Genomic DNA, 136306 nt, shown 5'->3' with positions numbered 1-136306 from the left:
CCATGAACAGTATGAAAAGGCAAAATGATAGGATACCGAAAGAGGAACTCCCCAAGTCATTAGGTGCCCAATATGCTACTAGATTTCAGTGGAGAAATACCTCCAAAAAGAATGAAGGGATGGAGCCAAAGCAAAAACAATACCCAGCTGTGGATGTGACTGGTGATAGAAGCAAGATCCGATGCTGTAAAGAGTAATATTGCATAGGAACCTGGAATGTCAGGTCAGTGAATCAAGGCAAATTGGAAGTGGTCAAACAAGATATGGCAAGAGTGAACATCGACACTCTAGAAATCAGCAAACTAAAATGGACTGGAATGGGTGAATTTAACTCAGATGACCATTATATCTACTACTGCGGGCAGAAATCCCTCAGAAGAAATGGAGTAGCCATCATAGTCAACAAAAGAGTCCGAAATGCAGTACTTGGATGCAGTCTCAAAAACAACAGAATGATCTCTGTTCGTCCCCAAGGCAAACCATTCAATATCACAGTTATCCAAGTCTAGGTCCCAACCAGTAATGCTGAAGAAGCTGAAGTTGAACGGTTTTATGAAGACCTACAAGACCTATTAAAACTAACACCCAAAAAAGATGTCCTTTTCATTATAGGGGACTGGAATGCAAAAGTAGGAAGTCAAGAAACACCTGGAGTAACAGGTAAATTTGGCCTTGAAATGTGGAATGAAGCAAGGCAAAGACTAATAGAGTTTTGCCAAGAAAATGCACTGGGCGTAGCAAACAGCCTTTTCCAACAACACAAGAGAAGACTCTACACATGGACATCACCAGATGGTCAACACTGAAATCAGATTGATTATATTCTTTGCAGCCAAAGATGGAGAAGCTCTATACAGTCAACAAAACAAGACCAGCAGCTGACTGTGGCTCAGATCATGAACTCCTTATTACCAAGTTCAGACTCAAAATGAAGAAAGTAGCAAAAACCACTAGACCATTCAGGTATGACTTAAATCAAATCCCTTATGATTATACAGTGGAAGTGAGAAATAGATTTAAGGACCTAGATCTGATAGATAGAGTGCCTGATGAACTATGGACTGAGGTTCGTGACATTGTACAGGAGACAGGGATCAAGACCATCCTCATGGAAAAGAAATGCAAAAAAGCAAAGTGGCTGCCTGGGGAGGCCTCACAAATAGCTGTGAAAAGAAGAGCGGCGAAAAGCAAAGGAGAAAAGGAAAGATATAAACATCTGAATGCAGAGTTCCAAAGAATAGCAAGAAGCGATAAGAAAGCCTTTCTCAGAGATCAATGCAAAGAAATAGAGGAAAACAACAGAATGGGAAAGACTAGAGATCTCTTCAAGAAAATTAGAGATAACAAAGGAACATTTCATGTAAAGATGGGCTCAATAAAGGACAGAAATGGTATGGACCTAAGAGAAGCAGAAGATATTAAGAAGAGGTGGCAAGAATACACGGAAGAACTGTACAAAAAAGATCTTTACGACCCAGAAAATCATGATGATGTGATCACTAATATAGAGCCAGACATCTTGGAATGTGAAGTCAAGTGGGCCTTAGAAAGCATCACTACGAACAAAGCTAGTGGAGGTGATGGCATTCCAGTTGAGCTGTTTCAAGCCCTGAAAGATGATGCTGTGAAAGTGCCGCACTCAATATGCCAGCAAATTTGGAAAACTTGGCAGTGGCCACAGGACTGGAAAATGTTAGTTTTCATTCCAATCCCAAAGAAAGGCAATGCCAAAGAAGGCGCAAACTACCGCACAATTGTACTCATTTCACATGCTAGTAAAGTAATGCTCAAAATTCTCCAAGCCAGGCTTCAGCAATACGTGAACCATGAACTTCCTGATGTTCAGGCTGGTTTTAGAAAAGGATGAGAAACCAGGGATCAAATATCCAACATCTGCTGGTTCATGGAAAAAGCAAGAGAGTTCCAGAAAAACATCTATTTCTACTTTATTGACTATGCCAAAGGCTTTACCTGTGTGGATCACAAGAAACTGTGGAAAATCTGAGAGAGATGGGAATACCAGACCACCGACCTGCCTCTTAAGAAATCTGTATGCAGGTCAGGAAGCAACAGTTAGGACTGGACATGGAACAACAGACTGGTTTCAAATAGGGAAAGGAGTATGTCAAGGCTGTTTGTTGTCACCCTGCTTATTTAACTTATATGCAGAGTACATCATGAGAAACGCTGGGCTGGAAGAAACACAAGATGGAATCAAGATTGCCAGGAGAAATATCAGTTACCTCAGATATGCAGATGACACCACCCTTATGGCAGAAAGTGAAGAGGAGCTAAAAAGCCTCTTGATGAAAGTGAAAGAGGAGTGTGAAAAAGTTGGTTTAAAGCTCAACATTCAGAAAAGGAAGATCATGGCATTTGGTCCCATCACTTCTTGGGAAATAGATGGAGAAACAGTAGAAACAGTGTCAGACTTTATTTTTTTGGGCTCCAAAATCACTGCAGATGGTGACTGCAGCCATGAAATTAAGAGACACTTACTCCTTGGAAGAAAAGTTATAACCAACCTAGATAGCATATTCAAAAGCAGAGACATTAATATGCCGACTAAGGTCCATCTAGTCAAGGCTATGGTTTTTCCAGTAGTCATGTATGGATATGAGAGTTGGACTGTGAAGAAGGCTGAGCGCTGAAGAATTGATGCTTTTGAACTGTGATGTTGGAGAAGACTCTTGAGAGTCCCTTTGCAAGGAGATCCAACCAGTCCATTCTGAAGGAGATCAACCCTGGGATTTCTTTGGTAGGAATGATGCTTAAGCTGAAACTCCAGTACTTTGGCCATCTCATGCGAAGAGTTGACTCATTGGAAGAGACTCTGATGCTCAGAGGGATTGGGGGCAGGAGGAGAAGGGGACGACCGAGGATGAGATGGCTGGATGGCATCACGGACTTGACGGACTTGAGTCTGAGTGAACTCTGGGAGTTGGTGATGGACAGGGAGGCCTGGCGTGCTGCGATTCATGGGGTTGCAAAGAGTTGGACACGACTGAGTGACTGAACTGAACTAAAGTTTTAAACTCTTTCTGGTACATACTATGAGCATTTTACAACAATATAAGCATGATCTCTGTTTGTTTCCAAGGCAAACCGTTCAATGTCACAGTAATCCATGTCTATGCCTGCCGGGAGCCAGCACGGGAAACCCCACCCATGACAAAGGTCATGTGGAAGAGACCTGACAGGCAAGGTGAATCAGGAATTTAAGGACCCCCTGGACCTGCTCGAGCATCTACCCCAAAACCAGAGTCTGTCTGTCTTACTATTCTCTGTCTTTCACTAACTCCTCTGATACCAGTGGGGGGCTATCCCTAACCACCTTTCTTTGAAGGAAATCAACTTAGAGCTCTAGTGAATAAGTCTCCTGGTCATAATGGGTGTGTTTCAATTCAAACCCCTCTAATGGCTCTCTAACTTGCCTGACAGGTTTATCCAGAGTTTTACAACTACGCTTGTGAGGATTTACAGCCTCCCAACTGCGAGAGGCATGGGAAGCTCAAATAAAGCCTTTTGAGGAGTTAAAATTATTAGAATGGTACTGGTGAAGGGTCTCATTGTTGAGCCAATGTTTGCTGCCGAATTTTCATATTGTGTGCATTAATTAACATAGTTGATATATAGAAATATAAGTAGTGGCCTTGATATTAACAACACTAAACCTTGAGTTGATAAATTCTTTCCCTGTTATAGCCCACAGCACCTTTGCCCTATAGGAATGCAACTTTACCTAGTGTTTTCAGAGAATGGTGCCTGACTTTAGAAAACACACTTTTAGAAAAAATAAGCTTTCTGGTTTACTAAGCTTTATCAGAAGAAAGAGTCGTAAAATGTTAGCAGGCCTCCTGGCCGGAGGATGATGTAAATCACCTAAGGCCTGTGTATACAGATGGGTATACAGAAAGAACGCCTGGTTCTGATAAGGGTCAGGGCTGCTGACCCTGCATGACTCTGCATCTTCCATTATTCTCTATGTACAACTTAAGGTATAAGAGGTCTCTGTGAAAATAAAGTTGCGGGCCTTGCTCACTGAAGCTTGGTCACCCCGTGTCATTCTCTTTTCTCTCTCTTTCTCTTTCCTTTTCAGGTTGACTCCCTGGAGCACAGGGTCCCTCTGAGTTCACTTTCCTGTCCGGGCTTCTAAGGCCCTCTCAAGAAGGTGCCCAAGGTGGGGTGCATTCACTACACCGAGAAGGCACCTGTGGCCTATGTGAACAGAGCAAGTCCTGTGCAGGGGCTTTATTGGCTCTCTGCATAAACCAAGGAATATCAACCTCTTTCTCTCCTCTATTTTCTTAACAGCAACATTCATTCTTTCTTTCTCCCACTCCCTCACCGACGCCATCACCCTGAGGATATCCCTGGACCCAACTGGGGCTGGACCTCGGTATATGCCCTAACCAGTAATGGTGAAGAAGCTGAAATTGGATGGTTCTATGAAGACCTACACAAAGCTAGTGGAGGTGATGGAACTCCAGTTAAACTATTTAAACTGGTCCCATCACTTCATGAGAAATAGATGGGGAAACAGTGGAAACAGTGTCAGACTTTATTTTGGGGGGCTCCAAAATCACTGCAGATGGTGATTACAGTCATGAAATTAAGACGCTTACTCCTTGGAAGAGAAGTTATGACCAACCTAGATAACATGTTGAAAAGCAGAGACATTACTTTGCTGACTAAGGTCCGTCTAGTCAAGGCTATCGTTTTCCCATTGGTCATGTATGGATGTGAGAGTTGGACTGTGAAGAAAGCTGAGCACTGAAGAATTGATGCTTTTGAACTGTGGTGTTGGAGAAGACTCTTGGAGAGTCCCTTGGACTGCAAGGAGATCTAGCCAGTCCATTCTAAAGGAGATCAGTCCCAGGTGTTCATTGGAAGGACTGATGATAAAGCCGAAACTCTAATACTTTGGCCACCTTGTGCAAAGAGTTGACTCATTGGAAAAGAGTCTGATGCAAGGAGGGATTGGGGGCAGGAGGAAAAGGGGACGACAGAGGATGAGATGGCTGGATAGCATCACTGACTCAATGGACATGAGTTTAAGTGAACTCTGGAAGTTGGTGATGGACAAGGAGGCCTGGTGTGCTGCAATTCATGGGGTCGCAAAGAGTTGGACATGACTGAGTGACTGAACTGAACTGAACTGAAGCTTTCAATTCCAATATGTAATTTATACTCACAGTGGATCTCAGTTTGGACTAAGTATATTTCAAATGCTCAAAAGACATTCGTAGTTAGTTTCTGCTCTGTTTGATAGCAGGTGTAGACTCTCCGCTGTTTCCTCTATACCTGTGACTATTTCAGCCGTCACTAGTCACACTTCACTGTGTTTTGTTTATATATCTCTCTTCTCTTATTATACTGTGGCTTCCTGACACTTATGAAACACGCCTTAAAAAAATTTTCTGTAAATCCAGCATGCTGTATGGTTCATGGCACATGTTGCCATTTTCAGAGACCAATAAGTAATACCCCCTTTTTACTCACTCGTTTGAAACAAACTGAGAGTAGCAGGAGTCATGTAGAGGGGAATCAAACTTCAGCTTTCTAAACAATAAAAATTATCTGGATGGAGTGGCTTCAGTTATGTGCCCTTAGTGGGTTCTCTGATAACTCACTACTGTACTAGGTAAGTTTACCTCCCAGCCACAGGCAGTCTGGACAGCCATGGGCCTCTGCAACAGGGGCAGGCTCCTTTTGTATGGATGGTTGCAGATTAGAGCATGATGAAGCCTTCTAACTCAAAGAGAAAGCCCAGGTGGCACCAGGGCAGGCATGCGCGATAGTTTCTCCTAAATTTGTCAATCAAATATTAATAAGTCACATCTCCTTGATACTATTCTTCTTGAAGTATGAAGAGAAAATCTCTCCTTTTTATGAAAACAGAGGAATAGAGGAGAGAGCAGAGATCCAATAAATAAATGAGTAATATTAATTTGAAGACATAGTCAAAGTGATAGTGCATATTTGTAGTACCTGGCCACAAATCTGTTGTGTGACTGTATTAGCTTTTACTATGCTAATAAACCATATCAGTATCTCACGACTTACAGTGTAAACTTTTATTTCTTGCCCTGACTGAGGGTTTCCCTTATAGTTCAGTTGGTAAAGAATCTGCCTTCAATGCAGGAGACCCCAGTTCGATTCCTGGGTTGGGAAGATCCCCTGGAGAAGGGAAAGGCTACCCACCCACTCCAGTATTCTGGCCTGGAAAATTCCATGGGCTGTATAGTCCATGGGGTTGCAAAGAGATGGACATGACTGAGTGGCTTGCACTTTCACTTTCAGACTAACTGAAGGCTGCAGGTAGTTGTGTTTTGCTGTGTTCCTCTGCCCTCCGCATGGTTTGGTTTTGGTTATGGGCTGGATTCAGGTTTCCTCTGTCATCTCATTCTAGGAAATAGGTTGAAGGAGCAGTCAAGCCAAACCATGAAACTGCAATCAAGTATCTGGATGCAGCAAATACCTTGTACATTTAAGTCCTTTTGGCCAATGCATGTCCCATAGCCAAGCCCAAAGCCAGTGAATTAGGGACATCCATTTCTCCCAAAGGATACTTGAGCAAATCACCTGACAATAAGAAAGCATATACAATTCTCTTATGGATAGGGAGCCAATGGTGGCAGTACTCCAGTCTACTACAGTGACTTGTAACAAGTTCCTTCTCCTCTATGGGCCACATTTTCTTCATTCATAATATATAGGAATGAAATTTCCTTTTTTTGACTGCATATCTGGGCCCCATAGCTCAGCCAAATTGGTTAAAATTAACCAACACAGCTTCCTCTGCAGAAACTAGTGTTTGTTAGATATGACTCATGAGAACTGCAGACATCTACTCTGCATGGTGGTGTGGTACTTCACTCTCTAAATTCTTGCATTTGAGTTCATATCATCTCTGTGCCCTCATGACTGCTCTATGCAGCAAAAGATGCTGATTTTCCAATAGAAGCATCCTTTTGTGTAAATTCTTATTCTGCTGTTGGAGCCCCAGTGACAGCATTCATTTTCATATTCCTCTCCTTTCTTAGTGGTGTGCCCTTTCACCCAGTGCCTCCTTAATCTGCTCATATCCCCATTGACCTCATTAGAATCTTTGTGGGTGGGCTCATGGTTTTTCATTTCATATAGTATTACATAACTTAAATGTGTGTTCCACTTCTTAGTAGATATGTATGGGTTAATGTTATAAAAATAAACATGTTAGAACTTAATAAATAATGCCATTTTTAAACCCATGGAGAAGAAAGGGACAGATATTTTCATCTGAAAAAAATGTAAAGCCACACATATGAGCACAGGAAAGAGGTGTGAAACAACACAGAGTACGCGGAAACATAGCCTTATGCTCTGAGCTCAAAGGGCTTCACATTGCTCATTGAACTTTATGCCTTGTCCTGAAACTTTAAACTAGGCGAATTCATCCCTACACAGGCTTTCCCAAATCAATAAACAAAGCTGTGGCACACTTGTTTTGTTTGTGGCAATTTCCTGGGGATCTTTAGTCTAGTCCCAACATTGCTCCCTCTTCCTTCTAGATTTGCACATCATTGACCATTTGTTTTGTTCCTTTTCGGTCAGGAACTTCTGTCCATGGGATTCTCCAGGCAAGAATACTGGAGTGAGTTGCCATGCCCTTCTCAAGAGGACCTTCCCAACCCAGGGATTTAACCTAGTCTCCTGCAATGCAGGCAGATTCTTTACCATCTGAGCCACCAGGGAAGCCCAAATATATGCCTACTCTTTTACAAATTCATTTCTTATTTAGATTATTATTAGACCATTTGTTTCTTTTCTTAATCTTCCTCTTTGCACTAGATACCTGGACTTGGATGTCATTACTGAAAAGCATCTTCCCATATCCCCTAATACCTTAGCTTCCACACATTCTTACTCCTACATACTCAAAGACTCAAGAAATGTTGAAAATTATCAAGACCATCCCCATGGAAAAGAAATGCAAAAACGCCAAATGGCTGTCTGGGGAGGCCTTACAAATAGCTGTGAAAAGAAGAGAAGTGAAAAGCAAAGGAGAAAAGGAAAGATATAAGCATCTGAATGCAGAATTCCAAAGAATAGCAAGAAGAGATAAGAAAGCCTTCTTCAGCGATCAATGCAAAGAAATAGAGGAAAACAACAGAATGGGAAAGACTAGAGATCTCTTCAAGAAAATTAGAGATACCAAGGGAACATTTCATGCAAAGATGGGCTCGATAAAGGACAACAATGGTATGGACCTAACAGAAGAAGAAGATATTAAGAAGAGGTGGCAAGAATACACAGAAGAATTGTACAAAAAAGATCTTCATGACCCGGATAATCACGATGGTATGGTCATTCACCTAGAGCCAGACATCCTGGAATGTGAAGTCAAGTGGGCCTTAGAAAGCATCACTACAAACAAAGCTACTGGAGGTGATGGGATTCCAGTTGAGCTATTTCAAATCCTGAAAGATGATGCTGTCAAAGTGCTGCACTCAGTATGCCAGCAAATTTGGAAAACTTGGCAGTGGCCACAGGACTGGAAAAGGTTAGTTTTCATTCCAATCCCAAAGAAAGGCAATGCCAAAGAAGGCTCAGACTACCGCACAGTTGCACTCATCTCACACGCTAGTAAAGTAATGCTCAAAATTCTCCAAGCCAGGCTTCAGCAATACGTGAACCGTGAACTCCCTGTTGTTCAAGCTGGTTTCAGAAAAGGCAGAGGATCCAGAGATCAAATTGCCAACATCTGCTGGATCATGGAAAAAGCAAGAGAGTTCCAGAAAAACATTTGTTTCTGCTTTATTGACTATGCTAAAGGCTTTACCTGTGTGGATCACAAGAAACTGTGGAAAATTCTGAAAGAGATGGGAACAACAGACCACCTGACTGGCCTTTTGAGAAATTTGTGTACAGGTGAGGAAGCAACCGTTAGAACTGGACATGGAACAACAGACTGATTCCAAATAAGAAAAGGAGTACCTCAAGGCTGTATATTGTCACCCTGCTTATTTAACTTATATGCAGAGTACATCATGAGAAACACTGGACTGTAAGAAACACAAGCTGGAATCAAGATTGCTGGGAGAAATATCAATAACTTCAGATATGCAGATGACACCACCCTTATGGCAGAAAGTGAAGAGGAACTAATAAGCCTCTTGATGAAAGTGAAAGAGGAGAGTGAAAAAGTTGGCTTAAAGCTCAACATTCAGCAAATGAAGATCATGGCATCTGGTCCCATCACTTCATGGGAAATAGATGGGGAAACAGTAGAAACAGTGTCAGACTTTATTTTGGGGGGCTCCAAAATCACTGAAGATGGTAACTGCAGCCACGAAATTAAAAGACGCTTACTCCTTGGAAGAAAAGTTATGACCAACCTAGATAGCATATTCAAAAGTAGAGACATTACTTTTCTGACTAAGTCCGTCTAGTCAAGGCTATGGTTTTTCCAGTGGTCATGTATGGATGTGAGAGTTGGACTGTGAAGAAGCCTGAGCGCCGAAGAATTGATGCGTTTGAACTGTGGTGTTGGAGAAGACTCTTGGAGAGTCCCTTGGATTGCAAGGAGATTCAACCAGTTCATTCTGAAGGAGATCAACCCTGGGATTTCTTTGGAAGGAATGATGCTAAAGCTGAAACTCCAGTACTTTGGCCACCTCATGCGAAGAGTTGACTCATTGGAAAAGACTCTGATGCACGGAGGGATTGGGGGCAGGAGAAGAAGGGGACGACAGAGGGTGAGATGGCTGGATGGCATCACTAACCCGATGGAGGTGAGTCTGAGTGAACTCCGGGAGTTGGTGATGGACAGAGAGGCCTGGCTTGCTGCGATTCATGGGGTCACAAAGAGTCGGACATGACTGAGTGACTGAACTGAACTGAACTGATTCCCTTCTAATGCACAGTCTGAGTTACATACAGGCTTCAAGTGTGGAGAACTGGTAGCCCCAAGGTGTGAAAGGAAGAAATGGGAGAGATTACAAATATCCTAATTTTAGGTGAGGGGAGGAACAGTGTTACAAATGCCAGGGTTAGTGATAATGGTGAACTTACCTCAAATGCCCAAAAGATAATTTGGATATGCATATTTCCTGTATTTCACTTATAAATGTTTCCTAGTTTGTAATTTCCCATGATTTTATTTTTCAGTTGTTTCATGCCTGCTTATTGGTACACTGTAAAAGTTTAAATATGGAAGCTAGTATCTTATAAACTGTTGTTGTTGTTCAGTTGCTCAGTCATGTCTGACTCTTTACGACTCCATGGACTGCAGCACACAAGGCTTCCCTGACCTTCACCATCTCCCAAAGTCTGTTCAAACTCATATCCTTTGAGTCAGTGGTGCCATCCAACCATCTCATCCTCTGTCATCCCTTTCTCTTCTTGCCTTCAATCTTTCCCAGCATCAGGGTCTTTCCAATGAGTCATCTCTTCACTTCAGGTGGTCACAGCTTTGGAGTTTTAGCTTCAGCATCAGTCCTTGCGGTGAATACTCAGGGTTGATTCCCTTTAGGGTTGACTGGTTTGATCTCCTTGCCCTCCAAGGGACTCTCAGGAGTCTTCCAGCACCATAGTTTGAAGGCATCAATTCTTCAGGGCCCAGCCTTTCTATTGTCCAGCTGTTACATCCATACATGACTACTGACATTTGACAACTGTACATGCTAAGCTGCTTCAGTCATGTCCAACTCTGTGCAACCCCATGGACTATAGCCTACCTGGGTCCTATCTCCATAGGGTTCTCCAGGTAAGAACACTGGAGTGGGTTGCCATACCCTTTTCCTGACCCAGGGATTGAACCCATGTCTCTTACATCTCTTGAATTGGCAGGCAGGTTCTTACCACTAGCACCACCAGGGAAACCAGAGCTTTGACTATATGGACTTTTGTAGGCAAAGTGATTTATAAGCTATCTTATATATATAGGTTGACCCTACAAACCACTGGTCTTCCCAGGTGGCTCAGTGGTAAAGGGCTCGCCTGTAATGCAGGAGATGCTTGTTCGATCCCTGGGTCAGGAAGATTCCCCTGGAGGAGGGCATGGCAGCCCACTTCAGTATTCTTGCCTGAAAAATTCCATGGACAGAGGAGCCTGGTAGGCTATAGTCCATAGAATCACAAAGAGCTGGACACAACTGATGAGACTGAGCTGCACGCACAAATCATCACGTGCAATGACTGTCACACATTACCCACAACCTGGGTGACAGCCCATTCGTCCCTGCCTTAGTGACACTTGCGTGTGTAGGGTGACTACAGCTGAGGCTGCTGCAAGGCAAAAGGATGTGCTGATTCGATATGGTTGAGAAGACACACTTACCAAAGATGATAAACATGCCATTTGAATTTCATCAGGACTACTGCCTGAGGAGATGCCCATCAAAGTCAGAATCTGCCTTTGGGAAATTTACTTTGAGTTACCTGAGTTCTTAAAGAAGACGCTGATGTATTAATATGCACTGTCTTCAAAATTTGGAAATAGAACCAAACTATAAACAGGAGTGTATTTTATCTTCTTGACCTGAAGAGCAGAGGAAATACAGTGGCTCTCAGGAGACGCTTGTTCCTTCTATTTCTGTACAAGTACGCTTCCGATCATGTGACTTCTGATCCTGACTTCCTCAAACTTGTGACAAGCCACAGCCTCTTGACTCTAAGATGAATTCTTTTTTTGATGAGAGAGTCCCTTCAGTTCCATGTCCACTCCCCAACCTGGTCCTCATGTTGCTGAGGCTCCTGCTGTTGATCTGTGGTGAGTAGGACAACTCAGAGAAGGGTATGGGATTCTGTTCCCTATCACCTGCCTTCTGAAGCTTTGGGGTTTCTCAGGACTGAGTTTCTGCCCAGTGGTGGTCAGGTGTGCTCAGATCTTTACTCCCCACTGAGGGCTTGGAGCTGGGCAGAAAATCATAGATACTGGAGAGCCAGATTTTGGAAGAAAACTGCCATTTTATTTTTTATCTCATAGCAAGTGTTCACTTTCTGTCTTTCTTTCCTCTATTGATTCTGACTTTGTTCTTGGTGGTTTTGATAGCCACAAAGATAATTCATACAACAAATTGGCCTCTTAGTCCCTTTCCCTTCTTATCATCAAAATGATTTCCCTATTTTCTTTCTTGTGTTGTGTGTTAGTCGCTCAGTTGTCTCTGACTCTTTGCAATCCCATGGACTGTAGCCTGCTAGGCTCCTCTGTCCATGGAATTCTTTCTCTGGGCAAGAATACTGGAATGGGTAATTACTCCCTTCTCCAGGGGATCTTCCTGATCCAGGGATCACCTGGGTCTCCCACATTGCAGGGAGATTCTTTACTGTCTGAGCCACCAGGGAAGCCCCCATCCTTCCTTGGCTTCCTCTATTTCTACCATCAAACCCCAGAACTTGTGATTACCAACAACTGTCCCACTTCCAAAGTCTTTGATTTCAGCATCCACCTTCCCATCCAATTACAGCATATTTCCAGCTCACTTTGTCTAATGCTCCATATTCAACATGCCTTCCACTCCCCAGTCTTACTTTTTCATTGTCAATTATTACACTCTGTGTCCTCACTTCTCAGATTTCATCACAATACTCTCAGATACATCATCACCTCTCTTCCCCATAGTGCTCTTCTGACTAATATTCTTTTCTGCATGCTTTACACCTGTGCCTGAGCAACTGAATGTGACCCAAAACAAAAGGCACAATCCTGCTGCCTTTCTTTCTTTCTAAACATAGTACACCAATCTCAGGTGGCTATCAGAGGTGCCACACAATCCTCCTATTCTTTTGGAGTCAATGCTCTTCCGTTCTTGATGACCACTTCCTCATAGTCCCTCCTTTCTCCTCAAACTTTTCTCTTGTTACTCTTAATTTAGAACACTGAGGAAAATAAAAGCAATCAAAAGAAAATTTCTTCATCTTTCCACTGCTGTATCTCTGCCCACCTCTGTACTTACATACTGTGCCTTTTCTCCCCCTATTATGGATATATTTTCCTTCATCCTATTGAAGGCAGGACTCTCCACTTGTGCATTGGGCCCAGACTCCCTGGCTCCATCGTCAAAATGTTTCTCCATCCTGGGCTCTTCCTATAAATATACAAATATGCTATAATACCTTCTATTTTAAAATCATAGAAATGTGACCTCCTTTTGCTTCACCATTCAATGTATCCCCTTATAGTTTTCAGTGAGTTGCTATCTTTACCTGGCATCCTCCCATCCTTTCTTTTTAAAATTGTTAATTTTCTTTGTAGTAAGATTCACTTTTTGATGCATTTTGATTTTTGACAAAGGTCTGGAGTCATGTGACTACCACTACAATCAAAATACAGAACATTTCTATCACGTAAAAAATTCCCTCAAGTCCTCAATCCCTTTAGAGTCAACTCTTCCTAACCCTTGGATATTGTTAAACAGTTTTAGGTCCTTATAGTTCTTCCTTATCCTTTCTTGATTCCACTTCAATCAATCTTTGCCTTTACCACTCCACTAAAACTGCTCTGATTAATATCGTCAACCACCTCTATGTTGCTTCACTCAGGATTCAGTTTTTACTTCTCATTTGATTCAACATCTCAGATCATAGTTGACCATTCCAACTTCTGGAAATATTTTCCCACTTGGCTTCTTAATATTATATTCTGTTGGTTTTCTTTCTAACTTAATACCGGATGCTTTACTGGTCTCAAAATGTTTGACTTTCCCAAGATTGGCATATAGACTTTTCTCTATCCATACTCATTTCCCCAAGTTATATACTTTAGTCATTTTATGTGCCATTTTAAAGACCTTTAAATCAAGTTACTTATCCAACTTGATCTCACTTTTGAACACCTTGCATATATTCAACTACTATCCAACTGTCTAATACGTATTTTAATCTCAACATGTCCAAACAGATCCTTTGATTTACATGAACCACCACCACCACCGCTATGGAACTTAACCTATTTCTCCCTACCATTCCTCCATTTTTGTAAACATCACCACCATTCTTCCTAGTATACTCCTAGATACACTTCAGTTCAGTTCAGTTCAGTCGCTCAGTCGTGTCTGACTCTTTGCGACCCCATGAATTGCAGCACGCCAGGCCTCTCTGTTCATCACTATCTCCCGGAGTTCACTCAGACTCACGTCCATCGAGTCCGTGATGCCATCCAGCCATCTCATCCTCGGTCGTCCCCTTCTCCTCCTGCCCCCAATCCCTCCCAGCATTAGAGTCTTTTCCAATGAGTCAACTCTTCGCATGAGGTGGCCAAAGTACTGGAGTTTCAGCTTTAGCAGATACACTTAATTCCTCTCTTTCCTCTATACTTTATATTCAATCCACAAGTAATTCCTATTGATTCTACCTCCAAACTTATACTGAAATTTGTCCCCATCACAGCACCAGTACTGCCTAACCCGAGCCATCATCCTCACTCTTCCAGACTAAATTCCCACTGATTTTCTCCTTGCTTTTCTTGCAAATCTGTAGTTCTTTCTGCAGTGGAACAGTGATTTTACAAGTGGATGTCAAGTCAGAACTGTCCATGGTCCCCAATTACATAATGAATGAAATCAAAGCTATGACCAAGTCCACCAAGACTTCTGTGACTGGCCCCTTCTTACTTCTCACACAAAAATATCAACCACTCTCCCCCTCAGCTAGGTAGTTCCAGGTGCACCTGCCTTCTCATTCTGTCTTGGACAAGTATATTTCCTCTCGAGGTCTTTGTGTTTACTGTTTCTCTGCCAGGAATGTTTTTTTCCCAAATATTCAGAAGGCTTGGTCTCTAATTTCATTCATGTTTTTACTCAATTGACATCTATCTAAATAGTCAAAGCTATCCCAAGATACTCTGAAACTTATTTTTCTGTTTTATTTTTCATATAGCACTGACCATTCTCTGAGATCATGTTGCATATTTATTTATTTTTTTATCGAAGGATAATTGCTTTATAGAATTTTGTTGTTTCTGTCAAACTTCAACATTAATCAGCCCATACTTATTTTATAATTGAATCTCTTCCACTATAATATAAATTCCTTAATGGAAAAGATTGTCATTCAAAGTCACTCCTGCAACCTAAGTGCAATGTACAAGGCCTGACATGCAGTAAGCACTCAAAATTATTTGTTGTATGGATGAGTAAATAAAATGTAATTTTTATGCTAGCCCTCATTGATTCCCTTCTTGTACCTGAGGAACTAATTATTCAAATAAACATTTAATCTAAAACTGTAGGCAACTCAGACTAAACTGGGCTAAAATCGATAATAATAGTGAGATAAAATTTACTGAATGCTAGATGAATTCCAGACATTCTTTTAAGCATTTTGTGGATATCAACTCATTTAACCTTCACAAAACTCTGTGAGGTAGGTTTATTATTATCTCCATTTTACAGGAAACTAAAGCACAGAGAGGTAAAGTGTTTTTCCCAGAGTCACACAGCTCATAAGAGGAAGAGTCAGGATTCAAATCAACATCATCTAGCTATAAAGCCTACATTTCCCCCAGAATTTTCCATTTTTAACGATATGCTATAATATATGGTAAATTCTTGAGAGATAAGAGAATCTTTGGAGAAATCTGAATTCTTTCTCTGGTCCTAAGCCTCCTCTGTTCTGAAGTTGTCAAATAAAGGGGCATCATGTCTTGGGTATGACCCTGTCCACTCTCCTTACTGATGAGTCAGCAAGTCTTTAGATCTGGGTCATCAGACTTTTGAGAGACGAGGTGAGGATGATGTGCTTGAGGATGGAAGTCACTAAGTAGTTACAGAACAAAGACACCATCTCATAATCACAGATGAGAGAAATACTGGAAATTTTGATCACAAAACAGAACTGTGTGTCATTTTGTAGGCAGGTGATTGAAGTGGAATAAGGGAAAAGGAATAGAGAGAAAGGAGAAAGGAAGCAGGGCAGGGAAGGGATAGAAAAATGAAGTGATAAAGAGGGAAAAAGAGAAGGACAGAGAGAAAGGAGAGAGGAAGGGCACAAGGAAAGGAAGGTGAGCTGTTGGGCAAATCCTCGGGGGAGTTAAACTTTAGGTATGTTTGGGATGTGCCACCTCGTACTGACGGATCTCTGCTGAATTCTCTCCCAGCTCCACTCTGCGAATCAACTGGTGAGTCTCACTTCCTTTTTCTTTTCCATGATCTGTGGGTTACTTGAACTAGTGCAAAACATCTGTGGATGGTTGTCTTGTACCTGGTATACAGATGACAGCAGCTCCCTTGGGCCCAGATTGTTTGTGTTTGCACAAGTCTCTGCATGTGACATGCACGTACTCAGCTGATAGAGCAGGTCTTCTTTAGACAGTCTTTTTTACTGGGACATCTCAGTTTAGGGAGGGTGATGCTGTTTGCACAAGGAAGTCAGGGAGTGCTGAAGACTGACATCACAAGAATCTCTGCTCTCTGCTGAAAGAGCTCCAAAGCCCCTGTGTATTCCCTAGTACGGTGCACCACTAGAGGACTGAAGAAAATGCCAAAGTCATACCACCACAGAGAACGACATTATAGCCAATGCTCGAGGCACATACAAATTGTAGACTGCTGCCTTCTTCCTATTTCCAGTTGTCCTCTGCAGCCATAACTGTTATCTCAGTGCAATTTCTCTCTCAGACTCTGGTTTATGCAAGCTTATTTCATTACTTTGCTCCCAATTCAGTCTTACTTTTACCAGGCAAGGAGGGAAGGAAATTTCCCCGCAGAAGAAATCTTCCACTAAAGTATGAAGCTCAAGTTCCAATCCTTTGACCACCTGATGTGAATAGCTGATTCATTGGAAAAGACCCTGATGCTGGGAAAGATTGAAGGCAGAAGGAGAAGAGGGTGACAGAGGATGAGATGGTTGGATGGCATCACCGATTCAATGGATGTGAACTTGGGCAAATTCCAGCAGATGGTGAGGGACAGGGAAGCCTGGCATGCTGCAGCCCATGGGATACAAAGAGGTAGACTTGAGTTGGCGACTGAACAACAACAACAACAGGTTTAAAATAAGTTATCCTGCTACTCCAACACAGGCTTCATGTGCAACTAGGAAACACAGGACTTCCTATGCCCAGAAATACTCAGTTAGTCATCTGATGTTTGTCCAAGACTAACTCACACCTTGTGTTAATGCCATGATGCCTTGCGCCTGGCTCTACTTTTACTCCACAAGTGCATGTGACTCATTGTAGCCTCAGAGGAAATTTAAAGCCACATCCAGGATAAAGAATCAAAGCTTTGGCCACCAGGAATTTGCCAGGTAGTCTCTGTGACTGAGAATTTTCTGAAACAAACTGAACTGCAAGACTGACCTTTGGACCTGTGCAAACTGCCCTGTCAGTGTTCTACTCCATCTTTACCCCAGACACATTCAAAAGAGTGGGTTACAGTTGCCTTTTTTAAAAAAAATTTTTATTTTTACCTTATTTTACTTTACAATACAGTTGCCTTTTTAAATTCCCTTTCCTGCCCTTTCCTCTTCCCAAGACTGTGTTGCTTCTCAGTCCTCTGGGGACTACAATTTTCCAAGGAGAGAAAATGATTAAATGCACAGGGTATTCCATGCCTCAGCACAGGCAAACATTTTGGTATCATGAAAGTGAAAGTGAAAGTTGCTCAGTCATGACTGACTCTTTGTGACCCCATGGACTATCTAGTCCATGGAATTCTCCAGGTCAGAATACTGGAGAGGGTAGCCTATCCCTTCTTCAGCGGATCTTCCCAACCCAAGAATTGAACTGGGGTCTCCTGCATTGCAGGCGAATTCTTTACCAACAGAGCTATCATGGTATCATGGTTGAATTGAACTGTTAAAAGTCCAAGGGTAAAGCATTCTGATAGGAAGGCTTGGAGATTATAGACACTGGACCAGGAATCACCCCTCAGTGATCTAGAACACTTAGCATTTTTACCTGATAAGGAGACAAAGAGGCTTTTCTTAGGAATATTCTTAAAACTTCTCAAAGAACAGAGTCTCTGAAGGTTGGATAAACAAATGCCTATGAGCAAATGCTATCAGGGCTTTTGATATTTCATGAATTGTTGCAACGTGCATAGATAAGGATGTAAGATGAAAGCAGAATACAACTTTATCCATCTTTAGTTCATCCAGAAAAGAGCCCCTATGGCCAAAAAAAGGATACATGGCTTCTGTAGGGGTTTGTATAGAGGTCCCAGAGCAAGGGGTCTGGGCCACATGGATGTGTGGGTGCAGACTATTTCTTGGCAAGCGTATGCTTGTTCCTTTCATTAGGAATAGCAGTAAAAGGGGCAGGAAAGACTAGTAAAGAAATCAAGTTCATCTGAGTATTTCCCAAACTGACTGATCTTCCATGTGTCATATTCTACCTCTGAAAGAGATAATGTGTGTCTGAGACATCAGGGAAAGGGGAACAGAAGAAAATGACAAGTATGGCTTATCACAAGGATAAATGAAATATATTTCCCTAAAACTTCGAGCTTCGCCTTCTCCAATGCCAACTCTAGTGACAGTCATCAGTATCCCTGCATTGTCTCCAAGAGTGTTTTCAGTTCATGGATAGAAACTTCAAAGAATAAGACCCAGGTCAAAGGGAAGGGTTTGCCTTGTGGAAGGAAGTGACACTGTGTAGGGGCAGGATGTGAACAGCTGTGTGTGAGCAGTTGAAAGCCCATGGGCCATGTCCAGGTGGGGTGGTAATGTGAGAAGTGATCTGTGTGTCCAATGAGCTGGTTCTTTGAGTCTTGCTGAGAACACAAAGTGCCTCTGATCAGGATCTCTGAGCTCCATTGCCCTAGAATATGTTTTTATTTCTTCCCTCTAGAACTGTTTCTGATAGTCAGCCCCTCTCGGCCCATAGAGGGGAACACAATGACCCTGACTTGTAAGACCCGGCCCCCTCCACAGAATTTGGATGCCAAGCTCCAGTTCCTCTTCTACAAAGATGGTCGGGTCCTAGGGCTGGCCCGGGATAGCCTCCCTGAATTCCGGATTCCTGCCGTGCGGAAGGAAGACTCAGGGTCCTACTGGTGTCAAGCAAAGATAACATCTATCAAAGTCAAATTTAGCCACAGAGTCCAGATAGAAGTACACAGTGAGTGCCAGTGGGGACCTCTGCTGGGGTGGGCGGAGACGGGCAGAGACATGAGTCTGGTCTTCCCTGACTATTGTGTTCTGCTCCTGCATGCATGGATGCTGTTTGAGGCATATACCTAAACTTCTCTTTATCAGAGTCATTAAAAAAAATTTTTTTTTAGTTGATAATTTCTTAAACTATTGGCTACATCCCACAGCATGTGGTGCCTTAGCTCCCCAACAAAGGATTGAACTCATGCCCTCTGCACTGAAAGGCCAAGTCTTAACCACTGGATCCCCAGGGACGTCTCTTCAACTTTTTTAAATAACAGTTTTATTGAGATATAATTCACATAGTGCAAAATCCACCCATTTGAAGTGCACAATTAGTTTTTAGGACATTCACAGTTAGGCAGCCTTCACCACGATCAGCTTTAGACCATTTCCATCATCCCCAAAACAAATCCCTTATTCATGATCAGTCAGTCTCCATTTCCCCCTCCTTTCTCCCTAGCTCTATGCAGCCACCCATGGATTCTATCTCCATGGATTTTCCTATTCTGAACATGTCATATAAATGGAATCATATAACACGTTGTCCTTTGTCACTGGCTATTTTCACGTAGGCAATATTTTCAAGATTCCTTGATGTTTAGATATATCAATATTTCATTCCCTTTTATAGCTGAATAACATTTCATCGTATGAATATACTGCATTTCATTTATCAGTTTATCAGTTGATGGACGTTTGGGCTATTTCCACTTTTGACTATTATGGATAATCTGCTGTGAACACTCATGCACAAATTTTTGTATAGGTATATGCTTTCAGTTCTCTTAGGTGTAGAACTAGGAGTGGAAGTGCTGAGTTATATGGTAACCAAACTGCCAGACTGACTTCCAAAGTGGCTGAATCATTCACTCCACCAGAACTATATGAGAATCTTAATTTTTCCACATCATAAGGGATATTTTAATAGATGGCACCATAAATGTCAAAGTGAGACATGTGAAGTTACAGTTATCTCTTAATTTACTGGCAATAAACTCAAATAACTTTCAACTTTTAAGACTTGATTGATTCAACCTAAAAGAATAGTATTTAAAATAGGTGTTTAGAAAACATCTTAATATTTATTTTATCAGAGTTCTTTTTTCCCGCCAATTTCTTTATTTTTAAATAGAGTTTATTTTTAGAGTGGTTTTAGGTTCACAGTAAAATTAAGTGGAAAGCACACAGATTTTCTATAAACCTCCCACCCCCACATATGCACAACCTTCAGTCTTCCCTTATTCCTGTTATTCCTGTTTAAGCAAACAAAAGAATGTTTAGAAAGACCTTACTGTATTTCATCGTTGTGCTGGAGTGTGTGGAGGAGAAAGCTGCATAATACATAGTTCCTGACTGCGAGAAGCTGACACTCGGCTGGTGTCCGAAACAACTAGGTGGTCATGCTGTACAGGTTGACTATTGATAGAGACTGTAGAGAAGGGATAAATCTGACTGAGGTGGTAAGAGGAGGCTTTGAGGAAAAGGCTAAGGGGGAAGGGCTTATGGAAGAGAAGTTGAGGTCTGATTTTGAAAGATAAAAGGGAATCAAAGGTGTTTTGTGATTCTGAACCATGTTATCCCGTATCAGGGTTGACATTTCTGACATCCTCTCCCACTCTCAAACAAAGAGGTATCCTAGCTACCATAAGCAAATGTTAATACCTCCCAAAAGCTGAGCTTTCCCAAACTTGCTCAAAACTGAACACTGTGGACCTGGGTCTCTACAGAAGCCACTGGATAGTTCATATGCCACAGGCCCTGTTCTGGTGCTTCCCACATGTTGTTTAATTAAACCCTGCAACCGTAGGAGGTAGCTACCACTATCTTCTCCATTTTACAGGTAGAAAATTGAGTCTCAGAGAACTTAAGTAATTCAAACAAGCAAGCACACACAAGAAGAGTTGGAACCAACATTCCAACCCAGGCAGTTTGCTTTGTAACCTAGACTTTTAACCATTATACTACTGTGCCTTGAAAAATGGGAGTTTGCAAGATCAGGGTTCTGGTAATCACACCATTCTAGGCAGGGAGAAGACACTGCATCCTCCATAGGAATATTATGGTGTCTTTCTTACCCTGCCGTCATCAACCCAACCAGTGCCAATTCCAAATAGGCAGGACTCCTTACCTGTCCCTCATCACACCTTTGCATAAATTTTTGACTTGACCAGAGGCCTTTGCTTCCAGGATTGTCACAAGTACCCTGTCCCTGAAACCTTCCCTACTCAGGGCCTTCCTGTGTCATCTTGTATTCATGTAGGAGTCCCCATCGGTAACGTGAGCTTGGAGATACAACCTCCAGGTGGACACCTGATGGAGGGAGAGAAGCTGGTTCTTGTGTGTTTGGTCACTGGGGGCACAGGAGATATCGTCTTCTTCTGGTTCAGAGGAGCTCGGGGTTTAAGTCTGAAAACGAAGACCCAGCGTTCACTGATGGCAACGTTTGAGATCCCTGCAGTGAGAGAGAGTGACTCTGACCAGTATTACTGTGCAGCTGACAATGGCTATGGCCCCAGCCTCAGTGAGCTGGTGAGCATCACTGTCAGAAGTAAGTTCCACTGCCCTTCAGCTAGGCCAGCATGTTCCTCTGGGGCACCCTGAGAAAGTTCACTGGGGTTGAGCCTCTGGGGGCAGGGCTTGGGAGTGTGTCATCATCAGAGACCCCCCTGTGACAGTCTACTATCTCTCTCAGTTCCAGTGTCTCACCCTGTCCTCACTCTCAGGGCTCCTGAGGCCCAGCTGGTGGTGGGGCACATAGTGGAACTTCACTGTGAAGCCGAGAGAGGCTCTCCCCCGATCCTGTACCAGTTTTATCATGAAGATGTTGCCCTGGGGAACAGCTCAGCTCCCTTTGGAGGAGGAGTGTCCTTCAACCTCTCTCTGACTGCAGAAGATTCTGGAAACTACTACTGTGAGGCCAACAATGGCCAGGTGGCCCAGCGCAGTGAGGTGGTACCACTCAACATCACAGGTATAGCTTGAGTTGCGGAGCTGTCTTGGTCAGTGTTTCTTCTCAGCATCCTGGAAGAGTTTTGCTGACCCTACAATGTCTCTGGTGGGTATGCTACCAAAGATGAGGCTTTGCAGGTAGTCCTGTCCTGGGAGATGTATCCAAGGGGCCATGAGGACATCAAGGCTGGTTCCTCTCTTCTCCTCTCATCAATGTGACAAGCTGCAAGTCCCTAGGTGCATAAATAAATCCCACCTGCCCCAGGAAGAGCAGGAATGGCCTCAATCCATGCTCAAAATATCTTCACCCCAAACCCAAGCCCTTCTCCTTGGCAGCTCATGTGCAGGTCTCTTCCTTTAGTGCCTATGGAAGACAGAAATGAAGTTCTTACTTCAGGAGCCATGGAGTTGCTGCTTGGCATCCTTGCTCCCGCCACTTTGGCCCTATTATTTTGCTGCTGGCTCAAGAGAAAAATGGGTTAGTATTTACAGAGTTTGGTATTTTGTTACTGTGATCTTTGTTTTCACTGAAGTAAGGCTAGATTTGTGACATCTATACTATTAAGGATGAATATATTCCATTAGATACCTTGTCTACAGATCTGCTCACAGGCTCTCCCCTCAACTTTCCAGCACACAGGTCAGTATCTATTAAAGTAGTGAAAGTTTTTAGTAAAACCCTTCAACCCCACATGTTATCAGTTGAGGTTAAGCTGATACCTTGAACTTCAGCGGTTTAATGTTTATACAAAAATGTAACTGTTTAAAATAACCAGCCACTGGAAGAGAAATACAATGAACAGTTCCAGTTGTGTTATCTCCCAGTTAAAGTCAATGCACTGATTCTTATTTGCCGTAGAATACTGTCACGTGTTTTTTTTTTTTTCTTCCCTGACATGCTCACCCACGCATTCACACAGTCTGTTCATTGCTGTCTTTGTCACTTTTCAGTTTAAATCTCATTTTCTCCAAGAGGCTTCACCTGGCCACACAGCCTACAATTCTCTTCTAGGTGGCTCAGCTGGTAAAGAATCTGCTTACAATTCAGGAGACCTGGATTCAATCTCTGGGTTGGGAAGATCCTCGGGAGGAGGGCATGGCAACCCACTCCAGTATTCTTGCCTGGAGAATCCCCATCGACAGAAGAGCCTGAAAGGCCACAGTCCATGAGGTCACAAAGAGTCGTACACAGCTGAGTAGTGAATCATAGCACACATTCTTAATCAGAGTACCAATAGCTTCACATTTCATTTCAACTGACAATTACATATTTATTTGCATGTTTAATCTCAGCTTTCCTGTTATTCATAAAGCCAATTGGAGATGGGGCAAGAGAGGATGTGAGATTCTCACTTAAATCCCAAGATTTTCAGGCATATTTGGAGACCTCACCCCAACTATGATGTGTCTATGGTAGTGCATTTTGTTATGACAGGACTAGGTTGAAAAGTGAGTGTTAGTTACTCAGTTGTATCCAACTCTTTGCAACCTCATGGACTATAGCCCACCAGACTCCTCTGTCCATAGAATTCTCCAGGCAAGAATACTAGAGTGGGTAGTCATTCCCTTCTTCAGGAGATCTTCCCAATACAGGGATTGAACTTGGGTCTCTTGCATTGCAGACAGATTCTTTACTGTCTGAGCCACCAGGGGAGCACTTTCAGGATTAGATTGTATGGCTGTAAAGCCAAAACCAAAAAGTGTTATAGGTGTGGTTACAGAGGCTTGGGCTCAAGTCCAAAGTCAATATTAACTGCCTTTGGGCAACTCATTTGACAATTCTGGACCTAAAGCTCTTCAACTGCAGTATGAAGGATCTGCCCAAATAATTGCCAGGATGTACTCTGGGCACAAAAGAGCACCTTGCAATGGGCATGCTAGAATAAGACACAGTCCCTGCACAAGGACTGTATGAAAACACTGAGAGAGTTTCTCCACTGACATGCATGCTCATTTGTTTGACTTGCAGGAAGACGTACAGCCAAAGATGCAGTCAGGTGAGACCTCTGTTTGCTCTGTGTGCACTGATAAAATATAGATAAATCTATTAAAAAGTTTTTGAATTGTTCTCTCTTGTGAGCTTTTCTTCATGTTTTATCATACCTAAAACTGCCACTCCACAGCTCTTCCACTGGTAACTTCATTTGCTATTCCTCTTCTTTTATATGTTAACTAATTAATATAAATCCTTTCATCATTCATCCTAACTTATCTCTTTCACTAAATCTGCAGAATAAGAAAACTACTATATTGACCAGTTTCATACATTTATTCGATCAATTAACCAATATCTGAGAGTATGTAAATCATTTTTTTTTTGAGTTCTAGAAATCATGAACACATGGAAAGATTTTGAGAGCTTTGAAGTATTTTAGAGTAGTTAAGATATACACACATTTCCAGAATACAGGCCAGAGAATAGTAAACATACTGTAAAACCATTGATGACATTTCTTAGAAGATTAAAGGAGGAAGATATTTTTTTGAAATTTACTTTTGATTTTATTCTATTGAAGTATAGTTGATTTGTGTTACTTTCAGGTGTATAGCACAATTATTCAGCTCTCTTAATATATTCTTTTTCAGATTCTTTTCCCTTATACAGTATTACAAAACACTGAGTATATTTCCCTATGCTATACAGTAGGCCTTTGTTGATATAGAGGAGAAGATTTTTAAAATACTTTCATTGGGAAATATCAGTATTTAGTAGGTACATTTTTATAGCATGTTATTATTTTTGCCAGTAAAAACTAGATTTTTTTCCACATCAAAATAGCTGAAATTACTAATTTCATCTATTTGTAATTCTAATTACAAATCAGATTAACTGAAAATTTTCAGTAATACATGCATATTGCAAGACCATTATCTTTTCCTTCCTCAAGCTGCTTGTTCTATGTAGCAACTGGTTTCCATCTGGAGTAAATAACTATTCTTTCATTAAATATTTACTGAGAACCTATGATGCAAATAGCACTATTCTGGGTGTGGGCGATACCACAGAGAGCTGTCAGATAAGGACCTTACACTCCTGGAATATGTACTCTAGGGATGCTCTGCAATTCTCTGCCCACTGCAAGCATAGAGCTGTGGCTTGTACCAGACAGCTGTGCTGATTGCTGATTTCACATAAATTAGCATTCTCTCAGGACATTTCCTCCTTCAGGCTTCTCTCCTTCACTGTTTATGTCTGGAACATCTGGGATTCTATCCCAGATAGATAACGTATGTTTCTGTATTTGCAGGAGCATTCCCAGCCCTGTACCCCAAGAATCCACCTACTTCAACTCACAAGCCCCAGAGCAACCACATCTTGACTATGAAAATGGTGAGGCTTCCCAAATGACCTGGGACAAAGTAGGCAGAGGGGGTTCGTGATGTCTATGAACCGAACCTGACTCTGCTGTGTCCCTGCCACCTCTACAAATCAGTGACTCCTCTGTCCTCATGGCTGTGATAGGTGGTAGGTACAGAGTGAATTAAATGTCAGGAAGAAGGGACTGTGTCATATAATGATGCTTCCTTCTTTCTCTTTCAGTGAATATTGTAAGTGGGGATGAGGTTTATTCTTTGGTGTACTGTGTGCAACAGGAACAGCCATCAGCAGCAGGTGAGACATGAGAGAGTGAATTTGTCTCTGATTTTGCCTTTCCTGGAGCCAGAAGGATAATCAATGACTGTGTATGGCAACATGGCAGCTGGCACTGCTGCTTCTATCCTTGGAGTTGAATATGAACATTGTTACGTCTATCTGAAGATTGGCCTGTGGACTGGAAGCTGCCTTGAGTAGGTCCCAGTAATGATGCCAACTTGTGTATCTCACTCCCTGTCTGATGGCAGCCTTGGAAATGGCACCAACTCTTTATTCTCTATAGCACCCTGAAACTGTTGCCTAGTTGTGGCTGTAGTCCCATCCTGTGCTTGATACACACAGAAATACTAAGAGGTATTGATGCCAGGAGGGCTTCCCTGGTGCTCAGTGGTAAAGAATCCACCTGGCAATGCAGGAGCTGCAGGTTCAACCCCTGGGTCAGGAAGATCCCCTGGAACAGAAAATGACCATCCACTCCAGTGTTCTTGCCTGGAAAATCCCATGCACAGAGGAGCCTGATGGGCTACAGTCCATAGGGTTACAAAAGAATCAGACACAGCTTAGCAATTAAACAGCAACAACAAATGCTAGGAGGGACCATCTGGCCCTCACACTCACATTTGCCAATTTTCCTAGCCATACTTGTGATGGCAAAAAAGTAAGACAGAAAATATTAATGGATACAAGTTACAGGAAATAGGAGAGGAAGAAGTCTTTATTAACATTAATTTAAGGAAGGACTCTTAAATTTTCTCTTCACAGAAGAACCCCTGGGGACACATCCTGGGGATAAGGTGAGTTAGCATCCTTGTTCTTTCTTCCTTGCTCTTTCACTCCTTCTCCTGGGGACTGGGTCTCAAACTTCTAAAACTATGGCCACTTGGGAAAAACAAAAGATCTCATCATCTATCTCCTATTTTATCTCCCCACACAATGGGGATAAAAACATCCAATTATAACAGTAAAGTGTCTTTTAACAAGATAATTCTAGAGGCTCTCATATGCATATTTTAAACAATGGATGTATGAAGGTTTGTAGCTAAACTGTAGTGCATGCTTAGTCTAAAAGTTCTATTGGTTTGAAAATCTTTATTCTGAAATACTGTTGAACCATGCATACATCACTTTGCGCTGTAAGGCTAAACACACAGCACGGCAAAAACTAAATTGATATTGAATAAAATGAAACTAAGAGTGATTTTTGTCATTGAAAAATTGGTAATTTCTAAACTTTGATCAATTCAAGACTTCACTAATAATACAAAATTGTTTTCAGAAAGTTGTAGAAACTCCAACTTTGCATGTGTGCAAATAGAGGAGGTGCTTTGTAATTTTGTCTAGTGTGGTGTGGCAGCCAGTTGTCTCAGAACAGAATTCAAGTCCTTGATAAACTCTAGTGACAGGCTAAATTTAGTTTATGAATACAAAATTCTGATGCCCTTAAAAAATTATAGCCTATGGAATGACCTAATAAAGGCCCATAAAAATGAAGGAAGGTTTTGCATAGGTAGTTCAGTTTACAGCTCATCAGGACCATATCTGTAGCCTAACAATGGGATGCAAGCCCTTTGAAAATGCCTAGGGCCACAGTCCCAGAAAGCTCTGTGTTCTGTCTTGAGTGGTGCACCATGGTAGGGTGTATCCAGGCTGATCAGAAAGAGAACCTGTGGAAGATATGTTCTATTTGTTTTCCCTGCTCAAGTTCTATCCATGTTCTATCCTGCTCAAGTTCTACCTTTGCTTCTAGGACTCCTCAGCCATATATTCCAGGCTGAAGAAGGCAGATCTTACAGATACAGACTACGACGATGTTATGTAGAGTTACAGAAGATTTAGCTCTTGGATAACCATCCATGACTTCAAACCTCAGAACTGTTATGTCCTTCAGAGATCCTGGGAGAATTAGCATTCCAGTACACCTCATCTGGGTGCTTTCCTCCATAAAACTATTTCTGCATCAACTGTGAAGTGTAGTTTGCTCAAGCTTTGAAGAGATCATCTAGAAGAACCCACCTGAACTCAGGAGTGGGAAAAACTTTGTTATTAGAACTTGATTCCTATTAGTTCTTTCAGGTACAGGTCAAACTCTGCTCTAAATTCTTTTTATAAGTGGAAACATGATAGGAATAAAAGAACTTGGGATCTTGGAGGTAGTGAGACAGTGAAGCCTACAGTGCATGAACGCAGGGTTAGTGATTTTGTGGGACTGTTCCATACAGAGAGCTGCATCCATATATTTTTTTGGCAAGTGCTTTCTCTGAGCAGACAGTACAGAGCTCTAGCCATGTTTCTTACATTGATCATCCTGTTCCTCCATAAAATATGTGACTCAATGAATTTTGGAGTCACTATTACCAAACTAGAATTAAATCAAAGTTACATAAAATTCTGTTGTGGTTGCATTCAGTTTTAATTACATATTTTATATGCACAAACTAATCTGTATGCTGCCGTATTTATAATGAGATTTAATGTTTGTAAGTTTCACTACATCCATGATTCTGTATTTGTTGCAGCTTCTAGAAGTTTTAGGAATACGTTTTCTTCCTTAATTCACACATTTTGTGAAAATGTGATAATATGGTTTGAAGTCCATATTTTAATTTTAAAACAATCATAAGCTAACACACAAACTAAAACATTTAAAAAGTATACAATGTAAAAGTTAAAGTCTTCCCTATAAGTTAACACCACACGTGGTACCCATTGTTAAAAGCTTAGCATTGTTAAGATCTTAACTCTGCAGATATTTTTCTACTTTTGTAGAAACACTTCCACATACATGTGAATATATTTAGAAGTACATATATTTAATAAAATATCATGAAATATTTTAAAGTCTGTACTATTTTAAAAGGCTGTGTAGTATCCTATGATATGATAAATCATAACATACTTTTCTTTTTTATTTTAGTAAAATATAAATAACATGAAATTTACCATTTTAATCATTTTTTAGCTACCAGTCTTTTCTTTATTTTCCACTTGTCAAATTCTTTATTTTTTTCTCCTTTGTGTTTCTTCTATTTTTCTTTTTTTATTGAGATGACATTGGTTTATAATATTGTATACATTTTATATGTATATAATTTGACTTACATTTATACTACAGTGTGCTGACCATCAAGAGTTTAGTTTCAATCTATTACCATATGACTAGTTCCCTTACCCACTTTGCTATCTTCACCCTCCCTTCACCTTTGGTAACTGCTAATTTGTTCTTTGTATCTCTGTGATTGTTTTTGTTTTGTTTTGTGAACAGTGTAAAATAGGAGTCCAGTTTCATTATTTTGAATATGAATATCCAGCTTTCCCAACATCATTTATTGAAGAAACTGTCCCTTCTTCACTGAGTATTCTTCATTCTGCTGTAAACTATTAGTTGACCATATATCCACGTGTATATCCATCTCAATTCTGTTTCGTTTGTCCATGTATCTGTTTTTATGTCAATACCATACTGTTTTTATTACAATAGCTTTGCAATATAGTTTAAAACCTGGATATGTGATGTCTTCAGCTTTGTTCTTCTTTCTCAATATTGCTTTGGTTATTTGATGACTCTTGTAGCGCCATATACATTTTAGAATTCTTTGTTATATTTCTGTGAAATGAGTGTCATTAGGATATTGATAGGGATTACATTAAATTCAGAGATGGCTTTGGGTAGTTAACAATATTAATGCTTTCAATCTATGAACAAAGGATATATTCACATTTATTTGTGTCTTCTATGTCTTACATCAAGGTTGTACAGTTTCAAATATATAGATCTTTCATCACTTTGGTTAAATTTATTCTTAAATATTTCACTGTTTTTAATGCTATTCTTTTCAGATAATTTGTAATTAATGCACAGAAATGCAACTGAATTTTGTCTTTATTTTTTATTTTGAAACTTAACTGTATTTTATTATTTCTAGCAATTTTTTTGGTGGAGTTTCAGGGATTTCTATATAAAAATCAAGTTATCTGCAAACAAAAATTTACTCATGTTCTGATTTGGATGCCTTTTATGTATTTTTTGTTTCTAATTGCTTTGGCTAGGACTTCTAATATTAAGCAGAATAGGAGTGATAGGAGTGGGCACTCTTGCTTGTTCCTGGTGTTAGAGGAAAAGTTTCAACCTTTCACATTTAAGTATGATATTAGCTGTGAATTTGTCATTTATGGCCTTTATTATATGGAAGTACATTCCTTCTATATATAATTTTGAAAGCTGTTATGAAGCATTTTGTCAAATGCCTTTTCTGTGTCTATTGAGATAATGTTATAGTTTTAATTTTTCATCTATTGTTGACATCCTTTAATGGACTGGAACCTGGTGGTTCGGAGTCAATGATAAGACAGTAAAAGAGAGAGAGAAAGAGGCTGATGTTCTTTGGTTTATGCAGAAAGCCAATAAATCCTTTGACACAAGGCTTGCACTGCTCCATGTAGGCACCAGGCGCCCTCTCAAGGGGGTGAAGGCACAGTGCGCCTTCACCAGAGGGTCTTAGAAGCCTGGGCAAGAAAGTGAGCTCAGTGAGCCTCTGTGCTCCAGAGAATTAGAGAGAGAGAGAGAGAGAGAGAGAGAGAGAGAGAGAGAGAGAGAGAGAGAGAGAGAGAGAGAGAGAGAGAGAGAGAGAGAGAGAGAGAGAGAGAGAGAGAGAGAGAGAGAGGGAGGGAGGGAGAGGGAGAGAGAGAGACACGGGGACCCAAGCTCTGATGGAGCAAAGGTATTTTATTCAACATTGTGTGGGTATTTATACTGTCTTACAAGGTAGCTATTTTCAGCAGAGATAAAAATCAAAAGTCCAGATTTACAAATCATCATAAGGCAATACATATCAAAGAGAGAGAGGGTTGTAAATAATCACTTTTACCATATAGTTCATAAAAAGAAAGAGGGTTGTAAATAGTTACTTATCACCGTTTGGAAAAACTAATGAAGGAAATGCATTCATTCCTAAACCCCTGGGAGTAGTTTGCTACTCCACTTAATTCATGAATATTCAGGAATTAATAAGGGACAGAGGATTCATGACAGATCCAAAACAGCACACAGGAAACCTCCTGTTAAATGCTTCCTGACAATCTATTAAATTAATATGTTGCTGCACCACACCAGGCTTCCCTGTCCTCCACTATCTAGCAGAATTTATTCATGTCCTTTGAGTCAGAAATGCTGTCTAGCCATCTCATCCTCTGCCACCCCCTTCTCCTTCTGCCTTCAATCTTTCCCAGCATCAGAGTCTTTTTCAATGAATCCGCTCTTCACATCAGGTGGCCAAAATATTGGAGCTTCAGCTTCAGTATCAGTCCTTCCAATGAATATTCAGGGTTGATTTCCTTTAAGATTGATTGGTTTGATCTCCTTGCAGTCCAAAGAGCTCTCAAGAGTCTTCTCTAGCACCACGATTTGAAAGTATTCATTCAAATGTATGTTTCTAGGAATCTATTAATTATTTTCTTATGTTGTCCAATTTGTTGTAATATAATTTGTTTATAGTAGTTTCCTACGATTTCTTGTATTTCTGTGGTAATGTCTCTTTTTTTCACTTACAATTTTATTTACTTGAATCCTCTTTTTCTTGTTTAATAGATTTGTCAATTTTGTTTACCTATTCAAAGAACCTGGTTTCTTATCGTCTTCTACTGTTTTCCTATTCTCTATTTTATTTATTTTTGCATGATCTTTATTATTTCCTTACTTCCACTAACTTTGAACTTAATTTGTTCTTGTTTTTCTAGTTCTTTGAGGTATAATGTTAGGATGTTCAATAAGGTCTTTCTTTTCTTTCTTTCTTTTTTATTTTAAATTTAGGCATTTATAGCCATAACCTTTCCTCATTAAACTGTTTTTTGTTGCATTCCCAAGTAATGATGTGTTATGTTTTTATTTTATTTTGCCTAAAGATTTTTTTTTGACTTCCCTTTTGTTTTCTTCTTTGCTCCATTGGTCATAAGTGTGTTGTTTAATTTTCATGTATTTGTAAAATTTCAGCTTTCCCCCTGTGATTGATTTCTAGTTTCCTATCATTACAGCAGGCAAGAAAAAACTTGGTATAATTTATTTCTCTTAAAATTTGTTGAGAACTTGTATTGTGGCCTAACATATTATCTAGCTTAGAAAATGTTCCATGTGTGCTTGAAAATGGTGGGTATTCTTTTGCTGTTGGATGGAATGTTCTATATATGTCTGTCAGGTCTATTAGGTCTAAATCTTGTTCCAGTTTGCTCTTTCTTTATTGATTCTCTGCATGGTCTATTCATTATAGACCCTGGGTAGTTAAGTTCCCAAATATTATTGCATTGGTGCTTATTTCTCCTTTTGTTCTGTCTATATTTGGTTTATGTATTTATGCTGGGTACATAAATATTTATAATTGTTATATCTTCTTGGTAACTTGATGCAGAAGGCAATGGCACCCCAGTCCAGTACTCTCACCTGGAAAATCCCATGGACAGAGGAGCCTGGTAGGCTACAGTCCATGGGGTGGAGAAGAGTCGGACACGACTGAGCGACTTCACTTTCACTTTTCACTTTCATGCATTGGAGAAGGAAATGGCAACCCACTCCAGTGTTCTTGCCTGGAAAATCCCAGGGATGGGGGAGCCTGGTGGGCTGCCATCTATAGGGTTGCACAGAGTTGGACACGACTGAAGCGACTTAGCAGTAGCAGTAGCAGCAACAGATTATACAATGACCTTCTTTGTCTCTCAGTTCATCCCACCCTTTCTGTCCCCCACTGTGTCCAAAAGTTATAGCTTTTGACTTAAAGCCTATTTTGTCTGCTATAAATATAGCTTCTTTCTTTTGGTTTCATTTACTCAGAATTTGTTTTTTCACCCCTTTATTTTGTTCTGTGTGTATCTTTATAGTTGATGTGTCTCTCTTCTGAGCAGCGTATAGTTAAGCCTTGTTTTATTATCCATTCAGCCACTTGATTGAAGAATGGAATTTAAATTTATATAATTACAGATGTGTAAGAACTTACAAATGCCATCCCTTGTGGCTCATGGACAGACATCCTGATGGATTCTGTGATGCAGTTAGTAACATTTATGTCCCTTTGGTCCCCTCTGAGAGTCCTTTCTGACACTTTCTGAGTTGCTCCCCACCACTGTCATACCACACATTTAAATATTCCCCTTCAGTCTATCCAACATCTGAGTTTTTGCTCCAATAGTGTGTTGAAAACTCTCTGTTGGACTCCTGGATTTCCACAAGGCTCTCTTGTTCTTTGGTGATTGTCTAAGTTGGTGGTCTTAAAGGAAAGACAGAAGAAAATTCTTATTCTGCTATGATGATAATATCACTCTGGTCCAGTTTCTTTCTGCATGAATTTTTACTTTCTAGTTCTTTTTGCTACAGTCTGTGAGTTCATTTATCCAAAAGGTACAAATGCAGAACTGTGAGGTGAACGAACTGAGAGCATGTGATAGATAGTGAAGAAAGTCAGAAAGAGAAAAACAAATATCTTATATTAACACATATATATAATCTAGAAAAATGGCATTGATGAACTTATATGCAGGGTAGGAATGGAGACACAGATGTAAAGAACAAGGTTTTGTCTCCTGATTCAATATGGACTTTAAGCCCATAAAAATTATTTAGTGTAATATTTTCTCCTCCACTCCTCCCCAGGGGAACAGTAATGTAATTTACATGTTTAACACTCTGTTTTCACTTCCTTTTTAAAATCTATAATACAGGAATTTCCCTTCTTACCTGTTTGGCTATGCATTTTAAAAATTAGGTAAAATTTTTCCATCCCTGAGTGAATGAATGAATGCTTTTTCTGACTGGGGATTATACCTATGTGAACTGGGAAACAGTTGCTAGGAGAGCATGTTAGAAGAGTGAGCAAAAACCTCCAAAGGGAAATCGAGACTGAAAGCCAGGATATAATTTGGATCTTAGTGCTTATTTATTTTTTCTGTCACAAACTGATGTTTAGCTGCCAGGAAGATACCTAAAGAAAGCTGCTGTAGGTGATGCTATTAAGGGATGGGATAGTCAATGACCCATGGCTCACAGTTCTCAGTAATTGTCCTTCCCACATGGAAAGTCATAATCCATTCATCTCCTGTAAAATCCATGAGCACACAATTAAAATAGAAAGCAGAAAACTTCAGATTGAATTGTCTGATTCTTGGGGGCCCCTCTGCACCTGCCATCCCCAGGGAGTCTAGGCCACTTACCAGGTGGTGTTTTTACACATGGAGGAAGGGCAGCTCCCTGTTGTAGATGCTACTCAGATATCTGTCAAGAGCCTCAGTAAGTCATCCTGTGCCTCTGTCTCCCCTCAGACTCCAAGATTAGGCTTATCTCTATTCCCCACCATAAAAATGGCAATGCCTTCTGTAGAAGGGGTTTATAGCAACTTTTACCAATACGGAGGAAACTGGTACTCTTTGTAAAGATGAAAAATTTGAGCTCTGTAAAACTTCAGTCTCTTAAAACAATCATTATCTGAAGCCAAAACTTACTTCTGCCCTTCTCTAATTGAGCAAATATGGGGATAACTCTTTTAGAAGCTGGATCTCTGGAGCATCCTTTTTTTTTTTTTTTCTTTTAAGTATTTGGTTGTGCTAAGTCTTAGTTGTGGTACACAGGATCTTTAGTTGTAGCATGTAGGGTCTAGTTCCCTGACCAGGGATTTGAATCCAGGCCCTCTACATTGGGAGTGCTGAGTCTTACCCACCAGACCATCAGTGGGAAAATCCCTGGAGTATCTCCATCTTTACCTCTGCCAAGGAGGTAAGGGAGAACAACTTTGAGGCATTCTTAGTCTGAAATCTGTCATACTAATTAGCCTATATAGGACTCCAGTAGATTTCTTGAAATTAATTAATTGAATTGTAGAGAATCTGCTGGGCAGAGGGGTCTGTTTCTGTCTAAATAACATCTGTCTGTATAGACAACATCCCTATTTCCACTAGCCAATTCTTTTCCAGAAAGTCTCCAACAAACATTACCTCTGTGCATGCATGCGAAGCAGCTTCAGTCATGTCCGACTCTTTGCGATCTTATGGACTATAGCGTGCCAGGCTCCTCTGTCCATGGGATTCTCCAGGCAAGAATACTGGAGTGGGTTGCCATTTCCTTACCATTTCCATACCTATCAAGAGAGACATATCATGTTGTTCAAAATAATTATCAGTTAGTTCAGTTCAGTCGCTCAGTCGTGTCCAACTCTTTGTGACCCCATGAATTGCAGCACGCCAGGCCTCCCTGTCCATCACCAACCCCCGGAGTTCGCTCAGATTCACATCCATCGAGTCAGTGATGCCATCCAGCCATCTCATCCTCTGTCGTCCCCTTCTTCTCCTGCCCCTAATCCCTCCCAGCATCAGAATCTTTTCCAATGAGTCAACTCTTCACATGCGGTGGCCAAAGTACTGGAGTTTCAGCTGTAGCATCATTCCTTCCAAAGAAATCCCAGGGCTGATCTCCTTCAGAATGGACTGGTTGGATCTCCTTGCAGTCCAAGGGACTCTTAGGAGTCTTCTCCAAAACCACAGTTCAGAAGCATCAATTCTTCGGGGCTCAGCCTTCTTCAGTCCAACTCTCACATCTATACATGACTACTGGAAAAACCATAGCCTTGACCAGATGGACCTTAGTCAGCAAAGTAGTGTCTCTGCTTTTGAATATGCTATCTAGGTTGGTCATAACTTTTCTTCCAAGGAGTAAGCGTCTTTTAATTTCATGGCTGCAGTCACCATCTGCAGTGATTCTGGAGCCCCAAAAAATAAAGTCTGACACTGTTTCCACTGTTTCCCCATCTATTTCCCATGAAGTGATGGGACCGGATGCCATGATCTTCATTTTCTGAATGTTGAGCTTTAAGCCAACTTTTTCACTCTCCTCTTTCACTTTCATCAAGAGGCTTTTTACTTCCTCTTCACTTTCTCCCATAAGGGTGGTGTCATCTGCATATCTGAGGTTATTGATATTTCTCCTGGCAATCTTGATTCCAGCTTCTGCTTCCTCTAGCCCAGCGCTTCTCATGATGAACTCTGCATATAAGTTAAATAAGCAGGGTGACAATATACAGCCTTGACATACTCCTTTTCTTATTTGGAACCAGTCTGTTGTTCCATGTCCAGTTCTAACTGTTGCTTCCTGGCCTGCATACAGATTTCTCAAGAGGCAGGTCAGGTGGTCTGGTATTCTCATCTCTTTCAGAATTTTCCACAGTTTCTTGTGATCCACACAGTCAAAGATTTTGGCATAGTCAATAAAGCAGAAATAGATGTTTTTCTGGAACTCTCTTGCTTTTTCTATGATCCAGTGGATGTTGGCAATTTGAACTCTGGTTCCTCTGCCTTTTCTAAAACCAGCTTGAAATAATTATAGTAACTATTAAAATTACTACCACAACTACTAGCACACAATGATGACCTTGCCAATGACTACTTCTATACCCATGTGTACTGCATATATATATATTATATATATAATGACATTTAATCTGTCAGAGTGACCTTGGAACCCCACATTCAACCAGATACATCCAGAGATCTCTGAAGTTTACCAGCCTAGAGAAGTTTACCTTTTCTATCCTAACTATCCTAGTAGTCAACTTCCTCAAATAGGAGATGCTATGTTTTTCCCTTCTTAGCTGCACTTCATGACAGCACTCTTGGTTTCAATTCTGACATACTGGTTTGGCACTGTACTTTGTGTCCTATTCAAGATATTGAAGAGAATTTGCAGAGATTACTTTTGCTCTGCATCTGAGAAAATATCTTTCTGTACATTACCTCCTGTGGAATCTCCAAGTCAAGCATCTACGTGGTTGCACCAAGAAACTTTTCTATCTATGCATAAATCTGCTTTCCTCTGCTACCTGTGACTCCATCTTGCTTGTGGCTAATTATCTCTGCACAAGGGGTTTTTTAAAATCTCTCACTTTGGTTCGGAGAAGGCAATGGCAACCCACTCCAGTACTCTTGCTTGTAGAATCCCAGGGACGGGGGAGCCTGGTGGGCTGCAGTCTGTGGGGTCACACAGAGTCGGACATGACTGAAGAGACTTAGCAGCAGCAGCAGTAGCAGCAGCAGCAGCAGCAGCAGCTCACTTTGGTTAACCTTCCCCCTCTCCCCCCCACACAATTTCACTTTTGCTGTTACAGTCTTAAACATTAAGTTACCCTTTCTTCCACTGTACTAGTAGCTTCCTAATCTGGCTGCAGTCCCTAGTTTGCTTCCAATTTTCGGTGTGCTTTCAGTGTGTGTCTTTCCACAGGCAAACGCCTGCCATCTGTCAGACACAAAACAGCATCCAGGAACTTCCTTGATGGCCCAGTGACTAAGTCTCCACACTCCCTATGCAGGGGGCCTAGGTTTGGTCCTTAGTTGGGGAATTAAATCCCACATGCTGCAACTAAGAGTTCACAAGCCACAACTAAAATATTCTGCATGGTGCAACTAAGATCTGATGCAGCCACATAAATAAATACTTATTTTAAAAAATCAGCACCCAGATGGAGCATGTCAATCATCTCAGAGGACTTGTTGCCACTATTGTGGCCCATCCACCTCACTATGACAATGATTGTCTCTAACAACTCAGTATTTCTCCTTCATACAAATACTCACCTACATACTCACCTTCATACAAACCGTGAATTTTATCCCACACCATTTGTGGTAGTACCTTAGGAAATATTAATTTCCAACCAAACAGGCTACATTTCTGTATAGGACATATTGGAATTAATGAAAGGTTGTGAATATTTTGAAAAACTTCCTCAAATGTTGATGAAAACTTATACCTACCACTAACTCCTCCACCATCTTTTACTTTCTCCTCTCTCTACTCTCCTCTAATTTGCTTCCACCCATCAAAATTCTATGACTTTCTTGCTGACCAAGAAGAGGAGGAATTATAGGCCAACTAGGAATACTCCTAGCAGGTAAGGACTTGATGATCGGTTCTGGTCTCAGGGAAAGAAAACTTACCCTGTTCAAAACACTTAAACCATTTATGCAGATAGTTAAAGTAGCATTGGATGGCTTCTCTGATAGCTCACTTGGTAAAGAATCCACCTGCAATGCAGGAGACTCAGATTTGATTCCTGGGTTAGGAAGATCCGCTGGAGAAGGGATAGGCTTCCCACTCCAGAATTCTTGGGCTTCCTTAGTGGCTCAGCTGGTAAAGAATCCGCCTGCAATTTGGGAGATCTGGGTTTGATCCCTGGGTTGGGAAGATCCCCTGGAGAAGGGAAAGGTTACCCACTCCAGTATTCTGGCCTAAAGAATTCCATGGACTCTGTGGTCCATGGGGTCGCAAAGAGTCGGATACGACTGAGCAACTTTCACTTTCCCCTTAGCAATATATCACAAACATCTTTTATTCCTATAAAATATTCTTCTGAAGAGTCATTTTAATGGCAGCTTGGTAGTCTGTGTATAATTTATTTTCAAACTGCCTTTGTTGGGTGTTTTTAGCATTTTCTTTTTACATGATTATAATGGTTCATAACATCACCTATATACACCAGCATTTCCCAAAATAAAACTACATTTATAGCGAATGATATTAAGTGTTCACCTGAACAGATAACATTGAGTCTATGATTATTATCTAATTATCAGTCAGTCTCCAGGTTACAAACATCTATGATTTTGTGATTTAAAGTTTCATGTTGCATAAGGTCCAAAAACACAACTTGCATCTGCCTGGACACCCTAGCAGTCTGTTCTATATAACATTTATGAGGACTACATATTATCAGGATGAGAATGACAGTAGGCTTTAATATGATGCATGCTTTGTAGGGTATAGCCATATTAAGACCAGTCTGTGGTACAAAAAGCAGTATGGTTTAGAAATAGGGAAGGGGACAATGTTTGCAATGATATAGAGCAAGTGCTTTGAATCTTAGTGAAAATCTCATTCTACAAACTTAGAAAAATCTCACCTAAGACTTAGGAAAATCTCACCTAAAAAACCTGAGCCATTTTAACAATGGCCCTTCTATCTTAAGGGAAGATTAGAGACAATACTTCATAGTAAGACATCAAAGTGTTTAAAAGGCAGGCTATGGAACTGAACTGTCTGGGTTTGACTCCAAGTTGTTACTACTAGAAATTGACCATGTTGATCTTGATGGCTTTTTTTTCTGGTTTGCCTCAGTTACTTCAATTGCATGAAAGGTAGAGCTCGGATTTTACAAGTTTACTGAGTATTAAAAATAACTTTGTGAACATAAAGCTCTTTGAATCTATTCAGCTTATTAATAACCATATATAAGTGTAAGCTATCATCAGCATTAAGATGTGGAATTTCTCTGCCATTGAGAGGATCATCTTTAATTTTCTTGGCATCTACAGAAAAGAAGATAGTGGTGAGACATTGAAGAGCTCTTCTACTTCCTTTTTTGCTAAGTGTGCAAAACTTACTTTGAAAAGTAGTTTCATTTCCTGATCATGGAATTCAGCAGGTGGTTGTGAGAACATCTCAACTAGCTGAACCAGGCCTTCACACTGTTATAGTCATTGCTGATAATCTTTGGTGAGCTAACATGAATTTAGAACTGATGTGGAAGCAGGATGAGATCTCCAGCTCCTGAAAGATCTAAGGATTTCTCAGAGCCCAGGGACCAATAGAAATGCTTGGGTCACTGCTTCCAGCTTAGATTTCAAAGGCAGATGCAAAACAGTGGCCCTGGGAAAATCCTGTTGCAATACATCCTAATTCTAAATGCTCAGGGCAGGCCCCTTTACCATTTCTTGACCATGAATGGAGTGAATGAATGAATCTGTTTTATCTTAGATCTCAGAGAGTAATATGTTCTCATAAATAAAATTTTCATAATTTCAAAATTTCATAATGCTTAATACTTCTCCTTGAAAAGTATTTAGATAGTTATCAACAAGATTTTGGCTTAAAAGATGTATTGGGACCTGTAGCTAATGTTCCTTTGCTTAAGTGTGGGCAATGGGGGAGAAGAGGGCTGCTGCTGAGAAGCAAGATTCCTTTTTTCTGCATTCAGTAGGCACTAAATTCGGTGAGTCCCTTACATATGAACCTTCAAGCTGTAAACTTTCAAAGGTGTGAATGTGTTAGGGGAAGCATACTGATTGAAACCGCCCACCCTGGCCAGGCACCATAGTAACCATTTGCATGAGTTGTTTTATGACAAGAGATCCTAATAAGGAATATGGAACGAATAAGCCACCACCAACCGGAAGAGTTCGGGAAAGGTTGAAAGGAGACACCACGTGTCCGTCCACTTCCCAGAATCCCTCTCGCTAGCGTGCATCTTGGCTGAGCGATGCGTGTGCCACCAGGAAAGACTGAATTAGAATGATTGGCCAAAGACTACCCGGAAAATAATCCCATCACCATAAAACCTGAGACTGCGAGCCACGTGGCAGAGCAGTTCTCCTGGGTTCCCTTACCCTACTGCTCTCCACCTGGGTGCCCTTCCCAATAAAATCTCTTGCTTTGTCAGCACGTGTCTCCTCGGACAATTCTTTTCTGAGTGTTAGACAAGAGCTCAGTGTCGGGCCCTGGAAGGGGTCCCCTTTCCTGCAACAAATGTGCTTGCCCTCCATCTCCTATTGCTGATAATTCTTCAGAATGACCATGTGTCTATCATTGCTTCTTTGACTCTCTATCAGGAGTCAGCAAACTTTCTCTGTAAAAGGCCAGAGAGTAAATAGTTTAGGCTTTTCAGGTCTCTGTTGTAACTTTGTAAACTCTGTCATTATAGCAGAAAAGCCACTATGGACCATCTGTAAATGAACAGGCACAACTTTGTCTCAATTACACTTGATTTACCAGAACATGCAGCTGATCAGCTCACAAGGCACTGTCTGCTAGTTTTGACTCTAGGCCATTATGCAATTCTGAATTTATTCATATGTGTGATTCTTTTCTAACATTGCATGAATAAAGATAATTTCATCTTACTGCTTGATTTAGAACTGTGCTAAACAAAAGAGGTAAATGAAGACAATGTTTTATTCTATACACAGAAAATCCACACGAGCCTAGACTAAATCTGAGGAGCTGGAGAATTGTTCCCTTGCTTATCCAATGATAACCACCAAGTGGGAGGGTCTTTGCGGGCTGTAAAGAATTGTACTGGGATAAACAGATCCCTGTCTCACCTTTAACTGTGAGACATGAATGAAACAGGAATGTATAGGGACACTTACAGGAGTTTTAGCTTTCAGCTTCCTCAGGAGCAAGACTCATCTCTTGCATTCACTGTATCCTTTGAATAATTCTTAGTGACTGACTCAAAGTTTCAGTTAGTCAACTATACCCCAAGCCTGTGAAGTTGCTCATTATGAGCCCTTTCAATAGCATTTCAAACCATGACTTAGAATATTTCCTTCCTATCTTGGAAAGCATTATCCCTGGGAATTTTTTCCAGCTTCTAGGTGAAGACTCTAGTAATGGTTTAAAGACCGGCTTCATTGTAAGTCTCAGGGCCAAGTCCCCATGGGATCTAGTCTCCATTTATAAAGGAGAGCAAAATTCTTGAATTAACCTATTGTTACTGCAATGCACCTTTTCTGCTCTTCTAATTTTATTGAACAACAGATTGTCCCTCAATATTCAACAAGTAAGTCTAGTTTTCCACCTGTATTAGTCAGTAACAAACCTCACGTTTTTCTCAAAAATTAAAATTCTAGATTCCATAAGTTTCTTGTGGCATTTGGCTCTGGATTTACAGTGATACTTCAGGAAGTATGACATCTCTTTTATGACTGACCTTTCCTTCCTTACACTAAACATCCAAATTCTGGTAATCATGGTGTAATTGGACAGTGGTAGGGAGAATATTTTCATTTGAGATATAGCTTAGTTCCTCACCTTGGGATCAAAATCCTCAACTATAATCCTAAAATATAATGCAGATCTGACAAACACAAAACATAGTTTGGTACCATAAATAAGTGAAGACATAAGGTGGAAATTAGATAATCCATGACCAATCTAAAAAGAGCAGCCCTCGGGGAGGATGTTTGTATTTGGTAATGAAATTTTTTTTTTTTCACAATTATCAGTCATGTAAGAACTAAACCTTGGATTTAAACTCATATCTTCCTCATTATAGAGTCAATGAATGGACAAAAAAATTTTGGAAGCATTTAAGAAGAAAGTTCTGAGAATTGAAATTACTGGATCTTATTCTAGTAACAAGCTTATTCTGCAGTTATCCAGGCCACTTTGTGGTTTCACCTAGCTAGTTAAGAAGAAGGAACAGAATATGAATTTATAATATAGCATAGAGCCTTAAAAGATGGGAAGAAAGCATGAGCTATGGGAAAGCAAATGCCCACTATGGACAATGGTCCCCTGTGTGATGTCACCAATGGAGAAAGCTAAGAAGTAGGAGCTTTAGCAGAATACTTTTTATCCATATAAAAAGTTATTCCCTGCAATGGACTGACTGTTTTAGTCAGTTACCCATTCATGTGTTAAAACCATCTTCCCAAAGTGATAGTATTTGGAGGTAGGATTTTTGTGAGGTAAGGATAGAGTCTTCATGAATGTGATTAGTGCCCTTATAAGAAGAGGTCAAAACTGGTTAGTTTTCTTCCTGCTGTATGAGAAAACAAGTCAGCAGTCTGCAACTTGGAAAAGGGGCCTCAGCAGAACTAGACCATGCTGGCACCAAGATAGGGCTTTCAGGCTCTAAAACTGTGAGAAATATTTGTGTTACTGATAGCCCCCCCCCCCCCCCGGTTTATGATGGGGACTTCCCTGATATGAAGTTAAGGCTATTTAATATGGCAACTTGGTGGCTCAGACAGTAAAGAATCTGCCTGCAATGCAGGAGACCTGGGTTCGAACCATGGGTTGGGAAGATTCCCTGGAGAAGGGAATGGCAAACCACTCCAGTATTATTGTTTATGATATTTTGTTAAGTTCTAAGTGAAGTCGCTCAGGCGTGTCTGACTCTTTGCGACCCCATGGACTGTAGCCTACCAGTATCCTCTGTCTATGCAATTTTCCAGGCAAGAATACTGGAGCGGGTTGCCATTTCCTTCTCCGGGAGATCTTCCCAACCCAGGGATTGAACCCGGGTCTCCTGCATTGTAGGCAGATGCTTTACCATCTGAGCCACCAGGGAAGTCAGCCCAAATTGACTAAGATATTGCCTCTGGAAAAATAAGATGCACGTCTGTCTGCCTAATGGGTTGCAACTACCACTTTGTCTAAAGGTGAAGAGATTCTCCCCAGTACCATCTCAATGCCTAAGAGTAAGGGAGCAGGTTAGACATTAGATTCTCTGCAGAAATGAGAAGTCCAGTTCCCACCTCTCCCCTCTCTTTCAGACTGTCTCACCTTCTTGGCTCCTTCTTCTGTCTTTGAATGAAACAGTGTGATTCTGGTACTCCAGAGAGAAAAGGCCTGGAAAACAAAGACTGCAACTTATAACAAAACTGGAAAAGAGTTTTGATTTCCACAAACTAAAGAAGAGAGGTGTTTTGTGAATAACTCACAAGAGTTATCTTGTGGAAGGAGTTATTTTTCACAAATGAAGTCTTAAACTTTCCTGTCCAAAATTGGCAGTTGTGAGTGACAGTGGCAAATATTACTGCACTGTTACTGGGAGAAAATTATAAAGAAATAAATAGTAAAAAATAGTAAGGGGACTTCCCTGGCAGTCCAGTGGTTAAGAGTCTGAGTTCCCAATTCAGGGGGTCCAGGTTCGATTCCTGATCAGGGTACTAGATGCCACAAACCTCAACTAAGAGTTCACATGCTGTAACAAAGGTTGAAGATCTCGTTGCATGCCACAACTCAGACCTGGCACAACCAAAATAATAATAATAATAATAACAAAGATTACTGTCTTTGGTAAAATCATCACTCCTGTGGAAGCTGGGCTGGACAGGAGACAGTGGTAGCAGAGCAGGTGAGAGCCTCCTAGTGGAAACCTAACCATACATCAAATACGAATTGAAGTCCTTGTGGTGTGACCGTACAAGGGAGACATGGTAGATGATATATGTCTTGTTATGAATGTCCTCTTTGCTGGGTTTGCTTTTCACTAGGTCCTTTCCAGCAGGAACTGTAAGTCACGCTGTTTTGAAAACCATTGTGATCCCTCTTTTCAGAGCTGTTTCCATGTCTTAGGCTGACATTTAGCTCCTCTGGGCCCACTGACAGGTGCCCAGTGACCCTGACCTCTCTTGAGAGACCTAGTCCTTTTTGAAGAGCCCAGATGCCCAACTCCAATTTGCTTCTTAAGAGCCAGCAGGACCCTGGGGTCAGACTAGAGCAGCTCCTCAGAGCTCCAGATATCCAACATACAGAATGAAGACTCAGGATCTTACTGGTGGCAGGGAGAGACAGTGATTCACAGTGTCAGAAATCGAAGCCTCCAATCCTAAATTCATGAGCAGAATAAGTATTAGTGGAGCTGAGCATGGGGGATAATGTGAACACTGTAGCTTCAGCATGGATTGCTAGTCTTCTGTTTCTTTGTGCAATTCCTGTCCTTGTGGAAAGTAGGAGTTGGACTAGAGACATTCTGCAAATTTCTGTTGGCATTTCATAAGAATAATGAATGCACTAAGCTCCTTATAATCTTTCTCTTTTTCATGAAAGTAATATCATCAATCAAATCTTCATTGATCACTCATTGTGTGCCCTGGCATTTAGCAGTGGGCTGGGGACTTTAATTGTGATTCATACAGTCAGGTCAGGAAGCAACAGTTCGAACTGGATGTGGAACAACAGACTGGTTCCAAATAGGAAAAAGAGTACGTCAAGGCTGTATACTGTCACCCTGTTTATTTAACTTATATGCAGAGTACATCATGAGAAACGCTGGGCTAGATGAAGCACAAGCTGGAATCAAGATTGCCGGGAGAAATATCAATAACCTCAGATATGCAGATGACACCACCCTTATGGCAGAAAGTGAAGAGGAACTCAAAAGCCTCTTGATGAAAGTGAAAGAGGAGAGTGGAAAAGTTGGCTTAAAGCTCTACATTCAGAAAACGAAGATCATGGCATCCCTTCCCATCACTTCATGGGAACTAGATGGAAACATGGTCAGACTTTATTTTTTTGGCTCCAAAATCACTGCAGATGGTGATTGCAGCCATGAAATTAAAAGACGCTTACTCCTTGGTAGAAAAGTTATGACCAACCTAGATAGCATACTCAAAAGCAGAGACATTACTTTGCCGACTAAGGTCTATCTAGTCAAGGCTGTGGTTTTTCCTGTGGTCATGTATGGATGTGAGAGTTGGACTGTGAAGAAGGCTGAGCGCCGAAGAACTGATGTGTTTGAACTGCGGTGTTGGAGAAGACTCTTGAGAGTCCCTTGGACTGCCAGGAGATCCAACCAGTCCATTCTGAAGGAGATCAACCCTGGGATTTCTTTGGAAGGAATGATGCTAAAGCTGAAACTCCAATACTTTGGCCACCTCATGAGAAGAGTTGACTCATTGGAAAAGACTCTGATGCTGGGAGGGGTTGGGGGCAGGAGGAGAAGAGGACGACAGAGGATGAGATGGCTGGATGGGATCACTGACTCGACAGACATGAGTTTGGGCGAACCCCGGGAGTTGGTGATGGACAGGGAGGCCTGGAGTGCTGCGATTCATGGGGTCGAAAAGAGTCGGACAAGACTGAGCAACTGAACTGAACTGAACTGGGGACTTTAAAAGGCAAGGCTCCTACTCTCCAAATGGCTCCATGTGCTGAACTGCAACACATATTTAGCTAAATGAAGCATTAGAGCAAGGAGAAATCAAAGTGAACAGGAGTGGTCAGAGGAGGGGTGACGATTTGTGTTGTCCCTTAGAACTGGGAATAATAGAGGAAGTGTTATTATTATTATTAGGAACAGTGTCTTTTTCAAGGTAGAATTGAGGCTACCAGTGACCCTCTTCATTCTATGTGAAAAGTGTGTCTGCACAGTGACTCATCTAAAAAAATGTTTCTTCTCTCATGGAGTGGATTCATCACAGTTATTTAATAATTGCACCCCAAGAAATTAGCTAAGTCTCAGTCAGGTCATGCAAGCATCAGTATCCACATACTTCAAGGATAATTACCATGGATTCCATACCATTGTGTACTTATTATATGTTACATAGACAATACCCATATTATGTCTTCTTGCATTAGAGAGTGAAATAAGTCAACCTTCTGGTTCCAGAGTTTTTCATAGTCAAGGTTCTCACATGTCATCTTCTATTCAGATAAAAGTCCCAATCTGTGATGTAAGCTAAGATACTCAGGTCCCTAAAGGACAAGAGATTAGAGGAGGAGATCTCATTCTGTTCTGCTCAGGGGCTGAAGGTATAGGAAACATCACATTTTCCTAGCCCTGAGGGGCCACTGGAACCCATTTTGGACAGGAGCCCAGCATTCTCCGTCAGCAGACCTGGAGATCCCAGCTGTGAAGGGCCACCATGCTGGCCAGTATGACTCTGGAGCTGACAATGGCCACAGTCCCATCCAGAGCAAGGTGATGAATATCCCTGTGAGAAGGAAGTTTCACGCTCATTCATCTCAGACAGAAATCCCCAAACCAACAGCCAGAAGTCATGAGGAAATCCCAGGGGATCCCAGCAATCAGTGCTGTGGAGAACCAACAACAATTTGAGGATGGGTTTCCTTTACAGGTTAAACTGCTGACATCTTTCTTCTTTTTTTTTTCATGGAAGAAAACACAAAGGGGGCTGACTTGGCATTAGAAACAAATAAGATGAGAAGGACAAATGATCATGTCTCTAGAAAATACCCAGAATTATATTTCCCCAAATTTATAAAGATACTGTTGGGGAAACAACCTCTGATAACGCTAGTGGGGATGAGGGAGTGGAAGGAATACACAATGACCAAGAGCCAGGTTCTTTGCTGAGATCCTGGTATGGGAATTTGTGAGTCTAATGGGCATCACCAGTCCTGAGAGCCCCACTTTGAGTCTGTTAATTCCAGCGTCTTGTCCTGTCCTCACCCTCAGGTTTCCCAGGACCCAGACTGTCCTGGGGGATGTGGTGGAACTTTGCTGAAAGGTTTGAAGCTGCTCCCACATCCTCCCAGTCCTGTACTGGCTTTATCATGAGGGCATCAATCTGGGGAACAACTTAGCGTCCTCTGGAGGAGGAGCATTTCTCAACCTCTCCCTGACCACCAAACATTCTGGAAACTACTATAAGGCCGACGGAAGCCTGGGGGTCCAGCTCAGTGAACTGGTGCCACTCTTTGTGTCAGGTGGGTTGACGGTCCCTGGATACAGAAAACGAAAGTGAAAATCGCTCAGTCGTGTCTGACTCTTTGCGACCCCACGGACTATACAGTCAATGGAATTCTCCAGGCCAGAATTCTGGAGTGGGTAGCCTTTCCTTTCTCCAGGGGACCTTCCCAACCCAGGGATGGAACCCAGGTCTCCCACATTGCAGGCAGATTCTTTATCAGCTGAGCCACAAGGGAAGCCCAAGAATACTGGAGTGGATAGCCTACTCTTCTCCAGTGGATCCTCCCAACCCAGGAATCGAACCAGGGTCTCCTGCATTGCAAGTGGATTCTTTACCAACTGAGCTATCAGGGAATCCCCAGATACAGGGATAGTATTATAATCAATGACTTTTTATTGGTAACACATGGGAATTTAAGAAAAGAGGTGGAAGTATCTAGGTGATGTTGGCCAAGTGGGAGGAGTAGGAGAAAATGAGCTCATTCCAAGTTTGACTGCTTTTGTTCTCTCTGCACTAACCTGAAAAGTACACACGATATTTAGATAAAATTACATGAATTTATATTTACCGTTCCTGCATAGTATCGGTAAGGATTCCAGGGCCCATTACTGATATAGATTGGATTTGGAAAAAAAAGAGAGAAAAGAAAAAAGAAAACCTTCAAAAATTTGCTCAATTATTTTTATGGTTTACAATTTTCTAAGGTTCCATGCAGTGGGCAATGTTGCTCTATTACTAATTTTGCAATATGTCATTTTCCCCTGCATGTAGTCACTTGAGACTAAAATCATTAACACATTCTTCCATGCTTGACTTTTAAATAAAAAGTCCAATTATTAAATGTAATTTAACAATTTCAATAGACAAAATTAGTTTATACTCAATGGAGTAGGATATAATAAGGAGTTATATTTAAATAAATTAAAACAACAGTACAATATTTTCTCTTTTACTTATCCATTTCTTTTCAGTTACCCTTCTCATTACAAAAACAGAGACCCCTTTATGAATCCATGAATTTATTTTACAGATCATAAGTGGCCATCTACACCTACATGTCTGGTGGTTGATACTGGGTATGGGTTGGGGCCTCAACCAGAACAGTCAATTAGAGAGTGAATGTAAATGTGATCTGGATTCTCCAGAAGTGTGGTGGCCTCAGGGTAGGCCTTTTTACATATTGGCTTCAGTTCAGTTCAGTTCAGTTCAGTCGCTTAGTCGTGTCAGACTCTTTGCAACCCCATGAATTGCAGCACGCCAGGCCTCCCTGTCCATCACCAGCTCCTGGAGTTCACTCAGACTCACGTCCATTAAGTCAGAGATGCCATCCAGCCATCTCATCCTCTGTCATCCCCTTCTCCTCCTGCCCCCAATCCCTCCCAGCATCAGAGTCTTTTCCAATGAGTCAACTCTTCACATGAGGTGGCCAAAGTACTGGAGCCTCAGCTTTAGCATCATTCCTTCTAAAGAAATCCCAGGGCTGATCTCCTTCAGAATGGACTGGTTGGATCTCCTTACAGTCCAAAGGACTCTCAAGAGTCTTCTCCAACACCACAGTTCAGAAGCATCAATTCTTCAGCGTGCAGTCTTCTTCACAGTCCAACTCTCACATCCATACATGGCCACAGGAAAAACCATAGCTGGCAAAGTAATGTCTCTGTTTTGAATATGCGATCTAGGTTGGTGATAACTTTTCTACCAAGGAGTAAGCGTCTTTTAATTTCATGGCTGCAGTCACCATCTACAGTGATTTTGGAGCCCCCCAAAATAAAGTCTGACAATGATTCCACTATTTCCCCATCTATTTCCCATGAAGTGATGGGACCAGATGCCATGATCTTAGTTTTCTGAATGTAGAGCTTTAAGCCAACTTTTTCACTCTCCTCTTTCACTTTCATCAACAGGCTTTCGAGTTCCTCTTCACTTTCTGCCATAAAGGTGGTGTCATCTGCATATCTGAGGTTATTGATATTTTTTCCGGCAATCTTGATTCCAGCTTGTGCTTCCTCCAGTCCAGCGTTTCTCATGATGTACTCTGCATATAAGTTAAATAAGCAGGGTGACAATATACAGCCTTGACATACTCCTTTTTCTATTTGGAAACAGTCTGTTGTTCCATGTCCAGTTCTAACTGTTGCTTCCTGGCCTGCATACAGATTTCTCAAGGGGCAGGTCAGGTGGTTTGGTATTCCCATCTCTCTCAGAATTTTCCACAGTGTCTTGTGATCCACACAGTCAAAGGCTTTGGCATAGTCAATAAAGCAGAAATAGATGTTTTTCTGGAACTCTCTTGCTTTTTTGATGATCCAGCAGATGTTGGCAGTTTGATCTCTGGCTCCTCTGCCTTTTCTAAAACCAGCTTGAACATCACAGAGTTCATGGTTCACATTTTGCTGAAGCCTGGCTTGGAGAATTTTGAGCATTTCTTTACTAGCATGTGAGATGAGTGCAACTGTGCGGTAGTTTGAGCATTCTTTGGCATTGCCTTTCTTTGGGATTGGAATGAAAACTGGCCTTTTCCAGTCCCGTAGCCACTGCTGAGTTTTCCAAATTTGCTGGCATATTGAGTGAAGCACTTTGACAGCATCATTTTTCAGGATTTGAAATAGCTCAACTGGAATTCCATCACCTCCACTAGCTTTGTTCATAGTGATGCTTTCTAAGGCATCCATGTTGGCTTAGGTTTCCAAGAAAAAAAAAAAAAGTGTGATAGTGAATCTACAACATCTCATCAACTAATTTAAAAATTACCAGTATCACTTCCACCGCAATTTCACTGGAAATGCAGGAGATACCAATTTGATCTCTGGGTGGGGAGGATGCCCTGGAGGAGGACATGGCAACCCACACCAGTCTTCTTGCCTGGAAAATACTATGGACAGAGAAGCCTGGTGGGCTACAGTCCATGGGGTTGAAAGAATTGGACACAACTTACTGATTAAGCAATAACAACAACAGTGTCCAACAAACTTGTCTGGATGCAAAGAGAGGGAGTATAGACTCTACTTCTAAATAAAGGAACTGTCAAAAATTTTACAACCATATGTATTTTTTTAATTGAAGTATAGTTGGCTTATAATATTGCATTAATTTCAGGTGTACAACACAGTGATTTGTTTTTGTTTTGTAGGTTATAGTCCATTATAAATTATTAACAGATATTGAATATAATTTCTGTACTATACAGTAAATTCTTATTGTTTAACTATTTCATGTATAATAGTTTGTATATTTTAATCCCATATTCCTAATTTACCCCTCCCTCCCTCTCTTTCTTGTTTGGTATAGATCACTTTGTATTGTTTTTTTGACTAGATGTATAAGTGATATAAATTGTCTTGGTCAGACATTTCACTAAGTGTATTATTCTCCAGATCCATCCATGTCACTGCAAATGGCAGTATTTTATTCTTTTTTATATTACATCCATATTTTAAACATCTCCACACACTCACCAACATGAATTCCAATCCATGCCTCCCAACCTCGCAGCTGAGTCATGCAGTCGTGTCTGACTCTTTGTGACCCCAAGGACTGCAGCACACCAGCCTTCCCTATCTATTACCAACTCCTGGAGCTTGCTCAAACTCATGTCCATCGAGTCGGTAATGCCATCCAATCATCTCATTCTGTGTCATTCCCTACTCCTCCTGCCTTCAATCTTTCCCAGCATCAGGGTCTTTTCTAATGAGTTAGTTCTCTGCATCAGGTGGCCAAAGTATTGGAGTTTCAGCTTCAGCATCAGTCCTTCCAATGAATATTCAGGACTGATTTCCTTTAGAATGGACTGGTTGGATCTCCTTGCAGTCCAAGGGACTCTCAAGAGTCTTCTGCAACATCACATTTCAAAAGCATCAATTCTTCGGCACTCAGCTTTCTTTGTGATCCAACTTTCACATCCATACATGACTACTGGAAAAACCATAGCTTTGACTAGATGGACCTTTGTTGGCAAAGTAATGTCTTTGCTTTTTCACATGCTGTCTAGGTTGGTCATTGCTTTTATCCCAAGGATCAAGCGTCTTTTAATTTCATGGCTGCAGTCACCATCTGCAGTGATTTTGCAGCCCAAGAAAATAAATTTGTCACTGTTTCCATTGTTTCCCCATCTATTTGCCATGAAGTGATGGGGCCAGATGACATGATCTTCATTTTTTGAATGTTGAGTTTTAAGCTAGCTTTTTTACTCTCCTCTTTCACACTTATCAAGAGGCTCTTTAGTTCCTCTTTGCTTTCTACCATAAGGGTGGTATCATCTGCATATCTGAGGTTAATGATATTTTTCTCAGCAATCGTGATTCCAGCTTGTGATTCACCAAGCCCAGCATTTCAACGATGTACTTAACATATAAGTTAAATAAGCAGGATGACAATATACAGCCTTGACATACTCCTTTCCTTGTTTGGAACCAGTCCAGTGTTCCAGGTTGTAACTGTTGCTTCTTGACCTGCTTACTAGAAGTATAAAAACACGCACCTTTCATTAACCAACACTTTCATAAAGGTGTTGTGTTTTTAGCATTTTCAGCATAACTATATCTCTTTGTAGTGTATTAGTTGTAAGTCTAAGAATCTAAAGAATTTCTCCAAATGATATATCATACTGATCCTCACTCATACTCTACTAGCCAAAAATTATTGCCAGTGACCAAGTTCTAGAGCCCTGCTGCATAACTGTTGCATCCATTGTCAAAAACAATGTGTCATGTAATCAAAAATTCATTAAGAAGATAGACATCATGTAAAGTGTTCCTTCTATAACAGAAAAAGAAAGGAAGGGAGGAAGAAAGGAAGGAGGAAAGAAGAGAAGGCAAGAAGAGAATAAAGAAAGCATGATGGAGAACACACCAGACTCTTTTCAGCTCCTGTGATACTCTAGTTTAAGGAGAGAAAGGAACATCATACATGTTGAGTCCTGCCCCAGGCCACAGGCGAGATGCCTTGCAAGACCACAGAAGCAGAGCCCAGGGTCATTTCTGAAGCTGACTGAGACCCACTGTAACCATTGTCAAAAGCTCTTGATTATCAGTAGCAAGGTTCCTGACTCCTAGTTAGGCAAAGATGTCCATTCCAGGAAACACCCTATAGTCTCCCAATCAATCACCTAATGCTAACCTTCCAGCAGGAATTTTCTTTGTCTTGAGGCCATAAGAATTAGCTATTAACCCACAAAAACTGTCTATTCTCCCTGGTCTGTCAGGAGGTCAGCCACTGTGCTCACAGTGCCCACTTTATCTCTGCTCTTTATTCGTAATAAACTTACTCCTTTCTGCAGTACTTTGTGCCTGGAAATTCTTTTCCAACCTGTGCTTGGACTGCCTCAACAATGCAATCACATAAATACATACAGAAAAACAAAATTTCATAACTGTCATGGGGGGAAAGAATAGAAAGACATTTGTTTAAAGAGGACTTCTTTCTTTTGTAGCCTCAGGATGGCCTCCTCAAAGAAGGGAAACTTCATCAGAGATTTCTCTGTTTCTAATATAAAAATGTCTTTGAATGGACATAACTTTCTATCCTACTGAGAATGGTCTGTCTCTATGTGTAGAGCATGCTTTCCCAGCAGAGGCGATATCAACCTCAAGGCAGCAAAAATTGGTCCTTGTAGAGGTGAAAAAAATTTTATTTTTATGTATAAAGCATATATAATAAATACATAAAGATATATAGCATATCTGTGCTATTGCTTCATACAGTAGGGAGGTGGTTTAAAAAAAAAAAATCTAAATAGGCCCTTTGGGATGTACTAATGAAATAAATGTCAAGAAATCCTGGTCTAGAGTTTTTCATAGTTTCTTTAAAAAATAATTATTAAATGCCTCCCTGCAAGAGAGAATTGGTAGAGGCACAGGGGATAAGCACGGGCCCTTAAATGTTAGCTGAGGAAAAGACATAAAAGCAAGCAAGAAAACAGAGGAAATAATTACAAATTATGATAAATGCTGTGGAAAAAGGGTACAGAGGCCTGAGGTAGAAAATAAGCAGCTGAGACCTCTTTGATTGAAAGGTTAGGGCTCTGGCTTTAAAAACAGAAGTTCTGCAGAATAAGGCCTAACACTGGTCTTTCCTTTGTAAGGCAAAAGCCTAGCTTATGCTTTGTTTGCTGAGGCATCCACTTCAAAGAACTACTTTGAATAAATATGTTTCCAGCCAGTGGATGAGAAAGCAGCATGAAAACCCATCCCCCAATCCCAGACTTCTTAATTTTAGAGACAGTGGTTGATTTTCATTACTGACAATCTGGGCTTTTTTTTTTTTCCCCCCTCTCACTTCTTGTGCTTTAAATTCTGGCTTTTGCATGTTAAATTGACCAATAAAGGCTGAGCCCTCAGAAACACTAGGCTCTCCCCTCCCCATCAATAAAAGCAGAACCCCAGGCCTTTGACCTCATAGCGTAGCCTCAGGCGAGCCATGTGCTTTCCCGGATCTGTGAGTAATAAACTTTTCTTTTTCAAACTTTCTACCTGCTTATTGCTGAGGGTTGTCAACTGCAAACTGGCACTTGCCATCTACCTCTATGAGGATCAAATCGTGTGCTGCTGTGGCTGCCAATTTTCAACACCCTCTGAAAGGAGTTCAGGGTGGAGATCAGAAATGAGGCACTCTGTGCTCAATGGGGGTGGGACCGGCTGGACAGGTCTTCAGATAGATATTTTTAGGAGCCAATTTTGTGAGCCTAATTCTCGTATCTGCTCATATCTAGAAAAGCACATGATGATGACTATTCCTTACGACTAGCAGAAAGCTTCACGTGACTAGTAGAAACCTTCTGTGAAAGTATATGCTTGATTGTAGATATCCCCCCTTCACCAAAATCACATATATACTGACCTTTCCCCACTGCCTCTTTGGAGAAGTTTCTCAGAGCTCTCTGACATACTGACTCCTGGGCTGCAGTCCTTTTTTTGCCCCCCAGTAGAGCTTAACTCACAGTTTTCACACTGTGCTTTTTTCTTTTTCAAGTCAACAGGGTGTCTTGAGAACATAATCAGAACCACAAGGTTCTGTGCAGCCACACCACTGGTTATATAGGCTGCGTGTGCGAGTGCTAAGTCCCTTCAGTTGTGTCTGACCCTTTGAGACCCTATGGACTGCAGCCATCAGGCTCCTCTGTCCATGGGACTCTCCACTCCATGGAGTGGGTTGTCATGCCCTCCTCCAGGAGATCTTCCTGACAGAGGGACTGAACCGGTATCTCCTATGTCTTCTGCATTGGCAGGCGTGTTTTTTACAACCAGAGCCACTTGGGAAGCCCAGTTATAGGCTGAGGTAGGCACAAAACCATTTCTTATTTAATGCTTATTCCTTTACCTCCTAATTTGCCCAAATCTGGGAGGAATTTAGGGACAGACCCTTTAGCTAGTCTGTGAATTTTTTAAAAAAGTCCTCTTCAAAAACTTCATGCCAATGTGTATTAGGACAAAAGGTTTTCATGTCTGCTTTGACACTTTGATTCTTTGTGACTCACACTACAAATCATAGTGAGACACCACAGTCTATATTAGGAGCCTCATGCAGAACCAAAAGTTGTATGAATTCAAGGTAATGAAGGGTTTTCCATTTTAAAAATGGAAAAAAAAAAGTGATTTAAATACTAGCAAATCCATAGCATGACCAAAGAACCCAGCACAACCTTGGAGACAATTCTCCTAAGAGAGCTGAGCTGTTGAAAGATGACTGTCAACATCTGAAAATGCACAACTGCCGAGGTTGAAATACAAACAACATTTTAAAAGGTAGCTATGTTACTGTTTCAGAACCCAAGGTGAAATATGATTCTTTCACTTCTCCTTTTCTGATTCTTGCAGATCTCCTCTGTGTATCTCCCTTCTGTCTTCTTTGTGGATGGGAAATAAGCCCAGCTTTGGTGAGACAGATTTGCTCTGCCCTCAGCCACAGTTCCCCATGCTTCTGTGGCTGCTGCTGCTGCTGATCCTGGGTGAGTAGATGGGTTGGACTGGACAGTGGCCTCTGTTCCTAATATCAGCCAGGGAAAAACCAAGGAGCTTCTGCCTCTGCTTCCACTCAGGGTTCAGAGACATATAGCTAGTGTCAATCAAAAGAAAAATGTACAATGTAAATGTGAATTAAGATTTATTCGGGAACCTAACTGAGGACCATCAACCAGGAGACAGCCTCTCAGCTAGATCTGAGGAACTGCTCTGAAGAAGTAAGGCAGAAGCCAGGATATATATCAACTTTTTTATTGGGAAAAACATGTAGTCAAACATCAAAAGATCACTGCTAATCACAAAGAATGGGAATCTCAAGTGAGCAATTTAAATGCTTTTCAATGTATGGGAAGATGAAAAAGCTGAGTCATTTGAATTTTTTTTTCTTAGTATGCATCTTAACTATCTAAGGATGAGTAAATCCAAAGCACAGAATGTTTTCTGGTTTTTTTTTTCATCCTGAATTGTCCTTGGAGCCTACTGCCAGTGGGCAACCGCAGCAGCTAATGGCTTGATCCTTGAAGAACTGGAATAGCAAGTAACAGTTTTTTCCTTACAGTGCCCTTTGGAAGGTGTTTCATGATAGATTTATCCCATGGTGCTAAGAACACTTATTCCTATCTAAGGCAAAGATCTCCATGTTAGGCCATTCATGTACTATACCTGGATTAGGCTCTGTTAGTAACTTTAAGTTCTCTGGATCATCTATCTTACTAATCTATTATGATCCAAGAAATGTTTTTCCCTTGTTACTTTTTCCCATGTCTAGAGTTGCATGATTACAATTATTCTGTATAGAGTTATATGTGTAATCACTGGACTTTTAGCCATCATTAATTTTGTTGGAGGCTTCATTACACACATTAGGTAATTCAAGAGACAACAATTTTACAAAATAGACAATATAAGTAATAGAGCAAGGAACATTAATAGGGTCAGACTAGAGCAGAAAGAGATACAAAGCATAGTTTGAAAACAACAAAGAGAGAACAGATTAAAATGATTCCTATAACTGGGTATAACCTGGATCACAATAAGCCGTAAAGTCCAGAGAGGGGCCAGCTGGAAAAGCCAAATTCTGGAGGATCAGTAGAGAGAAAAAGGTAAATGTTTCATATTTGTTTACAAAGGTATACATTACCAATTGGTTGTAAGTCATAGTGTTAAAGGAAAGGTTTTCTGGAAAACTAAGGATTAAAAGTCAGCAATACTTCAGAAAAAATATAAATTATAGGGACTTCCCTGGCAGTCCAGTGTTTAGAAGTTCACACTTTCAGTGCAAGGTGTGCAGGTTAGATCCTTGGTTAGGGAACTAAGATCCCACATGGCACGTGGCAGTCGAATTAAAAAAAATATATATGTATATATATACACACACACACGTATATATATATATATATATATATATATATATTCAAAAGCAGAGACATTACTTTGCCGACTAAGGTCCGTCTAGTCAAGGCTATGGTTTTTCCAGTGGTCATGTATGGATGTGAGAGTTGGACTGTGAAGAAGGCTGAGTGCCAAAGAATTGATGCTTTTGAACTGTGGTGTTGGAGAAGACTCTTGAGAGTCCCTTGGACTGCAAGGAGATCCAACCAGTCCATTCTGAAGGAGATCAGCCCTGGGATTTCTTTGGCAGGAATGATGCTAAAGCTGAAGCTCCAGTACTTTGGCCACCTCGTGCGAAGAGTTGATTCATTGGAAAAGACCCTGATGCTGGGAGCGACTGGGGGCAGGAGGAGAAGGGGGACGACAGAGGATGAGATGGCTGGATGGCATGACTGACTCGATGGACATGAGTTTGAGTAAACTCTGGGAGTTGGTGATGGACAGGGAGGCCTGGCGCTGTGATTCATGGGGTCGCAAAGAGTCGGACATTACTGAGCAACTGAACTGAACTGATTTGACAATATTTCCCATGTATTAATAATTTAACATACCCAACAAACCTAATTAGTTTAATATCTCTCTTTACTTTGAAACATCTCAAAGTTAGCTAGAAGTCTAAAGTACTTCATTTGGAATTTGACTTCGGAAGTTCATCAAAGATATTAAAACATTTTTAAAATATTTGGTTAAGTAGGACCATAGGTCACCAATTCTTATTCACCCAACTAAAGTGATAATAAAAGACTTTAAAGGCAAATACAGACAGAAAGTTACAACAAATTACTTAAAAGGTAAAGAAACTTTACAATCCATTAACAAAAGCAGATCAATATTAAAAAAAAAAAAACACCTCTGTTCTCTGAACATAAAAAAAAAATTCTAGCTTTGTACCAGCTTACTTTTAATATTTAAATTTATTTACTCAAATTTTATTTTAATCTTAGCCAGTCCTGACCATGCACAAAACTCTTTTGAAGCTCGTTTCCCACAAACCTTCTATAACTTTCTTTTTTGCTTTCAGATTTTGCCCAGGGATTTTTCTTTCTTTCTTTCTCTCTGGAATAAAATCAGTTTTTTCCCATAACAAAATGAATGTCCATTCTTTATGTCCTTTTCCTTTTACACAAAGATATTGCCTTTAATAATTTTAGTACTTTAGATTATATATAAATTAGAATTCTTAACTTTTAACCATCAGAGTAAAACAATGACTGTCTATAAAAGACAACAGATATTAAATGGCATGGTTAAATATCTGATTGCAATGCAACTGACAAAGGATATACAATATTTTGCAATTTACCTTAATTTCTAGTAGACACTAAGAAGTAAGAAATGACAAACTGTCTTTTACATTAGCATTCTGTAGATTGGAAAACATAAATATTATTTATGATTCCTAAAAATTTGTGCTTTTTATAGGATATTTTTTAGTGTGGCACTAAAATTTTTATTAATAGTTACAAGTATCTTTAGTTTCTCTGTAAAGTGAAGCCTATATTTTATAATTAATATTTCATTATTTTATTTGCAAATGATCTGATATTTAATAAATTTTCCTCATTTGAATTCATTTAGAAAAATTCTAAATTTTAAGAAATCAAAAATCTGGAAAAAATATTTTCAAGTAGATGTACCATAAAACACAATTATTTCTTAAGTGTTCACCTCAGTTCTTACCCCATTTGTATCTATTAAATTAATTTGTTTTGAGCAGTTTTGTTTAGCTTACCCATGAAAACTTTATGAGACATGAGACCAAGTCAGCCATCATCCCAAGCTATTTTTCTTGCTGATAAATTTTATAACAGAGATAATATGATCTTATTTGAATTTTAGTAAACCTAACTGTAATAAAAGTAAGATATATCTGTATTAATTAAACCAACAAACTTGAATATAGTACCAAATATTAATTTAATATTGAATATTTCCCAGATTGTGTGAATTTTAAATTCACTTGGGTAAGTTTCTAAAACATTTAATTTGTAAATATCTACTTTTAAGTCAACTAGATAGAGATCTGTTATAAATTTAATTTTGATAATATTATCTGAAGGTAAAGATATATCATCTGTATAACATACTTAATTCAGTTTAGTCACTCAGTTGTGTCTGACTCTTTGCGACTCCATGAATTGCAGCACGCCAGACTCCCCTGACCATCACCAACTCCCAGAGCTTTCTCAAACTCATGTCCATCAAGTCGGTGATGCCATCCAGTTGTCTCATCCTCTGTTGTCCTCTTCTCCTCCAGCCTTCAATCTTTTGCAGCATTCAGGGTCTTTTCCAAGGAGTCAGTTCTTCATATCAGGTGGCCAAGTATTGGAGCTTCAGCTTCAACATCAGTCCTTCCAATGAATATTCAGGACTGATTCCCTTTAGGATGGACTGGTTGGATCTCCTTGCAGTCCGAAGGACTCTCAGGAGTCTTCTCCAACACTATAGTTCAAAAGCATCTGTTCTTCCATGCTCAGCTTTCTTTATAGTCCAACTCTCACACCCAAACACAACTACTGGAAAAACCATAACTTTGACTAGAGTGACCTTTGTTGGTAAAGAAATGTCTCTGCTTTCTAATACACTGTCTAGGTTGACCATAGCTTTACTTCCAGGGAGCAAGCGTCTTTTAATTTCATGGCTGCAGTTACCATCTACAGTGATTTTGGAGCCCCCCAAAATAAAGTCTCTCACTGTTTCCATTGTTTCCCATCTATTTGCCATGAAATGATGGGACCAGATGCCATTATCTTAGTTTTCTGAATGTTGAGTTTTAAGCCAACTTTTTCACTCTTCTCTTTTACTTTCCTCAAGAGGCTCTTTTGTTCTTCATTTTCTCCCGTAAGGATGGTGTCACCTGAGTATCTGAGGTTATTGATATTTCTCCCAGAAATCTTGATTCCATCCTGTGCTTCATCCAGCCTGGCATTTCACGTGATGTGTTCTGCATACAAGTTAGATAAGCAGGGTGACAATACACAGCCTTGATGCACACCCGATTTGGAACCATGTTGTTGTTCCATGTCCAGTTCTAACCGGACATGCTCACAGATGTGTAATAGACATAACTGAGATTGCATAGCTTCATTTTAAAACTTTGTCATGAGGTATTACCATATAAATGTACCAATTTATAAATAACAATTGTTGCAAAAAATATTTGCTCAGATGATGAAGGCTTTTTACTATTTGTGGAAAAGCCTTTGAGATTTGTATCTGTCCTTGATAAATACTTAAGAAGGCCATTAATTAGAGTTTGGGTGAGAGAAACTTTCCAGCAGCTCGAGTTATTTTGTTTGCTTTTGTTTTAGACAGGTAAAAAGTGGATTTATTTAGAGAAACACACATTCCACAGACAGAACACAGTCCATCTGAAAAGGCAAGGAAGGCAGTCCTGAAAGAAAGACACTCTACAGAGTGTGGGCCATTTCAGGAGGCAAGAGTGCCAGCAGTTTGAGTTTTAAAAGGTCTCTATTTTACTTTTTTTCCCTCTTCAGCTTCAGATTCAACCTGATTGATTTCATTAGGCTCAGTCTCAGGTCACTGTGAGTTGTATTTTCTGGTTTGTAGCCGTTTGAGGGACAAAGACAGTTGCTTTTAATTCCCCAAAGAACTGGTCTGCTGCCTAAATAATTTTAAAAAGTTGATTTTCCCAGCTATATCCAGCTATATTTTCTTTAATTTACTTTTTTAATATATCAACAGGATGATATTCAGCTAAACTGGAAGTCAAGAGTTCTATATTCTAGAACTTTAAGATTCAATTTATTATGTCTTCAAAAGTGTGTACAAGATATTCAATAAGGACACTGTTAGTGAATTGACAAGTTAAACATAGCAATCTACCCTAGAGAAAAAAAAAAAAATTATTGCTTTTATTAGTCCCTGAATATGAGCCCCAGTTTTCACTTTATACTGTGTGGGCTCAGGTAACTCTGTTGGTTTCTTTTAGTATGTTTAACTGATACTGCCCAAGGGGCAGATATATATGCTCCATCTTATAATACAAGGCAAGGAAGCATTGCTCAGAGATGTGATGTCTATCCCACAGCACAATTAGGCGAAAGAGATGTAACCATCTTATTGAAAGCTCATTCAAATACTCCAGTTTTTATAAGATTTCATCTCAGTTTTATAACTCCCATACCTGTAACTTTAGCCTCCCTCCATCAGGACCCCATTAACAAGTCTTGGTCTTAAAAGGAGTCCTGAAACTTTCCTTTTTATCACCTTGGCCATTTAATCCATTTGTGTGTAAAAGGTTTTTGGCCTCCCAGTGAGGGCTCAAGTCCAGGGACACAGGCCCTTTTGTCAGTCTTAACTTGATTAATTGATCTCACTGTTGTCCCAAGTAAATGCTAGTCAGGTATCTCAGCATAATTTTCTTCCAGCCTTTAAATTTTGTTTTGAAACAGAAATAAGCAGAGTGAACTACACTGTTGCAGGGACCAACTGGGGGGTCCCTTTGGTCTATCCAACCTCAGGTAGTGTTAACTTAAAACCTTTGTTTTAATCCCATCTATTTTATTTATCTCATTTCCTGATAACCATCTAAAGATTTCCATCCTGTTGATATAAGCCCTTTTAAAATTTCCACCTTGTTAGAAAGAAGTCTCTTGACTTTCCCCTCAGTTTCTTGTTTCTCTATTAATCTACCTAACTTACATTAATTAAGCTAATTTTTTATTAACATCTTTAAGGCTCTTTGAAGGGAAGCTGAGACCACAAATAAAACTTCCCCAAACAGTTTTTGTTTTTTTCCCTTAAACTAAGGGAGTTTTTAAGATTAGTTGTTACATATGCATAGTATTTTTCATAGGCAACAATAGAACAGCTCTTTAATTTCGGAGCTTTCTAAAAATTTACCAGTTTAGAAGTTTCTCCTATTTGAAGCATCCATTGTCTGGCCATGATGAAGAGTATCTCGTGAGCATGCTAAGCTGCTTCAGTTGTGTCCGACTCTTTGTGACTCTCTGAACTGTAGCCCACCAGGCTCCTCTGTCCATGGGATTTTTCAGGTAAGAATACTGGAGTGGGTTGCCATGCCCTCTTCCAGAGGGATCTTCCCAACCTCGGGATTAAATCCTCATCTCTTATATCTCCTGCATTGGTAGGTTGGTTCTTTACTGCTAGAGCCACCGGAGAAGCCCTGAATAGTATCTAAATACTGACTCGAACCAATAAGACACAAGAGGCATTCTAAGAAGAGAATGCAAAGGATGCAGCCTTCATGAGATACAGAAGGTTTATTCCCCCAAACAGTCTAAGACATTAGTGCCTTTGTTGTACAGGTAGACACAGCAAAGATTGAAATGACAAAGGCCCTTTATGGACTAGGATTCTTTTTTTTTTTCCCTTTCTTTCTTTTAATTGAAAGCTAATTACTTTACAATATTGTGGTGGTTTTTGCCATACATTCACATGAATCAGCCACGGGTGTACATGTGTTCCCCATCCTGACCCTCCCTCCCCATCCCATCCCTCAGGGTCATCCCAGTGCACCAGCCCTGAGCACCCTGTCTCATGCATCGAACCTGGACTGGCGAGCTATTTCACATATGATAATATATATGTTTCAATGCTGTTCTCTCAAATCACCCCACCCTCACCTTCTCCCACAGAGTCCAAAAGTCTGTTCTTTACATCTGTGTCTCTTTTGCTGTCTTGCATATGAGGTAATTATTACCATCTTTCTAAATTCCATACATATGCGTTAATATACTGTATTGGTGTTTTTCTTTCTGACTTACTTTGCTCTGTATAATAGGCTCCAGTTTCATCCACCTCATTAGAACTGATTCAAATGCATTCTTTTTAATGGCTGAGTAACATTCCATTGTGTATATGTACCACAGCTTTCTTATCCATTCATCTGCTGATGCACATCTACGTTGCTTCCATGTCCTGGCTACTGTAAACAGTGCTGCAACAAACATTGGGGTACATGTGTCTCTTTCAATTCTGGTTTCCTTGGTGTGTATGCCTAGCAGTGGGATTGCTGGGTTGTATGGCGGTTCTATTTCCAGTTTTTAAAGGAATCTCCACACTGTTCTCCATAGTGGCTGTACTAGTTTGCATTCCCACCAAGAGTGTAAGAGGGTTCCCTTTTCTCCACACCCTCTCCAGCATTTATTGCTTGTAGACTTTTGGATCGCAGCCATTCTGACCAGTGTGAGATGGTACCTCATTGTGGTTTTGATTTGCATTTCTCTGCTAATGAGTGATGTTGAGCATCTTTTCATGTGGGCTAGGATTCTTTATAACAAATTTTCCCAAGAGCTGGCATAACCAGACAAAATGACCCCTTGAAATACCAGTTGATTCCATTACCTGCCAAATGTACACCATATGCGTACCTTCCCATGGCAGAGACTTAGCTCTCAAAACACAGAATAAAATTCCTAAGAAGCCCATTATATAGAAGTCCTATAGAAGTCCAGATATAACATTTACATCTCAAAGGCACAAGGAGAGAAAGGCAAGTTCCTCCTGGAAGGGCTTTGTTACAACCTTTAAGGTCAGAATTTTGAAAAGAGGTTTTATCAGGCTGACTTTCTTCTAATCATTCTTGAAATGTCGAAAGAAGCCTATCTCGACCACTTTAGGACAAGATTTCCAATTAAGCAAGTACCTATAAGAATAAATTCCATAGGGACATAAACAGGCTGGAGTATTAGTTGGGGGCTGACTTTCTGAGGCCCCTCGTTTCACCCAGTCTAGAAGGCTCAGTGTCTTTTAACCAGGCTCCCCCAGTACCTTTAAACTGGGGTTGGGGGAGGCGGAGGCTAGATCCCTGTCATATACCACAGAATAAAACTCAGGACCATCAGCCAATAATTGGGGAATCTGAGAGCCAGGAGGGACTCATCCAAGTTTGTCTAAGTTCACAGAGGAGAAGAATGGGCACAAGAGTCCTTGCTGGTATCAGGGCTCCGGATCTTTGTAGAGTTCAGGCAAAGGAATGACGTCTGCTCTGGGTCCCTTTGTGATCACCAATACCATTGAATGAAAGAGAAGCTCACAATGTAAAATTCAAGTCAAGTTCTATTGGCAGCCTTACTGAGCACTGTAGTCTGAAAGACAGCCTCTCAGATAGCTCTGAGGAACTGGTCTGAAGAAGTAAGTCAGGAGCCAGGACATACACATGAACTTTTTTGGTGGGAAAAACATGTAGTCAAGCATTAAAAGGTTACTGCTAATCACATGGAAGAGAAATCTCAATGATTTTAGTGCTTTTCTCTGTATGGGAAGACTTAAGAATCTGGAGTCATTTAAAAATTTCCCTTAGATATGCATATCTAAGGAGCCAGTATACCCAAAGCACAGAATGTCTCCTGTCTTTCTTTATCCTGAATTTCCTGCAGAGTACACTGTCTGTGGGCAACTGTGGCGGCTAATAGATTGATCCTTGTACAAACTGGAATGGCAGGCAACATTTTTTTCTTTACACAAGAGATGGAAAATGAGCAGAGTTGGGTCGCAAGAGAACTAAAAGACTCTGCATACAACCAGCGTGGCAAATCAATTATATTACCCTTGGTTCCTCAACCAATTTTTTTTTTTTTATTTTGTAGGAAGTTTGGGTGTTTCTTTCTGTCAAACCCTCTCTATATCTCTCACATAAATAATTATTTTCAAAATTTAGGTGAGTAAGGGAAGATCTACTAAGAAATATGGCTCCCTTCTTGAGACTTGGTGCCATAATTTAACCAGAGATCGAAAAAGGAGGAGGAACAATGTCCAAGTAATGAGGGGAGAATAAACCATTTCTACAAGCCCTTCTCTACATTGCTAGTTCAGGCTAGAGAGGAGAGGGAAGGAATGGACTATGAAGCTGCTAAAGATGAGCCAGGGTTGTGGATACAAGTCATTCATATTTATAAAGCAAATTACAGGCTATTCTTTTTTTGTTTGTTTGAGGACTACGGGAATCATAGAAAGGGGGCAAAGAAATGGGAAGGAAAAACTAAGTGGTGGTGGCGGCTGTGTTAATGGAACATTTCTCAGATTGTCTGAGTGAAAATGTTTGAAAAATTGTGCTCTGTGCTAATCTTTAAATCTTGGCTCCCTCACAGCTCCTGGAAGAGATCAGTCAGGTCAGTGTTCCCTTTTCTCTGCTCCTCCCGGTCTCTGGGCGTTGGTCCTCCCAGACAGCACTACCTGTCCCCATAAATGAGGCCTGTGGTAATGCACCAACATCAGTGGTGTTGCTACTCTGAGGTCACACCTGTTGCCGTAGTGGGTGAGCAAACCCTCCTCTGATCTCTCCTGTCTTCAGTTCTTTCCCTATTACTGAATGCCATAGTGTAGAAGGGAAGAAAATGTTTGCAGAAGGAACGACAGAGGCAGGAAACTGATGTTTAAAGATCCTCGGATCTAATCTCCTCTATTCCCTAAGGCCCCGCCCTCTGTATGTCCAAGCCCGTGCCACTATCAAGGAATACAGAAATAGCTCCTGTTCACAGAGGGAAATGCTATGGCCAAATCTTTATATATCTCCAAAAGAAACTCATGTCATTGAACTGTTTCAATTTCTGGTCCCATTGGTCATTTGCAATGATATACACAAATATGATTATGCAAGCAGTCCATGCCCCTTTAAATCTTTTTTAAATCTTTTTTTGTGTGTCGTGTATCAATTGCTGATTATGTTCACCTTAGGTGGAGAGTTGAAAAACGTTGCCCTCCCCATAGAATCTAAAATTAAGCAAGGTTTAAAAGAATTGTAAGTGAAAAAGATCTTGCTCATTAAATATTAACAACCAAGGAGGAACTGGTTTTTCAATCTAGAAAATACTTCTGAGGTATATACATCCCAGGTTCACTTTTATTTTGACAAGAATGTGTAGGACAAGAGCTTTCAGATTCAACCTACTTACAGGCTCAGTCTTCACCCATCTGTAAATCATATCTCCTGAACTTTTCTGAGCCCATTCCAGGAATCTACACCCCCACTACCATTAGGAAAAAAAAAAAAAAGATGAACAGATTCTGAGGTATTTCTCCAAGTTAATACCTCCATTTGGAGGTAATACTCCATTTCCAATCCTGTCCCTAATAGGAATTAGTCCAGAAAAACTCCTAGTTGCAGCTGAGCCTTTCCCTATGTTCCACCCACCTCCCATTCACCTTCACCTGCCTTCATCTTCCCTATTTCCTCTTTAGGAGTAACTCCAAAAGCTTTCCTTCTCCTCAACCCTCCATGGTCCACAAACTTCCACAAAGACAAAGTGACTCTCACATGCAGCGATTCCCTTTCTCCAGCCCAAGGAGACATATATTGGTATTATAATGAGAATTTGTTGAATAAAAAATCTGAAGAGATCCAAATAGACAAGACTGGATATTACAAATGCAAGACCCAAAGATCTTCTCTCAGTGACCCCATACGTGTGGATTTTTCATTTGGTGAGAAAGGAAAGGGGGTGGTCTCTGAAACTAAACCCCTGGGGGCTGGGGAACTGCAGGGAGCTGAGATAAGATTGTAAATAGGCATAAGAATATTTGATGTACTGACCCCAGTGGGGGATATAAGGAGATAAGGCAGCAGCAGAATGCTGTCCTGTCCATCTTTTCCATCCAGAGAAGTATAAGTCAGACATCACCAGGTAAAAGGGATTCAAGTCTGAAGAAAGATGAGGTATAGAATTTCTCTTTTAACAATATGCATGGGGATTGCTTAAAGACATTTTCTGGAAATGAGTCCATTTTCCTAGGATAAGGGAGAACTGGGTTTGAGGACCATGTAGAAATGTTAATGGAGGGTATTTTCAGGTGTACAGGATCATAGCTCTTTCTTCATGCACAGAAATGAGAGTTTAAAGAAAGAAGCATCAGGGAATAAACTGAGTGTATTCCTCTACTCTTTGCAGACAAGCTGATCCTTCAGGCTCCACACCCTGTCTTTGAAGGAGATGATGTTGTTCTCAGATGCCAGGCAAGAGAAAAAGCAAAAGAAATAAGTCTTTACAGAAATAAAACACTAATTCAATCAGACTTCACTCTAAAGTCAGTCTCCAGGAACAACGACACATATCATTGTACTGCTCTCATTCAAGGCTTTCTCTGGACATGGAAGAAAGAAATTTCAAAACATCTAACGATTCAAGTTCAAGGTAATGGCTGCCCTCTTGTGGGTAACAGGACTCAGCAGGGAACCTGTGTGTAACGATTTAGGGAGTGGCTCATCAATGGGGATTTCATGAAACGCCTCCTGTCCTAGGAGGGAGATGGGAGGTGATTCCACCTGCTTGGGTACTTGTGTTCTACTGGCTGACGCTGAGTGCTCATATGCATCTTTCCAGGATCCCTGAGCTGTGCTACCCTAAGAACTGTGTTTGTTCTTCTCTCTAGAGCTGTTTCCCCCTCCTATGCTGATAGCCAGCCCCTCCTCACCCATAGAAGGGAGCCCAGTGACCCTGAAATGTGAAACGTGGCTCCCTCCACAGAGGCCACACATTCAGCTTCAATTCTGCTTCTTCAGAGAAGACAAGGCTTTGCAGAAATGCTGGAGCAGCTCTCCAGAGCTCAAATTACCCACTGTGTGGAGTGAAGATGCAGAGTCTTACTGGTGCCAGGCAGAGTCAGTGACGCCATCTATCAGAAAAAGAAGTTTGAGATCCCAGTTATATGTGCAGAGTGAGTATTTATGGAGTTGCTCTTCCAGAGTCAGAGCTGGGGAGGTGAGAGCAGAGCAATGACATTTCCTGCTGCCTGGGACAGTGAACATAACCAAGAGGAGCCTTCTGCTATCCTGATACCCTCCTCACTTCAGGTTCAACACTGGCCTAATGTCCCTAAAACATTCTCTTCCACCTAACTCAGTTAATAGCAATTGTTGGTCAATTGCTGGGTCCCCAGCTCTTTGGGGGTGACAGAGCCATACAGCATACATTCTCTCAAGAGTCACAGATAATTAGAAGCACAGATGACCACATGCAGTCTTTGGAGGTCCCTATGCTTCTCCCATTTGTTGACCTAACCATATTCCAAAATAAAAGAGGAAATTAAACATGAACTGGTGTAATCAGAAAAAAAAACATGGGAAGATGGGGGTGAGACTGGAGAAGAGTCTTAAAGGATAGGATAGGGGTTTGAATTTCAGGATAGAAGTCATATTCTATGGGTTCTGTTTCTTTTGAACAGAAGTAAGACCACTCTTATTTTGTGGTCATTGGTGCACCAAAGATTCCTTAAGTATAGACGTCCATAAAATGTGGCTGCTATCAATATTAGGTTTAAGATCAAGAATCCGTCACCACATCCTCCAAGGATAGGAACTGTTGTGTGTGCTGGAACTGTTGTGTTTGCTACCTTTATAATAACACACACAATTAATTCCCTGTTGCTCACTTTGGCCCCCTGCATATTGTGTCTGCTGCTATTGACTTATTCATGGCAGAACCAGCCTTCTCCTTGATCCTGAAGTTTCTGCCATGAGAATCTTCATGTGTCATCTTGTGTCCTCCCAGGAATCCCAGTGTCTGATGTAACTCTAGAGATCCAGCCCCCTGAAGGGCAGCTTATTGAAGGAGAAAATCTGATCCTTATCTGCTCAGTAGCCAAGGGTACAGGGACTGTCACATTCTCCTGGCACAGAGAGGGCACAGTAAGAAGTTTGGGAACAAAGACCCAGCGTTCCTTGTCGGCGGTGCTGCAGATACTCACTGTGAAGGAGAGCGATGCTGGGAGATACTACTGTGCAGCTGACAACATTCACGGTCCCATCCTCAGTAAACTGATCAGAGTCACACTGAGAAGTAAGTTCTCAATTCCTTCTATTCAGCCTCAGTTCACAAACCAGGGTTTAGCTTGTCAATTAGCCATGAAGATCTTTGGAAGGAGGCAAAGGAATAGAAGTGTAAAGATTTAGAGGCTAACTAATGAATGGCAAAGATGGCAAAAGTTGAAGACATCTTATGTCTTATAGAGCAAACTGAAAACAGTAGTAGTGATGAAAGCAAAATCATCTAAGATTACTCTTCATGGTTCAAGTGATATATCTATATTTAGGCTTCCCTGGTAGCTCAGTTGGTAAAGAATCTGCCTGCAATGCAGGAGACCAGGGTTTGATCCCTGGGTTGGGAAGATCCCCTGGAAAAGGAACTGACAATGCTCTCCAGTATTATTGCCCAAAAAATCCCATGGGTAAAGGAGCCTGGCAGGTACAGTCCATGGGGTCATAAGAGTTAGGCACAACTTAGCAACTAAACCACCACCAGGCTTCTTGGGTGTGGTTTTGAGTCTGGCACAGCATCAGAGTCCTCTAACGACTCTTTTGTATCTTTCAGTTCCAGTATCTCGCCCCGTCTTCACCCTCACGTCTCCTAGGATGCAGGCTATGGTGGGGGATGTGGTGGAGCTTCACTGTGAGTCCCAAAGGGGCTCTCCCCCTATCTTGTACCGATTTTATCATGAGAATGTCACCCTTGGAAGCAGCTCAGTTCCCTCTGGAAGAGCAGGCTTCAAATTTTCTCTGACTGCAGAACATTCTGGAAACTACTCCTGTGAGGCTGACAATAGCCTGGGGGTCCAGCGCAGTGACAGGGTGATTCTCAGTGTCACAGGTGAGTAGGATATGCCTACAGCAGTTACAGACAAGAACAGAGTATGTCCTCTCGTTTAGGCTACTTGCTGGTGCGACATTCCATCAGACTCCTTCTTTGTCTGCCTCTACCTGAGAGTCCTGGGATTCTTTCTTCTGACTATACATTCAGGAATTTAGGCCATTCCTAATGTTTTCCCTACATTTATTGAGATGATTATATGATTTGTATTCTTCACTTTATTAATATCGCATATCATGTTGACGGATTTGCAAATGTTGAACCATCCTTGCATACATGGAATAAGTCCCACTTGATCATAGTGTACGATCCTTTTAAAGTATTGTTGTGTTTGGTTTACTAATAGTTTGTTGATTTTTTTGTGTCTATGTTATCTAGGATAATGGTCTATAATTTTCTTTATCTGGTTTTGGTATCAGAATGCTGGCTTTGTAAAATGTCAGGAAGTATTCTTTTCTCTTCAGTTTTAAAAAAAATATTTTGAGAACAGGATTTAAATCACCTTTGACTATTTGCTAGAATTTGACCTGTGAAGTCATCTGATCCTGCATTTTTTTATTCTTGGGAGTTTTTGATTATTGTTTTTCTCTTTACTAGTGATTGGTCATTCAAATTTCACTTTTTACGATTCAGTCTTAGAAGGTTGTATGATTCTAAGAATTTGTCCATTTATTCTAGGTTGCCCAATTTGTTGGCACATAACTGTTCATAATATTCTTATATAATCCTCTGTAGTTTTGGACATTCATTGTTATACCTCCTCTTTTGCTTCTGATTTTATTTATCAAAGCTTTGTCTCATTTTTCTTAGTGAATGTAGCAAAAGGTTTGCCAATTTTTATCTATCTTTTAAAAGAAGTAGGTCTTAGTTTTTGTCACTCTTTTGTAGTTTGCTATCAGTGTATATTTCATTTCTCCTCTAATCTTTATCATTTCTTTCCTCATGCTGACTCTGGGCTTCATTTGTTCCTTTTCTAGTTCCTTTATGTGCAAAGTTGGATTTCTTTATGTCATATTTTCATTGTCACTTGTATTCATTTTTTCATTTCTCCTTTGCTCCTTTGTTTGACCCAATAGTTGTTCCTCAGCATGCTGTTTAGTCTTCACATATTTGTGATTTTCCAGATTTCTTTTTGTGGTTGGTCTCCAATTTCATACCATTGTAATCAAGAAAGATGGTTAATATGATTTCAATCTTAAAGTCATTGAGACTTGTTTTGTGTTCCAATACATGGTCAATCCTTGAGAAAGTTTCATGAGCAGCTAAGTATGTGTATTGTACCTGCATTTGAATGGAAGGTTCTATATAAATTTATCAAAACTGCCTGGTCTAATGTTTCTTTTAAGGCTGCTATTTCCTGGTTGACTTTTTGTCTGTATGATCTATTCATTAATGTAGGTGAAGTGTTGTAGTTCCCTACTATTATTGCGTTGCTCTCCATTTCTCCCTTTAGGTCTGTTAATAATTGCTTTGTATATTTGGGTGCTGCTGTGTTAGCTACATATGTGTTTATCACTGTTTTATCTTCTTGGTAAATTGTCCCTTTTACCATTACATAATACCCATTTTTGTCCTTTGTTACATTTCCTGGTTTGAGGCTTGTTTCATTTAATATGAGTGTGGCTGCACCACTTTATTTTGGTTGCCATATGCATAGAGTATCATCTTCTATTACTCTGTCTAGCCACTGTGTGTCTTTTGATTGGTGAATTCAATCCATTTACATTTAAGGTGATTATTGATAAAGGAAAACTTCAGTGCTGTCCATTTTATTTTTTAGTGCTCCCCCTTTTATTTTCTGGTTGCTCTATACCTCCTTTTTTTTTTTCCTCTTAAGTTTTGCATGTCATCTTGGTTTTGTGGCTTTCTATGATATTTTTCTCAATTTCCTCTTTTTTTTTTTGGTATCTCTGCTTTAGATTTATGTTATGTGGTTACCTTGGGGGTTGCATAAAAGCTTTCATAGATAAATTAGTCCAATTTCTGTATTCTGGCCTGGAGAATCCCATGGACAGAGGAGCCTTAGTGGGCTACAGTCCACAGGGTCACAAAGAGCTGGACACAACTGAAGCACACTGCTGACAGCATTTTATTTTCATTTACCTATGTGAGCTCCATTCTTTCCCTCTTCTCCTCTTATGCTTTTGCTGTCTCAAATTATCTCTTTTTATGTTGTGAGATTGCTACCAAATTGGAGTAGCAATGGTTGGTTTTTTTTTTTTTTTGCTTCCTCCTTTTACCTTTATGCTATAATAAATTATTTAAAGCTTATTCTGAGTTGCAATTTTCTGATTCTACATATAACTTTCCTCAAAGTATTGTGTATTTTTGCCTTTTTGTTTTTAGCAGAGAGCTTCTTTAAACATTTATTGTAAGCAGAACCAGTGTTGATGAATTTCCTCAGCTTTCATTTGTTTGGGAAGATCTTTGTTTTTCCTTCACATCTGAATAATAACTTTTCTAGAAAAAATAGTCTCGACTGATACTTTTTATTTTTTAGTATTTTGAGAATGTCACTTGATTCCCTCTTGTCCTGTAGAGTTTCTGTTAAGAAACCTGATCATGGGCTCATGGGGATTCTCATGTAGGTACAATCCGTTTTTCCTCCTGGCTGCCTTAAAAATCCTTTCTTTGTCATTGACTTTTGACAATTTTAATATCATATGTCCTGTGCAAGGTCTTTTGCATTGAGGTAATTAGGTGTTAGCTTTATGAATTTGTATATCCAATTTCTTTCCCAGATTTGGGAAGTTCTCAGCTATTATTTGTTTAAATATACTCTCTCAGTTATTATTTGTTTAAATATAACTGAGACTTCCCCTCTCCCTGTCTTCTCCTGGGATACCCCTTACTCTAATGTTGCCTTTCCTAAAAGAGTCATATAGCTTCTGGAGAATTCCCTCATTTTTAAATTATCTTACTTCTCTCTCCTCATATACTTGTAGCATTTCTAAATTTCTATCATCAAGCCTGCTAATTCTCTCTTTCATACAGTCTAATCTATTTCCAAAGCTTTCCAAGACATCATTTTTAACATTTACTGAGTTCTTCAATTCCAAAGTTTCTGTTTGGCTCCTTTTTTAGAGTTTTAATGTCTCTGGTATTTTTTCTGTTTACTAGTTTTATTTCTGAGCTTGTTAGTCTGGCTTTCTGATTTTTCTTGCAGCTTTCTGAGTTTCTTCATGACAGCCATTTTGAATTCTTTATCAGTTAGATTATAATATTTTATGACAGTAAGTTTGGTTTCTGGAGAATTGCCATTTTCTTTTTGTGGTACAGTGTTACTGTGATTCTTCATGGTACTTGAGTTTTTCCTCGCCTGGTGCGTTTGATGTAGTTAGAAATTAGAGGCCTTTCTATTGTCTTCCAGTAGGCGGTGCTATGGCATACGTTTCTGTTTTCTCACACCTAGGCTTACTCTGATTATATTTGGGAGTAGTCGCTTTCCACCCTTCCCCCGTCTCTGCAAAAGGTGAGGCTCTATTATCGCTTCTTGTGTCTTTGGGGTTACTGCTGCTTTGCCCCCGAAGTGATGCTGTTATCGTCACCCGGTGCCCCAGGATGGTGGGCTCTTCCCTCATGTCTGGGATCCCCTGAGTCATAGTTTCACCAACGCAGGGAGAAAGAAAGGGCAGGATGGGAGCCAGGGTGAGACTGGCACCTCAGCCTTGTCTCTTGCTGGAAAGTTTGTGGACTCTGCTGCTGCAGGTTAAGGGGTAGGGGTCAGAACTGGGGTCATGGGGAATCCATTAAAAAAAGAGTAAATAGACTTGAATAGGCATCTCTCCGAAGAAGATATATAAATAACTATTAAGTACACACACACACAGCTCAACATTACTAATTATTAGGGAAATTCAAATCAAAGAAAGCTACTATGAAATACCACCTCATACTCATTAGGATGGATACTATAAAAAAGAACAGAAAATAACAAGTATTGGCCAGGATGTGGAGAAATTGGAATCCTTGTGTAATCGTTGTCAGTGATCACACCGTTATGGTTATTTGGGTCATGAAGATCTTTTTCGTATGGTTCTTCTGTGTCTTCTTGTCACCTCTTCTTAATATCTTCTGTTTCTGTTAGATCCATGCTGCTTCTGTCCTTTATGGAGCCCATCTTTGCTTGAAATGTTTCCTTGGTATCTCTAATTTTCTTGAGAAGATCTCTAATCTTTCCCATTCTATTGTTTTCCTCTATTTCTTTGCATTGATCACTGAAAAAGGCTTTCTTATCTCTCTTTGCTATTCTTTGGAAGTCTACATTTAGATGGGTATATTTTTCCTTTTCTCCTTTGCCTTTTATTTTTCTTCTTTTCTCAGCTATTTGTAAGGCCTCCTTGGACAACCATTTTGCCTTTTTGCATGTCTCTTTCTTGGGATGGTCTTGATCACTGCCTCCTGTACAGTGTCACAAACTTCCATCCATAGTTCTTCAGGCATCCTGTCTATCAGATCTAATCCCTTGAATCTATTTCTCACTTCCACTGTATAATCGTAAGGGATTTGATTTAGGTCATACCTGAATGGCCTAGTGGTTTTCCCTACTTTCTTCACTTTAAGTCTGAATTTGGAGATAAGGAGTTCATGAACTGAGCCACAGCCAGTTCCCAGTCTTGCTTTTGCTGACTGTGTAGAGCTTCTCCATCTTCAGCTGCAAAGAATATAATCAATCTGATTTCGGTGTTGACCATCTGGGTGATGTCCATGAGAGAGTTGTCTTCTTGTGTTGTTGGAAGAGGGTGTTTGCTATGACCAGTTCATTCTCATGGCAAAACTCAGTTAGCCTTTGCCCTGCTTCATTTTTACTCCAAGGTCAAACTTGCCTGTTACTCCAGATGTTTCTTGACTTCCTACTTCTGCATTCCAGTCCCCTATAATGAAAAGGACATCTTTTTTGGCTGTTAGTTCTAGAATGTCTTGTAGGTCTTCATAGAACCACTCAACTTCAGCTTCTTCACATTAGTGGTTGGGGCATAGACTTGGATTTCTGTGATATTGAATGGTTGGGCTTCCCTGGTAGCTCAGTTGGTAAAGAATCTACCTGCAATGCAGGAGACCCCAGTTCAATTCCTGGGTTGGGAAGATCTGCTGGAGAAGGGAAAGTCTACCAGTTCCAGTATTCCTGGGTTTCTCTTGTGGCTCAGCTGGTAAAGAATCTGCCTGCAATGTGGAAGACCTGGGTTTGATCCCTGGATTGGGAAGATCCCTTGGAGAAGGGAAAGGCTTACCCACATGAGTATTCTGGCCTGGACAGTTCCTTGGACTGTATAGTCTGTGGGGTTGCAAAGAGTCGGAAATGACTGAGTGACTTTAACTTGCCTTGGAAATGAACAGAGATCATTCTGTCATTTTTGAGATTGCACCCAAGTACTGCATTTTAGACTCTTTTGTTGACTATGAGGGCTACTCCATTTCATCTAAGGAATTCAGGCCAAAGTAGTAGATATAATGGTCATCTGAATTAAATTCAACCATGCTGGTCCATTTTAGTTCACTGATTCCTAAAATCTCAATGTTCACTCATGGTGGAGAGGTCTGACAGAATGTGGTCCACTGGAGAAGGGAATGGCAAACCACTTCAGTATTCTTGCCTTGAGAAACCCATGAACAGTATGAAAAGGCAAAATGATAGGATACTGAAAGAGAAACTCCCCAGGTCAGTAGGTGCCCAATATGCTACTTGAGATCAGTGGAGAAATAACTGCAGAAAGAATGAAGGGATGGAGCCAAAGCAAAAACAATACCCAGCTGTGGATATGACTGGTGATAAAAGCAAGGTCCGATGCTGTAAAAAGCAATATTGCATAGGAACCTGGAATGTCAGGTCAGTGAATCAAGGCAAATTGGAAGTGGTCAAACAAGAGATGGCAAGAGTGAATGTCGACATTCTAGGAATCAGTGAACTAAAATGGACTGGAATGGGTGAATTTAACTCACATGACCATTATATCTCCTACTGTGGGCAGGAATCCCTCAGAAGAAATGGAGTAGCCATCATGGTCAACAAAAGAGTCCGAAATGCAGTACTTGGATGCAATCTCAAAAGCAACAGAATGATCGCTGTTCGTCCCCAAGGAAAACCATTCAATATCACAGTAATCCAAGTCTATGCCCCAACTAGTAATGCTGAAGAAGCTGAAGTTGAACGGTTCTATGAAGACCTACAAGACCTTTTAGAACTAACAGCCAAAAAAGATGTCCTTTTCATTATAGGGGACTGGAATGCAAAAGTAGGAAGTCAAGAAACACCTGGAGTAACAGGTAAATTTGGCCTTGGAATGCGGAATGAAGCAGGGCAAAGACTAATAGAGTTTTGCCAAGAAAATGCACTGGGCATACCAAACACCCTCTTCCAACAACACAAGAGAAGACTCTACACATGGACATCACCAGATGGTCAACACCAAAAGGAGATTGATTATATTCTTTGCAGCCAAAGATGGAGAAGCTCTATACAGTCAACAAAAACAAGACCAGGAGCTGACTGTGGCTCAGATCATGAACTCCTTATTACCAAATTCAGACTTAAATTGAAGAAAGTAGGGAAAACTGCTAGACCATTCAGGTATGACATAAATCAAATCCCTTATGATTATACAGTGGAAGTGAGAAATAGATTTAAGGGCCTAGATCTGATAGAGTGCCTGATGAACTATGGAATGATGTTTGTGACATTGTACAGGAGACAGGGATCAAGACCATGCCCATAGAAAAGAAATGCAAAAAAGCAAAATGGCTGTCTGGGGAGGCCTTACAAATAACTGAAAAGAAGAGAAGTGAAAAGCAAAGGAGAAAAGGAAAGATATAAACATCTAAATGCAGAGTTCCAAAGAACAGCAAGAAGAGATAAGAAAGCCTTCTTCAGCGATCATGCAAAGACATAGAGGAAAAGAACAGAATGGGAAAGACTAGAGATCTCTTCAAGAAAATTAGAGATACCAAGGGAACATTTCATGCAAAGATGGGCTCGATAAAGGACAGAAATTGTCTGGACCCAACAGAAGCAGAAGATATTAAGAAGAAGTGGCAAGAATACGCAGAAGACCTGTACAAAAAAGATCTTCACGACCCAGATAATCACAATGGTGTGATCACTCATCTAGAGCCAGACATCCTGGAATGTGAAGTCAAGTGGGCCTTAGAAAGCATCACTATGAACAAAGGTAGTGGAGGTGATGGGATTCCAGTTGAGCTATTTCAAATCCTAAAAGATGATGCTGTGAAAGAGCTGCACTCAATATGCCAGCAAATTTGGAAAACTCAGCAGTGGCCACAGGACTGGAAAAGATACGTTTTCATTCCAATCCCAAAGAAGGCACAAACTGCCACACAATTGTACTCATCTCACATGCTAGCAAAGTAATGCTCAAAATTCTCCAAGCCAGGCTTCAGCAATACGTGAACTGTGAACTTCCTGATGTACCAGCTGGTTTTCGAAAAGGCAGAGGAACCAGAGATCAAATTGCCAACATCTGCTGGATCATGGAAAAAGCAAAAGAGTTCCAGAAAAACATCTATTTCTGCTTTATTGACTATGCCAAAGCCTTTGCCTGTGTGGATCACAATAAACTGTGGAAAATTCTGAGAGAAATGGAAATACCAGACCACCTGACCTGCCTCTTGAGAAATCTGTATGCAGGTCAGGAAGCAACAGTTACAACTGGACGTGGAACAACAGACTGGTTCCAAATAGGAAAAGGAGTGTGTCAAGGCTGTATATTGTCATCCTGCTTATTTAACTTATATACAGAGTATATCATGGGAAACACTGGACTGGAAGAAACACAAGCTGGAATCAAGATTGCTGGGAGAAATATCAATAATCTCAGATATGCAGATGACACCACCCTTATGGCAGAAAGTGAAGAAGAACTCAAAAGCCTCTTGATCAAAGTGAAAGACGAGAGTGAAAAAGTTGGCTTAAAGCTCAACATTCAGAAAACGAAGATCATGGCATCTGGTCCCATCGCTTCATGGGAAATAGATGAGGAAACAGTGAAAACAGTGTCAGACTTTATTTTTTGGGGCTCCAAAATCACTGCAGATGGTGACTGCAGCCATGAAATTAAAAGACGCTTACTCCTTGGAAGAAAAGTTATGACCAACCTAGACAGCATATTCAAAAGCAGAGACATTGCTTTGCCGACTAAGGTCCATCTAGTCAAGGCTATGGTTTTTCCAGTAGTCATGTATGGATATGAGAGTTGGACTGTGAAGAAGGCTGAGTGCCAAAGAATTGATGCTTTTGAACTGTGGTGTTGGAGAAGACTCTTGAGAGTCCCTTGGACTACAAGGAGATCCAACCAGTCCATTCTGAAGGAGATCAGCCCTGGGATTTCTTTGGAAGGAATGATGCTAAAGCTGAGGCTCCAGTACTTTGGCCACCTCATGGGAAGAGTAGACTCATTGGAAAAGACTCTGATGCTGGGAGGGGTTGGGGGCAGGAGAAGAAGGGGACAGCAGAGGATGAGATGGCTGGATGGCATCACGGAATCGATGGATGTGAGTCTGAGTTAACTCCGGAAGTTGGTGATGGACAGGGAGGCCTGGCATGCTGTGATTCATGGGGTAGCAAACAGTCAGACACAACTGGACGACTGAACTGAACTGATGGTCAGTAAATCTTTAATCCTACTTTCTGTTGATAGCAGGGCTGTGTTTCCTCCCTGTTGTTTGGCCTGAGGCCAAACTGTCGACCCACACCTCCACTAGAGAGTCCTGGAAACTCACAGGCAAGTCTGGTTCAGTCTCTTGTGGGGTTACTGCTCCTTTCTCTTGGCTCCTGGTGTGCACAAGGTTTTGTTTGTGCCCTCCAAGAGCCTGTTTATCCAGTCTTGTGGAAGTTTTGTAATCAATCCCACTGGCCTCCAAAGTCAAATTCCCTGGGGGTTGTCAGTCCCTTTGTAGGATCCCCAGGTTGAGAAATCTGTTGTAGGTCCTAGAACTTTCTTAACAGTGCAAGAATTTCTTTTGTATAATTGTTCTGCAGTTTGTGGGTCATCTGCTCAGTGGCTCTATGGTGGGCTAATGGTGACCTCCTTCAAGAGGGTTATGCAACAGGCTGCATGACCCAGATCTGCTGCAGCAAGCTAGAGTCCCTGTCCCTGCAGCAGGCAACTGCTGACCTCTGCCTTCACAGGAGATACTCAAACACTCAAAGGCACTCTGGTCTCTGTGGGATTTCTGGGTCCTGGTGCACACAAGGTTTTGTTTGAGCCCTCTGAGCATCTCTGGTGGGTATGGAGTTTGATTCTAAATGTTACATAATTTTGGTGGGAATGTAAAATGATAAAATCATTATTGAGACCACTACAGAAGTTCCTAAGAAAATTAAAAATAGAGCTACCATAAGACACATAAATTCCACTTGTGAGTTGTTGTTGTTCAGTCTCTAAGTCATCCCTGACACTTTGTGACCCCATAGACTGCATCACATCAGCCTTCTCTGACCTTCACTATCTCCCTGAGTTTGCTCTAACCCATGTCCATTGTGGCAGTGATGCCATCCAACCATCTCATCCTCTGTCACCCCCTTCTCCTCTTGCCTTTAGTCTTCCCCAGCATCAGGATCTTTTCCAGTGAGTCAGCTCTTTGAATCACGTGGCCAAAGAATTGGAGCTTCAGCTTCAGCATCAGTCCTTCCAATGAATATTCAGGGCTGATTTCCTTTAGGATTAACTGGTTTGATCTCCTTCCTTTCCAAAAGTCTTCTCCAGCACCACAGTTTGAAAGAATCAGTTCTTAGGCACTCAGCCTTCTTCATGGTCCAACTTTCACATCTGTACATGACTACTGGAAAAACCATAACTTTGACTATATGGACCTTTGTTGGCAAAATGATGTCTCTGCTTTTTAATACATTGTCTAGGCTTGTCGTTGCTATTCTCCCAAGGAGAAAGTATCTTTTATTTTCGTAGATGCCATCACTGTCTGAAGTGATTTCAGAGCCCAAGAAAATAAAATCTGACACTGTTTCCTCATTTTCCCCATCTATTTGCCATAAGGTGATGGCACTGGATGCCATGATCTTAGTTTTTTGAATGTTGAGTTTTAAGCCAACTTTTTCACTCTCCTCTTTTACCTTCATCAAAGAGGCTCTTTAGTTCTTCTTCACTTTCTGCCATTAAAGTGGCATCATTTGCATATCTGAAGTTGTTGATATTTCTTCCAGCAATCTTGATTGCAGCTTGAGATTCGTCTACCCCAGCACTTCACATGATGTCCTCTGCATATGAGTGAAATAAACAGTGTGATAATATACAGCCTCAGTGTACTCCTTTCCCAATTTTGAACCAGTCCATTATTCCATGTCCAGTTCTAACTGCTGTTTCTTGTCTTGCATACAGGTTTCTCAGGAGGCAGGTAATATGGACTGGTATTTCATCTCATTAAGAATATTTCACAATTTGCTGTGATCCACACAGTCAAAGGCTTTAGCATAGTCAATGAAGCAGAGGAGATTTTTTTTTTAAATTCCCTTTCTTTTTCTATGATCCAGTGTATGCTGGGAGTTTGATCTCTGGTTCCTCCGCCTTTTCTAAATCCAGCTTGTACATCTAGAAGTTCTTGGTTCACATACTGCTGAAGCCCAGCTTGAAGGATTTTGAGCAAAATCTCACTAACATGTGAAATGAGTGCAATTGTACAGTAATTTGAACATTCTTTGGCCTTGCCTTACTTTGGGATTGGAATGAAAACTGACCTTTTCCAGTCCTGTGGCCACTGCTGAGTTTTCCAAATTTGTTGGCATAATGAGTGCAGTGTTTTAACAGCATCATCTTTTAAGATTTGAAATAGCTCAGCTGAAATTCTATTACCTCCACTAACTTTGTTTATAGGATGCTTCCTAATACCCACTTAACTTCACACTTCAGGATGTCTGGCTCTATGTGAGTGATCATACCATCATGGTTATCTGGGTCATTAAGACCTTTTTTGTATAGCTCTTTTGTGTATTCTTGCTACATTTTCTTAATCTATTCTGCTTTTGTTAAGTCCTTGCCATTTTATTGTGCCTGTCTTTGTATGAAATATTCCCTTAGTAGCTCCAGTTTTCTTAAAGAGATCTCTAGTCTTCTCCATTCCATTGTTCTTCTGGATAGTACCCCCTCCCCCCCCCAAAAAAAAAGAGAAAAATTTGAAAATATATTCTCACAAAGACATTTGTATACCCATGTACAGAACATTATTCATTATAGCTAAAACATGGAAACAACCCAAGTGTCCATTAAAAGATAAATGGGTAATCAAAGTGTTATATACATATGACATGGAATTTATTCAGACTTATAAGGAAAGAACATTCAGATTCATGCAACAACATGGATGAATCTTGAGGTCATTACGGTAAGTGAAATAAACCAGTCAAAAGTAGACAAATAATATATGATCCCACTTATATAATATATTCAGAGTAATCAAAATCATAGGAACAGAAAGTAGGCTGATGTTTGTCAGGGGCTGGGGAGAAGGAGCATAGGGACTTATTGTTTAATGGGTATGTAATTTCAGTTTTACAAGAAAAAGGTTATGGAAATTGATGGTGTTGGTTTCACAGTGTTATGAAAGTGTTTATACCGCTTCACTATACACTTCAAAGTTTATGGTGGAATATTTTAAGGGATGTATGTATATTTTACAGCAATACAAATTGAATAAAAATATATGAAGTGGTGACACGGGTGAAAACTGGGATGCACAAGCATATAAAGACTTACCCCTGAGACCCTTGGCATTTGGCCCAAGTCACTGTATATTGTAAAGGGTGTACACAAGGGCAAAACCCAAGCCGTCTGAATTTTACAAAAGCACGACTTGGCATTTCTACCCAGATGAGACCACTGGTACCATCTGCCTTACAGCCAGCAGATGGTGCATTTTTCAGTTGAATTATCCCCATTTAAGTGATTGCCTCCATTACCCCCTCTACCCAATTTCAGATGCAAAGCTAAGCTTTAGATCCTTGCCAAACTTCTCTTGCCAATGAAGCTCACAGTTTATATATAAAGCACTTGTGCACAGATTGGTTTACCTGGGTTTCCTCACAACTTAACAGAATCAGCAATCTTACAGTTCACATTTCACATTAATTGATTATTGATGAATAATTCCATATATTAATTTAAAACATAATGATTTTCTGTTTTTCCTGGCTTCCCTATTTCTATAATTACAAATTAAAATGGAAATCTTTCTTGCTATTGCTGTATCTGGATATTTTGGTGCCAAATATAGATTAATTTACTTATCCACTTATTCACCAATTATCGATAAACTATTACATGCCAAGGCAAAATTCTGCTGCTGCTGCTAAGTCACTTCAGTCGTGTCCGACTCTGTGCGACACCATAGACAGCAGCCCACCAGGCTCCGCCGTCCCTGGGATTCTCCAGGCAAGAACACTGGAGTGGGTTGCCATTTCCTTCTCCAATGCATGAAAGTGAAAAGTGAAAGTGAAATCGCTCAGTCATGTCTGACTCTTTGCGACCCCATGGACTGCAGCCTACCAGACTCCTCCGTCCACGGGATTTTCCAGGCAAGAGTACTGGAGTGGGGTGCCATTGCATTCTAGCAGTTGGAAATACAAAAATGAACAGAGTTAAGTCCTTGTTCTTATGAAACTTACATTCTGTTGGGGGAATCAGATATATAACAATGGTAAATAGATCGATACATAAATAACAGATTGATAGATGTTAGTGCTAGTGCTAAGTAGAAAAATAAAGCAAGGTAACTGAGTAGAGGATACTTCAAATAGGTGTGGATGTCTAGGTTTAAAGCTGTCTCAGGAATTAGTAATATGGAGCAACAAACCTTGCTGTTAGTAATTATTCCTCTCAGCAACAGTAGCTAGCATTTACTGAGTGCTTTACATACATGATTCTTACTATTACCTTCACTTTACAAAGGAATAAACTGAGACTTGGAGAAAGCAAAATGTTTTAAAACACCAAGATCATAGGGCTAATAAAGGGCAGTGAAAGTGTTATTCACTCAGCTGTGTCTGACCCTTTGTGACCCCATGGACTGTAGCCTGCCAGGTTCCTCTGTCCATGGAGTTCTCCAGGTAAGAATACCAGAGTAGGTAACCATTCCCTTCTCCAGACCCAGGGATTGAACTTGGGTCTCCTGCACTGCTGGCAGATTCTTTACCACGAGAGCTGCCAAGGAATTTGAGTTTAAATCCTGTCTCTGCCATTAATAAAGAGCAGAGATGGGATTTAAATTCAGGTTTTCCTGAATTCCAAGCCCATGCTTCTACTACTGAACTATGATGGATATTTCCTTTATTAAATTATTTTGTACATACTTAACCAAGTCGGCTCATAAGCTATGTTGCCTCTTTCAGTTCCTGTGTCTCATCCTGTCTTCACCTTCAGCCCTGCTGGGCCCCAGGCTGTGGCAGGAGATGTGTTAGAGCTTCACTGTGAGGCCCAAAAAGGCTCTCCCCCGATCCTGTACTGGTTTTATTACAAGAATGTCACACTGGGAAGCAGAGAGGCCCCCTTTGGAGGAGGAGCATCCTTCAACCTCACTCTGATGGCAGAGCATTCTGGAAACTTCTCTTGTGGGGCTGACAATGGCCTGGGGGTACAGCACAGTGAGATGGTGATACTCAGCATCATAGGTAGGTTGGTGGTACCTGGGCTACAGGTTACATTTATAGTCAATAAAATATTTCTCCAATAGACTGTACAAATCCTCCCAATGTCAAAGAGTTATTAACATGAAACCAAGGCTTGGGGCTTCTGGAGATTGGTACTGATTTCATGGGGACAGAGAAGGGAAAAGAAATAAATTTTAATGTTAGATTCTGGCAATCACTTTCCCTGTGCTATTATTTTGAAAATTACAAATTATACTGGAAATGATTCCAATTGAGAAATCAGAACCTGGCAAAAACCTGTCCTAATATATAGCTAGTCCCACACTTACATAGTTTTTGTCTGGATGAAATATATTTGGCACTGAGCTCAAGTATAGGTCTCTTCACTTAGGACCACCCAGTAACACAACAACACTTATCACTGAGGGAGTCACCGCAGGGCTACTGAGCATCCTTGGCCTTGCTGCTACTGCTGCTCTGGTGCATTACTTCAGGACCCAAAGGAATTCAGGTACGTGGCTATATCTCACTCTTTGATGTTGTGACTTTTGCCATTGCTATTATTATTTCGACTTGTGTAGTGCATCCTACAAAGGTTGATTATTCTTTTCCAAGTACTGATCACACAGATTGGCAGAGATAAAAAGGCAGAACAAATTTCTTAATGAAGTTGTTAGTCCATGTGTTTCATTTGAGTTTTAAATCAAAGAGTAGAGTTTTGTTTTCATTTAAAAATTAGAAGTTAAGTATTTACTGTTCCAACCTCAGTCCAAAGCTTAGTGAAAATAAAAAGAATGAAAGAGAAAGTCTTTCATCCGTAACAACAACAGAAATAAACAATAGCCATAGGAACAATCCATAAACTCAAATATATTTAAATACCATTTAAATATAGTGATATTTAGATAAAATTAAGATATTCTGAGAATGAAATTAAATTTTCAGTTTCTGATTGTTTGTTGCTATTATGTGTGTGTTAGTCACTCAGCCATGTCCAACTCTTTGTGACCCTATGGACTTTAGCCCACTGGGCTCTTTTGTCCATGGGATTCTCCAGGCAAGAATACAGGAATGGATTACCAGTTCCTTCTCCAGGGAACTGGTTGAACCCAGGGGTTGAACAGGTCTCCCACATTGCAGGCAGATTCTTTAACATCTGAGCCATCAAGGAAGCCCCTTGTTACTAGTGTATAGAAATTCAATTGGTTTTTCTATATTGGTCTCATATCCTACAACTTTGCTAAACACACTTATTAGTTTTGTCAATTTCATCAGATTTTCTACACAGATGATCAAGTCATCTATGAATAAAGACAATTTTATACCTTCTTTTCCAATCTCGATTCCTTTTATTTCTTTTTCCGTAGTGTACTGACTAGAACCTCCTGTACAATGTTGAACACGTGTTAAGAGAACAGACGTCTTAGTTTTGTTCTTGAGCTTAGGGAGGGGGAAGTATTTGAACTTTCACCGTTTACATATGATAATCTTAGCTGTGGATTTCTTGTAGCTACTGTTTGTTAGGCTGAAGAAGCCCCTACTAATTGTAATTTACTGACAGTTTTTATAGAACAAATGCTTTTTCTACATTGAGAAAATCATATGATTTTATTTTCTAGTCTATTGATACAGATTTTGGATTTTGAATGTTGGATGTTGAAACAGCTTTGCATTTCTGGGGTTAACCTCACTTGGTTATAATTTTTGAATTTGATTTGCTAAAATTTTGTTAAGAATGTTTGCACCTATGTTCATAATGGATATTGATTTTGTAGCTTTATTTCTTATCATTTCTTTTTCTGGCTGGATGTCAAGGTAATATCCATTTAGTTAAGACATCCAGAATCCTTCATTCCTCTTTGTACATATATACATCCACATGGTATCATTTTATCTCTGCTTAAAGGATTTCTTGTTAACATTTCTTGTAGTATGAATTTGTTGGTGAATTTGATTGATAGTGTTGAAGTCTTTGATATCTGTACTGTTTTTTCTCCTACTTTATTGATTATTGAGAGAAGGATATGAAAATCTTTAACAGTAATTGTGGGTTTTTTCATTTCTTCTTGCAATCCTATCAGATTTGCTTCATATATCTTGAAACTCTATTATTAGGTGCACAAATATTTATCGCTGTTATGTGTTTTTGATGAAATGACCACATTATCTTTTATGACTTTATGACCTTTTTATTCCTGGTGGTATCATTTAACCCTGAAACACTATTTGATATTAATAAAAATTAATTAATGTTGTATTAACTATAGGGCTTCTCTGGTGGCTCAGGTAGTAAAGAATATACCTGTAATGCAGGAGACCCAGGTTTGATTCCTGGGTTGGGAAGACCCCCTGGAGGAAGGAATGGCTACCCACTCCAGTATTCTGGCCTAGAGAATCCCATGGAAAGAGGAGCCTATATTAATATATTGATATCAAATAATATTTCAAGGTAAATTATACTACCAGGAATAAAAAGCTATATAATTAATGTTGGGCTTCCCAGGTGGCTCAGTGGTAAAGAATCTGCCTGGCAAAGCAGGAGACACAAGAGACGTGGGTTTGATCCCTGGGTTGGAAAGGTCCCCTGGAGGAGGAAATGGCAACTTGCTCCAGTATTGTTGCCTGGAGAAGCCCATGAACAGAGGAGCCTGGAGGGCTACAGTCCATGAGGTTACAAAGAGCTGGACACAACTGAGCATGTATGCATAGAATTAATATGCTTGATATTTCTTTTTTCCACTCTTTAAAATTTTAACCTATTTGTTTTTCTATATTTAAAGCATATTTTTATAGATAGCGTATGGTTAATTCTGTTTTTTATCCAATATGGCAGTCTGTTTCTACTTTCTAACTTTAAAAACTTTGACCATTTACATTAATATGATTGTGGATACAATTAGGGTCCTATGTCTATTATTTCCCTATTTGCTCTCTGCTTGTTTCATTTGTTCTTTGTTTTCCATTTCCTTTTTTTGTCTACCCTCTTGGGTATTTTTGTGATTCAATTTTATTTCCTCTGTTGGTTTATTAGCTGTATAACTCTTTGTTTTGTTATTTTAGTGGTTATTTTAAGGTGTATGGTATACATATCTATCTTATCAGTCTACTTACAAGTGGCATTGTATCACTGCATGTATAGCATGAGAATATTATCATTGGGTACTCCATTTTTCCCTTCCCTGGTACATTGTTACTACCTTTGTAAACAATCAGTTATTTTAAAAAGAAGCTTACATATAGTTTAAAAATATTATACATTTACTCATACAGCTAACACTTCAATGTTTTTCATTCCTTTATGTGTATCCATATTTTCATCTGGTATCATTTTTTTTTTCTGCTTAAAAGATTTTTGTAGGATGGGTCTGCTAGTGATTAATCATCTCAGCTTCTGTATGACTGTAAAAGTCTTCGTTTTGCATTCATTGGTGAGAAATATTTGTGCTGGCATAGACTCCTAAGTTGAAAAAAAATTTTTTCTTTCAATATTTAAAAGATGTTGCTGTGCTGTCTTCTTGTGTGCATGGCTTCTGACGGGAAATCTGCCATCATCCTTGACTTTGTTCTTACGTGACTGCTTTAACTTTTCTCTCTGAATGCTTTTTTGTTGATCAGAAATCTTGGGATGTACGGACTGTTTTATTCAGTGCTTTGGGTGCTTATAAGCTTTCAAGACTTTATATTTGGAACTACTAATCCTTTACTTTCTGTCTTTCTCTGTGGTATAACACGAACTCTCCTTTTCTATCAGGCCAAATGATTCTGTTTTCCTTTTTTTTTTTTTGGCTCATACTGAAAATCAAGCAAATAAACAAATAATTGGATCTCAGTTTAATGAAAACCATCTTAATGATGGTGGTTAAGCATGTCTTCTTACTTCTACTTTCAGGTCAATCAATGGTCCTTTATCCTTCTGCTTCTTTGTATGAAAAATGACATCATTTCACATCATTTTGTGACTGATATTTACAGCTACCTAATATTTTTTCAAATGATATTATGTATGCAATTTTTATGTAGCACTAACCCTGATCAGTTCAGTTCTCTTCAGTCGCTCAGTCATGTCCGAATCTGTGATCCCATGGACTGCAGCACGCCAGGCTTCCCTGCCCATCACCAACTTTAAACTTACTCAAACTCATGTCCGTTGAGTCAGTGATGCCATCCAACCATCTCATCCTCTGTCATCCCCTTCTCCTCCTGCCCTCAATCTTTCCCAGCATCAGAGTCTTTTCAAATGAATCAGTTCTCTGCATCAGTTGGCCAAAGTACTGGAGTTTCAGCTTCAGCATCAGTCCTTCCAGTGAATATTCAGGACTGATTTCCTTTAGGATGGACTGGTTGGATCTCCTTGAAGTTCAAAGGGCCTCTCAAGAGTCTTATCCAACACCACAATTCAAAAGCATCAATTCTTCGATGTTCAGATTTCTTTACAATCCATCTCTCACATCCATACATGACTACTGGAAAAGCTATAGCTTTGACTAGATGGACCTTTGCCAGCAACATAATGTCTGCTTTTTAATATGATGTCTACGTCATAGTTTTTGTTCCAAGGAGTAAGCGTCTTTTAATTTCATGGCTGCAGTCACCATCTACAGTGATTTTGGAGCCCGAAAGATAAAGCCTCTCACTGTTTCCACTGTTTCCCCATCTATTTCCCATAAGTGATGGGACCAGATGCCATGATCTTCGTTTTCTGAATGTTGAGCGTTAAGCCAATTTTTTCACTCTCCTCTTTCACTTTCATCAAGAGGCTTTGTAGTTCTTCTTCACTTTCTGCCATAAGGGTGGTGTTATCTGCATATCTGAGGTTATTGATATTTCTCCTGGCAATCTTGATTCCAGCTTGTGCTTCATCCAGCTTGGCATTTCACATGATATACTTTGCATATAGGTTAAACAAGCAGGGTGACAATATACAGCCTTGATGTACTCCTTTCCCAATTTGGAACCAATCTGTTGTCTCATGTCTAGTTCTAATTGTTGCTTCTTGACCTGCATACAGATTTCTCAGGAGACCAGTAAGGTGGTCTGGTATTCCCATCTTTTTAAGAACCTTCCACAGTTTGTTGTGATCCACTCAGTCAAAGGCTTTGGCATAGTCAATAAAGCAGAAATAGATGTTTTCTGGAACTCTCTTGCTTTTTTGATGATCCAAAAGATGTTGGCAATTTGATCTTTGGTTCCCCTGGCTTTTCTAAATCCAGCTTAAATATCTGGAAGTTCACAGTTCACATACTGTTGAAGCCTGGCTTGGAGAATTTTGAGCATTACTTTACTAGCATGTGAGATGAGTGCAATTGTGTGGTAGTTTGAGCATTCTTTGGCATTGCCTTTCTTTGGAATTGGAATGAAAACTGACCTTTTCCAGTCCTGTGGCCACCGCTGAGTTTTCCAAATTTGCTGGCACATTGAATGCAGCACTTTTACAGCATCATCTTTTAGGATTTGAAATACCTCAACTGGAACTCCATCACCTCCACTAGCTTTGTTCGTAGTGATGCTTCCTAAGGCCCACTTGACTTCACATTCCAGGATGTCTGGATCCCGTCCAGTGATCACAACATCACGGTTATCCGTGTCATTAAAATCATTTTTGTGTATAGTTCTTCTGTGTTCTTGCCAGCTCTTCTTAATATCTTCTGCTTCTGTTCATTTCAGTTCAGTTCAGTTCAATCGCTCAGTCATGTCCAACTCTTTGCGACCCCATGAATCGCAGCAGGCCAGGCCTTCCTGTCCATCATCAACTCCCGGAGTCCACTCAGATTCATGTCCATCGAGTCAGTGATGCCATCCAGCCATCTCATCCTCTGTCGTCCTCTTCTCCTCCTGCCCCCAATCCCTCCCATCATCAAAGACTTTTCCAGTGAGTCAACTCTTCACATGAGGTGCTTCTGTTAGGTCCATACAATTCCTGTCCTTTATTGTGCCCATCTTTGCATGAAATGTTCCCTTGTTATCTCTACTTTTCTTGAAGAGATCTCTAGTCTTTCCCATTCTATTGTTTTCCTCTATTTCTTTGCACTGATCGCTGAGGAAGTCTTTCTTATCTCTCCTTGCTATTCTTTGGAACTCTGCATTCAAATGGGTATATCTTTCCTTTCCTCCTTTGCCTTTTGCTTTTCTTCTTTCTTCAGCTATTTGTAAGGCCTCCTCAGATAACAATTTTACCTTTTTGCATGTCTTTTTCTTGGGGATGGTCTTGATCACTGCCTCCTGTACCATATCACAAATCTCTGTGTCCATAGTTCTTCAGCCACCCCGTCTATCAGATCTAATCCCTTGAATCTATTTGTCATTTCCACTGTATAATTGTAAGGGATTTGTTTTAGGTCACACGTGAATGGTCTAGTGGGTTCCCCTACTTTCTTCAATTTATGTCTGAATTTTGTAATAAGGAGTTGTTTATCTGAGCCACTGTCAACTCCCAGTCTTGTTTTTGCTGACTGTATAGAGCTTCTCCATCTTTAGTTGCAAAGAACATAATCAATCTGATTTTGGTATTGGACATTTGGTGATGTCCATGTGTAGAATCTTCTCTGGGTTGTTGGAAGAGAGCATTTACTATGACTAATGCAAAGAGTCTAACCCTGATAGTACTCATCATAAAATCTACCATTCATTTCGAATCTATTATATGTGATTTTTTAATATGTCCAGTTTTGTGTCCATTTGACTTCAATTCAACCACTATTGCTATAACTATATTGAAGATGAAGAAATGAAGAATTCAGGAAGCTAACAACCTTTCCAGATTCATGTATACCTAGTAAAAGTCAGAGTTAGGGCATAACTGGGGTCTCTCTAGCCCTTAAGTCCATATTCTCTCCATTACATTTTTGTTTTTTTTAATGTCACTCAGTCGTGTCTGACTCTTTGAGACCCCATGGACTATACAGTCCATGGAATTCTCCAGCCCAGAATACTGGAGTGGGTAGCCTTCCCCTTCTCCAGGGGATCTTCCCAACCCAGGGATTGAACCCAGGTCTCCTGCATTGCAAGCAGATTCTTTACCAGCTGAGCTACAAGGGAAGCCCAAGAATACTGGAGTGGGTAGCCTATTCCTTCCCCAGGAGATCTTTCCAACCCAGGAATCGAACTGGGGTCTCCTGCATTGCAGGTGGATTCTTTACCAACTGAGCTGTGAGGGAAGTCCCCATTACGTCTTGGTGACTTTTAAAATGCTGGTTGCACCTCCTACCTTAAAAAGTTACTTTTCTATATCATTGCCTGTCTGGATTTCATTTATCAATCGGTAATATACTGGACATGCAGACACGGGAACTTGAGTATTGCAGTTGATAATACTAAAAAACAAAAACAGATTGCTGTCAGTACAACACCAAATAACGCAAGAGAAGGAAAGATTACCAATCATTGTTTTATATGCTCCATGAGGGCAGAGGCGCAGGAGGTTCTGTCCTCCAGATTTAGGGGAAATTGTTGTTTTAAATGTCAAACATGACTAAGAAATTCTGACAGGCTACCAATCAGAGGGCCTTTGCCTATCACAACTCAAAATCTTGCCTACTGTACTTCCCTCCAAGCAAAGCCTTCCTTCTCATCATTGACCAGTCTTCTCAGGGAAGAGCTCAGGCCTTTCAAATTCTTCCAAAAATGAAGAATTCTGCTCCTTAAGCCTGATTGTTTCCTCCAAGTTGCCTAAAGGAGTGGTGTATTTATTAGCTCTATAACTGCTTGGATTAGCATTCTGGTAATGTAACACCCTCCAAACCCCAGTCTCCTTAGCTTTGTGATGGTCATGATAATAGTATCTACATTATAGGCACTATGAGACAATCTATGTAAATTGCTGAGCACAGTGCCTGGCCAAAATATCTTCAGTGAATATTAGCTTATATTATAAATAGCCACGTTTTGGGTCTGTTTTCCTTCAGGCAAATGAAGAGATAGTCTGACTCTCAGATACACCCTAAAATTAGTTAACCTGTCTACAAGTAAGAATATTGGTTGTTGACTGATGAGGTTACAATTCCAGAGGAGAGAGATACAGGCTAGGATTACGCTTATATGCCTTTAGTTTAACTCAGGACACCTGGTTCCCGAAGTCAGGGTCTGAAGGCATTAATCAGTCATTTTTTGTGGTATGTAAAGGTGGCTCAGTGGTAAAGAATCCACCTGCCAATACAGGAGACACAGGAAACATGGGTTTGGTCCCTGGGTTGGAAAGATCCCCTGGAGAAGGAATTGGCAACCCACTCCAGTATTCTTGCCTGGGAAATCCCATGGACAGAGGAGCCTGGTGGGCTACAGTCCATGGAGTCTCAAAGAATTGGATATGACTGAGTGACTCACCACACACACAAGCCTGCATACATCGACTTTGGGCAATAACCTGTGTTCTCTAAGCCTGGTGAGACAGATACAGTGTGCATGCATGCTTAATTGCCCAGTCGTGTCTAACTCTACGACCTTTATGGATTGACTATGTGACTGTTAAGGAGCCTCATGGACAGGTTCCTTTCTACATGGGATTTTTCAGGCAAGAATACTGGAGTGAGTTGCCATCTCTTCCTCCAGAGGATCTTTCTGATTCAGGAATCAAACCCAAGTTTACTGCCTTGCAGGCAGATTCTTTACCCACTGAGCCAACAGGGAAGCCCAAGACAGATATAGCTGCCACTGCTGCTAAGTCACTTCAGTTGTGTCTGACTCTGTGTGACCCCATAGATGGCAGCCCACCAGGCTCCCCCGTCCCTGGGATTCTCTAGGCAAGAATACTGGAGTGGGTTGCCATTTCCTTCTCCAATGCATGAAAGTGAAAACTGAAAGTGAAGTTACTCAGTCGTGTCCGACTCTTCGCGACCCCATGGACTGCAGCCTACCAGGCTTCTCCATCCATGGGATTTTCTAGACAAGAGTACTGGAGTGGGTTGCCATTGCCTTCTCCAGACAGATATAGAGTCATAGGTAAAAGGCAAAGGGCAGACATGGGAAGCTTAGGAGGAGGGCTGTATTGGACAGGCCAGAAAGACTTCAATATTTCAGTGTTGATGGAAATATTATATATTTTTAAGGCTGAGGGGTAGGCTTTCAGATTAGGTTTACATTTAATCATCAATTAGGTAATTGTCTTCCCTGGTGGCTCAGACGGTAAAGCGTCTGCTTACAATACAGGAGACCCGGGTTCCATCCCTGGGTCGGGAAGATCTCCTGGAGAAGGACATAGCAACCCACTCCAGTATTCTTGCCTGGAAAATCCCATGGATGGAGGAGCCTGGCAGGCTACAGCCTATGGGGTCGCAAAGAGTTGGACACAACTGAGCGGCTTCACTTTACTTCACTTCAGGTAATTGTCAACTTGTTTTTTAGTCCTTGTAGTACATAGTTTAATTTGTTCAGTTGTTTAGCAAATCTTTATTAAATATTTTCAAACTTCTAAGCACAGGAAATACAAAAACAATTAAGACAAATTTTGTACCTTCAAGTAACACACCCTTTCATGAAGCAGTGTTTGAGGCAAACACAGAATTTGATAATTACAATGCAATATGGTAATTTTAATATAGCAGGGTTCTATGTGCTTCAGGGGAAGCTCTGGAGGAGGAAGGATAAATTGGAATTAGGTGAAAGGGAAGGAAAGAAGGGCTATGGAGAAGACAATATGCACCAAATGCTGTTGAAATGGACTTGCAAGGTCATAGATAAAGGAAGGTCTGACTACAAGAGTCTTGTAGTCCCATTGAATCATACTTGTATAGCAATTCAGTATTAACTTTAACCCCTCTCTAGGCCATAGTCTGCTTGTCTCCACCTCATGGGGCTGCAGTCAGAATAGAGAGGTGGGAGTAGGGGAAGCACTTGGCCTAGAGTTAAACGTTAAGTTTAACTTAATGTTTCTGCTTCTGCTGTCTCAGTTACAGACTATGTAGAGTTCATTCTATTGACTGAATGACTGAGAGTAATTGTGATTCTGCACAAACATCTCTTCAGATCCCACCTTCCTTCTCTATAACATGACCTATGGGGTAGAGCCAGATGTTCTCAAAGATTTGCCATAGCTGAAATCTAGGATGGATTTGATTTCTGGGAAAGGACATTCTAACACAGATCACTTATCATCAATGTTCCTTTGTTGTTTTTCAGAAAGACTTTCCACCACCAGAACACCTAGGTAAGGTTTCTGCTTCTGGTGCTGTGAGCCTTTTCATTTTATTTATGTTTCCAAGATAGAACATGAAACTATGTGCATTTAAAAGTATTTTACTTGATTTCTTATTTAAATTTTCAAATGCTTGGTGGGGAGGGATAAATTAGAACAAGATTGATTCACACACATTACAATGTATATCAATAAGATAGATAACTAATAAGGACCTACTGTATAGCACAGGGAACTCTGCTCAATATTCTGTAATGGCCTACATGGAAAAAGAAGCTAAAAAAGGGTGTACATATATATATATATATACATATATATATATACACACACACATATATATAATAACAGATTCACTTTGCTGTACACCTGAAACTAACACAACATTGCAGATTATACCCCAATAAATTTATTTTTTTTCAGGTTCAAATTCTTATGACATAAATGTGGTACTGCAGATGGTGACTGCAGCCATGAAATTAAAAGATGCTTACTCCTTGGAAGGAAAGTTATGGCCAACCTAGATAGCATATTAAAAAGCAGAGACATTACTTTGCCAACAAATGTCCGTCTAGTAAAGGCTATGGTTTTTCCAGTAGTCATGTATGGATGTGACAGTTGGACTATAAAGAAAGCTGAGCACCAGAGAATTGATGCTTTTGATTTGTGATGTTGGAGAAGACTCTTGAGAGTCCCTTGGACTGCAAGGAGATCCAACCAGTCCATCCTAAAGGAGATCAGTCCTGGGTGTTCATTGGAAGGACTGATGTTGAAGTTGAAACTCCAATACTTTGGCCACCTGATGCGAAGAGCTGACTCATTTGAAACGACCCTGATGCTGGGAAAGACTGAGGGCAGGAGGAGAAGGGGATGACAGAGGATGAGATGGTTGGATGGCATCACTGACTCAATGGACATGAGTTTGGGTAAACTCCAGGAGTTGGTGATGGACAGGGAAACCTGGTGTGCTGCAGTGTATGGGGTTGAAAGGAGTCAGACATGACTGAGCAACTGAACTGAACTGAACTGAAATGTGGTTAGGAAGGCTACTTTCAAACATAGTTATGAATGAGCATACTTATACTTGGACTATAAAGAAGACTAAGTGCCAAAGAATTGATGCTTTTCAACTGTGGTATTGGAGAAGACTCTTGAGAGTCCCTTGGACTACAAGGAGATCAAACCAGTCAATCCCAAAGGAAACCAACCCTAAGTATCCATTGGGAGGACTGGTGCTGAAGCTGAAGCTCCAATACTTTGGCTACCTGATGTGAAGAGCTGACTCATTAGGAAAGACCTGATGCTGGGAAAGACTGAAGGCAGGAGGAGAAGGGGATGACAGAGGATGAGATGGTTGGATGGCATCACCGACTCAATGGACATGAGTTTGAGCAAATTCTGGTAGATGGTGAAGTACGGGGAAGCCTGGCAGGCTGCAGTCCATGGGGTTGCAAAGAGTCAGACATGACTGAGCGACTGAACAACAAAATACTTACTTATACATGGAATTAATGTTGTTTACTATCCATCCATCTTAATTTATCTTCTTCCATAAGTGTGCTCTAGCAGAGAACTGACCACTTAATGACATCATCTTTCTTAAGGCTTTATTTATTTATTCCCTTATTGTTCATTTTCCCACTCATACACTTATTCAGGAGACTATGATTGAATGCTGGCAGTGTTCAACTCAACAATGTTAACTGTGGAACGAAATGAAATTAGAAAAAAATACTTTTCCTGAAGAGCTTTCATAGTATTTTACAGGAAAGGTATATCATTATAATATGAGGTAGAAAACTGAAAGGGACCTTAAAAAAAGACAAAGGCCGATTTCTGAGGGAATGTAGAAGCTTCTGTTAATTCATGCTGAAGCATTTCAACTTTTGAAAATAATTTAAAAGATAGGTAAATACAAGTGTTTATTCTATCAAAGGGATCTTGAACTGTGTAGTCTTTGCCCTCTGATCTTGCCTCAGCTGGTCTTTTCTGTAATGTTGCCCTGGCTATATCTTGCACCGTACTTCTGACATTTTCTCAAAAGAGCCATGCAGACTCAGAGTAAGCAGCCATGATATTTTACATAACCATGCTGGGCTCTTCCTGCATATTGATTTTCCCGAAATGCTATATAATCCACAAATACATTTCTCTTTTTCTCTCTCATCACCTCATCATAGTTACAGTCCCAGGGAGTTTAAGGAACCTTCCGGAACCTCCAACACAAATCCTCAAGAGCCACTGGACCCAGTGGAACCGCAGCCAGTGTACAACAATGGTGAGGACTTCCTAAGGGACAGAGAGCTCCAGGAATGAATCAGGAGGGAAGAGAGAGTGAGCAATAGTCCATGGTTCAGTCGTATTCAATTTTTAAATGATATTTCTGGCCGTATGTCAGGGATAGTAGGTGGTTATAAACTTGGTGACTGGAAGAAGAGTCTGTAGTGTGAGGTCTTGACTACAGCCAACTGTAATCTATTCCTTCACAGTGAATCCTGGAGATAGTGACCTGGTTTATTCCCAGATCTGGAGCATCCAACATACAAAAGAAAATTCAGGTAAGACAAACTTGAAATAAATAGAGGCAAGACGGCAGTGTTTTATCAGATCCAGCAAAGGAGTTTTGATCAAAGAGTCATCTCAAATATGAATCCAACATGAAAGGCATTAACTGTTCTTCTTATAATACAAATCCTATAATCATATCTATTCCTTCTTACTTGTGTACACTGCCGTCATTACCCGATAAATTCATTAAGGACAGATACTGTATTTCTTTGCTAATATGTCAATAGCATCTAGTGTTCATGCTTAGAAAACTATAGGCCCCCTAAATAGTTTTTTTCTTTTTTTTAGTAAATGAATGAACATAATTACTAAATTAAGGCTTTTATTATCTAATGAGTAAAGAATTGTAATTCTTTTAACTGTTCTTTTTATTTCCAATATTGTTCTCCTTCCAACCTTGGGTTTGATCCCTGGGTTCCTGGATTGGGAAGATCCCCTGGAGAAGGGAAAGTCTACCCACTACAGTATTCTGGCCTGGAGAATTTCATGGAATGTATAGTCCATGGGGTTGCAAAGACTTGGACACGACTGAGTGACTTTAACTTTCCAACCTTCTAACAATCTGTTCCCAGAATGATCCCTCTGAGATGCACAATTGATCACATCATTGTCAAGATTAACTGTCCTCAACAATTCTTCATTTTAAAGCACGGCCTTTGCCTCCCTCCATGCTTTTGTCTTTCGTCTAAGCTCTGCCTTATGTCCTTGCTTTAGCCATGTTAAACTCTCAGCATTTCCTTGATCAAACTGAGCTATTTTGTGCTTCTTATCTGTCTTGTGAAGAAAGCTGAGCACTGAATAATTGATGCTCTTGAACTGTGGTGTTGGAGAAGACTCTCGAGAGTCCCTTGGACTGCAAGGAGATCCAACCAGTCCATTCTGAAAGATATCAGCTCTGGCATTTCTTTGGAAGGAATGATGCTAAAGCTGAAACTCCAGTACTTTAGCCACCTCATGCGAAGAGTTGACTCATTGGAAAAGACTGATGCTGGGAGGGATTGGGGGCAGGAGGAGAAGGGGATGACGGAGGATGAGATGGCTGGATGGCATCACTAACTCAATGGACGTGAGTCTGAGTGAACTCTGGGAGTTGGTGATGGACAGGGAGGCCTGGCATGCTGCAATTCATGGGGTCACAAAGAGTCGGACACGACTGAGCAACTGAACTAAACTGAATGTTCTTGCCTCTAGTTGGCCTATAACCCTTAGTCACATTTCTAGGCATAATTCAATTATCACTACGAAACTCATAATGATTCCCACCAGCCCTCCCTATCTCCTGACCTGAGAGGAACTGATTATTCTTTAGTGCAACAGCATAGTTTAATACGCATTTTTATCTTGGTCCTTATAATACTTGTTGAATTTGTTTTCATCTCTATTTTTCTCCATAATGGTAAGATTTCTGATCATATGCACAGAGTTTGTGTCATTTTTGCTTCCTTATAAATTACTAATGCTTAATAGGAGGTCATTATTCACTGAATACTTACTGGGTGGTTAAGTAAATAAAAGAAATCCAAATAGTCTCTTGGAAGGATTGAAGAAATACACACACTGAATTTTCTCAGTGTTAACGTTGCAAATCTTTGGCTTACTGGGAATTTTCTTTGTGATCTTAGAGTCCCAAGCTGCTATTGGAGAATCCTCCTCCAATTTCTCTGTGCAAAGTGAAACGAATCATATTTACTTCCTTCTCCCAAATGACCAATATAGACATTGTTGTTGTTGCTTAATTGCTAAGTTGTGTACAACTTTTTGCGACCCCATGGACTGAGGCAGATGAGATTTCCCTGCCCTTCACTATCTCCCTGAGTTTGCTCAAACTCATGTCCACTGAGTTGGTGATGCCATCCAACCATCTCATCCTCAGTTGCCCCCTTCTCCTCTTGTCCTCAGTTTTCCCCAGCACTGGGGTCTTTTCCAGTGAGTCAGCTCTTCTCATCAGGTGGCCAAAGTTTTGCAGCTTCATCTTCAGCATCAGTCCTTCCAATGGATATTCAGGTCTTATTTCCTTTAGGATTGACTGATTTGATCTCCTTGCTGTCCAAGGACTCTCAAGAGTCTTCTCCAGTACCCCCATTTGAAAGTGTCCAGAGAAGAATTGCTTTATGGTCCAACTCTCACATCTATACATGACTACTGAAAAAAACCATAGCTTTGACTAAATGGACCTTTGTTGGCAAAGTGATGTCTTTGCTTTTTAATACACTTATCTAGGTTCATCACAGATTTTCTTCCAGGGAACAAGCATCTTTTAATTTCATAGCAGCAGTCACCATCCCCAGTGATTTTGGAGCCCAAGAAAATGAAATCTGTCCCTGCTTCCACTTTTCCTCTTTCTATTTGCCATGAAGTGATAGGACCAGATGCCATGATCTTCAGTTTTTGAATGTTGAATTTTAAGCCAGCTTTTTCACTTTCCTCTTTCACCTTCATCAAGAGGCTTTTAGTTCCTCTTCACTTTCTGCCACTAAAAGGTATCACCTGCATGTCTGAGGTTGTTGATATTTCTCCCAGCAATCTTGATTCCAGCTTGTGAGTCATCCAGCCCAGCATTTTGTGTGATATATTCTGCATGTAAGTGAAATAAGCAGACTGACAATATACAAACTTCATGTATTCCTTTTCCAATTTTGAACCAGTCCACTGTTCCATGTACAGTTCTAACTGTTGCTTCTTGTCCTGCATACAGGTCTCTCAGGAGGCAGGTAATGTGGTCTGGTACTCCCATCTCTTTAAGAATATTCCACAATTTGTTGTGATCCACAGTCAAAGGCTTTAGCATAGTCTATGAAACAGAAGTAGATGTTCTGTTGGAATTCCATTGCTTTTTCTATGATCCAGCATATGTTGGCAATTTGATCTCTGGTTCCTCTGCCTTTTCTAAGCAGAGGACATCTGACATTTTGTATATCTGGAAGTTCTTGGTTCACTTACTGCTGAAGCCTAGCTTAAAGGATTTTGAGCAAAATCTTGCTAGTATGTGAAATGAGTGCTGCTGCTGCTGCTGCTAAGTTGCTTCAGTCGTGTCTGACTCTGTGCGACCCCATAGATGGCAGCCCACCAGGCCCCCCCGTCCCTGGGATTCTCCAGGCAAGAACACGGGAGTGGGTTGCCATTTCCTTCTCCAATGCAGGAAAGTGAAAATTGAGGGTGAAGTTGCTCAGTCATGTCCGACTCTCAGCGACCCCATGGACTACAGCTCACGAGGCTCCTCTTTCCATAAGATTTTCCAGGCAAGAGTACTGGTGTGGGGTGCCATTAAATTGTATAGTAATTTGAACATTCTTTGGCATTGCTTTTCTTTGACATTGGAACGAAAACTCACCTTTTCCAGTCCTGTGGCCACTGTTAAGTTTTCCAAATTTGCTGGTATATTGAGTGCAGTGCTTTAACAGCATCATCTTTTAGGATTTGAAATAGCTCAACTGGAATTCCATCACCTGCACTAGCTTTGTTTGTAGCAATCTTTCCTAAGGCTCACTTGACTTTGCACTCCAGAATGTCTGGCTCTAGGTGAGTGACCATACCATCTTGGTTATCTGGGGGCATTAAGAGCTTTTTCACACAGTTCTGTGTATTCTGTGTAGTGCTTCCTCTTCTTAATCTCTTCTGCTTCTGTTAAGTCCTTGCCATTTTTGTCCTTTATTGTGCCTGTCTTGGCATGAAATGTTCCCTAGGTATCTCCAATTTTCTTAAAGAGATTGCTAGTCTTCCCCATTCTCTTATTTCCCTTTATTTCTTTACATTGTTCACTTTAGAAGGCCTTCTTATCTCTCCTTGCTATTCTCTGAAACTCTGTATTCAGTTGAGTATATCTGTCCCTTTCTCCTTTGCTTTCATTTCTCTTTTTTTCTTAGCTATTTGTAAGGCCTCCCCAGACAACCACTTTGCCTCTTGCATTTCTTTTTCTTGGGTATGGTGTTGGTTACTGTCTCCTGTACAGTGTTACAAACCTCCATCCATAGTTTTTCAGGCACTCTGTCTACCAGATCTAGTTCCTTGAATCTATTGATGACCTTCACTGTGTAATCACAGGGATTTGATTTAGGTCATACACGAATGGCCTAGTGGTTTTCCTTGCTGCTGCTGCTAAGTCACTTTAGTCGTGTCCGACTCTGTGCGACCCCATAGACAGCAGCCCACCAGGCTCCCCCATCCCCGGGATTCTCCAGGCAAGAACATTGGAGTGGGTTGCCATTTCCTTCTCCAATGCATGGAAGTGAAAAGTGAAAGTGAAGTCGCTCAGTTGTGTCCGACCCTCAGCAACCCCATGGACTTCAGCCTTCCAGGCTCCTCCATTCATGGGATTTTCCAGGCAAGAGTATTGGCCTGGGGTGCCATTGCCTTCTCTGAGTGGTTTTCCCTACTTCCTTCGATTTGAGCCTGAATTTTGCAATAAGCAGCTGTTGATATGAGCCACGGTTAGCTCCAGGTCTTCTTTTTGAAGACTGTATAGTGTGTTTCCATCTTCAGCTGCAAAGAATATAATCAATCTGATTTCCATAATAACCATCTGGTGATGCCCATGTGTAGAGTTATCTCTTGTGTTGTTGGAAGCCATAGAAGTGCTGAATAGAGGTGGGGAGGTGGAAATAGCAGGGCTTCTCTGCTGTAGTTGTGATGAACAGTGGAGAAAGAAAGATATTTTCAGGAAAGTCATTCTGGACATTTTAAGGGCAGAGGAAAGGCTCTATTGTGTGTGTGTGAGGATAGGATACTTGGTCTGTGAGGGCTTGAAAGAATTCACCAGAAGAGACAGTTAGGAAATGAGTCAACAGAGGAAAAATTGGTTTAGAATGCATTGTGAGTATGTTGTAAGTTACAATATATTACCCACAGTTTAATAGTTTTCTTTCCTCTTCCAATTCAACAGCAAATTCACCAAGGAAACAGTGGGAAGATAAGGTGAGTCACATTTCCTGGCTTTCTTTCCCCTCTGCTCTTCCTTACTTATATTTTGGTATTAACTGTTTGTGCTTTTTCCCTTCCCACTAGGAACCCACAGTCATCTATTCAGATTTGAAGAAGGCATATCCAGATGACTCCACAGGGCAAGCCAGCGTTGGAGACAGTGACCTTGAAGATGCTGTAGAAAACTATGAGAATGTTCCATGCATATTATCAGCCTTAGACCGCTAGCTCTGTACCCACAGTGGCTCATAGAGACCCTGTGAAGCAGCGTGTCTCTCTCTTGGTTATCTCCAACCATAGTTCTTCTTTCCCTGCAGTGCTCAGCATCCCGAAAGACTGGACAATGGGGGATGTGACTGTGTGAAAGTTCTGCCAACTTCCTCTGTGCCCAAGTCTGTGTATTCTCTAGGAACATAGGGAGCAGCATTTGAGTAAATTCTGCAGTGTTTTCACAGTAGGGATACTTGTGAAGGCAAGGCAGGTAGGCCTTCAGCTCCTGGGCCTGTTAAAGAGCAGGGAAAAGCAGTCTAGCCAGGATCACAAGGATGCAATCATCAAAAGTTGATTGGAGAGGGGTTAAAATTTTCTAGGGTACTGTCGCTACATAAACAGTTTGTTCTAAACATCTTGTTTCCCTTTCCATTTTTGTTGATAGTGTCATTGATGATGTTCTGGTGCACATGCTTTGTTCCAGCTACCCACTGCAAATGACCAAAAAGCTTTATTCTGTCCACTGATATACTATTTCTTCATGAAATATACACAGTGTTAAGATTTTCAAAAACAACCTATTCTGTTTAATGGGCTGCTGCTGCTGCTGCTGCTAAGTCACTTCAGTGCTGTCCAACTCTGTGAGACCCCATAGACAGCAGCCCACCAGGATGCTCTGTCCCTGGGATTCTCCAGGCAAGAATACTGGAGTGGGTTGCCATTTCCTTCTCCAGTTTAATGGGCAAGAACTTCCAAACTGTTTGACTAAATAGTATTGTGGACCAATTGTATTCTCTCAAAGTTCAGTGTGACCATTCTTGGAGATCGGACCTTTTAGGAGGTAATTACAGTTAAATGAGATTTTAAGGGTGGCCGTTAACTGAAGTGGACAGGTGTCTTTGCAAGAGAAGAGGAGACAACAGAGCCTGCTCTGTCTTTCTTCATGCACACAGAGGAAAGGCCATGTGTAGACAAACAAGAAGACAGGCACCTATAAAGCCAGAGGCGGCAGGAAGACAGATCTCAGCAGAAGCCAAGTTTGCCAGCACCTTGATCTTGGGCTCCCAGAACTAAGATAAAATAGAGTTTTGATGTTTAAGCCACCAAGTCTGTGATATTTTGTTGTGACAGCCAGAGCAGACTAGCACAGATTTATACATAGATAGATGATAAATGATTGAGGATGATAATCATGATAGATAGATAGATAATAGTTAGTTAGATACATAGATAAGATAGTTGCTGGTGTGTGACAGTGTTTGTACATCCCAGCCCACACAGAATTTGTAGTCTTCAAGACACTTCCTCTCTCATAAGACCATATATTCCTCCTACCAGTGGCAGCTCAATTTTACTGTTTAATTATTCAACATCCACTATTTGATGTCTACAGAAGCATCAACACCAGTCTTGGAAAGTCATTAGAGGCAGTGATTCACATGACTCAGATGAAAAAGCTTAGTGTCAATCAGGAGCCCTCTTGAGCTGAGCTGGCAGTGTATGTAGACATGGAAGGTAATTAGCAGGCTCAAAGGAGGACAGCCTTTGCATTGCTCACTGACTCCTAATCAATTCCTCAATTGACTGACAGGCTTTCAGTGTCTACCAATGAAGAATAAAACATCTTTTTAAGTATGTCAGAAAAAAATGGCAGAAGCACTTTTATTCATGAGTCCTGCTGAGGCAGAAAAGGAATAAATCAAATTGCTAGCCTCTATTACCTAGTGTTATACTGAAATATTTTTTATCTCTGAAAACAAAAAATCAGAACTTAAGAAAAGAAGCTAGAAGGACATTGAGGACTGATGCACCTCAACTGATACAATTTATGGGCATTGTTGATTTTACACCAAGCATTGCTGATAACTGTGAATAAATAATGCAACTACAATTTGTAAACTTGAAAACAACTCAAGCATAAAAGTATTGTGTGTTTCAAGTTTTATACTTACCACCCACCCCCCCACCACCGGTGTCAGAAGCTTAGACATCAGAAAGTATAAGATATATCAAAATACAATCTGACTTGAGGCTTTTATCCTCAACTAATTAATTCAACTAGAAGGATCATTGGGCTTCCCTTGTGACTTAGCTGGTAAAGAATCCGCCTGCAATTCAGGATCCCTGGGTTGGGAAGAGCCCCTGGAGAAGGGGATCTTCATATTCATCCTGGAATGCAAAGTCAAGCAGGCCTAGGAAGTATCACTATGAACAAAGGTAGTGGAGGTGATGGAATTCCAGCTGAGCTACTTCAAATCCTACAAGATGCTGCTGCTAAAGTGTTGCACTCAATATGCCAGCAAATTTGGAAAACTCAGCAGTGGCCACAGGACTGGAAAAAGATCACTTTTCATTCCAGTCCCAAAGAAAGGCAATGCCAAAGAATTATCAAACTACCACACAATAGCACTCATCTCACACACTAGTAAAGTAAAGCTCAAAATTCTCCAAGCCAGGTTTCAACAGTACATGAACCGTGAACTTCCAGATGTTCAAGCTGGATTTAGACAAGGCAGAGGAGCCAGAGATCAAATTGCCAACATCCACTGGATCATTGAAAAAGCAAGAGAGTTCCAGAAAATATCTATTTCTGCTTTATTGACTATGCCAAAGCCGTTGACTGTGTGGATCACAATAAACTGTGGAAAATTCTGAAAGAGATAGGAATACCAGACCACCTGACCTGACTCCTGAGAAACCTGTATGCAGGTCAAGAAGCAACAATTAGAACTGGACATGGAACAACAGACTGGTTCTAAACTGGGAAAGGTGTATGTCAAGGCTGTATATTGTCACCCTGTTTATTTAACATATGCAGAGTATATCATGTGAAACGCCAGGCTGGATGAAACACAACCTGGAATCAAGATTGCTGGGAGAGATATCAATAACCTCAGATATGCAGATGACTCCACCCTTATGGCAGAAAGTGAAGAAGAACTAAAGAGCCTCTTGATGAAAGTGAAAGAGTAGAGTAAAAACCTGGCTTAAAGCTCAACATTCAGAAAACTAAGATCGTGGCATCCAGTTCTATCACTTAAGGGCAAATAGGTGGGGAAACAATGGAAACAGTGAGAGACTTCATTTTTGGGGGTTCCAAAATCACTGCAGATGGTGACGGCAGCCATGAAATTAAAAGACACTTGTTCCTTGGAAGAAAAGCTATGACCAGCTAGACAGCATGTTAAAAAGCAGAGACATTACTTTGCCAACAAAGGTCTGTCTAATCGAAGCTATGGTTTTTCCAGTAGTCATGTATGAATGTGACAGTTGGACTATAAGGAAAGCTGAGCACTGAAGAATTGATGCTTTTGAATTGTGGTGTTGGAGAAGACTCTTGAGAGTCCCTTGGAGTCCTTTAGGTCATCCTAAAGGAAATCAGTTCTGAATACTCATTGGAAGGACTGATGCTGAAGCTTAAACTCCAATACTTGGGCCACCTGATGTGAAGTACTGACTCATTTGAAAAGACCCTGATGCTGGGGAAGATAGAGAGTAAGAGGAGAAGGGGATGACAGAGGATGAGACGGTTGGATGGCATCATTGACTTGATGGACATGAGTCTGAGTAAGCTCCAGGAGTAGGTGATGGGCAGGGAAGCCTGGCATGCTGTAGTCCATGGTGTCTCAAAGAGTCAGACACAGCTGAGCAGCTAAACTGACTGACACTAAGGTCATTTACTGAGGGAAAAAATGATCACCTTAAAGAGGAAATAAATATTTTTATTATGAAAGAGGGACTTAACATGTCTTGTTCTGTGTTAATAGGTACAATATGCAATCCATAATAATGTATGCCTGGCCTTTAGCGAGAGCAGGGAATCCAGGTCTGCTTCTGAGCCTAAATTTTGCTCCAAGTGTCTCCCCACTCTGAGTTCCAGAATGAATAAAAATATACAGGGAAAAGGGAACATGCCACTAGATCCAGCTGTGGAAGCCCATCTAAGAGTGGTTGCTGGGAGCCAGCACAGGAGATCCCACCCATGACAAAGGTCATGAGGAAGAGGCCTGACAGGCAAAGGCGAGTCAGGACTCGAGGGACCCCCTGGCCCTACTTGAGCATCTACCCCAAAACCAGAATCTGCCTGTCCTCCTATTTTTCACCAACTCCTCTGTTACCAATGGGGGACTGTCCCTGACCACCTTTCTCAGAAGAAAATTAACTTAGAGCTCTAGTTTATAAGTCTCCTGGGCATGTAATTGGAGTGTTTCAATTCAAACCCCTCTGATAGCTTTCTAACTTCCCTGACAGGTTTATCCAGACTTTTTCAACTACACATGTGATTGTTTACAGCCTCCCAACCACAAGAGGCACAGGAAGCTTAAAACATTCTAGGAATGTAGAGCATTTCGAGGAGTTAAAAATCATTAGAATAGAACTGGTTAAGGGTTTCATTGTTGAGCCAATACTTGCTGCCAAGTTTTCATATCTTTTATTTGTTGATATAGTTGGTATATAGAAAAAACAGGTAGTAGCCCTGGCATTAGCAACATTAGATCTTTGAGTTAAGTACTTTTTTTGTTATAACCCACTGCAACTTTGTTCTATAGGAATGTAACTTTATTTAGTACTTTGAGGGTGATGCAGATTAAGAAAAAACACTTCAAAGGAAAATGAGTTTTCTGGTTGATTAACATTTATCAAGGAAAAGAGCCATAAAATGTTAACAGGCCTCTTGGCTAGAAGATAATGTAAATCAGCTGAGACCTTTTGTATACAGAAAGGTATGCAGAAAGAAAGCCTGGTATTGATAAGGGTCAGGACTGCTGCCCCTGCATGACTCTGCATCTTCCATTATGTAAAACTTAGGGTATATAAGCTCCTTTTGAAAATAAAGTTACGGGTCTTGCACAAGCTTGGCCTTCCCATGTCGTACTTTCTTTCTCTCTTTATCTCTCTTTCAGGCTAATTCCTTGGAGTGCAGGGTCCCTCTGAGTTCACTTTATTGCCTGGGCTTCTAAGACCCACTCGAGAAGGTGCCCAAGGTGGGGCACCTTCCACTATTTGAGAGGGCACCTGAGGCCTACGTGAACAGAGCAAGTCTCTTGTCTGAGGCTTTATTGGCTTTCTGTGTAAACCAAGGAATATCAGCCTCTTTTCTCTCCTCTATTCTCTTAACTCCAAATTCTTTCCTTATCTCTCTCTATATCTATATATCTCCCTCACCTCACCATCCACACTTTGGATACCCTGGATGCAACCAGGGCTGGACCCAACCAGGGCTGGACCCTGGTAAGTGGTGACAAAAGCCAGGTTTTCTCTATTGACTTAATAGAGAAAAAAATTCCTGAGGGTGAAAGACAGGGTTGAAGTAGCTTCCCATGGATAGTAAAGAGTCATTCTGCAGAAGTGCAAGCCAGAAGCATAAGTAGCACCAAGGACAGCAATATCTAAGATGAAGAGAATCAGGAAATGCCAACAAGAAAGAGAGACATCAGAGGGGATCTAAGCCCATAGAATAGTTTCAAGTGTATGGAAGACCTTCTTCCCCTTATACAAGTTTTCAAATGGAAGGCAGATAGAGTATCTGTAAGTAGTCAGGGAGAGTCTAAGGAATATTTGGGAGAAGATTCATGAGGAAATTTTGTTTCCAACTAGTTGGTAAAGAATCTGACTGCAATGCAGGAGACCCAACTTCAATCCTTGGGTTGGGAAGGTCTTCTGGAGAAAGGAATGGCTATCCACTCCAGTATTCTTGCCCAGAGAATCCCCTGGACAGAGGGTCCTGGTGGGCTACAGTCTATGGGGTTACAAAGAATAGGACACCACTGAGTAACTAACACTTTAACTTTTGGTCAAAAGGTAACAGTTGAGGCATTAGGATTAAAGATGTTATTATAATATCTTTCTTTACATTTATTTTATTTGCTCATAAATAATTGAATAATTTATGTACAGTAAGTTGCACCTATTTAAAGTGTACAATTTGATGAATTTTGATAAATATACACATTGGTGAAACCACTACCACAATCAAGATCCCAAATATCTCCATCACCTCCAGAGTTTCCTTATCTCCTAAGCAATAGTTATTTCCCTCCACCTTTATCTTATATAATCACTGATACGCTTTCTGTCACTGTAAAAACTCTAAGGTTTTTACAGATAGAATCATAGAGTACACACTCTTTTGTGCCTGGCTTCCTTTGCCAAGCAGAAAGATTTTGATATTCATTCACATTGTTTCATGTATTCATAGTGTATATATTTTATTGCTGAATAAATATTCCATTATCCAGATATACCACTTTTGATTATCCATTTACCTCTTAATGGACATTTGGATTGTTTCCTTTGCTATGAAAATTCATGTACAGTTCTTTGTATGGACATATGTTTTCATTGCTTCTTTGTATACACTTTGGAGTGTAATTGCTGGGTCACATAGTAGATTGATGCTTAACATTTTAGGAGGGTGCAACACTCTTTTCCAAAATGACTGTACCATTTTACACCCCACAAAACAGTGCTTGATAGTTAAAGTGCTTGACATCCTTGCCAACACTTGGTATTTTCCGTCTTTAATTTTGGTTGCTCTAAGGACCCCACAGAGACTGAGATAGAACGGTGTTTGAGCATCTCATGTGGAGGTACAGGTCAGCAGTGGACTGCCACAGGGATGGGGGCTCTCCGCACAGCAGACCTGGGTATAGCATAAGCCCTCTTGGAGGAGGTCGCCATTAACCCCACCATAGAGCTGCCAGAACTTACACAGTTCAGTTCAGTTCAGTCGCTCAGTCGTGTCCGACTCTTTGCGACCCCATGAATTGCAGCACGCTAGGCCTCCCTGTCCATCACCAACTCCTGGAGTTCACTCAGACTCACGTCCATCGAGTCAGTGATGCCATCCAGCCATCTCATCCTCGGTCGTCCCCTTCTCCTACTGCCCCCAATCCCTCCCAGCATCAGAGTCTTTTCCAATGAGTCAACTCTTCACATGAGGTGGCCAAAGTACTGGAGTTTCAGCTTTAGCTTCATAACTTCTAAAGAAATCCCAGGGCTGATCTCCTTCAGAATGGACTGGTTGGATCTCCTTGCAGTCCAAGGGACTCTCAAGAGTCTTCTCAGTTCAAAACCATCAATTCTTTGGCGCTCAGCCTTCTTCACATTTCAACTCTCCCTTCCATACATGACTACTGGAAAAACCATAGACTTGACTAGATGGATCTTAGTCAGCAAAGTAATGTCTCTGTTTTTGAATATGCTATCTAGGTTGGTCATAACTTTTCTTCCAAGGAGTAAGCGTCTTTTATTTTTTATTTATTTTTTAATTTTTTTAATTTATTTTTTAAATTTTAAAATCTTTAATTCTTACATGCGTTCCCAAACATGAACCCCCCTCCCACCTCCCTCCCCACAACATCTCTCTGGGTCATCCCCATGCACCAGCCCCAGGCATGCTGCACCCTGCGTCAGACATAGACTGGCGATTCAATTCTTACATGATAGTATACATGTTAGAATGCCATTCTCCCAAATCATCCCACCCTCTCCCTCTCCCTCTGAGTCCAAAAGTCCGTTATACACATCTGTGTCTTTTTTCCTGTCTTGCATACAGGGTCGTCATTGCCATCTTCCTAAATTCCATATATATGTGTTAGTATACTGTATTGGTGTTTTTCTTTCTGGCTTACTTCACTCTGTATAATTGGCTCCAGTTTCGTCCATCTCATCAGAACTGATTCAAATGAGTTCTTTTTAACGGCTGAGTAATACTCCATTGTGTATATGTACCACAGCTTTCTTATCCATTCATCTGCTGATGGACATCTAGGTTGTTTCCATGTCCTGGCTATTATAAACAGTGCTGTGATGAGGTCCAGACGGCTTCACAGCTGAATTCTACCAAAAATTTCGAGAAGAGCTAACACCTATCCTCCTCAAACTTCCAGAAAATTGTAAGCGTCTTTTAATTTCATGGCTGCAATCACCATCTGCAGTGATTTTGGAGCCCCCAAAAATTGTCTGGCACTGCTTCCACTGTTTCCCCATCTATTTCCCATGAAGTGATGGGACCGGATGCCATGATCTTTGTTTTCTGAATGTTGAGCTTTAAGCAAACTTTTTCACTCTCCTCTGTCACTTTCATCAAGAGGCTTTTGAGTTCCTCTTCACTTTCTGCCATAAGGGTGGTGTCATCTGCATATCTGAGGTTATTGATATTTCTCCCAGCAATCTTGATTCCAGCTTGTGTTTCTTCCAGTCCAGCGTTTCTCATGATGTACTCTGCATATAAGTTAAATAAGCAGGGTGACAATATACAGCCTTGACGTACTCCTTTTCCTACTTGGAACCAGTCTGTTGTTCCATGTCCACTTCTAACTGTTGCTTCCTGGCCTGCATACAGATTTCTCATGAGGCAGGTCACGTGGTCTGATATTCCCATCTCTTTCAGAATTTTCCACAGTTTCTTGTGATCCACATAGTCAAAGGCTTTAGCATAGTCAATAAAGCAGAAATAGATGTTTTTTCTAGAACTCTCTTGCTTTTTCCATGATCCAGTGGATGTTGACAATTTGATCTCTGGTTCCTCTGCCTTTTCTAAAACCAGCTTGAACATCAGGAACTTCATGGTTCACGTATTGCTGAAGCCTGGCTTGGAGAATTTTGAGCATTACTTTACTAGCATGTGAGATAAGTGCAACTGTGCAGTAGTTTGAGCATTCTTTGGCATTGCCTTTCTTTGGGATTGGAATGAAAACTGACCTTTTCCAGTCCTGTGGCCACTGCTGAGTTTTCCAAATTTCTTGGCATATTGAGTGCAGAACTTACACAGGACTGGGAAATAGACTCTTGGAGAGCACAAACAAAACCTTGCGTGCACTAGGACCCAGGAGAAAGGAGCAGTGACCTCACAAGAGACTGGCCCTGACTTGCCTGTGACTGTCCAGGAGTCTCCAGTGGAGGCGTGAGTGAGTGGTGGCCTGCTGCAGGATTGGGGGCATTGAGTGTAGAAGTTCATGCATGAAATCTTTTGAAGGAGGTCACCATCATCTTCATCACCTCCAGCATAGTTTGGCCAGGTAAATAACAGGGAGGGAACACAGCTCCACCCATAAATAGAAAATTGAATTAAAGATTTACAGAGCATAGCCCCACCCATCAGAATAAGACCCAGTTTCCCCCTCAGTCAGTCTCTCCCATCAGGAAGCTTCCAAGAGTCTTTTATCCTTCTTCATCAGAGGGCAGACAGACTGAAAACCACAATCACAGAAAACTAACCAATCTAATCACATGGACCACAGCTTTGTCTAACTCAATGAAACTATGAGCCATGCCATGTAGGGCCACCCAAGACAGACAGGTCATGGTGGAGAGTTTTGACAAAATGTGGTCCACTGGAGAAGGGAATGGCAAACTGCCTCATTATTCTGGCCTTGAGAACCCCATGAAGAGTATGAAAAGGCAAAAAGATAGGACATTGAAAGATGAACTCCCCAGGTCTGTAGGTTCCCAATATGCTACTGGAGATCAGCAGAGACATAACTCCAGAAAGAATGAAGAGACAGTCAAAGCAAAAACAACACCCAGTTTTGGATGTGATGGTGATGGAAGTAAAGTCCGATGCTGTAAAGAACAATATTGCATAGGAACCTGGAATGTTAGGTCCATGAATCAAGTAAATTGGAAGTGGTCAAACAGGAGATGGCAAGAGTGAACATCGACATTCTAGGAATCAGTGAACTAAAATGGACTGGAAAGGGTGAATTTAACTCAGACGACCACTGTATCTACTACTGTGGGCAGGAATCCCTTAGAAGAAATGGAGTAGCCATCATAGTCAACAGAACAGTCCAAAAAGCAGTACTTGGATGCAATCTCAAAAACGACAGAATGATCTCTCTTCATTTCCAAGGCAAACCATTCAATATAACGGTAATCCAAGTATATGCCCTGATCAATAATGCTGAAGAAGCTGAAATTGAATGGTTCTATGAAGACGTACAAGACCTTCTAGAACTAACACCCCAAAAAGATGTCCTCTTCATTATAGCAGACTGGAATGCAAAAGTAGAAAGTTTAGAAACACCTGGAGTAACAGGCAAATTTGGCCTTGGAGTACAGAGTGAAGCAGGGCAAAGACTAATGGAGTTTTGCCAAGAGAACGAACTGGTCATAGCAAATACCCTCTTCCAACAACACAAGAGAAGACTCTACTCATGGACATCACCAGATGGTCAACACTGAAATCAGATTGATTATATTCTTTTCAGCCAAAAATGGAGAAGCTCTAAACAGCAAAAACAAGACCAGGAGCTGACTGTGGCTCAGATCATGAAGTCCTAATTGCCAAATTTAGACTTAAATTGAGGAAAGTAGGGAAAACCACTAGACCATTCAGGTATAACCTAAATCAAACCCCTTAAAATTATACAGTGGGAGTGAGAAATAGATTTAAGGGATTAGATCTGATAGACAGAGTGCCTGATGAACCATAGATGGAGTATATGACATTAACAGGAAACAGGCATCAAGACCATCCCCAAGAAAAAGAAATGCAAAAAGTCATAAGAAGACTTAAAAATAGCTGTGAAATGAAGAGAAGCAAAGGAGAAAAGGAAAGATATACTCACTTGAATGCAGAGTTCCAAAGAATAGCCAGGAGGGAAGAAAGCCTTCCTCAGTGATCAGTGCAAAGAAATAGGGGAAAACAATAGAATGGAAAATACTAGAGATCTCTTCAAGAAAATTAGAGATACCAAGGGAACATTTCATGCAAAGATGGGCACAATAAAGGACAGAAATGGTATGGACCTAACAGAAGCAGAAGATATTAAGAAGAGGTGTAAGAATACACAGAAGAACCGTACAAAAAAGATCTTCATGACCCAGATAATCACAATGGTGTGATCACTCACACTCACCTAGAGACAGATATCCTGGAATGTGAAATCAAGTGGGCCTTAGGAAGCATCACTTTGAACAAAGGTAGTGGAGGTGATGGAATTCCAGCTAAGCTATTTCAAATCCTAACATATGATGCTGTGAAAGTGCTGCATTCAATATGCCAACAAATTTGGAAAACTCAGCAGTAGCCACAGGACTGGAAAAGGTCAGTTTTCATTCCAATCCCAAAGAAAGGCAATGCCAAAGAATGCTCAAACTACCACACAATTGCACTCATCTTATATGCTTGCAAAATAATGCTCAAAATTCTCCAAGCCAGGCTTCAACAATATGTGAACCATGAACTTCAAGATATTCAAGCCGGTTTTAGAATAGGTAGAGGAACCAGAGATCAAACTGCCAACATCTGCTGGATCATCGAAAAAGCAAGAGAGTTCCAGACAACACCTATTTCTGCTTTACTGACTACAACAAAGCCTTTGACTGTGTGGATTACAACAAACTGTGGAAAATTCTGAAAGAGATGGGAATACCAGCCCACCTGACCTGCCTCTTGAGAAATCTGTATGCAGGTCAGGAAGCAACAGTTAGAACTGGACATGGAACAACCGACAGGTTCCAAATAGAAGAAGGAGTATGTCAAGGCTGTATATTGTCACCCTGCTTATTTAACTTATATGCAGAGTACATCGTGAGAAACGCTGGGCTGGATGAAGCACAAGCTGGAATCAAGATTGCTGGGAGGAATATCAATAACCTCAGATATGCAGATGACACCTTCTTCCTGGCACAAGGCAAAGAAGAACTGAAGAGCCTCTTGATGAAAGTGAGAGAGGAGAGTGAAAAAGTTTGCTTAAAGCTCAACATTCAGAAAACTAAGATCTTGGCATCTAGTCCCATCACTTCATGGCAAATAGATGGGGAAACAGTAGAAACAGTGGCAGAGTTTATTTTCCTGGGCTCCAAGATCACTGTAGATGGTGACTGCCATCATGAAAGTAAAAGACACTCACTCTTTGGAAGAAAAGCTATGACCAACCTAGACAGCATACTAAAAAGCAAAGACATTACTTTGTCATCAAAGGTCCATCTAGTCAAGGCTGTGGTTTTTAGTAGTCATGTATGGATGTGAGAGTTGGACTATAAGGAAAGCTGAGGGCTGAAGAATTGATGCTATTGAATTGTGGTGTTGGAGAAGACTCTTGAGAGTCCCTTGGACTGCAAGGAGATCCAACCAGTCCATCCCTAAGCAAATCAGTTCTGGGTGTTCATTGTAAGGGATGATGCTAAAGCTAAAACTCCAATACTTTGGCCACCTGATGCAGAGAACTGACTCATTCGAAAAGACCCTGATGCTGGGAAAGATTGAGAAAGATTTCACTGTGATTTGATTTTCTCAATAGTCAATGATATTGACTGTCTTCTCAATTCCCTTTCAACAGTTTGTAGATCTTCTTTTTGGAAGTGTCTATTCATACATTTTACCTTGTCTTTGTTGGATTTTCTTATTATTGAGTTGAAAGTGTTTTTTTTTTTGTTGTTGTTGTTGTTGTTAATTTCCTGGTCTAATTTATGTGTTGCAAATGTTTTCTCCATGTCTATAGCCTTCCCTTCATTTTCTTAATGGTGTCTTTGAAGAGAAGATTTTTGTTTGTTCGTTTTGATAGATTTTAGTTAATCAACTTTCTCATTTTATTGGCAAGCTTTGTGTTTTTATACAAGAACATATACCCTGAAATCAAAAGATTCCTTCCTATTTCTTTTTCTAGAAATGTTATAGTTTTAACTCTTACATATAAGCCTAGGAGCCATTTAGAGTGAAAATTTTTGTGTGTATAGTATGAGGAAAAAATGTTCATTTTCTTCCTGTGCATACACACTTGTTCCAGGACTATGCACTGAACAAGCTTTCTTTTGCCTCTTTATAATTTGAGTTCTTTGTCTTCTTATTACTGGGGTGCTGAATTCTTTACTTACTTGGGATATGTACACCTTCATCAGATACATGCTTAGCAAATATTTTCTCCTGATATGCGACTTGCCTTGACAGTTTCTTAGCTGTATCTTCCAAAGAGCAATCATCTTAAATTTGATGAAAATTATTTATCAATTTTTTCTCTTATGATTCATATTTTGTGTATCCTGTTTTAAAACAATTTGCCTAACTGGATGTTATGAAGATTTTCTCCTATATTGTTTTTTAAGAAATTTAATAGTTTTAGCTCTTGTGTTTAGAAATATAATGCATTTCAGGTTAACTTTTGTATGCATAATTAATTGAAAGTTGATGTTACTTTTTTTTTTCCCATACAGATATCCAATTGTTTCACCATCATTTCCTGAAGGGAAAAAACCTAACTTTTTCTCATTGGATCACCTTGTCAACTCTGTCAATAATCAATTGGCCATGTAAATGTGGGCCTACTTCTGCACTACTTTGTTTCATTGTTATCATATATCTACCTATCTGAAAGAGTTTGTGTGAGACTGATTATTTTTCCTTAAAGATATTTAATAGAACACATCAGAAGAAGCTGCTTGAATCTGGATTTTTCTTTGTGAAGAAACTTTTTTTTTTTAATATATAAGAAATTTAAGTTCTTAATACACAAAGGACTATTCACACTTTTTTTTTTCTTTTGGTGACTATTTTGGCAATGTGTATTTTTCAAGGAATTTGCTCATTTCATTTGATTGTCAAATTTGTTAGCATACCATTTTATATAATATTTTATTATCTTTTTACTGCAAATATTTGTAGTGCTAGGCTCTCATTCCTGATATTGTTGGTGTATCTGTTTTCTTTTTTTCTTGATCTGTTTAGCAGGAAGTTTCTAAATTTTGCTGATCTTTTCAAAGAATCAGATTTTCTTTTTATTGACTGACTTTTTTTTTCTGCCTTCTATAGTGCTGACTCACTCTTTTATTATTATTTCATTCTTCTGCTTATTTTGTGTACAGTAGTGATCTTGGAGGGAGAACAGTGAGTGGTCCTGAAGAGGGATCTTAGTTCCCTCCCCAGGAATTGAATCTAGGTGTCATGTATGGATGTGAGAGTTGGACTGTGAAGAAAGCTGAGTGCCGAAGAATTGGTGCTTGAACTGTGGTGTTGGAGAAGACTCTTAAGAGTCCCTTGGACTGCAAAGAGATCCAACCAGTCCATCCTAAACAAGATCAGTCCTCAGTGTTCATTGGAAGGACTGCTGCTAAAGCTGAAACTCCAATACTTTGGCTTCTTCATGCGAAGAGTTGACTCATTGTAAAAGACCCTGATGTTGGGAGGGATTGGGGGCAGGAGGAGAAGGGGATGACAGAGGATGAGATGGCCGGATGGCATTACCGACTCAATGGACATGAGTTTGGGTGAACTCCAGGAGTTCGTGATGGACAGGGAGGCCTGGTGTGCTGCGGTTCATGGGGTTGCAAAGAGTCGGACACGACTGAGCAACTGAACTGAACTATACTGAGTCTGAAAACCACTAACCTAACCACTAGACCTCCATGGGCTAGAGGCTAGAAACAAAGTGATTCTGATTCTTTCCCCCACTTGAAAGCAAGACTGTTTCAAGGAGGTGAAAACTGTAAAAACAGGCACAAAGTTTATCATTAGAGACACAGCAGAATGCATGGGAGAGCACTCAGAGAAGCAGTTGATTTAAGTCAGAAGCTAGGCAGAAACACACACTTGGAGAGGAGTGTGGGCATCCTGAGTGAAGGGTGCAGTAAAGAGGTGATTCAAATCACTTTATATAGTCCAGTCCTTCCGGGTCTTTGTTTACCCTTGGCCAATTATCTTGTTTTTTTCTTCACGCCTGACTAGTCCTAGTGTTGCTGAAACTTGGCCCCTGTTCCCTGGTGCCAAACAGAAATACAGAGACTGAGTTCTGGGTGAAGTAGAAAAGGGTAGCTTTTGAGAAGCAAAAGGGGCCACAGTGGGCTAATGCCCTCAAGGTTGTGTGAGCCACCCTATAGTGAGGGGCAGTTAGTGCTCAAGGAGCAGGGCATGATCAGCTCATGGGCCATTCTTGGATTGGCTGGCATCAAGGTGAAGTTTCAAGCATCATCAACCCTCTGGTTTCAATCAGTCTATGTTCTTGTGGTCAGCAGTTTTCATCTGAAAGATATCTGCTTCCTGTAACAATAACTTAAGAATGCTTGTCAGGCCTTTATCTATATTTTTCAGGGAACTGAGAGTTCACTGATTGCGCTATTTGGTGGGTTTATAGTCTAATTTTTACCAGTTTCCCTTTCCCTGGTCATTAACTCTTGAGTCAGACTTTTACTTTAAAAGACAAGGACACAGTGGTTTGTACACGGTTTCAATACCGATTTAATTGCACTGTTATTGGATAACGTTCTGCATTCCAATCATTTCAGACCTATTGGGACTTATTTTATGACCCAGTAAATAGTCTATCTAGGTGAATATACCCTGTACACTTGAAAATAATATATATTCTGCAACTTTGAAGTCTCCTATAAATATCAATTAAGTTGAGGAAGTTGAGTGGTATTCAAATTTTCTGCATCTTTATTGAGTTTTTGTCTAATGTTCTTTCAAGAGTTGAGAAAAGAATGCTAAAATCTCCTACTACCACTGTGGAATTACCAATTTTTCCATTTTTACCGCCAATTTTTGCATCACATATTTTGAGGCTCTCATACTAGATGTATCAGTTCAGTTCAGTTGCTCAGTCGTGTCCGACTCTTTATGACTCCGTGAATCACAGCACGCCAGGCCTCCCTGTCCATCACCAACTTCCGGGGTTCACCCAAACTCATGTCCATCGAGTTGGTGATGCCATCCAGCCATCTCATTCTCTGTCGTCCCTTCTCCTCCTGCTCCCAATCCCTCCCAGCATCAGGGTCTTTTCCAATGAGTCAACTCTTCACATGAGGTAGACAAAGTATTGGAGTTTCAGCCTCTATACACATTAATAATTATGGCTTCCTGAAATTGTCTGTTTTATCATTTTGAAATTCTGTCTCTAATAATCTGTCTTGAGGTCTATTTTATCCAATATTAGTGTAACCACTCCAGTTCTCTTATGCTGATTGTTTGAATAATATATGTTTTTCTATCCATATACTTTTGATCTATTTGCATCTTTATATTCCAAGTGTGTTTCTTGTAAGCAATGTATAGTTGGGCCTTATTCTTTAAATTATTTAGATAATCTCTTTCCTTTCATTAGTGTTTAGACCACTAACATTTCATACAATTATTGATATAGCTGGATTTATTAATTTTATTTTTGTTTCTAATTTTTCTCTACTGTTTTTTGTTCCTTTATTTCCCCCTTTTCCTCTTTTGAATTATTTGTATATTTTTAGTATCTTATTTTAGTATGTTAAATATGGTAATTTTATCGTTTTTTTAGCTATATGTCTGTATTATTTTTGGAGGCTGATCTAGAGATTACAATACACATTCTTAATCTTTCCTGATCTACTTGAAATTAGTTTTCAACTTCTCCATAGAAAATGTAGAAAGTTTGAAACCATATAGATATCTTTATATCCCTGGCGCTTTAATTATTTATGATATATTTGTCACAGGTACTGTACTTACATACATGTAAAAAATCACATAAGTGATGGTTGTAATTTATGTTTTAAGAAGCCACACATATTCTAAATAGATAGAAAATTGTAATCTTCTATTTTTCTACAGATATTTGCCACTTCAATATTATTAACTTTTCCTGAAGATCCAAGTTTCCCTCTGATATCATTTTCCTTCAGTCCTTAACATATATCAACATTTTTTATGCTCTTCTAAAACATGAGTTTAATAGTTATATAGTATTGCACCATATACATATACTCTAATGACCATTCTTCCATTTTGGATATTTGATTTTTTTTCTACTCTTATAAAAATTTTCAAATGTAATAACTTCTGTCTGCATCTCTGATTATTTTTTCACAATAAATTATTATTAAGAAAAAGAATATAAAGAATACTAAAGTTCTTAATTCAATACAAATTTATATTTTATTTTTCCAGAAATGTACATGAGTTCCAACTTTGGATAGTGTATTTTTTTTAACATATATGAAAGTAGAAGTTATATTTGATTGCTTACAGCTTATTTAGTCATTAGCAAAGTTGCATATCATTTCATGTGTTTGAGGTATTCTACTTTTTTTAAACCTATAGTCCAGTTTGTGATAATATTTTTATATTTCTTTCTAGAAATTGAAATCTTCTTTTTCTAGTGAACCATATGATTACTTTCAGGTGGGGTCTTTACCGCTAGAGCCCCCTGGGAGGCCCCATGAACTAATGATAGATAGTAATCCTTTATTATGTATGATGTAGGTATTCATTGTGTGTCTTTTGCCTTATACTTTTGCCCATGATATTTTAATATGCCAAAGTTATCTAGTAGAATATAAAGATATATTCATTTATGAAAATGTCTGTTCTAGCCATGTGTAAAGGACATGGACATCTGCTGAAACTTCTCTAAAATCTCTAAACATGAAACCAAAACCTGGCCTGAGGAGAAGAAATACCCATGCTCAAGACAGAGGACAAGCCACTTCTTGAGTTGCATTCTTTAAGCATTTGTAGCGTCATGATGCTCAAAAATCTGAAATTAGATGCCAGACAGAAATAATTAAAGCCAGGGATTCCTGCCTGCAAACAACCTAACAGCAAGGGACAATTTCAGAATCATGGACTAAGGGTTACTCTTTAAAAGAACCATAGGCATGCTAAGTTGCTTCAGTCATATCTGACTCTTTATGAACCTATGGACTGTAGTCTGCCAGGTTCCTCTGCCCATGGGATTCTCCAGGCAAAAATACTGGAGTGGGTTGCCATGCCCTCCTCCAGGAGGTCTTCCTGACTGAGGGATCAAACCTGCAGCTCTTACGTCTCCTGCATTGGCAGGTGTTTTTATTTTATTTTATTTTTTTACCACTAACACCACCTGGGAAGCCCTAAAAGAACCATAATCTTTGGGTATTCCATCTAGAGAACAGCTTCATTTTTCCAAAAGCAAGTATGGTGGAATATATATTAAAGCATCCACTTTTGCCTGTGCTATGCACTGACAGGGGGACATACTCTTAATATGCAAACCGAAAGCAGTGACTTGTTCATGAATAAAAACACATTCATATCAAGGATTATAACTTACAATGCAATAGCCTCTCACAGATCCCTTTGGCATTTTAGTTTCCTCCCTGTACTGTCCTTTTAATAGATGAAATCATATTTGCAAATTACCTTCCCTGACAATTGTAAATTCTTCTCTCTCTCTCCCTTGGATTGAAGGAAGTTCCCTCTTCTCTACTGATGAATAATTAATGTTTAACAACTGCTATTTCTTCAACCCTTCAACTAGGACAAGACTGCTTTACATATGGTGTGAGGGGTAAAAAAGGAACAGAGGGAAGTAAGCACAAAAGGAAGAAGTAGTGGTTAGTAGGTTTGCTGAGAAAGTTCTCAAAAGTTTGCAAATTGAAAAGATTGGAAAATGAGCAATTCTGTGCAAATGTCTGGTTTCTTTTCTTTGACAGTTTCAGGAAGAAGAAGAAGAAAAAAAAAAATCTACAACTTCTGTTCTTGCTTTATGATTTCCAGAAAAGGTTAGCTCTCTTTGTCAGTAAACAAGAAGAGTCATAAATATCTATCCAAGATATCCAAGCCCCTTCTCTCTAATGCTGCAAGAGTATGCTTCCATCACTTGAGGCCGAGGGAGCACTCATCTGTACTCTAATTGCCTGCCTGTCATTCTGTGCAACCAGAGTCTGTCTGTCTGCCCTAAAAGGCAACCCTACCCGCTGAGAAATGCTAATGAGGGGGAAGTAAGAGCTCTTCAAAGGGAAGGACAGGTTATACAGGGGGCTATTAATGGAGCATCGTCTATGCCATCAGTCTCCCAGGGGTTTGGCAATTGAGGGGGTCTTGAAAGCAAAGAGAATCTTATAGATAAATCTATGATCCATGTCCAGAATAAAGTAATATTCTTGTGATCAACCTCTGCTTTCAATATCCAACCCTTCATTTAGTTTCAGCTTCAGATCAAGCAGGTGCCTTAAATATTTCAACCTACAATGTTTTGTCCTTCAATCCATGATGGAAAGAAAGTTCCCTAACACTAATGCTAATATGGTAAAGAGAAGAGCCTTGCTCTCCACACAAGTTTCAATCTACTGAAAGTAGAAATTGCTCTTTTAGTCATAAAACATTGACAGCACTTTTTTGGTATCAGGGAGCATGGATCAAGTTATGTGACCTTAAATAGAAATGGGGAATTATTATTTAAAAAAACAATTACTTTTAGAAAACAAACTGGCATAAGAAATCAGGATGCTGCAGGAACCTCGAAACTAATCTGCCTCTGAAACCAGGCAGATGCCTCCACCAGTGACCTGTGTCCTTGGACAAGACACTCCACTTTCTTATTCTTAAGTTTCCTCATATTAAAATGAATTAATTTATTTTCTCATAAGATTTTATGATGATTAAATGAGTTAATATATTCAAAGTGCTTGGAACTATGTCTGAAATTTACTAAACATTCAAATAGTAGCTATTTTTGTTGCTATTGTTGTTGCTTATTTCAGTCTATTTGCCCACATATTTTGATTTCTATTTTGTTTCTTTCATAAAAAGCCCTACAGTCTGAAATTATCTTATTTACATAATCATTTATTTGTATAACATCTGCCATCTCTGCTAGTATGTAAGTTTCTTTACAACCTCAAGGACAGTGGGAGTCTTGTTGTGCACCCTGTTTGCTGGTGCAGAGAACTCTCAGCTTGCTTCTTACCCAGAATTTTACTCTGGAAACTGTAACTGTGTCTCATCTCCAGGGCTGATTCTATCTCCCTAGCTAAAAACTGCACTTCCCGCCCCATGGAGGGGAGCTCTTGAGCCTCAACTGTAAGGATAAATCAATCAGAATTCATTTGGTTTAAAATCAGACTGACTGAGAAGACGACTATATATAATGCTTGAAGTTCTGCCCCTTGGAAGGATTCCCTTCATCATTTTCTTTCAAGAACAATCCTAGCTGGGGTTGTAATACTATAGTGGTTCATTTCCAATTAATTTCAGCATTTTGTACAAAGTCATCATGAAACAGACACTAGTTTTTCTTCTTTAGTTAATTAGTTATAAGGAACTCAACATGAAGCTGTAGGTGTGGACCCAGAGAGAGGAGGAAATGAGGCAAAAGTTGCTGCCATAGCAACCTGAGCTACCTGCTCATACAACCTATTTATGTCTGCTTGAATCCAGTCTTTTTTTTTTTTTTTCTCTTAAGGATACACACTATGATTATCCAACATCAGGTGGCTCAGATGGTAAAGAAACTGCCTGCAATGCCGGAGATCCAGCTTTGATCCCTGGGTCGGGAAGATCCTCTGGAGTAGAAAATGGCAACCAACTCTAACATTCTTCCCTGGAAAACTCCATGGGCAGAGGAGCCTGATGGGCTACAGTCCATGGGGTCACAAAGAGTCCGACACAACTGAATGACTAACAGTTTCACTTTCAGTTCATGAGGAGAAGTTCAGATTGTGTGGTCATTTGCTGTCCCACAGTTAACCATTTGATTTCCAGTAAGACCATGTAACAGCTTTGATGCTACTTCTCAAAAGAAGAAGAGTTACCTGAAGAGCTATCTCCAGAAGAGGGTATATAGTGTTGCTCTAAACTCTTAGGATCCTGTGTTGTAATTCTCCTTTCCTGGCTCTTCAGATGCCCCATGCAGCATTCTTATTTGCTACAGTCACTTCAGGCAACATCAGATCTTCTGGATCATACCCCTCACACAGTTGAGTGGCCTCTTGCCCTGGGCCTCCCTCAGAACCGACAGTCGTTTGGGCTACTCAGTGACTGGGTCAGAGGAGCATACTTAAATGTGAAAGACAGTGCCTCCAAAATAAACACAAAAATGTACCAAACATTTTGCCTCTTCTTTGGTGATAAGGGGTGGTGCAAGTTGCAATAATTTGGCTTTGACTCTGGCAATGTCCTGAAATGGGTGTGATGATATCATCTAACTTATAGCTTTGGGAGGAGACCATGAGCTACTTGGCACAATGAGTGGCACTGAATAGGGGCTTAATAATTATTAGCTCTTATGATGATGGAGGTGATGATGATTCTGTTTATTATTGTTACTATATTTGAAATTTCAGCAAGACTGCGTAATGAAGGCCTTTTCAGACCTTTAAAATCTTTCCTTCGTCCCACTCCTCACCACTGAACAATACAATAAACAGAGTCAGAAAGGAATAGAGACCTCATCTGAGGTAGTTACAACTATATTCATATCTCATGAAGAGCAGCTATCAAATTCAAGACGACTGCTTAGATCTCATCTGAGGTAGTCACAACTATATTCATATCTCATAAAGAGCAGCTACCAAATTCAAGAAGCCTGCTTAGATCTCCGCTGTAAAGTTAATGAACAAGAATTGCAATTAGAGCTAGGAGACCAGCAGGGGGAGCTCTCACACCCTGTGACGGTAGTGGAGCCTGATCAGGAAGAGAAGGAGGAAGTCTTCTGGCAAGACTCAGCAGCTAATGAAGTCCTGGACTCTGTTTACTGGAGCCCTCTCAGCTTCCTTTCTACATGCAGAAGCATTCTCCTTCCCTTGTGGTATGGGGACTTACATGTGACTCACCATGGTTGCAGACCCTGAACTGTAATTCTTTCCTGATTCCGAATAAACCCATCTTTGCTGGAGAAGTATCTGGTGGCCAGTTTGTACCAGGTCAACAGTACAAACTGCTGTTATATGTTCAAATCATTTCATATGTATTATATTCTTGTGAAGTCCTAGACTTTTTTTTTTTAGCAAGAAAGTGACAAGAAGTGAAGTATGTCCTTGGTCATACTTGCTGAGTATATTTGGGTGAATGTGTATGCAGGGTAGGGGTGTGGGGACAGTTGGGGGAACTGCCACCTCCACCCCCAGGAGGACAAAGGCCTTTGGGTTCCTAAATAGCAAACCCTCTGTAATTCTAGGAAGAATATATAAGGTATAGTTCGAGCCGAGGCAGAAAGAGGAAAGACGACCTCAATAGGACGACCTACTCAATAGGAGTAGGTTACCTTTATTCAGGCAAGGAGGGGCGACAGTCAGCCTAACGGCCAGGCTGAGTGCTGAGAGGGATCAGGGAGGCTCCAAATTTATAGGGAGGTTTGTGGAAGCGATAAGGGAAACATTAATCAGGCAGGATGTTTTGGGTATTCTTTAGTTGAGATGGCATTTGTAGTTGGGCAGGGGGTGGTAAGTCTTCTGTGCAGGTGTAGTGGGGTGGAAGGTTTCTGGACAGGGGATGATAACTCCCAGATAGATGCAACCGGCCTGGAGCATCAGGGGGGCACCTAAAGTTCTGTTTTGTTTTCTCTGAAGTTAGATGATTCAGCAAGGGCCTTTGAAACTGTTGTTTTCCTTTCTAGGCCCAAAAGACTCCTTCAGAATAAACACGACTTTATGTGTTTCTGTAGGCTAAGTCCTTCCTAATAGACAATTCAATTTGTTACTTTCAAAAAAGGAATGAATACTTTCAGTTTAGAAGGTATGAAATGGAAATCAGCTCAGTCCAGTTCAGTTGCTCAGTCGTGTCTGACTCACTGTGACACCATGGACCACAGCATACCAGGGTTCCCTGCCCATCACCAAGTCCCAGAGTTTACTCAAACTCATGTCCATCGAGTTGGCAATGCCATCCAATCATCTCATCCTCTGCCATCCCCCTTCTCCCGCCTTTAATCTTTCGCAGCATCAGGGTCTTTTCAAATGAGTCAGTTCTTTGCATCAGGTGGCCAAAGTATTGGAGCTTCAGCTTCAGCTTCAGTCCTTCCAATGAATATTCATTACTGATTTCCTTTAAAATGGACTGGTTGGATATCCTTGCAGTCCAAGGGACTCTCAAGAGTCTTCTCGAACACCACAATACAAAACCATGAATTCTCTGGCGCTCAGCTTTCTTCGTCCAACTCTCACATCCATACATGACCACTGGAAAAACCATAGCTTTGACTAGATGGTCCTTTGTTGACAAAGTAATGTCTCTGCTTTTTAACATGCTGTCTAGTTTGGTCATAGCTTTGCTTCCAAGGAGTAAGTGTTTTTAATTTCATGGCTGTAATCACCATCTGCAGTGATTTTGGAGCCCCCCAAAATAAGTCTTTCACTGTTTCCATTGTTTCCCCATTAATTTGCCATGAAATGGAAATATCTCCTGCCATATCAACAAACAAGAAACAAGAAATTTCACAACAAGTGATTTATGGCCTCCAAAAGTGAATGAAGACTCCAAAAACTGTACCCTCACCCTCAGTGGTGATTGCTGAGGAGTTGGGGGTGGGGGTGGGGGGGTTGGGCATGGCCGGAAGCAGCCCATCTGCCACACTTGCCACTCCTTAAGGTGAATAAGGAAACAGAATTTGGCCCCAGATAGCTGAGGTGCATATGAAAGGAATGAATCCTGTGAGCCCAGAGGCTTGCATCTTCCCATACACAGAATGCTGAATTTCTTAATAGCTGATCTTGGGTGTTCAGACTGCTCCCTTTGTCGCAAACTTGTATATAACCTGATTCCCACTCCCACCTCCTTGGAGCAGTTTTCTCAGAGCTACTGAGATGATGGCTCCCTGGCTCAGAGTCCTAACTAAACATTCCTACCAAATAAAACAACTCTCTCCTTTTAGGTTGTGACTATATTTTTTTAGTTGACAAGGCAAAGGCAGTGGTAGACCTGGAATGAGAATAGGGGGAGGAAAAGAAAAAGAGGCTTTGGGTCAAGGAGAGAGGTGGTCACCTGCTCCTGAACAGATGGCTCTCCTGAGTATCTCTCACACTTCTTCCAGGTTCTGTGTCCCAGGACATCTCAAGATCAATCAGCCATAGGCTCCACTACCAGGAGGGGCATCTTGAAAGTGTCCAGCAGTGATGGATGCTGCTAAATGGACAATGATGGGCACTAGCAGTGATGGACAGATGCTAAAACAGAGGACCCACCCTAGAGGTACCCTTTGCAAGGAAGCACTCCTGCCAGACGAGTGATATCATCGTCACCCACAGGCTTCAGTGCACTGGACACCACTTACCTGTGGAACTTGAACAGGACATATCCCAGGAAACTTGCAAGCCCTATGGAATCACTAGAAAACCTGGGGGTGGAGGAGCTGGAGTGCTTGTGAAAGCGTCTTGGCAGAAAGCCTCAGCAAGAAACCCTTTTTCTTGTTATTTTTATCAAAGCTACATTGTAACTAACTTTAAACCAAGGTCCCACCTCCCACCCCACCCCCTACCCTGGGCTCTACTCATCTCCAGGCTTAGCACACCTTTCAAATCATTTGATCACACAGTATTTTGTAGGTTCCTTCCTAGATCAAAAAGTAGAAATGAAGACTAAGTAATTAATAGAAAACCAGATCTTTTCCCTAGCTTCCTCTTCAGTAATCTTGCAAACTATGTGACCAAACTAGCATCTAGAGGAAGATCACAGGATGTCAATGGGCCGGCATGCAGTGGGGGATGGTGATGACTCTGATCCCCTATCTCAGTGATTAACTGTGATTACTGCCCTTTTTTCCTTTAAAACTTTCATGGTCCAACAGAATCTTTGGAGATGGTTTTGGGAGGACACAGAGTCCCCTATCTTCCCAGATTGCTGGCATTTTGATTAAAAGCACCTTCCCTTCTTACCAACATCTTTCTTTCTTGAGGTTTTATTTTTTGAGCAGTGAGCAACCAGACCTAATTTGGTAATGCATACACTCTGGAGGTGAATGGAAACAACTTGGTCCACACTGAGTATGTATGGGACAGACAGACAGATATTCCTTTCTCTTATTTCATATATGTGTCAGGTACTAATTTAAATGTTTTTACATAGCAACATTTAATGGAGAAGTTGAGATTTCTGCTCAAGGTGAGAGACAATCAGCCTTAGAGCATATGAGTGTATTTGCAGGCTGTGGGCAGAGTCGAAACTACCTATAAGGAACCACATGGAGCATAAACAAGTGATAGATGAGAAGCATGCTCTTGAGAGACATCAAGTAAGTTTTTGATCTTACCAGGAAAATAGAAGATATGTCATTTTTTACGTCAGCTTCGTTCAACACAACACAGCCAGGAAGATATGACTCACCTATATAACACAGTCCATGAGACTGTACTTAAGCAATGCATGACAAGTCGTTTCAGCCACGTTCAATTCTATGGACTGTGGCCCACCAGGCTCCTCTGTCCACGGGGATTCTCCAGGAATGAGTACTGGAGTGGATTACCATGTCCCCTTCCAGGGTATCGTCCCAACCCTGGGACTGAACCCACACATCTTATGTCTCTTGTATTGGCAGGTGGATTCTTTAACTAGAGCCACCTGGCAAACCCAAATAAGCAGTAGTTGAAATAAACCTACCCCCTCACCCCCACCAGAGACAGAAACTAGGGAGATTATAATATATAATATGATTATAATTGAAAAAGCCAGAGAGTTCCAGAAAAACATCGATTTCTGCTTTATTGACTATGCCAAAGCCTTTGACTATGTGGATCACAATCAACTGTGGAAAATTCTGAAAGAGATAGGAATACCAGACCACCTGACCTGCCTCTTGAGAAACCTATATGCAGGTCAAGAAGCAACAGATAGAACTGGACATGGAACAACAGACTGGTTCCAAATAGGAAAAGGAGTACGTCAAGGCTATATATTGTCACCCTGCCTATTTAACTTATATGCAGATTACATCATGAGAAACGCTGGGCTGGAAGAAGCACAAGCTGGAATCAAGATTGCCAGGAGAAATATCAATAACCTCAAATATGCAGATGACACCATCCTTATGGCAGAAAGTGAAGAGGAACTAAAAAGCCTCTTGATGAAAGTGAAAGAGGAGAAGGAAAAAGTTGGCTTAAAGCTCAACATTCAGAAAACGAAGATCATGGCATCTGGTCCCTTCACTTCATGGGAAATAGATAAGGAAGCAGTGGAAACAGTGTCAAACTTTATTTTTTGGGGCTCCAAAATCACTGCAGATGGCGATTGCAGCCATGAAATTAAAAGATGCTTACTCCTTGGAAGGAAAGTTATGACCAACCTAGATAGCATATTTAAAAGCAGAGATATTACTTTGCCAACAAAGGTCCGTCTAGTCAAGTCTGTGGTTTTTCCTGTGGTCATGTATGGATGTGAGAGTTGGAGTGTGAAGAAAGCTGAACGCCAAAGAATTGATGCTTTTGAACTGTGGTGTTGAAGACTCTTGAGAGCCCCTTGGACTGCAAGGAGATCCAACCAGTCCATTCTAAAGGAGATCAGTCCTGGGTGTTCATTGGAAGGACTGATGCTAAAGCTGAAACTCCAATACTTTGGCCATCTCATGTGAAGAGTTGACTCATTGGAAAAGACCCTGATGCTGGGAAAGATTGAGGGCAGCAGGAGAAGGGGACGACAGAGGATGAGATGGCTGGATGGCATCACCGACTCAATGGACGTGAGTTTGAGTGACCTCTGGGAGATGGTGATGGACAAGGAGGCCTGGCGTACTGCGATTCATGAGGTTGCAAAGAGTTGGACACGACTGAGTGACTGAACTGAACTGAACTGAATGAGATACCAAGTCTCACGTTTTTGGATGACTTTCGACTACTTTAGCTACGTTGTTGATCTATATTTAAGCAAATCTATAAACGAGAACAATTTCACTTCCTTAGAACCCACTGCAGAGGAAATGGCAATTACCAAATATCAGTGTCCTTGGCTTCCCCTTTCTAAAAAAACTTCTGGGCCATGCTTATTGGTGCCACTGTGGACAGCCTCTGTCCTCAGATCCAAGCACAACTGTCAGTTTCCAAGAGAAACTTTCTCGGAGTCTCCTGGAACAGGACTCCATGCTACTATGGTTCTTGCTGCGGGTTCTAGGTGAGTGGGCACCACAGAGCAGAACCTGGATGGGATGGATTGCTCAGCCTCCTCAGAACACTCAGCTCAGATGCCCATAAAAACTTCCCTTGGGCTTTGCACTCAGACATTCTCTAGAGTTAGAAGGGACTGGGCGTGCTGTACTTGGAATGTGGGCCCTTATCTTCTTAAATGAGAATTTAGCAGCATGTCAAAATAAAAATGATGACAATAGAAATGCTAATGTTTATTGAGTGCTTACCAGTAATTTGTGTGCTCCTTGTGTATGCTCACTCGCTCAGTCATGTCCAGCTCTTTGTGACCCTAGAGACTAGCCTGCCAGGATTCTCTGTCCATGGAATTTTGCAGGCAAGAATACTGGAACAAATTGACATTTTCTACTCCAGGATATCTTCCCAACCCAGGGATTGAACTTGCATCTCTTGTGTCTCCTACACTGGCATGTGGAGTGCCACCTGGGCTCCTTACTAGCAATTTGCTTGTATTAAGTATTTTCGTCTTACACTAACTACTACCAACTAGAATTTGGGTCAGAACTGAAGAATTTGTAAATCTGTTGTTCTTATATAATAATCCACACCAAAATGCCAAATAAAAATAAATGGTGACAACAGGAGCCAAAGGTATTAGAATAGCTATTAAAAATCAACGAAGTGAAAGTGATAGTTGCTCAGGTGTGTCCAACCCTTTACAAAACCCACCAGGCTCCTCTGTCCATGGAATTCTCCATGCAAGAATATTGGAGTGGGTTGCCATTTCCTACTCCAGGAGATCTTCCCCCAGGGATCAAACCTCCGTCTCCTGCTTTACAGGCAGATTCTTTACCATCTGAGCCACCATGGAAGCCCATAGAAAAAATCAATATCTATTCCTAAAATAAGTATTTCAGAAGACTACTTACTTAACAAAGAATGCTTATTCTAGATTGAAAGTCAATATTATACATAACAGAACAGCACTAAAATTGCCATTCAAATTGGAGCTAGAACCAAGATGCTTGCTATCGTTGTTATTTGTTATAGTTTTTAAATTCTGCCAATACACTAACACTGGTAGCAAAAGTAAGAGGCGTACACATTGGAAGGCAAGATTTTAAATATATTATTCATTCTTTATACTTTCCCACCACACTTATTTGGCACTTGCTTGCATTACAAGCTATACAGCTTCTATTCTTGATTATATCATCTATGTGGTATAGTTAGAAGTACATGCATATGAATTAATTAATTAGGAGGATTCAAGATAAACATCCAAAACAGTGACATCCTTGAAAATTATCAAATACTACTTTCAGATTATAGTGAAGAAATTCCATCTAAAATAGCCATAAAAGTGAAAGAATAGGAGTGATAAAAATGTTTTTTGACTTATAAAAGGAAATCTATAAAACTGTACAGAGAAAACTTCAATGAATGAAGACATGTCGTTAGTCTAGATAGGAACACTAAAGTAGAAATATTATAAAGATGTCAGTCCTCCCCAAGTTGATTTATAGATTTTATATAATTTCAAACAAGCTACCTGCAGAATTTTTCCTTATAACTCAATAAAATATTCAAAAATTTATCTGGAAAAATTTATTGGTGAGAAAATCAAAGAATAGTTTTTTTTAAAGAATAATGTTGGAAATCTAGTTCATAATATTTTTAAAATAGATTGTAGAACAATATAGAAAGATGGTATTGTGGGTATAGGATATAAGTATAGGTCACTGGAAAATAACAAAATCTAGAAATACATTTAGTTACATATTAGCTTAATTTATGATAATGAGACATCATCACATGAGATATTTGCAGATTCTATTGTAAATTTTAAAATAAACTAGATAATTGAGATAAGTGTATTTTTTAAATTCTCAAAAACATGTTGGAAAATGAGTTAAGGCTATATTGGACTTTTATATAGGTTATGTTCTTCTAAATATTGGAGTAGTAGAAAATTCTGATAAGATTTTATAAAATAAACTTTTAATATTTCTGCATTATGATAATAATATAACTATAACAAATGTGAGTACAGCCTTTGGAAAATATTTGCAGTAAATAAAGCAAGGAGTTGAGATAGGAAAGTATTCATATAAGTTGGCAAGAAAACTTCATGATGATCTGCTAAAAATTACTTCCTCCAGCAACTGCTTCCTTGACCATCAGCCTCACAAAAAGCAATGTCTGTCCCTAAAACCTAGCTGAGTCCCTGGCCCATAATTGGCACTCAGTTAGTATTTCCTATATGAATGAATAAATCCATTCAGGAAACACAGACTAAAACATGGCAGTTTATAGTCATTAAATCGGCAACAACAACAACAACCCCAGAAGGCTAAATGCTGATTTCCCAGTGTGGGGAGATTGAGGGAAGCAGGTGTAGGCATACACTGCTCTTGGCAACAGAAGTGGTAAAGCATGTATGGAAAGCCAGTTAAAAAATGACATCCATGTTGACCTAGTAATCCCAGGTCTGGGAATCTAAAATAAATGGGTAAGCATGGAGAAGATAATATATACACTGATGATTTCATTGTATTTATTATGATATGATAATGCTGAAGTAATGAAAGCAAAATTCTAAAATGTATCTTAACAAGTGCTAAAATTAGGTTAAGCAAATATACATTCAAGAAAAATGTCTGGAAAGAAATAGTGAAACCTAATGAGCTGTGTAAGTGAAAGTACACATGGACTGTTTTATTATTTTTAATATAAATAATATTGAAGGGGAACTAAAAAGCCTCTTGATGAAAGTGAAAGTGGAGAGTGAAAAAGTTGGCTTAAAGCTCAACATTCAGAAAACGAAGATCATGGCATCTGGTCCCATCACTTCATGGGAAATAGATGGGGAAACAGTGGAAATAGTGTCAGACTTTATTTTTTTGGGCTCCAAAATCACTGCAGATGGTGACTGCACCCATGAAATTAAAAAATGCTTACTCCTTGGAAGAAAAGTTATGACCAATCTAGATAGCATATTCCAAAGCAGAGACATTACTTGGCCAACAAAGGTCTGTCTAGCCAAGGCTATGGTTTTTCCTGCGGTCATGTATGGATGTGAGAGTTGGACTGTGAAGAAGGCTGAGCACCGAAGAATTGATGCTTTTGTATTGTGGTGTTGGAGAAGACTCTTGAGAGTCCCTTGGACTGCAAGGAGATCCAACCAGTCCATTCTGAAGGACATCAGCCCTGGGATTTCTTTGGAATGAATGATGCTGAAGCTGAAACTCCAGTACTTTGGCCACCTCATGTGAAGAGCTGACTCATTGGAAAAGACTCCGACACTGGGAGGGATTGGGGGCAGGAGGAGAAGGGGACGACAGAGAATGAGATGGATGGGTGGCATTACTGACTCGATGGACATGAGTCTGAGTGAACTCCAGGAGTTGGTGATGGACAGGGAGGCCTGGCGTGCTGCGATTCATGGGGTCGCAAAGCGTCAGACACGACTGAGCGACTGAACTGAACTGAACTGAATATCTGCAGGTGCACTAAGGCTCCTGGGTGGGGGAGCCCCAGCTGGAAGTCCCTATTAGGAGCAGGAAGGCAGCTCTAAAAGAAATATTCACAGGCACAATCTCACTCAAATCTTTGATCCGGGCTCAGGACAAACTCCTGTCTTTTCCATCATATTTACCTACAAACTCAATGTTTCATACTGACCTTGTTTCAACTTCTTATTTTCTTGTCTAAACAAGAATCAGAAGTGTTTTGGGTGTGGGAGAAGAAACTGCTTACTCATTTGCCTGATTCACTTCAGATGCTGATAAAGATTCATGAAAGAAAGTCCCAGAACTACCCCAGAGCAATGTGGGCTCATCACTTCCTTGCCAACTACCGAGCAGAGGATGAGGGTTTTGGCAGCCTTCTCAAGCATAGAGCATGGTTTAGTAGAAAGACTATGGTCCTAAAGTTTAGTGAATGAAGTTCAGATCCCACCTTTGCTGAATTCTAGTTCTGTAACCATGGGCAAAATGGTCTGAACTTCCTGCATTCTAATTCTGTGACCATTGGCAAAAAGGTCTGAACCTCCACTCATTTACATGCTTACAAATTAGACGTGATGACAATGACCCCATGGGTACTTGTGAGGCCTCACCGATCTCACATAGAGAGTGTAACAGGTGTCTGATGCCTAATGGAAACTTGATTCATGTCAGGTTCCTTCCATCAGTCGCCCAATCAGGAGCTGTGCTATCTTCCATTCTCCGTGGACCATCGCAGTGGTAACAATGACATGCAAAGCATCTGTCTATCCTGGAACAGAGAAAGCATGAGGAGCCTAAGAATGAAGATGGGCTAGTAATTTCCTTTCAAACGTTATCCAAGAGACACACGCTGGAAAGCACCAGTAGTTGTTCAGTCGCTGCTGCTGCTGCTGCTGCTGTTGCTAAGTCGTGTCCAACTCTCTGCGACCCCATGAATTGCAGCATGCTGTGCTTCCCTGTCCTTCACTATCTCCGAGTTTGCTCAGATTCATGTCCATTAAGTCGATGATGCCATCCAACCATCTCATTCTCTGTCACCCCCCTTCTCCTCCTGCCCTCAATTTTTCCCAACATCAAGGTCTTTTCCAATGAGTCAGCTCTTGCATTGGGTGGACAAAGTATTAGAGACTCAGCTTCAGCCTCAGTCCTTCCGATGAATATTCAGAGTTGATTTCCTTTAGAAATGCTATAACCTGAACTTGAGTCCCAGTGACCCTGTGCACCCAGGAGTCTCTTCAAGTGAGGGAGAAGAGGGTCAGACTTCAGAAATTACCTGCTCCTGAGCAAAAGATCAAATTCATGAGGAAAAAGCAAAACTGTCATTGAATATGCTGTGAATGCATAGGTTTTGTGAGGAAAGTGAGTGCAAGGTATCACCAGGCACATGGACAATGGAAAATCAGGGAATGAATTGAGTGTCTGGGGTCTGTTGCAGGCTGGCTGATTCTTTAGGTCCATCGCTCTATCTTTGAAAAAGATGGAGTGATTCTGAGATGCTAGGGAAGGGAGGGAGGGGAACTGAATGAAATGTTTTACTACAAGGATGGGAAAAAACTTGGCTGCTTTTACAAGGAATCAATCTTTTTAGCGTACCAAAACCAGTTTCCAGAAACAGTGGCCTATATATTAATAACTGCACTGTTTTCTGGAGAATGTTGTGTGTCTCTATGGGAAAGGATTACAAACCTTGTAAAGATCAAAGTTCAAGGTAATGATTACACTCCAGGTATAGCAGTGAAAGTGAAAGGCATTCAGTTGTGTCTAACTCTGCGCAACTCCAGGGACGATAGCCTGCCAGACTCCTTTGTCCATGGAATTTTGCAGGTTAAAATACTGGAGTGGGAAGTCGTGCCATTCTCCAGGGATCTTCCCAACCCAGGGATGGAACCCAGGTCTCCTGCATTGCAGGTAGATTCTTTACCATCTGAGCCACTAGGGAAGCCCAAAGGATCAGAGTTCAAGGTAATGACTATACCCCAGGTATAGCAGGGTTGGGTGCAAACAAGGCTGGTCAAGGAATACAGAAGGAGAAGGTATGTTTATCCAATTTTGCTAGAAAGCCAGAGGTAGAAGCTATGATAATTCAGTTGCATCAGGGAGATGGGTGGTAATGTTATTGACTTGATTCTGTGAGATCTATTAGATAGTGCCGAGGACACAGATGAGTCTCTCCAGGTGTTCTGACCCTCGCTGCCCTGAGATTTCATTCTCTTTAGAACTGTTGCCAACTCCTGTGCTGATAGCCAACACCCTCTGGCCCACCAAAGGGAGTCCAGTAACCCTGATCTGAGACTCTGCTCTTTTCAGAGTCAGACGCCCAACTTCAATTTCATCTCTTCAGAGGAGTCTAGGACCCAGTGCCGCCAAAGCTCCAGATTTCTTCCAGGTGAAGAGAAGACGTGGGGTCTTCCTGGTATGAGGCGCAGACAGAGGCTTCCTGGGTCTGCAGAGTCAGAGGTCCCAAATTCACATGTAGAGTGAGTTTTGGTGAAAAGGGACATTGGGTCTGGAAAAGAGAGGTAGAGCGGGGCGCTATTCAGACCTTAGTCCCTTCTTTTCCCATAAGGTAGGAGTGGGGTCTGTTGTAGAGAGATACTGATGCTATCTTGTGTCCCTCTCATTTGTAGTAGTGCTTTAGGACTGAAATGGTTTTCAAGAGACTTCAAGAACCACAGAACCTTGGCAGGTATACCACATTCTTTGGTAAAATAGATAAACACTGCGTGTGTGCTTAGTCATTTAGTCGTGTCTGAGTCTCTGCGACCCTCTGGACTGTAGCCCTCTAGACTCCTCTGTTCATAGGATTCTCCAGACAAGAATACTGGAGTGGGTTGTCATTTCCTTCTCCTGGGCAGATATATACTAGGTGCCTATAATTATACTATAGAGGCTGTAAAAGGAGCTGACAGCCAGAGAATAGCTTAGCAGCAAATCCAACACAATAGGATTTGAAAGAACATAGAGACTCATTTTATATTGGGGCAATTAGAGAAGACAGTACTGAAGCAGGGGTCTTGAAGTAGGTCTGAAAAGATGGGAGAAAAGCAATTTATCATCTTGCGTGATGTCACCTTAAAGGAAGGCTAATATTTTCCATTTCCTTCCTAGTTCTCAACACAAGACTACTACCCAATGTCACCAAACACAAACCCAAGGACTTTTCCCTGGAACTGCCCACTCTGGCCCCCTAGAGAAATCAGATTCCTGAAGTGAACACCTTATGAGATGAGAAACCTCATGTGACTGAAGGCTGGGAAGTGAAGAACTTGCCTCCCATAGAAATATACTCAGAATTGACAATCACCATCTTCAATTCTGTCTGCAAATATCTGTTTTCTGATCTTGCTCAAAATTGCCAGCTCTATCTGCTGTCATCTTTAGGGAGACACCAACCACTTCAGCTTTGATGTTCCCCAGAGTCAAGTCATATCTGCTGTCTCCTGTTTGCACAGGGATCCTGTGTCTTATGTCCCCATGGAAACTGCCCCAGAAGGCAGGTGATTGAAGGGAAGACACTGGTCCTTGTCTGCTCCATGTCTGAAGGCACAGGGGAAACCACCTTTTCCTGGCACAGAGGGGACATGAAGCAGAGTTTGAGGATGAAAACGTGGCATTTCTAGGGAGCAGAGCTGGAAATACTGGTTATCAGTGGGGATGCGGATAGGCTGGAGGGTACAACTCTACAGCTGACGACAGTTATGGCCTCATCCAGACTGAGGTAGGAAATATCCCTGTGAGAGGTGAGATCCCACAGTTCAAACAGAGGTTCTCAGATAAGGCTCAGGGATCCTATAGGATCGTGAGAACACTTTAAGGTGCTCATAGCAACCAGAGCTATGAAGAGCTAAACCTTTTTTGACAAAAACAGACCTTCCAAAATAAAGAGCTGCCTTAGGGGAGCTACAAATCTGGTAGAAAAAGAAGACAGTAAGGTGGAAGACTTCCCTGGTGGCTCAGACGGTAAAGCATCTTCCTACAATGCAGGAGACCCGGGTTCAAACCCTGGGTTGGAAAGATCTCTTGGGGAAGGAAATGGCAACTCACTCCAGTATTCTTGCCTGGAAAATCCCATGGACAGAGGAACCTGATAGGCTATCGTCCATGGGGTCACAAAGAGTTGGACACAACTGAGTGACTTCACTTTTCACTTCAAGGTGGAAGAGATAGTAAGGTGAAAGAACGCTGCTGCAGTCAGCAAGCTTCCTAGAATTCATCCTCATAGCTCTAGGGTAAATGCCTCTACTCCTGTGCTATTCAATACAGGGGCTATATATATGTCACATACTGCTATTTACGTTTAAATTGCTATTAGTTGCTCAATAGTGTCCGATTCTTTGCGACCCCCTGAACTGTAGCTTTCCAGGCTCCTCTGTCCATGGGATTCTCTAGGCAAGAATATTGGAGTGGGTTCCCATCTCCTCCTCCAGGGAATCTTCCTGACCCAGAGATTGAATCCAGGTCTCCTGCATTGCAGGCAGATTCTTTACTGTCTGAACCACCAGGGAAGCCCCACATTTAAATTAATTAAAAATACATTCTTTTATTCACACTAGTCACATTTCAAGTAGTAGGTAGTCCGCTGGGCAGCACAGATGTCAAACATTTCCACCATTACAGGAAGTTCTGTTGGACAGCCCTGCTCTAAGGATTAAATCTGGAATGTGGGGACAGAGGCAGGGGTAGGTGGTGAGATGTCAAGCAGAAGAGACACCCTCTGACCGCCCATTTTCCCCTTCAAGTCCAGTGTCTTGCCCTGTCCTTGCCTTCAGAGCTCCAGGGACCCAGGCGGTGTCAGGGGAGGAGACATGGTGAAGCTTCACTCTGAAACCCAGAGAGGCTCTCCCCCAATCCCATATCAGTTTTATCATGAGGATGTCGCCCTGGGCAGCTCAGGCCCTTTTGGAGGAGGAGTGTCCTTCAACTTCTCTGACCACAGAACATTCTGGAAACTATTATTTGAGACTGACAATGGCCTGGGGGCCCAGTGGAGTGAGGCACCGCTATTAAATATCATTTGTGGGTTACTTGAGCCAGGGCTATGGGATTCCCTTCTGTAGGAAAGACAAGTGTGCCAGTCAATGTGTACTAAGTCATTTCAGTTATGTCCAACTCTTTGTGACCCCATGGACTGTAACCCATCAGGTTCCTCTGTCCATGGGATTCTCCAGGCAAGAATTCTGGAGTGAGTTGCCATTTCCTTCTCCAGAGGATCTTTCTGACTCAGAGATTGCACTCACGTCTCTTACATCTCCTGCATTGGCATTGGCAGGCAGGTTTTTGTTTGTTTGTTTACCACTGAAGGGCATTTGGTTAAGATCGGGATTTCTCAGAAAGTAGCATTAACATATATACGCTATCTTGTACAAAACACATAGCTAGTGAAAAGTTGTTATATAATGCAGGAAGAGCAGCCTGGTGGTCTGTGATGATGTAGAGGGCTGGAATGGCAGGAGGGGAGGGAGGGAGCCTCAAGAGGGAGGGGATATATGTATAATTATGACTGATTCATGTCGTATTGCTGTTGTAGCCATGCATTCCGGGAAACAAACTCACCCAGAAGGGCAATGCAGATAGTGGAGTGCAGTTTATTACACTGGCAGGCCCAAGGCAGAGTCTCCTCTTAGCCAAGGACCCCAACCAGCATTTGTGAAAATCTTTTATACCCCATGTGCACGTGTCTGAACCCACCACCCCAAATTCCTTTAGACTTACATAAACCAAGGAAAACACAGTCCCATTAACCCCATGATTCACGTGCTGTGTGCTCATTTGCTCAAACAGTCAAACAGTTAGCCAATTACCAATAAACCCGAGGTTACACTCCGACAGATACAGAAACATTTATGGCCTTTCTGGATTAGTGCATGTTTTCTCTTAGGCGATGAGTAACCTAGATACGCTCTCCAAGCTTCCC

At 40.7% G+C, this 136306-nt stretch overlaps 2 protein-coding genes across 2 annotated transcripts; both read left to right on the top strand.

The window, feature by feature from the left end:
- Window positions 11659-28010, top strand: FCRL1 (Fc receptor like 1). The gene is made up of 11 exons (XM_005677295.3): window positions 11659-11755; window positions 16082-16102; window positions 18776-19045; window positions 21341-21628; window positions 21773-22051; window positions 22391-22507; window positions 23999-24026; window positions 25278-25360; window positions 25571-25642; window positions 26387-26418; window positions 27372-28010. The coding sequence occupies exons 1-11, from the start codon at window positions 11662-11664 to the stop codon at window positions 27441-27443; spliced, it is 1356 nt and encodes a 451-aa protein (XP_005677352.3). The 5' UTR covers window positions 11659-11661; the 3' UTR covers window positions 27444-28010.
- Window positions 39564-100534, top strand: FCRL3 (Fc receptor like 3). Its single transcript, XM_013976235.2, has 15 exons — window positions 39564-39633; window positions 46656-46826; window positions 64233-64253; window positions 65323-65565; window positions 66030-66272; window positions 66511-66795; window positions 67629-67916; window positions 68448-68723; window positions 82075-82353; window positions 82724-82847; window positions 92447-92470; window positions 94636-94733; window positions 94945-95013; window positions 99903-99934; window positions 100025-100534. The coding sequence occupies exons 1-15, from the start codon at window positions 39564-39566 to the stop codon at window positions 100166-100168; spliced, it is 2367 nt and encodes a 788-aa protein (XP_013831689.2). The 3' UTR covers window positions 100169-100534.

This window comes from Capra hircus, chromosome 3 (assembly GCF_001704415.2).
Source record: "Capra hircus breed San Clemente chromosome 3, ASM170441v1, whole genome shotgun sequence".
NCBI lineage: Eukaryota > Metazoa > Chordata > Mammalia > Artiodactyla > Bovidae > Capra > Capra hircus.
The sequence above is the reverse complement of the archived record's forward strand: the minus strand, read 5'-3'. Positions and strand labels throughout refer to the sequence as shown.

What these genes read in the sequence shown, in the direction of transcription:
- FCRL1 (XM_005677295.3), top strand. Translation starts at nt 11,662, where the DNA reads ATGAATTCTTTTTTTGATGAGAGAGTCCCTTCAGTTCCATGTCCACTC. An exon ending in GGTGAGCATCACTGTCAGAA is followed by an intron (nt 21,629 to 21,772) that starts GTAAGTTCCACT and finishes TATCTCTCTCAG; the next exon opens with TTCCAGTGTCTCACCCTGTC. An exon ending in ACATCTTGACTATGAAAATG is followed by an intron (nt 25,361 to 25,570) that starts GTGAGGCTTCCC and finishes TTTCTCTTTCAG; the next exon opens with TGAATATTGTAAGTGGGGAT.
- FCRL3 (XM_013976235.2), top strand. Translation starts at nt 39,564, where the DNA reads ATGGGGGAGAAGAGGGCTGCTGCTGAGAAGCAAGATTCCTTTTTTCTG. An exon ending in ACGTGTGGATTTTTCATTTG is followed by an intron (nt 65,566 to 66,029) that starts GTGAGAAAGGAA and finishes TACTCTTTGCAG; the next exon opens with ACAAGCTGATCCTTCAGGCT. An exon ending in ATCCCAGTTATATGTGCAGA is followed by an intron (nt 66,796 to 67,628) that starts GTGAGTATTTAT and finishes GTGTCCTCCCAG; the next exon opens with GAATCCCAGTGTCTGATGTA.